The sequence below is a fragment of the Drosophila innubila genome, chromosome X (assembly GCF_004354385.1).
Source record: "Drosophila innubila isolate TH190305 chromosome X, UK_Dinn_1.0, whole genome shotgun sequence".
NCBI classification, from domain to species: Eukaryota; Metazoa; Arthropoda; class Insecta; order Diptera; family Drosophilidae; genus Drosophila; species Drosophila innubila.
Window position 1 is genome coordinate 6,616,370 of NC_047626.1, and position 144,179 is coordinate 6,760,548.

At 34.2% G+C, this 144,179-nt stretch overlaps 6 protein-coding genes and 1 long non-coding RNA gene across 7 annotated transcripts in view; 4 read left to right on the top strand and 3 right to left on the bottom strand.

The window, feature by feature from the left end:
- The window catches only part of LOC117793338, a 3,402-nt gene extending 3,162 nt beyond the window's left edge, over nt 1-240 (bottom strand). The window contains exon 1 of the long non-coding RNA XR_004618249.1: nt 137-240. This is a non-coding gene — a long non-coding RNA (uncharacterized LOC117793338). The remainder of the gene's footprint in view (nt 1-136) is intronic.
- Nucleotides 241-27,016: 26,776 nt separating this feature from the next.
- Nucleotides 27,017-69,183, top strand: LOC117793323. The gene is made up of 11 exons (XM_034633620.1): nt 27,017-27,269; nt 50,697-50,873; nt 55,372-55,584; nt 57,533-58,351; nt 60,126-60,305; nt 60,371-60,775; nt 62,572-63,043; nt 65,151-65,720; nt 66,847-66,948; nt 67,019-67,177; nt 68,090-69,183. Exons 1-11 carry the CDS (start codon nt 27,170-27,172, stop codon nt 68,337-68,339), a joined length of 3,447 nt encoding a protein of 1,148 aa, XP_034489511.1. The 5' UTR covers nt 27,017-27,169; the 3' UTR covers nt 68,340-69,183.
- Nucleotides 69,184-69,797: 614 nt separating this feature from the next.
- Nucleotides 69,798-70,700, top strand: LOC117793335 (probable 60S ribosomal protein L37-A). The gene is made up of 3 exons (XM_034633637.1): nt 69,798-69,897; nt 70,170-70,305; nt 70,374-70,700. Exons 1-3 carry the CDS (start codon nt 69,895-69,897, stop codon nt 70,514-70,516), a joined length of 282 nt encoding a protein of 93 aa, XP_034489528.1. The 5' UTR covers nt 69,798-69,894; the 3' UTR covers nt 70,517-70,700.
- Nucleotides 70,701-75,437: 4,737 nt separating this feature from the next.
- Nucleotides 75,438-89,413, bottom strand: LOC117793324 (nose resistant to fluoxetine protein 6). Its single transcript, XM_034633621.1, has 9 exons — nt 88,531-89,413; nt 82,767-82,913; nt 80,961-81,205; nt 80,041-80,329; nt 79,257-79,602; nt 78,396-78,758; nt 76,838-77,154; nt 76,623-76,771; nt 75,438-76,166 (listed from the first exon to the last, which is right to left on the bottom strand). The coding sequence occupies exons 1-9, from the start codon at nt 89,003-89,005 to the stop codon at nt 75,900-75,902; spliced, it is 2,598 nt and encodes an 865-aa protein (XP_034489512.1). The 5' UTR covers nt 89,006-89,413; the 3' UTR covers nt 75,438-75,899.
- A 17,961-nt stretch (nt 89,414-107,374) lies between these two features.
- On the top strand, nt 107,375-111,013 carry LOC117793328 (probable cytochrome P450 4s3). Its single transcript, XM_034633625.1, has 4 exons — nt 107,375-107,705; nt 107,806-108,259; nt 109,883-110,601; nt 110,673-111,013. Exons 1-4 carry the CDS (start codon nt 107,555-107,557, stop codon nt 110,837-110,839), a joined length of 1,491 nt encoding a protein of 496 aa, XP_034489516.1. The 5' UTR covers nt 107,375-107,554; the 3' UTR covers nt 110,840-111,013.
- Nucleotides 111,014-116,537: 5,524 nt separating this feature from the next.
- On the bottom strand, nt 116,538-142,731 carry LOC117793337 (MAP kinase-activating death domain protein). Its single transcript, XM_034633640.1, has 21 exons — nt 142,609-142,731; nt 140,787-141,199; nt 140,066-140,612; nt 137,965-138,326; nt 137,780-137,906; nt 135,106-135,200; nt 132,918-134,016; nt 132,653-132,856; nt 131,253-131,303; nt 130,418-130,781; nt 129,977-130,362; nt 128,333-128,797; nt 127,765-127,881; nt 127,262-127,519; nt 126,112-126,351; nt 125,760-126,032; nt 125,528-125,695; nt 122,121-122,129; nt 118,611-118,683; nt 118,501-118,547; nt 116,538-116,752 (listed from the first exon to the last, which is right to left on the bottom strand). Exons 1-21 carry the CDS (start codon nt 142,729-142,731, stop codon nt 116,576-116,578), a joined length of 5,598 nt encoding a protein of 1,865 aa, XP_034489531.1. The 3' UTR covers nt 116,538-116,575.
- Nucleotides 137,183-138,571, top strand: LOC117793334. Its single transcript, XM_034633635.1, has one exon. It carries the CDS (start codon nt 137,215-137,217, stop codon nt 137,668-137,670), a length of 456 nt encoding a protein of 151 aa, XP_034489526.1. The 5' UTR covers nt 137,183-137,214; the 3' UTR covers nt 137,671-138,571.
- Nucleotides 142,732-144,179: the final 1,448 nt, after the last annotated feature.

Below are 144,179 nucleotides of genomic sequence, written 5' to 3' on the forward strand. Positions count from 1 at the left end.
AAAAAAAATAAATTAAATTATAATTATTTATTTTAAATTTGTAATTATTTTATTTATAATTTTACGAAGTCGTTTGAGGTATTAAATTGGGTAGTGAGGTGATGTGAGGAGGAAAGGAAAGGGAGTGTTGTCTCACGGCTGATTGGTATCCGTCGGTTAATGTTGTCGTTGCCGCTGTTTCGTCCTTTCGCTCCGAAAACCGCACGCAAACTGCGCAAATATGTTAGCATCCTTTGGCTAAAAAGGACTCTCGTCGCTGTGCCGTTATGTCGGATTTTAGCCATCATTTAACAGCTGACAGCAGCGACGACCGCATACAGCTGCGCATTTGCCATTGGGTTTGTGTCTTGACTATGCTCAGCGCTGCCAGACTGTTGAATTTATTATCTTCTAGCCGCCACTGCCAAAAGTTGGTCAACTTCATTTAATGCTGCAATGTTGTTAAACAATTAATTAATATGTTTTTCATAATTTTGCCAGTGTTTTGTTTACTTTCAAATTGTGCAACTTTCTGGCAGCGCTTTGTCGCCCAACGTGTAGAGTTGTGTTTGTGTTTCCAGTCTACAATTTCGAAGGTTCGTCTACTAAATGTGGAGAGCTGGTGGTGAAAAGCTCACAGAGCAGCTTTAGCAAATATTTTCTATGGTTTGTGTCTGCGCTTTAGCAAAGTCAAGAATTTTTTAAGCTTATTAGTAAATTAATCTGACTTAAGGGTATTCCCGAGCTTTCTTTTTATTATTTGTACTATCTGTACAATGAATAAATACAATGCTTTAAAGCTAATACTATAAGTTCTACCAATACTTATAAATATTAATGAATACTAATAATAATTTGAATTAATTGAATTGCATTTTCTTGATTTTTATACGTTTGTAGCTTTTTGATTATTTTCTTTTGTAACACTATATTAATTTTTTGATAATTTTTTGTCAACTGTTAGCTGTTGTTAAATAAATAATATAAAATTACCAAAAAGTAATTAATTACTTAATAGAAAGCTCTTTGTCTATGGACAGAAGGTACATTGATAAAAAAAAATTTTCTAAAATCAAGATTTTGGTCTCAGAACTAAGATTTTTGGTCTTAAAAATGCGTCGAGAACATAAAATTCTTAAATTAAGAGAGCACATCATGATTTTAAGAACATTTTATATAAGACCAAGTTCTTATTTTAAGAATAAATCTTCTTAAAATTAAAATCAAAAAATAAAATAAATACAAATTATTTTTTATATTTTAATTCTTAGTTTTTCTTTAAATTTTAATTTATTTATATTTTATTCTGTTTTAGTAATTTTGTAAATGTTATTTTAATTTTTAACGAGTGGTATTCGAACCGCCGCCTTCTGTTTCAGAAATGAAGCCGATTCTCTAACCAGAGCGCCACGGGGCAACCATTTGTTTGGCACGAAATAGTACCTATTTATACTTTCCTAACAACTTAAGATTTTTATTCTTATATAAAGATTTTAACATTATTTACATTAATAATCTTAGTTTTAGTAAATTGTTCATAAAATAATCTTATTTTAAGAACAAAATATTTAAGATGAATGTTCTTGATTTTAGAAGTTGTTCTTTTTTTTCAGTGTATACCTCCTCTCCCTTACTCTCTTCTTGACTTTCTAACTCTCTTCTGTTTTATATTCCTCTTTCTCTCTCTTTCTTTCTATACCGTACGCTACACCTACTCACCCTCACTCACTCCTTTAACCTTATTCCTCACTTTAAGTGACACATTCATTTAGCCAATGAAATCCGTCCTAAACTGACATGTTAACAATGTAAGCCATTGTTAGTTCGTTGTCTCTGCCTTCTACCTGTCATAACTCTTGCACTGTTCCCCTCTGTCTCTCTCTCTCTCTCTCTCTCTCTCTCTCTCTCTCTCTCTCTCTCTCTCTCTCTCTCTCTCTCTCTCTCTCTCTCCCTCTCTCTGTAATTCGCTTGATCCATTTGATAATGCAGTGCGCACGATAATTCCCATAAATAATTCGCCAATGATTATGTAAAAGCCTTTTTGGTTAATTTTCTTCATTCCACAAAGTGTTGTTGTTGTTACCAATTCTTGTTGTTGTTATAGCTGTCGTCTACGCTGTGGAATTCAAAGTAGCCGCCTCAGGCGACACTCCCAACACCAACAACACCAAACAAATTCAACAACAACCACCAACAACAACAACTGTCAGTCGCCGGTGGCAACGTCTCCATCTTGAAGGCCTGTCCACCTGAGTTTCTGTCACTCCCCTCGTTCCACTACACTTTCTTCCCCTATATATTCCCTTTTCTCCCGATGCCTGTCACCTGCACTACACTGATAAAAACCACATTATAAGATTCAAGTTTAAAGCTCTTGAAATTAGTTTGTATTTTTTATATCTTTAAGCATGTATTATAAATATTATTGTTAAATTAAGACAAGTAAAATAGCAACAATTCAACATTAAAAAAAAAGTCAAAGAAACCTAACATATTTAATTTTATTTTAAAAAATCTTACAGAACTCCAAGAATTTAAATATATATAAGAAAAAAACGTGTTTGAATCAAGTATTTTTAACTTGGCTTAAGAATACCCGGAATAATCGTACTTCTTACACCGCATTTTTATATTTTTTTATATATATATTTTTATTTTTTTCTGTTTTCCCGGTATTTTTCTCAGTGTAGGGACTCCAAACTGTCAGATAAATCGCGCCCAGCAATTTGGCATATCTTTGTTTGTTGGCAACGCATTTGCACCACCTTCGCAGTATAGTTACACACACATACACACACACACACACACACACTGGCTGCCAGCTTAATTGAGTTTTCGGCTTTTATTATTGAAATGCTTGCCACATTACACAAAATGCCGAATGACCTCAAAGCGTTTCCATTTGATTCATTTCATATCATTTGTTTTTTCTCTCTCATATTTTGTTTTTTTATTAATTTAATTTTTTAAGTATTGTTTTGTTTTTTTCTTTTTTGGCGGAACGCTTTCTTCTGTAGCCGCAGCTACAGTTAAAGAGTCGAGGCCGAAACGCACTTTATGAAGCGTAATGAGCAAATCTTTGAATCTGCCGTTAATAACCGAAGCCAAAGAGTTTCAGTTGTGAATCCCAATCAAAGTTCGAGAAATTAAGACAACGAATGTAGCAAAGTTTAGAAGAGGAAGAGCATGACTGGATCAGGGAAGATTGGAACAGGTGAAGGTACAAAAATAAAAGAGGGATAACGCCTTGGGCTAGAGTATTGAAGATGATTATTAACTGCCCGTATATATTAGATCTTTAAAATATAAATACGGTTTTTCTCTTGCTTGTCACTTTGATAAATAAAAATTCAAAATTAAGTTAGTTTCAAGCTCAGTTTTGTTGTTTCGGTTCCGTCATCAGTCCCGGTACTTACCGGTACAACAAATCAATTTAGAATTATAATAACATGCTAACTAAGGAAAAAAAAATTTGAACGAATTCAATAAAATTTAAATGCAGAATGAATCTAGAGGCCAAACCAAGATAAAAATGACATTCCGCTTGAAAATCGGTTGAGTTTTAATAAAGTTATGACAGATTGAAGTTGGTCAGACTATGGACCTATCAACTTTACAAGTCAAAATTTTTGTCCGATTTGACATGATTTTGTACAGAAAAATGAAATGTCTCAGAATCAAGTTTAAAGTGTTGTTTTATACTAATTACGATATGAGGAGTTGATTATACGTGAAAATTTAAGATTTAAAATTTTCAATTTTCGAAATTGCAAAGGGGGGACCCTTAGCATCAAACCCATGATCTAGAGGAAAATAATTTTTTTTTTTTTAATTAATTAAATTTGAATGCAGAATGAATTAAAAGGCCAAACCAAGATCAAAACGACATTCCGCTTGAAAATCGGTCTAAATTTGACAAAGTTATGAAAGTTTGAAATTGGTCGATCCTTTGACCTAGCCACTTTACAAGTCATAATTTTTGTCCAATTTGACATGATTTTTTACAGAAAAATGAAAGGTCTCAGAATCAGTTTTAAAGTGTTTTTTTATACTAATTACGATATAAGAAGTCGATTAAAAGTAAAAACTTGAGTATTAAAATTTAAAATTTTCAAAATTCCAAAGGGGGGACCCTTAGCATTGAAAATCGAACACATGATCTAGAGGAAAATAATTTTTTTTACAAAATTATTTAATTTTGAATGCAGAATGCTTTTAAAGGCCAAGCCAAGATGAAAATGGCATTCCGCTTGAAAATCGATTGAGTTTTGATAAAGTTATGAAGTTACGGTAACAGTTCAGGTATTATTCTCTGGATTTATGTACTTAATATTATAGCTTAAGAAAACTTAAAGTCATGTTTGTAGCCTGAAAATAAGGTAGAGTCTAACGTGAGGACTTCACCAAAAACGTAGCTAGCGAATAAGCTAAACATTGTGACTTACAGAATTTCCAATCTATTGATATTGCGACTTCCGATGAGGCTGTTGAATGTGGTGTCAATCAGCCTCCAATCGCCACTGATCAGTGAACAGTTAAGGCCGCTGGCCAAACGATCAAATGAACCACCGCGGTGGCTTCAATCAGCGCACAGTGGGTCAAACGGTAAAGGTTATTTTAAATTTAGAAGAAGAGAAATGAGTAGTAATAAAATTATTTGTATTTAAAAAAAAAAAAAAAAATTAATAAAAACAATTTAATATTCAAAATAATTTTATTTAAGAAAAATTATCTTATTGTATTTCCAAAAGAAAAAAAATAAATTAATTAAAAACAATTTAATATTCAAAATAATTTTATTTAAGAAAAATTATCTTATTGTATTTCCAAAAAAAAAAAATAAATAAATAAATAAAAAACAATTTAATATTCAAAATAATTTCAATTAATAAAAATTATCTGACTATTGAAAAAAAAATAATTTACATGCAGAAAATTGTTGAATTCTATAACCAATTTTTTTCTCAGCTAATAGGTAAACATTTTATACGATATTATTTGGTTTTTAATATATAATTAAAATTTATAAAATAAAATAAAATTTATAAATAAAATAAAAGCATAAATTTATATATTATCCTGTGTACATTTAAACAGCATAGAAAAAAAAAATAGTTCTCATCTGAAAAGATATTATATCTAATCTCTGATACTAAATTGTAAAGCTAACTTTAAGCAAATGTATAAATCTAAAATGGCAATAAAGCATTATCAATATTATTATTATAATTATTTAGTTTTTTGTTTGAATAATTTATTTGCTCATTATATGTTATTTTAGTGCTTAAATAAATAAATTATCAACTTGACGAACATTTCTATATTTTAATATAAGTTATAACGTTATAATTTATTTTTTAATTAATACATTATTATCTTGAAAAAAAAGTTATTTTAAATTTTATTTAAGTTATGAATTTTAATACGCTAGTTCAGCCAAATGGCCCACTGTGCAACGGTGACTTCAACTTCGACTTCGACATCGATTTGAGCTTCGATTTGAGCCTCGTCTTTGTAACGGATCATTTTAATTTGAGCTGCTCACTTGACGCACAACTTGGCGAAGCGCCAGCTTCAAGCTAAATTTCCACTGCCCGATTCTCCACTCCCTTCTTGACAATCCGACTGTTCGACTGTCCGACTGTCCGACTGCCCGACTGCCTCCCGAAGGCATCTCCGCTGTTGGCATGCAAAGCCTGATGACGAGTTGACAACTGGCGTCGATTTATGTGCCGAGATTTTCCCAAACAGATTTTCCAAGCAATGCGCGTGCCTCGCATGGCCAAAACGTGTCGAATCAAAGTCGAGTCCGTTTTTGGCCAAATTCTCTTATTCTCCATTCTCCATTCGCCATTTTACCAATTCCCATTTGCCAGTTGCCAATTGCCAATTGCCAATTGAAACCGAAACGGTAAACATGGCCCGCAGTCATTGTCGATCGATAAGAGCAACAGTTAAAGCCAAAGTCGTAGCCAGAGTCGTTGTCAAGGCTCATCCATCAGCATTTGTTTAGGCCATGACATAAAGCCAAGTCTCTCAGTGCGAAACGGTCAAGCGAAGCGTTGCCTGATCCCATGACTTGATGGCCCAAAGCACCACGAATATCCGTTTTCTGGCTTTAACACAGTTGCTCAATCATCCTCTTTGTGCAACTGGGTCAACTGATTCTCCAAATCGATCTTCAAATAAACATGATCGGAAGACGCTTAGAAAGTAACCGAAATAAAGTTAAAATATTGATAAAATTGGGAATAGAATGATAAGTGCTTTATATTAATTCAGATTTAGTATAGACTATAGACGATGGATCGAAACCAAACGAAGATCTCCTAAAAATTCATACATGTTTGGAAATTTGTATAGCTCCTTTTCTATATGCAACTCCCAAAACTTTTCATATTCTATATATATAAAACTTCATAAATGTTTAAGAAATTTTTATAGCTTAAATTTTATATTCAACTCCCAAAACTTTTCATATTCTATATATATAAAATTCTTTGTCCTGACTCACTTTTCACTGACTTACTGATCATTGCACATCCCTAACCATAAGTCCTAGAAGGCTGAAATTTTCACACAACATAGCTGGGACAATAATTTGTAAAATAGAATAAAATAAACTATACTCCTAATATTTGTCTTTTTTCTTTATGAGCTATGGGTGAGCGAATAAATATATATTTACAATATAAAACGTGTAAAATAAATTACTTTGTAAACAAAATAAAAGAAAGAAATTGAGAGTCTGATGAAAAATGTATGTAAAATAATTAATATAACAAAAGAATAACGATAATATATCATTGAAATAAAATAAACTATACTCCTAATACTTGTCTTTTTTCTTTATGAGCTATGAGTGAGCGAATAAATATATATTTACAATATTAAACGTGTAAAATAAATTATTGTATTTCGTTAACAAAATAAAAGAAAGAAATTGAGAGTCAGATGAAAAATGTATGTAAAATAATTTATATTACAAAAGAATAACGATAATATATCATTGAAATAAAATAAACTTTGCTCCTAATACTTGTCTTTTTTCTTTATGAGCTTTGGGTGGGCGAATAAATATAAATTTACAATATTTAACGTGTAAAATAAATTATTGTATTTCGTAAACAAAATAAATGAAAGAAGTTGAGAGTCAGATGAAAAATGTATGTAAAATAATAAATATTACAAAAGAATAACGATAATATATCATTGAAATAAAATAAACTATACTCCTATTACTTGTCTTATTTCTTTATGAGCTATGGGTGGGCTAATAAATATATATGTACAATATTTAACGTGTAAAATAAATTATAGTATTTCGTAAACAAAATAAAAGAAATATGTTGAGAGTCAGATGAAAAATGTATGTAAAATAATTAAAATTACAAAAGAAAAACGATAATTTTTCATTGAAAAATGAGAAAGATGAAGGTAGAATATCTTATGGAAACTTTTAACAATATTATCATCTCAATCTTTCTACTCAATTCTTTCTACTTGTGTTGTGCTCTTTGAGACTCAATTATTTTTAATAACTCTATAATGTTGATAACATATCATATAACCAACAAACTATGACTTTTATTAACTTTGCCACTCTCTCATATAATATCTCTGATATCATCTGATAAGATAACGTATAATTTTAATCATTTTCTCGCTCTCACCCTGCAGCTTATGCAAGAAATTGTGAATCAATAATCGTTAAAGAAAAATTTTCCAAATATTTCAAATCAAAAAAGAAACGTGTGAAAAATGCTTTTTAAAAATGTTTGGGATTTTTTCGAAGCGTTTAGTTATTTTGATTTTTATGGCACCTTTTTTATGGATCGTATGCGATAAATTTATGGCATGTGATAAGAAACTTTCGCGTTGTTCAATAAATGTTTATGACTAAGCTTTGGAGATGCCGATAACCCCAATCTGCAACTGGATGACAGGGCGACTTCCAGATAGACAGATGGTTGTGGTTGTTGTTGTTGTTGTTGTTGTTGCTGTTGTGGGGCGGAAGTGGGCGTGGCAGCTTGAAGCTTGACGCTGAAGCTGATTGAATCATCGCATCGCATCGCATTTCACTTTCGTTTCTTCCTAAACTTGTTGACGCTGTTCAATTTCTTTTCATGGGCAACTTGCCACGCCTCTCGTTTCACTTTCTTTTGACTCATCCTCAATGCCGAAAACAGACAACTTTTTCGTCTTCTTCTTTATGCTCATCTTCTTCTTCTTCTTCTTGTTTCTCGGTTGATTTATGTGGGTGACGATTGCAACATCTTTCAGTTGAAGACAATGCCACAGCTTTGTTGCAAGCTCTTTCGTCATTTCGCCAGCTGTCAGTTCCCTTCTACACTCCCCTCTCCCCTCTCTCTCTCTCTCCCCCTCTATCACCATTTCTCCCCCTTCTCTTGCCTGCACTTTCGACCAGAGCTCATCGCTCATCACAATTAAAGTGCATTATTGTCGCCGTGGCCTAAAAAAAAAAATAAGTTAAAACGAAAACGATCGAAAAAAAGTGTTAAGAAAATAGAGGAAAAAGCTGAAAATATGGAAAAATGTTGCAAGTAAAACGATATATATATATATATGTGTTATTTTTACTGTTTTATTATTTTGTTACAGTAGAAATTGTTGGGCAAATATTTTGCTGGTCGAAAAACCAAAGAAAGAAAAGGAAATTACAGCTGCAACAACAACAACAGCAACAAAAGCAACTGCAACTAAGACGACAAAAAAAAAACCTGTCGTGAAATTGAGAAAAATTTTTGTTGGGCTGCTTTTGGGCTCTCTATGTGTGTGTGTGTGTGTTTGTGTTTGTGTGTTTATATTTGCACAGTTGCTGTTGTTATTCTTGTTGTTGTTGCTGGGCAATGTTGTCGTCGTTTTCGTTTTCATTTTGGTTCGAGCTCGCATTGCCAGCGCATGACTCAAAGGCCAAGTCTAGAAATCAACCAAATAAGCCGAGCATCGCAGCAGCGCGACAACAAAATACCCTGTAAACCAAAAATAATTCCTTAAAAATAACAATAATAATATAATTATAAGTAAAAAATATATATACATAAAGATTACGTAGTAACAAGTCAAAAGTGCGCGACTAACACATACCCTGTATCGAAAAGAAAAATAATTTATTCGAAAAAATTTAATGAAATTAATAATAAACAATAACAAAAACAAAAACAATAAAGCGAATTTAAATTGAGCCTTCAGTGCTCGACTAGCACATACCCTGTAATATATTTTGCAGCTTAATTAATCAAGATTATTGTTGGCATATAACTTTTACTTATTTATTTCATATTTTTTATATCTTTTCAGTTTCTAATACCCTTTCTTTCGGCTTTTAAACTTACAGGGTATGTAACTGAATGAACTTGACTGACATATAACTTTTACTTATTTATTTCATATTTGTTATATCTTTTCAGTATCCAATACCCTTTCTTTCGGCTTTTAAATTTACAGGGTATGTAATTGAATGAGCTTGAATGTAAAATTAGTTTTCAAAAACGACATAAATGTACACAAGTTGTACATACCCCATTAGATTGTGTACTGTGCACAGGGTATGACAACAAAGTTTTTTGGCTGCCTTTTCGGTCGCATTCAATGGATGCGAAAAAAAAAACTTTCTTTCATCCGTGGTCTCAATTCTGGCGACAGTCACGTTCCTTGACTGCCCTGAATTGTTCCGAGTTCATTCGCCGCAGTTTTTGGTGTTGTTGTTGTTGCTGTTGTTGTTGGTGTTGCCATGTCTGGTGTGCAAGTGGTCAAGTGGTCAAGTTAAGGTATTGGGCCGACTTTGGCCTGTGCACAGAAATCATAATTTGCTAATAAATTTTCATTTCCATGTCGCGTCGTTGTTCACATTTTTGTAAAGTGAAAGTTCCCGCGGCGAACAACGTTGCCAAAACGATGTGAACATGGCGCCGAGAGCTTTTCTGGGCCCTGGTCATACGTGTAACGCCCCTACCCCCCTCACCCTCTCTTCACTCATCACTTTCCTTGGGCTTTTTCCACTTGCTTAACGAAAGACTCAGAACACAAACTTGCTACTTAGACTATGCGTTATGCTAATTTCATATATTTTATTTACAAGTTTGTTACAGAGTATGTTTTAGTCTATCATATTCTCGTAATTTAACCTTGCGATTATTAAGCACTTATTTTTCTGTGTATTTCTAAGCTATTTGAACTTTATGATTTTATTATAGAAATCATTTTGATAGAGGATACATTCTAGTTCGTCATTTTCTTGCCTCAGACATTCAAGTTACGATTTTTGTTGTCCAAGCAGCTCTTTTTGTTGTGCAGCTAATTACAGGCTATGTCATAGTATATCAAATTTCTGCCTCAACTTAAGATATTGTTTATTTTGGTATTTCTTAACAATGTAGACTTTTTAACTTTATTATGGGGTATATTGCAGTCGACCAAACTGCCGATCAAATATTTTTTTTAGACATTCTTCAGCAAGAGAAATTTAACTGGCTAAAGACAGGTTAATCTTAATTGTTTTTTATATTCTTAATACTTTACATTAGGCATAAAATATTCTGACAGTTTATGCTCTAATCGATCACTTTCAGCTCTTTAATATATACATTTTGAATTTATATACTCCAATTAAAACTTTTGTTAGTATAATACAAAGATTTCTATGATCTTTATTATATATAACTGGCTTATGGGATATGCTTTAGTCGATCATTGAATTTTAATGACAAAATAAAGCGGACTTAAAAAAGTTTTATTGCTATAACTTTTTTAGTTTTACTATACATTTACTGAAAAAGTTGCTTACAGGGTATGCGCCAGTCGCATGTACCCGTGCTCTTTGACATTTGTTGTAGCTTTAAGTGTAATTACACACATTGCCTGTTGTGGTTGTTGTTTGTTTAGTTTTGTTTAATTAAAGCATAATACTAAATAGACATAATCTGAAATTTCACTCTCGATTTCTGTTTAGAAAACCTCAAAAGCTCTGTATATTAAAAAGAAAGAGACTCAATTTCGGAGGAGAGTTGAAAACTAGTTTCTTATTACTTCTTTTCTTCTTCATCTTCTTCTTCTTCTTCTTAACGACTGTTAGTTTCACTTTTATTAAGTAATTTTGAAGAGACGTCGAAACGGCAACCGCAACTGCCACTTGTCAATTGCAGAGAAATATATTGAGATACGGATGCGGAATGCTGCTGCCAAAGATACAACAACAAATATGATAGCAACAATAACAATAACAGTAACAACAGCAACCACTACATTAACGATCACAACAATTGAGATGATGAGGAAAAAGCATACGGCAATTGGTAATTGGCAAATGGTTAATGGTAAATGGCAAATAAAACAATTAAACGTCGGCCACATTAAACAAAAAAGCAGCTCAAATGCTTCAGCGCACAACAGAGAAGAGTGTGTGTGTGTTTGTGTGTGTGTTTGTGACTACGATGCATGTGTCTTGATAGTCTAAAAGGCAAGAACGTAAATTTCATGACTGCACATTTGGCACACTAAAAAATGCTACAGCAAAAACCAAAGGCACAGGGTAGAAGTAAGGGCAGGGAGTAAGAGAGAGAGAGAGAGAGAGAGAGAGAAAGAGAGTATGAAGAGAGGGGAGGGCAACATTAAATGCGCGTACTTTGAAGATTAAAATCACAGCATAAATTGAGACAATTTCAGGCCACAATAAATTTCTGTTGCTCTCGCTCGCACTCACAAGCTTCCTCTCTCTTACTCTTTTCATCTCTCTCTCTCTCTCTGTCTCTCTCTCTCTCTTTCCGCGTTCTTTTGTCACAGTATTTGTTCGTTGGCGTGACGAGTCTACTCTCGTTTTCCAGCACTTTCTTCATCTTGCACTGCATATCATCTGCGATTCACGATCCACCACCAACAACATCATCATAATTATGTTCATCACCATCATCATCATCATGCAATCTTAACTCTTCGATCTGCATTTTTGTTTGACTTGATTCTAAGCGAAAGTTTACATTAATTTTACTGTGTAATTTATAGAGCATATATAACCAGAAAATCACATTAAGTTCAAATCTTAACTCGACGATCTTGCAAAAGTTTCTTTTAGTTTATTCAACTGAATCTCAACCTTTGTTATACCACTGTTATCTATTGAGGATATTTATTTATAATTATGTAGAGCAGTGTGTAGAAATATTTTCGAAGAACTGTGGAATCTCTATTTTTTAGATTGATTAAGATTTTAATCATATCTTTTCATATATTTGTACATACATACATTTTAAGACTTTCTTAAATTGTAATTTTTAAATAATTAAACTGTTTGTTATTTACTTTATTTTGTTCACTTATGAGTTTTATTTTTAATTCTTGTTGTTTAATATTTAATATTGTTAAATTTTATTTTTTGATTTTTTTTACATTTTGTTATCCTTTATATTTACTAACGAAATTTATTTTAAATTGTTTTTTTCATATATAATTTTGTTTATTAAATGAGGCATTACTCACTAATATAAAACTTTAAGGATTCATGTGAGATCAACAATTTGTAACTTAGGATAAACATTGATAAACATTGATAAAATATTTATTTTTGTATTTTCATTCTTATTTATTTAATTAAAATTTTGTTTTCAAGAATAATAAATAAATAAATACATAAATATGGTTTCATCTTTAAGTCTAAATTGTTCTCGCATTTGTTTGCTCTATCAACACTTTCGCAAAGAAATTGTCGTTGTTGTTGTTGTTGTGTGTTTTTGTTGCTGTTTTTCTCACGCATTTGTCAAGTCGACTTTTCTCCTTTCTGTTTTCAGTTTGCGAGTTTTTGTCTCAGTTTTAATGAGCGGGTCATCAAGGCGACATTTGGTCATATCATAAATTATATTTTCTACATTTCACACACACTCACACACACACACACAGCTCTCTTGGCAATTGTCACTTACACAATGTTTTCATTTTCATTTTTCGCGCTCATTTTCAATTTTTCACATGTGTATTTTGTGGCATTTGTTGGCTTTTGGTTATGCTCATACCCTGCAAATAGGGTCGCTGCATTTTTAGCATAACGAGTGCAAAAGTACAGTACTGTTAGTAGTTAAAGTTGCTTTTGGATTTAAATTAAAAATTGTGCTTAAAAATATATATCAGAATTTGTTGACAAATTTATCTATGTATAAATATATCATAGGATATATATGAATATGTATATTTGACTAGGATTTCATGGGGTATATAGCTTATATAGTTTTAACAAGACTACTCCTTTTTAATTAGCTTATTCGAAGTTTAATTTTTGCTTTTTATATTCAAGAAGTTTTGTAAAATAAAAACTTATTGAGTTTACTTGAGAAAAAAGGTAACAGAAATGCTATGTACAATTTTTTTTAAACTAAATTAAACTACTGGGCTTTAAGATTAATATATAATATATCAAATAAAACTCTTAAATATATAATCGTTTTCTTTTAATGAAACTTTTTTATTCTTTAAAAGCTGCAAGTCGCTTTTGAGTTTAGCCAAAAATAAGTAATAAAAATTATATTTTAAAGTTGTCAGATTGTTGGACTGTTGTTTTAAGAAGTAATTTTTAATTTTTTGACATATTCAAAGCTCACGTTTTGCATTTAGTTTCATAGAGTAACTGCTAGTCGTGCATAATCGTAAAATACACTTGTCTTTGTACCATTTTTTTTATTGATATTGCAGTGATAAGCGTTGTTGCCACTTAGTAGAATTGCTGCGATTGCCGTTGTTGCATTGTTGCTTTGCCTGTTGTTGTTGTTACTTCCCATAGCAAAATTTTGGAGGCACAACGGGGCGTATGCGCAATCAAACCGAGCTGCAGCAATTGCAGATGCCAACGGACTGTGAACTGCAATATGTGTACAGATAGACAATTTGATTGTGAGTGCTACAAATGGGGAAGATGAGGCACGTATTTATTTGGGCTGTGACCTTGCAACCCTGCAACAGCAACAGCGACAGCAACAGCAGCAACAGTTGCAGCTTTCACGCCAGGCGATGCGATGCGGAAATGTGGCAAGTTGTTGTTGCATGTGTTGTTGTTGCTGCTGCTGCTGCTGCAGTTGTTGCAGTTGTTGGCTGCACTTCCAGGCCATTCGTCACACGTCTCGATTCGCTGACAACGCGCAATCCTCACAGCAACAACAACAACAGCAGCAACTGCAACAACAACAACAACAGCTAATCATAATTTCAGCCAATTTAGCGACAAGTGTTGCTGCTGTTCTTGCTGCTGTTGCTGTTGCTGTTGTTGTTGCTGTGCAGTGACTTTCTCCCGACCTCGTTTAGTTCGCAGCGATTCCAATTCCGATTCCTAAAATAAATTATTGACACACAAATTGTTGTCGCTGTTTCTTGTTGTTGTTGCTGTTGCTGTTGTTGTTGCTGTTGTTGTTGCGTCTATTGACCCGCAGCAGCCCCAAAAATCAAAAACAAAACTAAAATCAACAACAACTTTTAGAAACTCTTTTGCTCGTCTGTTGGTTTTATTTAAATTTTTTCTTCATTTTTTTTTTTGGCCAGGCCATAATCGTAAGTTCCAAAACCAAATAGGAAGCAAAGCAGCGAGCGCAACTTTAACAACAATTTATTTGCATATTTTTACGCTCAACGCTTTGTGGTGGCAAGGGGGAATCAAGGTGGTGGAGTGGCAGGGGCAGCGGTATGGTCAGTATGGCCACACGGGTCACTGGGCAATGCGTGGAATGCGTTAATTGCCCTTGCAGCTGAGAGCTTGCTAGAGTAGGGTATGCAGAGCTTGGATACCCTGTAAAGATAACAAAATGAGATGCCAATCAAATATACTTACTATACAATATATATACAGCTACAAACAAATTTTTGCACTCCACACTGCAAAACTAACCCCAAATAACTAAGGTATTTAGCAGGCGATCATAATGAAATTTTCAGAATAGTTAATACAAATATTATTCAACAAACATGCTAAATATTAAAAATATATTTACATAAATTTTACTTTTATAAAGAAAGAAAAATTTGAGTTGTATAAGTCATAAGAAATACTATAAATTAAATTTCCACTGACCATTGGACGAAAAACGACACTAATATTAAAAAAAAGAAAGATATTTTTTAATAATATTTGAATTTTTTGTTTTGTGAAAAATTCGAAAAATTAATTTATTTTCAATTGCCTTGTTTGAGTTGGTCTGTTTTATTAATAAATTAACTAATTTAAATGTTGTTTATTCTGAAAAACCCACTGCTAATATACCCTAGTCAAACATGTCTACAGAGTACCAAAGAAAAAAACAGTTAGGCTCAGGTCTAAGCGCTCATCAGGTGTTGGCAGACCAATAATTTTAGCCTGGGAGGCAAACGCTTAGAAACTTAACGAACCATAAATTCTAACTAGGCACAGCAACAAACACAGCAACAAACACAACAACAATAACAACAACAACATCTTACATTCAATTGGGCATCGAAAGTGCTCACAAAAATTGCCAGTGAACAATTTCTAAATGAAAATATTTTCCAACACATTCAATTATCAAAATGAAAGTTGCAAGCTTAATGGCAGGAGGGGGAAGGGGGGGAAAGGGGAGGGGGCAAGTACAGTGGCTCGTCAGTTCGTTGGTTCGTAGGAGCATCAAGCGGTCAATCGGCACGTAGGCAACATCTATAAAATTGTCAAATTGGCAAAACGAGGCATAGAAGGGTTAAGGCAGTTTTTGGGGCGTGACGCACGTGCTTGGCATCAGCAAGAAATCAAAAGCCAACAATTTGCTGCCTGCTGCCTGCTGCATGCCGCTGGGTGCGGCAAGTGCGACGAAGTCAAATAACCATACCCAGACAAAAGACTCAGGCAACGAACTTGCAAGGCAAAAAAGACTCAGGCAACGAACTTGCATGTCAGCAAAGACTCAGGCAACAAACTTGCTCAATTGTAAGACCAGAATGAAAGACTTAGGCAACAAACTTGCATAAAGAACCTTCTTTTCGTTTGCTTCCTGGAATCGCACCTGAGTCGCAGCCAGAGTTATCGATGATTAGGGCCAAATCCAAAGATAGATGGGGCACTTTTAAAGACCTAACACTAGTGATGTGAATCCAAACTGTAAACAGTGACAGTGATGCAGAATTAAGTTATAGATCAAAAAATTATACAAATTATATTGTTTTTTTCAATTTTGATGCCGAATCAAAATAGAGCTCAAATAATATTAGCATTGACATGCCGCAAAGAAATCCGCTAAGATTTCACAAAGTTATAACCGTTTGAAGTTTATGAAAAAGTGGACTGTGATGGTAAAAAATTCAATTTTGATGCAGAATTAAATTTAACACAGATACTTTGAATTTTTTTGAAAGAGTGTCATCGATTCTATCGATAACTTCATTTCGCTTTTGTTTGCCATTTAAAATTACAAAATGTATAAAAATGAAAATTACAGTTTCCGTGTTGAATGTGCTTGGATATTTGCTAGTCGTGTATGCCCCATCTAGAGTCATTCTCCACTTGCTGCTGTTATCGAGTTCAATATAATATTTCTTTTGCTTGCCACACAAAAACAAAAAAACAAAAGCAAACCAAACGCAATAAAAAATGTCATCTTTCTGTTGGAAATGAGTTGCTGTTACAGTTGCTTGCCCCATTATTAAGTATGACACAACCAGCAACGACAACAAAAACAACAACAACCAGCATAAGCAACAAAAACCATAAGACAACTGCAAAATCGAGTCAATCTGTCAGACTCCAAACGCAACTGAAGCTGAAACGGACCAAGATTTGTCCAGCCGGCCGCTCTGAATGCCTTTGCTTGACAGTTGGTGGTGCTGGTGGTGGTGGTGGTGATGTTGGTGGTGCTGCTGCTTGCGGTGGGTCTAAGGCACCACTTAGCTACCCTGCATTGTTTTTGGACTTTATTTGATTTCATTTTAAGCTTTGTTTTTGCAATGTTTATTGTTGTCGCTGTCACACACTGTTTTATTGTTAGTGGTGGTTGTTGCTGTTGTTGTTGTTGTTAGTGGAGTTTATGTAACAAATGTTGAATTCTTCGCTGGGCAGGCATTTCACTTGGATTGTTGCAGTCATCGTCATTAGTGTCCAAAAAATGAAATGATTGCAAATACTCCTTGTATCAAAGCCAGCTCAAGTGGGTTAGCTGCAGTCAGTTGTTGTAGTTGTTGCTGTTGTTGTTGTTGTTGTTGTTGCTGCTGTTGTTAAGGGCCAACATCACAGCTTCCAAAACAACCAACAATCTTTTTACTTTCGTTTCATGTAAGCGCCGCACATTTCACTTTACATTTTTGCACACTGTCTTTGTGTGTGTTGCAAGGTGGTTGGCGGTGGTGCGGGGTGTTGCACTGCTGCCAGCATAACTGCGCCTGCGCTCAGGGTGGTAATCAGCGGCCCAGTAACAAGTCCAGACTCATACTTGCCTTTATTTTAAGTGCAGTCACCTTTATTTTTTTGCCTACCTTCCATGATTTTATTTTAAATATGTTTGTTAGTTTTTTTTTCTAGGGGGTTTTCAGTTTTTCCGCTTTTTCAGCGTTTTTCATATTGTATAAGTAATAACCACATTGAGTTAGCCCCACTTACAAGTGCCCACCGGGAAGCTGAATTTGAATTTGAATTTGGCAATTCAACCACTATCAGAGTTGGCAGAGTGGAGAGAGAAGTGAGGAATGAGAGGGTGAGGGGAAGAGGGGCAGACCAACGAGCACTCTTGCCACACTTTGTGGGCGCACAGTGGTGCCAAAACAATCACGCACTTGACGTGCTACACATTCATCACATTCACATAAGTGAAGTTTTTTTTGTAGACAGTGCAACATCTTCAGTCTGTTTTGCAACACTGTTTCACTTTCTCGCATTGGTGCAATGACATAATCCTAGTTATAATATCGAATAGATTCCAACACCTGTTTTAGACTCTTCTCAACACTAGAACCTCTTAAAAACGTACTTCAATTTTAATTAATCAGTTGACAGCTGAAAACTTAAACTTTAATCGGAAAGATTCTGAAATCTCAAAGTTTTAGCAACAATTGAATAGCACTATTAGCAAATTATTATGAAACTTTCAGAATACAAAAAAGATTTTTTTATATTATTTTTCTACTTAAAATCACTGTCCATTACTATCCGAAATTTATAAAACTTTTGGGATTATATTTTATAACATTTTAATTAATTGTTAGCAACAATTTAAAAGAATTTTATGAAATTATTATGAAACTTTTAGAATACAAATAAAATTTTCTTATATTATGTTTCTACTAAAAATCACGGTCCATTATTATCCGAAATTCATAAAACTTTTGTGATTAAATTTAATATCATGGTCTCCACTCCACTCTTTAAGAATTTGCTAAATATATGATAGAGACTATATTAGGTTAATTTTATATTTTAAATACATTACAATACTAACTCGCATTGTCTATCTTCCAATCTTTTGGAAACTTGTATAAATTTTGCATATTATTTTTTTATTTAAATATATTTCTCATGATTTTATTTTAACTTCTATGAACTGTTCTTAGTTGACACCAAATATTTAATTAATAAATATAATAAATAAATAATAATAAAATAAGTGTTGTCCATATTATTGCTATGTGTCTGAATTTTCTACAACAACTTCAATATTTAGAATATCTATAATTATTACTGTAATTATTATTATATACTCCCTGATACCTGGAGCTTAAGCATTTCTATAGATACCATGACTTTTTTTAGAATAGTATTTAGTTGTACAATTTTTCTATTAAACTGTTCAGATCTTAACGAAACTATAGATCTAGAAAATATGGTTTTAAAGATCAATATATACCGACTTATTGTCTTAATTTATTAGAGCTATTCAAGTTATTTTTCTAGTATATTCTTTCAAATCTTCGCAGGTTACGCATATATGTAATTATTCGCGCATCTATACATATTATTATGTATACTTCTATAGAAACGCAGTTGCAAAGTTCTTCAGAATCTTTGGAATGAGAACTGCAGAAAAGAACAGAGAGCTGAATAGCATTTGACTTGACTTAGATACGAAGAGTGCTCCTCAATGCTCCCCATTCTGAAGTGGAGCAGACACATTGTAAGCCCATTTTCAGGCCTTGGCTTTAGCTTTGGCTCGTGGCAATTAAGCAGGGGGTAGGGAGGGGCAGGGAGGGGAAGCTGCAGGGCAGCTGCTGAAGGCAATGAGAGAGGCGGGAGTGAGGAGGGGGCAGGGGGAGGGAAGGCAGCGACTCAGAACATTAATCTTGAGACTTTGCTGGAAATGAAAAATAATAAAGCACTAAATGGAAAATGAAGCACGCTGCCATGAGGTGGGAAAAGAAGAAGAGGACGGGGGGGAAATACACTGAGACAAAAAATATTCTTAAAACTCTTGATCTCTTTTGGTCTCAAAACTAAGAATATTGGTCAAAAAAATGTGTTGAGAACTTAAAATTCTTAAATTAAGAGAACACATCTTGATTTTAAGAACATTTCAAATAATACCAAGTCACAAAAAAATAAAAAAATTAAAAGTTTTTAAATTTATAAATTTTCAATGTTGTTTTTTTATTTTTTGAAATAAATACTGAAATGTATACTTTCCAGACAATTTAAGATTTTAATTCTTATATTAAGAACTTGGTTTTTTTAGATTAATATTTATAGTATTAATAATATGGTCTTAAAATGGTCTTATTTTAAGCACAAAATATGAATATGAATGTTCTTGAATGTTCTTCTTAGAAGATGGTCTTTTTTTTTGAGTGTAAATAGAAAGAGAGAGAGAGGAAGAGAGGGAGAGGGAGAGAGGCACGAGGCACACTCTTAATTGAGCATCGTGAACGCAAATGCAGCAATTCGTTGTGCTTCGTCGGCTGCGGCACGTTGCCCAGAAAAGAGGTGGCAAGAGGGGGGAAAGAGGCGAAAAGAGTTTGGCAAGAGGTGGCAAGCGGGGGAAAGAGGGAGAAGTAGGGGGAAGGGGAGCACACATTCTTTGCTGCAGTTGTTGCGTGCGCTGACTGTGGCACTGCCACTTGAATTTCCTTGTTGCTTGCCACACAGTTTTGTGGCAAGCAAGGCGCACGTGGCTATGCATCATCCACATCCAAATCCACATCCACATCCACCAAGCGTAACAATTGGGCGTTGACCACGCCCCCCTTTGACCCACCGCCTTAGCTGCGCTCCATGTCCACTGGGCAGCAGTGGGCGTGCCCACCTTCCCCCCTCCCTGCCCACTGTCCACTGCCCCCTTAGAGCCCTCGGTCCGTGCCAAAAGCCGTTTCCTCATTGTCTAATTAAATGTTTCTGCAGTCATAGGCACAATTTGATTAGTTAACTGTTTACTGTTAGCCATAAGCCACAGCAGTGAACCTAACCTCAATGAACGTAAATGAGCAGCAGGTGGCGCCACTAGCAGCTACTAAAAGTGAGCCAAGTAACAATTGAAATAGAAATTGTCCCTATAAATGGATATTTTTTAATCGCCAAAATGCAAAAACTATACAGAATTATCGATTTATCGATTGTTTATGTCAATTTTTAAATATTAAAAATAGTAAAATGTGTTTCTTAATTTTCCAATTGTTAAAGTGTGCATAGGAACGATTGAAATTGAAATTAACTGCCAAAAAAATAAAACAAATTGATTTTCATTAAATTAAAATTAATTGAATTTAAAATAAATATTTTGTTTTGTAAGGTTAGAAACAATTGGAAATGAAATGCTTGCAAGAAACGAATGTTTAAAGTGAATTTGATCTTTATTTGAAATGCAATTTATTAAAATGAAATTTTAAACTAAGAATGAAATGAGATTATGCTTAAAACTCTGAATTTTTTCAAAGGTAAGCCATAAATCGCACCTTGTGCGACAGGTGGCGCCACCTTTAAATGCGGTTAGGAACGATTGAAATTAAAATGAATTTTTGATAGAGCACAGAAAGCGATTTCTATTGATTTATGTGCCGCAATGAACTTAAACCTAAATAGCAAACCATAGTGATCGGCAGGTGGCGCCACATGCCCGTTTATGGTTAGCAGAAGAAGGTTAGGAATGGTGGAATCAAAGTGGAGCAGTTGTTGATGCTGAGACTGCGCCCAATTCCATTGACAGTTGGGACAACTTGATGAGTCGCTGCTGGCTAACAAAATGTTGCAATCAATGTTGTTGTTGTTGTTGTGGTTGTTGTTGCTCTGACGTTGTCATCACTTGCGGCAATGTTGTCATTGTTTTTGTATTTTTTTCCACTTTTTTTTGTTGCTGCCGCAGCATTTTTAAACTGGGTTAAAAGCACAAACAACACGCAAAAATGTGACGACAATTCGCAAAAGCGATTCCCCCAAGAGAGAACTAAGTAAAGCACATCCAACAACAACAACAACAACAACATCAACAACAACAACAACGAGAGCAGAAAACAACCACAAAAAACGATAGACAACGCTTACCAGACTCATAGAGCTGTAACCAAATGATCATTATAATGATCTTGTTCTTGATCATTGCTGTTGCTAGAACAGTTCCAGCTAAAATAACTCAATCTTAAGTCAGTTGTCAAGTGATGGAGTTGGTAAATTGCATTTCCATCTAATAAAGGGATTCAGAAATCTTTTTATATATTATGTTAATATAAGATCCAAGGAATCAAACCAAAGCAATATTTGTATGCAGAGTTTATAGCCCAAATGGGTTGACTTTTACCACAGTTATGACAGTTTGAAGTTGGTCAACTTTGGATCTAGCCACTTTACAAGTCTAAATTTATGTCCGATTTGACATGATTCTTTACAGAAAAATAAAAGTTCTCAGAATACAATTTAAAGTGTTGCTTAATACTAATTACGATATAAGGAGTCGATTAAAAGTAAAAACTTGAGATTTAAAATTTAAAATTTTCAAAATTCCTAAGGGGGGACCCTTAGCATCGAATCCATGATTTAGGAGAAAACAATTTTTTTTTATAAAATTAATTAAATTTGAATGCAGAATGAATTAAGAGGCCAAACCCAGATCATAACGACATTCCGCTTGAAAATGGATTGACTTTTACCAAAGTTATGACAGTTTAAAGTTGGTCAACTTTGAATCTAGCAACTTTACAAGTCCAAATTTTTGTCCAATTTGACATGATTTTCACAGAAAAATGAAAGGTCTCAGAATCAAATTTAAAGTGTTGTTTCATACTAATTACGATATAAGGAATCGATTAAAAGTGTAAACTTGAGATTTAAAATTTTTAATTTCCAAAATTTCAAAGGGGGGACCCTTAGCATCGAACCCAAGATCCAGAGGAAAATAACTTTTTTTACAAAATTAATTTAATTTAAGTGCAGAATGAATTTTAAAGCCAAACAATGATCAAAATGACATTCCGCTTGAAAATCGGTTGAGATTTGGAAAAGTTATGAAAGTTTAAAGTTAAATTAAACTTCTCAGATTTAAATTTAAGTGTTGTTTTATACTAATTTAGATAATATTAGTTGATTTTAAGCGAGAATGTTGAATTTTAAATTTTTAAATGTCCAAAGAGGTGTTAAAATCGAAACCAAGATCTAGTGGAAAAGAAATTTATATAACGAAATCAATTAAATTTGAATGCAAGCTACGACATTTATTTTGGCATTTTAATAAGTTTAAAAAAATGATTATAATATGATATATTTCTAGTATGAGTATTTCATGCTTAGTCTAAGGAATTTTTATAACGTTTCTGGCCGAAAGTTTTTAAATCATTTGATTAACTCAAAAAACTCATTTTATGATCAATTTGCTTAGAATTCCCAATCGGTTTTTGTGGAGTCCTAAATGGGTTTCCACAGTACTGTGCAGTTTTGTAAATTGTAGCCATAAAAGGATTCACAACAAAAGACGAAAAACATAAAAGAAAGAAGAAGAAGCACGCAAAGACAAAATAAAAAGCTGAAGCTTGCCGTGCAACATTTTAGTTGTTGAACTTGTTTGGACATGTTGCATGGTCCAGTAGGAACTTGAAATCGGAATCACAGATGTCACAAATGTTGTTAGCATATTCTTTTGGTTGCCTTTGCTTTGCATTTTGCATTTGGCCCACATGTGTCACACAAATTGTGCGTTTGGCCAAAAGGCGGGGGGTGATGGTTGGAGGTTGTGGGTTGAGGGGGGTGCTGAGATGGGGCGGAGGTTGCAATGCAAGTTGCAGCGGAATTGTGGCAACTGTGGCATCAACTCGCCGTCTGCTCCAATTTGCTGACCATTTGGCTTACTTTGGTTGCAGTTGTTGCAGTTTCGTTGTGTTGTGGCATGCAAATACCTGTGTGCAACGGTACCCAAACGGTGCAAAGGGGCTTATAAGTTTGTGGCAAAGTATGTAACTGTTAGAAGTAGGCATCTCAGAACATAGAAAGCGTATTTATATGTATAATAGAGTGAATCGATTTGTATGACCAAAAAAAAATTCACAAATTGTACCCCACATTCGTAATCTACGGTCAATTTCAGATCACCCTTTTTACTCACAGTGCACAATGCCAATTTTCGCTTTTTTTTATTAATTTCTATTTTTATTTAAAACTTTTAGAATAAACTGAATTTTGTTCGTCACAAAATTGAATATCAGAAATTTTGGGGCTAGAAATTGCTTTCGTCACTAGACTTTTACCTCGTGTAGAGGTTTTTTTTGTGGGATTCGTAATCTACGGTCAATTCTAAGATGTTTTCATCAAAAAACCATGGTTCTAAAAGCAATTCCTAGTCCCCGCTTTTTGTGTTGAAAAACGTGTTTTATTGATTTTTTTACCATGAATTATTACCACATCTTTAGTATTTTTTGTCCAATCCTGACAAAATCGGTATCAAAACTCGTGTTAGAACCAGGACTTTTAAAATACCAAGACAACTTGTCCTTAAAACTTAATTTTCGTCCTTGCAAGGACTTAAAACGCAAAATTTTTTAACTTAAAAAGCGGGGACTAGAAATTCATTTTAGAACTATAGTTTATTTGTAAAAACATCTTAGAATTGACCGTAGATTACGAATATGGGGTACCCTTTTTTTCGAAAATATATATTTTTTCATTTTTTTTTTTGTGGTTTAAAAACCAAGCTAAAATAAAATTTAATACAGTGATACTTAAAAACAATTATTTAAGATAAAAGGGATCTAAATTGCTTATAAGAATTAAAAAAATATATGAAAACAAGTGCCCAAGTTTTGTCAAAACACAAAAAACATCTCAATACGAGGTAACAGTCTAGTGACGAAAGTCTTTACGTGTCCCAACAATTTCTAATATACAATTTTGTGACAAGGGCTAATGCACCGGGTCTCTGACAGTCGTGCACACTCGCCTGTTGCGTTTCTACTTGTTGTGTTTGTGGCAATGAATGTCCAAAATGGCCAAGAGCGAGCAAAACAGAATTATTTGTGCTACGGCTGCAATTTGGTGCAGTGACTGCAACTGCGACTGCAACTGCAACTGCGACAGCGACTGCGATTGTGGCTGTGTGGCATGCCACAGTTGCATAACCTGTATTAGTTGTTATTACCGTTTGGCAGCATCCACAAAAGCGCAACTTTCTTGCAGCAACAACAACAATTTGCCATTGATCGATAGACGAACGCGACGCATTGAAAGCCCTCTAAGCTCGCACTCGCACTCGCAGCTTAAGCGAAGCTTTAGCTCTGCCACTTGCCAAAAGCGCAGCAAGTGCCAGCAGCGACGCACACTGGGGCAGCAGGCCGAAAAGCGTGGCAAAAATCATTTATTTGATGAAAGCGTTCGTAAAAAGTAATATATGCATCAGAGTTGTTCCTAATTAAAAATATAGGATAAAACTATCGGATAAAAATAACTGATAAAACTATCGGATAAAAATATCGGATGAATATCGGAAAAGCAATTTTCCAAAATTTTCTATTTTTTTTTTTTAATTTTCAAAAAAATTATTTTTAATGCTAATTAAAATAAGTTTTCATTGGCATTATTTAATTCCAACGAAAAGTTTTCAATTTAATGCCAATTAAATATTTTTTCACTAGCACTACTTTTTTCAATGCTAGTGAAATTAAATTTCATTAGCACTACTTTTTTCAATGCTAGTGAAATTAAATTTCATTAGGAGTACTTTTTTTAATGCTAATTAAAAAGTAATGGTAATGCTTATGGACCCAACTCTGATTTGCATTCGATACAGAAATCTTCAAAGATTACGTATCCAAAAGTTTATTGAAATCGGGTAAAAATTGGGGGCGTGACAGCCTCTCACAGCTGACACATTTTTTAGTGCGCTCTCAAATGAGCAAATATTACAAAAACTACAAACTTTTCAGCCGAATTGTAGACAAGTTATGGGAATGATCTTTTTGATTTCGATTTCCTCTGAAAAGTATGTTTATTTTAAATGAAATACTCAAGAAAATGTTGTCTTAAGCTATTTATTTATTTTTCCTGCAATGAATAAAAAAAAACACTAAAATTTGGCTATTTTTTAACTGTGTTGGAGGATAACTAGTTCCCAACTCCGACCGCCACTATCCCACTACTACAGGACGCTTCGGTATTTAATTCTCTAACTAAATTACCCCGGTTTTGCCTGCAACTAGGCGCGCCTAAGCATAGTTATAGTACAAAAACTGATGCAACTTCGCCATAATATGGTGGTAGAAGAGGAAGAGCGCAGTGCAATTACATACGTTTTCAAAAAAAAAATGTAATTAGCGTAAGAAAAACTATTTTTAATATTTAACAATGTTGTTTAAAAGATGAAAAAAGATTAAAATGTATATTTCGGACAAAGAAATGGGTTTATTTTTTTAATTTTTCAACTTTGACGGACAAGCCTGAGTCACCCACTGTGCCATTCACCCTGTGTCGGCTGTCATTTTAAAGCTTGGAAAGAAATGTTTTTTGTAATAAGCGTAAAAAAAACTATTTTAAATATTTAACAATGATGTTTAAAAGATAAAAAAAGGTTAAAAATTTAGATATATTATTATTTTAATTTTACATTCAAAATATGCGCAGAAAATATTTTTCAACTTTGACGGACAAGCCTGAGTCACCCTGTATAGGCTGTCATTTTAAAGCTTGGTAAGTTTTCTATCAAATGCTTTTTAAATTTTGAAAATATCTTAACTGGCTCAAAAAGATATGATTTTTGCCAGGAAAAAAATGAGAAATGGCCCCACTGTGCGCCGCGACGTCACGCATGCAGTCGCTGCCAACGTTTGCGACGTCGCGACGTCGACAGCGAAACAGCTTACAAGACGCACAACGCGACGGCGCAAACTTTCAGTTGCTTTCAAGCTGCACAAGACGACGGTTCGTAACCCAAAAAAAAAAAGAAAAAAAAGAAAAACCAAAACCAAAAACAACAGAGCAAGAACGAGAGCGAGCGAACGTAAGCAAATGAGAGTAAGCGTGCGCTCTCTCTCTCTCTCTCTCGTAGGTGAAAAGTGAAAGAAACGTCTTGAGGTTCGTGAATCGCGCGTGCGTTGCGTTGTCGTCGTGTCGTCGTCGTGTCGTCGTCGTGTCGAGAGAGCGTCGTCGTCGTTTACGTCTTCGCCTTAAGCTCGACTTGAGCAACGAATTCGAAATCAGTTGCCGTGCTGAACGCCAAGCGAACGGAGTTGTGCGCATCGCGGCGCGTTGTTGTTTAACACACACACACACACTCTCACACACTTCTTGACGTTGTTTTCTTTTGAATTTCTAACGGTACGCGCACAGTGCTCGCTTAATTGTGCTAAAGTTTAATACGTTACATTTAATTATATTTTTTTTTAAATAAATTTATTTTTTTTTTTGTTATTTTTGTTGTTGTGATCCTGAACAAACAACTGACACACATTTTTGCTGTGGTTGCTGTTAATATTGTTATTGTTGTTGCTGGCCGCACCTGTTGCCAGCAATCACAAATTCGAAATATTTGTACTGAATTTTTTTCTGTTTTGTTTCACAGTTTTGTGGGCATGTTGAAAACTGGCCACAAACATTTATAACTTTTGCCCACTAAAAAGTCGTGTAAAATACTGACCAAAAAAAACGGATATAACGAAAACAAGTGTGAAAACAAATTGCAAATTCTAAGAAAAAACAAACGAAAAAATTGTTGAAAAACAAAGCTAAAAAAAAGATTCAAATAAAAAAAAAAGGTAGCTGAAAAATCAGCGACAAACTCAAACAGAGGACGCTACAGTGAGCGACAAAATGCAACGCACGCAGTCGCCGCTGTCGACGCTGCTGCTGACGCTGCTGCTGCTGCTGGCGTCAGCGCAAGCGCAAGCACAGGCGCAGGCGCAGAATATAGGTGAGTGTGTCAAGCGAAAGACTAAAACAAAAACAAAAAACAACAAAAACAAAAAGCAAACAAATTTTCTCTCGTTTTTTGCTGCTGCTGTCGCAGTCGCTGTCGCAGTCGCAGTCGCAGTCGCTGTTTACTTTACTTTATTCATCACCCATTTTTTTTTTGTGTACTCTTGTTGTTGTTGTTTTTTTTGGGGCGCACCTTTAAATATTTTGCATACAATTTTTGTCGCTCGTTTTTTTTTTTTTTTTGATTTCCGGTTCTTTTTAAAACAAAAGCAACGCACGATTTATGCGCTTTTTCCCACGTTCATAAAGCCAACAGTAACAACAACAACAGCAAAAAGTCCAGCTTCAAGTCAAGTGCCGGCAACTGGTCAACTTGCTGTTGTTGTTGCTGTTGTTGCTCACTCGTATTTTATATCGGTCAGCTTTTGTGCTCGTTAATTGTTTCGTGGGATACGCGCGACAACTGCACGAAGGAACGAAGAAACGAAGAAACAGGCCACGAAATGACCGAAACACCAATGAGAATTCCCATATGCATATACAGTAGACACTCGCTAGAGTGAACACCCAATATATAGCACAGAGCGCAGTTTTCAAACTTGCCCGATGCAGCTATCTAAAATCTTATTCAATCGTATATTTAATAATTTTCTCTAATAAAAAATGATGTCTATTTTATATTTGTTTCTAAGAAAAATGTTAATACTCCTACGCTCTTCAGCATAATTACTTTGTCATTACATTAATTTTATTGTGATTTTTATCAACAAAAAATTGAAATTTAAAAATGATGTAATATCAGAAAACATTTTAAATTACTGGGAAACCAATAATTCTAAACATTTTACATATGTTTGCTTATTTTAAAAGTAAACTAATAACATAACAGTTAAATATTGTTGATTAAATGTGTACCTATCAGCTTAGACTTTTCACTTTTATAGAGTTTCTGAAATGATTTTTTCTTATTTACAAATTAAACTTCCTTTTATTATTTAATATTTTGAAAATTTGTATTATTCTTTCAATTTTTTTCCAATTCAATTTTGCTTACATTATTTTTATTGCAATTCAATTTTACTTAAATGAATTTAAAGTTTTAAATTCCTTATAAGCGTCTTATGAAGCTTTATAATTCTTTTAGTATTATTGATTTATTCTCAAGAACTCTAACATTTTGTAATTTTTCCAAAACAATTTTTATTTTTTTTATTTTTATAACTTAAAGCCTGAATAAGTTTAATAATATGCATTAGAAAGGCTCTACTGTAGACTTTATAAATGCTAACGCTCAGCTGTTACAGCTTCTAAAAAAAACTCAATGAAAATGAATTTTAGCGTATTTTTCGACATGTTCACTTTAGCGAGTGCTCACTGTAGTAAACGCTGACATATGGGCTGGTCAGCTGGTGTTGACCGCAGGAAACGGATGTTTGTTTGGGTCAGCAAGCAAAACTAGCAACAGCAAAGTAAGCGCCAAATGTGTCACACCCATACAGACAGACAGACAAGACAAAAGACTTGGGCAACAAACTTGCTGCTGCTGCTGCTGCACGTGGCAACGTCACCTGCCAGCGAGCAACCAGAGTAACCAGAGCAACCTGTTGTGCCGTTCTTGTCTCCAATTACCAAACCAAGTTGCTGCCACGTGCAGCAAGATTGGGTTACAGTTACAGCAAAGCAGGTTCAACAAGACAAAGAAGAAGATAAAGATAAAGAAGTAGGGGAAAACAACGCCTTGAACTTGAGAACAAAAGAACAACTGGGGGAGTCGAGTGTTGACTTGTGTTTCGGTCACTTTTACTGTTAGCCGATGAGCTTTGTTGCCGTTTGTTACGACTCAATTCGGAACGTTCAATAACTGTGTTTTGTGGCTGCAACTTGCAGCAATTCTTTAATGCTAAAGTGTCGCCGGCAGTATCTTAAGATGCGTCGCATTATCAGCAAAGAAACCGCTTAAACCGTTAGACGAACGCATTTTGGGCAGGTCTCAAGAAAAGACTGTGAGAATTCCAAAACTGTGTAGAAGAAAAGAAGAAAGATTAATTTAAATTACAAATCAAAAACAAGAAGAGGGAAAAACTAAAAAGCTGAAAGAAATAAAGGGGCGACAACAACAGAAAAATTGTCTAAGAAATTAAAATTAAATTTACGAGCATCTAAAAAACAAAAAAAAAAAAGTAAATAAATAAACAAACAACAAAATTTCACAACGAACAACAAAAAACTTGGTTGAGTTTTTTTGCCTTTCGGACAAATGGGAAAGTTTTTAATATATTTTTTCACAATTGTATTTCATATTGTTGACAATAAGAAAAGTAAAAGTGCAATGCAAACAACAACAACAACAACGACAACACAAACGAAAACAACGCTAAGCAACTGGAGAAATGGTGACAATGCTGGCAAATTGTGGGGCAGCAACACTTCTCTCATAATGAGAAGTGAGCATTACGTACTCGTAGCTCCGGTAATTTGTAGACAACAACTCTTTTAGATGATGAGCAATCATATGTGTAGTATTTTCATTTTAATTACCATTAGCATTATGATTAAACGAACACTTGATGATCATTTTAAACATAATAAAACCTTATCGTGTGACAATTATGATATGTTTTGATCATATAGTTGGATCATTGGTATTTTCATCGTAAATTTCATCAGCATTAGCATCAAGTTTAAAAGTAATTAGAAGCAAACATTGCTGATTAATCAAACAAATAATTCAGCATATATTTTAACACGATCAGAAGCTTTTAGATTAATGCTATTTCGCAAAATCATTAAAATTTTTATCATATTATCATCAGCTTATGTTTGAGGACACGAAATCATATTTCTTAAGGTATCTTTCTTTTATTATTTAACTTTATTTTATTCAATGAAAAGTTGTAGTTTATCATTAGTATTAGTATTATAATATTCAATAGTTTAGCATCAAGCAATAATCTCGGCATATTTTTCTATTCAGTAAAATTTATATAATTATAATAATATAAATTAATTCAAAACTACTATGATTATCCAGATACACAAATTGTCCAGCTTTAATTAAAATTCTGCTATATTATTAAAATTTGCATGATCATATTAATCAGCAATATCATCATCATTTTTAAAATCCAACACTTGCATAATTAAAACCACTTAACTAATGATAATATGCGGCTAGATCATTAGCGATTTCATGTTCATTATCATGAGCATTATCATTACGATATGCATCATAATGTTCATCATCATTCGGCTAATGCACGCTGGCATTGCGGAAGCTAAGCGATTAATTGCAATGCGAAAAATCAAGCATAACTATCCGCAAGATGCTCGTATCTCTGAGATACATAACTTACGAGCTGTATCTTTAGCTTGTTTCAGCTGCTGTTGTTGCTGCTGTTATTATGATGCCCATGTCGTTGCCTTATGCTATTTAGTTTTGTATTATTTTTTTGCATTTTTCCTTGGCTCATTTGCTGCTGCTGCTGCAACCACAGTAAACCACACACAATGCCTGGGAGTCATAACCAGCGATAGTCTCCACACACACAGTCCCCGTCCTTCCCTCCCCTTCTCCCCATAGAGGCGTGGCATACTGTGCGCGCATGCGTGCAAGCATATCTTTTTTTTTTTTTGTATTTTCTCTTGTATTTTATGTTTTATCTGTTTGCGGTTTGCATTGGGCAAATCCCGAAACAAGGCGGTGGCTGCCCTTACATAATGGAAACAAACACTCGGGCCCACAACAACAAGGAAGTCCTCATTGAGGAAGCCACCAACTGTTTTGACTGTGGGCGGCAATCACGCACTTCACTAGACACAACAACAGCGACAATGACAGCAAACACTGCGATAAGAAAAGTTGACTTTACTTGTGACAACATTTAGACAACTAGTAAAAGTGCTCGTCAATATTTGAAAGCAATCATTATGAAATTTACAGAATAGTTAGCTAATAACTTAAATGACAAACCTATCTGAATTCAAGATTTTTACTATAAATTTGTAGAAATTATGTCAAATTTTATAATATCATATTATTATATTTCAATAGAAAACCTAGTTAACTCTTTGCATAACAAATTGCATGAGTCTAGCTCTTAATTTACCTTTATTATTCTTTAAGAAATTTGCAGAATATATCAGTGATAGCTAAAGCTTCAATCAAACCCTATATCAAGATTTTATTACAAATTATACTTAATTCTGCAAAATTTTGTAAAATCATATTATAAAATATCAGCGGGAAAAATAGTTTAGTGTTCGCATACCAAATTTCATAGCTCTAACTTCAATCTTGGCTGAGTTCATTGGGACTATAACGATTCTGTCTTCAAATTTTACATATTTTTTCAACATTTTGTAATATCATATTATATACCAACTGGAAAAATAGTTTATTGCTCACATACCAAATTTCATAGGTCTAACTTTAATCTTGGCTGAATTCATTGGGATTATAACGATTTTCACTTCAAATTTTACATATTTTTAACATTTTGTCAGCTGGAAAAATAGTTTAGTGTTCGCATACCAAATTTCATAGCTCTAACTTCAATCTTGGCTGAGTTCATTGGGATTATAACGATTTTGTCTTCAAATTTTACATATTTTTAACATTTTGTAATATTATATTATATACCGATTGGATAAATAGTTTATTGTTCGCATACCAAATTTCATAGCTCTAACTTTAATCTTGACTGAGTTCATTGGGAACTGAGCTACCTGCTGCTGCTATGGTATTTGATGTTGACTTTTGCATAAGTTTGAAAACAGGCAAACCTCATAACTATTTCAACAGAAACTATCAGTAAAACCCTTAAATGTCAACCAATTATCATAAAATTTTCAGAATACTTAAATCAAACTCGTTGATAAACATAAGCTAAAGTTCAGGTGATTATATGAAAATAAACCACTTGAAAAATTGTGAAGTCGACACTTGGGATTATTGCATCAAACGCAGCATTTAATGAATTTGATTGGTTTGATAATGATCTTTTGGTAAAGAGTGTGAATATTTTTGTTGGGGGAGGGCAAAAGTCACAGTGGCAGTTAAAAGTTATTGCGCAATTGTCACCACTCGAATGCCCCTTCAATATGTTTGGCCTCACAATTTTACGCAATTTCGAGTTTGTTTTTTGTTGATCTTTTTTTTTGTATATTTTTGTTTTCGTTTTTTTTTTTTGTGTTTTGAGGTGCAATCTTCATCAAGTGCGGCCGCCTTGGCACGTAGGAGTTTTAGTGTGGAATATGAGGGAGTGGAGGTGTGTGTGGATTGTGGAATGTTTAGTGTTAAGTGCGGCAAGTGGTGGGGGAGTGTGTGGCATTAAAATGCAAATGAGCCACTGAACAACTTTGCGCAAGATATGTCAAATAACCTTGTCAGTTACTCACAGAAAGTTAACCAAAGTTTTTGAAAAGGGGGGGGAAGCTGTCTTTGATTGATAGAAATTAACTCAAGGAAAGACTAGAAAGACTGAGGAGCTTGGAGTACGCATCTTATATGCATGAGGAGCAGCTTTTGTGGCACATCACAACGGTGCAACACGATAAGAGCACAGTCATAAATTATACATCAACTATAGAGATAGACTTTGACTCTAACTTTGTTTTAGATTCAGTCAGACCGTTAGAGGTAAGAGAATAGTTTCTAAATATAGAGATGAAGCGAGAAATTGGATAGCTGACAAAGAGTAAGCTTAATTAAAATACTAGGAATATGTTTAAGATATATAAACGAAATTTATACCACAAATAAAATAATAAATTAAGTATACGCAAGGTATGAAAGGGACATTTTTTCATTCTCGTGTATTTAATTATTTAAAAGTATTTAGCTGTAAATTTTGAATATTTGTGCGCAAATTAGATTCACTTAAAATAAGTAAAATCATTAGCTTAGCACAATATATTAATAATTACTATCCCAAATTATAAGAAAATGAAAAGAAAAGTTAATTAAATAGTTGATTCAAAGATGATTTCATCTTTGCTGTAAAATTTCATAAGCTGAGTTCATAAGTAAATGTGATTCAATTAAATATATAAGAGATAAAGTTATAGAAAATAATAATGAACTCATATTATTTGAGATTTTATTACAACTAAAGATTCTCAAAGTAAGTTCATATAGAACTGTGATTAATTTGTGTAATGAAATCAGTAGAATGTATAGTAAAGGAAAGTAATTATTTATTTTATCTTATTATATATATAGCAGAAAACAACAAAAATAAACTTATCATATACTAAAAAAAAATACAGAATGTTGTAAAATGTATATCTGTATTTCTTTATATATATATGCCATAATAGAGAGTCATATTTTGCCATATATGTACAATGTATAGTACATAACATACTTTCATTTCAAAAGCTGAAGCAATATTTGATATTATTCTTATTAGTCAGCGCCAAAAAGGGATTATCTTTATGTATTGGCATTGTATTGAGAAAGTTGGCAAATACGCTTAAGTAAACCATCAACAAAATGCAAACAATAGCCAATATGATGCGTATTACTCATTGACAGAGACTACAAATCGATTCACAAATAGAAATCAACAATTTCTATAATTATATTTTGAATTTATTTATCTTTTTTTTCGGGGTGCAGCTCATTTGTATGGGATTCTCATAATTGGTATTGTTAGGCAGCTGCAGTTGGGTATATTGGCAATAAGGGAGAGATATACAGGTGTGCTGGTAACTTTCGCGTTTCGCGTTCGTTGCCTAAGTCATTCGTTTGGCGCTGCCAGTTGTGTGAAATTTGTAATGTGTGTCGCAGTGAAATGCTCGGAAAGTGAAACTAACGTCTAATAAATAAATGAAATTGTTTGCTATTAGTAGCGCATTTAAATGACAACAACAACAACAACAACAACAACATGAAAGCTGAAAGGCAATATAAAAAAAAAGGTGTACGACAGAATTTATGCGCTTTTTAATTTAATTAATTATAATGAATGTGCGACGTGTTGTTCATTTGTTGTTGCCACCTGGTGTTGTTGTTATTGTTGTAATTGTTGTTGCCATTTTGAAATTTGCTGGCAACAATTGGCAGCCACCTGATTCACGACTCGTTTTGCAGCCATCAATGCCACAGAGCAAAACTCCATCGAAATTGTTATAAATAATTGCCTTTGTTAATAACTTTAAATGTTGTGTGTGCGTGCTATTAGTGTATGTATGTGTGTGTGTGTGTGTGTGTGTGTGTGTGTGTGTGTGCGTTTCGTCACTGGCCCACAAAATGCTTTGGCTGTTGCTTTTTCTGTTGCAATTGCCTTAAAAAATTGACTGCCAAATGCGCTGCAAATTGAGTTCCAGCTTAAACGTATAGCTCTATTTGTGGTATTCCCCCTCCCCCCCGCCTTCCACCTTCCAAATGATATATAGTTATTTAAACTCATTAGATGTTTATACGCTATTCTCACGATAACTTAACATTGACATAAATATCAATCTACTTTAAGTTACTGACAACTTGACGATATACTTAGTACTTAAATTTGATGTTATATTTTAGGGCATGACAGTTTTTAACAAAAGAAAATAGTGTTTAATCTATTGTTTTCATTGCTGCTATTAAATAAAGATATATAAACCTATTTTTTATGGTATATTTTAAAATAGTTTCACTCTATTCTTGGATTCATAAATTTTACGGCACAAAATATCAAATAATATTTAATTCAAACAATTAATTTTAAATATATCTCTTAATATATACATACGTGTATGTTTTAATTATATTAAAAACATTTACCTAATATTAAAATAAGATGAGAAATCTAAAAATTATGATTTGAATAGCTAAAATTTAATACTAACAATAAAGACAAAAAATCAATCATAAATCTGTTGTTCTTTCGTTCTAATTAGTACGAAAATTTGAAGGCCAGTCAACAAATTTTTCAAAGTAGCTTGTAGTGAACCAACTTCTGACAATCTTTTGCAACTATTTGAAATCTTAGAACCTCCAACCCTAAGTGTTTATGCAACGTCTTAAAATTAGCACTAAAGATTCAGAAATAAGCACAATGACATCCAAGTTAAGCATGTGCTCCATATTCAGTTGATGTTCCTATTCCTAGCACTCGTTTAAGTTTATAGAGTTACACATAATAGTTGTAACCAATAACCTTGCTGCCATATCATATCATATTACGAGTGCGTTATATAAAACGAGATCTCGATTCAAGTTTGGATCGAAGTTTAGAAGCAACTTTCACGGCGACAGGTAACAAATGAGAGACGAACAAGACTCTGAGATTCCGCCAAGTGTAGAGCCATAGAAGAAACGCTTTTGGCACAGCGCCCACACACACACACACAGAAACACACACACAAACACACTCTTGGTTAGAAGCGCTTGAAGAATGTTGGGGTAACTCAACTGATGTGGGTGAAAGCCAAGCCCATTTGTTGTGCCTACAACAAACACACAAAATATACCAGAAAGAAATTCTATTTGCGGCATGTCGAATAATTGATACCCTTGCAGAGCACACATTTAAATAAATTGTTAATTGAGTAACTTACTCAAAATAAAGGAGACAATTTTTACTTATAGTGTTTTATTAATTATTAGAAAAACACTAAAGAATTGGCTAACGAAAAATTAAATTTTCTGCAAAGTCTAGTCTGACTATTAACTTTATTCTTATACTAAATATAAAGCAATAAAAATTAGTTTTTTTTCCAAATAAAATTATAATAAAATAATGGTTATTTCAAAAAATTTTACTTTTTGTTTATTTTGACAAAATACTAAAATATTTTGTTATTTGACATTTTTTAACTAATTTTACATTAAAATAAAATAAGAAAATATGGTTTAAAATAAATATTTAATATACATTATAAATACAATATAAATACATTAATATTAAAAAAAGTTAAATATTAAAAAAAAATTACATATTTCGGAATACTTAAAGGAAAAATTATTTTTTATTCGAAGTCTAGTCTGACTATTAAATTTTTTTTTTGTATATTAAATGTATAGCAACCAAATAATTTTTTTTAATACAATAATAATAAAATAATTGTTATTTCAAATAATTTTACTTTTTGTTTTATTTTCACAAAAAACTAAAATACTTTGGTATTTTTTAAATATTAAATTTTTGTATATTAAATATATAGCAACAAAAGTAATTTTTTTAATACAATAATAATAAAATTATTGTTATTTCGAAAAATTTTACTTTTTGTTTTATTTTGACAAAATACTAAAATACTTTGGTATTTATCAATTTAAAATTAAAATAAAACTAGAATATTTGATTTAAAATAAATAATTAATAAACATTATAAATACATTAATATTAAAAAAAAAGTTAAATTTTAAAAGAAGTTATATATTCAGAAGTACTTAAGCATTTGTACACGAAATTTTATTAATTTTTTTAAATATTATTTTTCAAAGCTTAAAAAATAAATTTTTAAATATAGTTAGTTAATGCTTAGACCTAGAAAATATGCGACTTTTTAAATAGGTCAAAACATTTACTTGATATACTGTTCATCAAAGTGTCTGCACAACAAGTGATAAACTTAAAATACCCTTTGAAAGAGTATACAATAGACATGTGGCATATGCACGTAATTGTAATGCGCATTTATAGAGTGTTTTTGTACCACTGTGCAGGTTGCTGCCGCATAAAGAACGATTGCAATAACAATAACAATAACAATTGCCATAGATAATGGCGCCTGGTTGCCTAGGAGGTTGCCTTATGCCTTTTTGCCTTTAAGCCTGGCTTTTTATGGCCCAAACCCAAAGTCAAAGCCAAAGCCAAAGCGATAGCATGTGTATGAGTCTTGTCTTTGGGCCTGGCTAATTGCGGACATGGATTTGCACTTGGACTTGTGGACTTGTGGTTGTTGCTGTTGTTGTTCCGCAACGGCGATGGCGCCGTCAACAACATAATGATTATCAACATCATCATCATCATCATCATTATCATTATCATTATCATAATGATGGCTCAAGTTCATTGGCCGTTGGCTGACTTTGCAGCTTATCCCAAACAATCGGAAGTGTTGCTGATGACGCTGCGCTTTCAATCAATAAACGCAGCAGCAACAGCAGCAACACTTGCCACACATGGCCAATTGTTGCTGCCAATGGGGCGCTTATATCTTGCACCGTTGCCACTTGTCCAACAACAACAGCAACAGCAACAACAACAAGCTGTTATATCAACTTGATTTCATAATGTTGCTGTTGTTGCCAGCGGCAACTGTCTAGCGGTAAATATCGAGCAATTGGAATGCCAGCAACAAACAAGGCACAAAACTAAAGCGACAACAGCAACAACAACAACAATAGAAGCAAGAAACATATTTTATAATCAAGGCACGCCAGCAACAACAGCAACAGCAGCACAAGAACAACAGCAACAACAACAACATTTATTATAAAAAACAACCAAAATTTACTTAAGTGAAATTTTCCATAATAAAAGACAAACTGCCCACTGACTGTTAAACTGCTTCTAATTTTTTAGCTCTAACCAATGGTTGTTGCTGTTGTTGTCTGTGCTTTTTGTTGCTGCTGCTTTTGTTGTTGTTGTTGCTGCTATTCATTTGCATAGCGTTGACAACAATTTCATGAACTTTGTCTTGGGAGAAAGGCCAACAGCCACAATAACAGCAGCAACAACCACATTTGAATTATTTGTAAAAGAAAGAAATTTAAAAAGACATTTTCTTGACATTTTTGGACATTTATACACCCGGTATTTAAATAGTTTTATTACCTTGTGGCAACTCCGACCTCTTAAAGTGTATATACACTATGTCATATAATTGTTTTGACTATAAAAAAAATATATATTCACATACCTTTTATTGCGAAAAGAAAATATTGAAATTTTTTGATTGTAAATATTATTAAAAAAAAAAAAATAGAATAGAATTGAAAAAATCCTTATAAAATTCCTGTTTAAAATTTCCAATCTTAACCTGTAATTTTTAATTATGCGTTCAGGATTTTATTGTTAAATTAAGACAATATGCAAAAGAAAAAGAAAAAAGAGGCATCAAATCAACATTACAAAAGTCTTAGATGCCTCAACAATTTTATCAAACTAACAAAAATTCTTAAAAAAAAAACCCTGAATATCAAAATACTGTTGAGCTTAAATACAAATTACTACTATAGAGTAGCGTGTATCAAAATCACGATTTAATTATTTTTAAATTAATTTTTTAATGCATAATTTGATATATTTTTATGTCAATTGTTGGCTCTAAAAATAATTTTGCGCACAGTAAATAATATTATTTGCCTATCCCCCCTAACTTCTTGCTCATTCTAGAAAAAAGACCTTTACAAATATTCAAAAAAAAAATTAGCCGCAACATAAATTTTTTCTCTGTTTTGTCGGCTGCCAAACAAATTTCAGCACAGACCACAAAAATGCCATAAAATAAAAAAACAGGCAGCAGCAACAACAACATACAAAATCAACGCTGTGAGCAACAACAACAACAAATAGCATTGAAAAAAATAAAAATCTAGAAAAATTCTTTGCAGCGTGTGCAACAAATTAGGCACAAACCAAAAATAAATGCAAAAAAAAAAAGTAGAGAAAAAAATTCGCAGCAACAACAAAAGCTTGTAGAAAATTGCAAGGCAGCAGCAGCAACAACAGCAATGGCAACAACAACAAAGCCGCACACACACAAAATTAGCAACTGCAACGAGAATGCTTCTCTTGCTGTGCGCAACAACAACAGCACACACACATACACACACACAGACAGCGCACGAGCCGTGAAGTTGCTGCTGCTGCCACATATATTGCTGTTGCTGCTGCTGCTGCTGTAGTTGCAGGTGTTTCGCAGCTGCTGTTGCTGTTGTTGTAGTTGTTGTTTTCGCACACACACACACACACACACTTATTTGGGCTCGTCTTGACCCAGTTTATGTCTTTGCAGGACCAACGATGGCAGCAACAGTTGCTGCTGCTGCTGGCAACACCTTTCTTTCTACGCTTGCACATTGATTTGTAGTCTTGTCTTGGAATGCGGTCAACTGGCAAACAACAGCAACAACAGCAACGCACAGCGACAGCAGCAGCATCGTCGCTTGGTCAATGTCGTTGCTGTGGTTGTTGCTGCTGCTGTTGCTGTTGTTGTTGCTGGCGTGAGTTGCCGTTGCTTGGCCTTGCTTTGGTTTAGCGGGCATTTCCTTTTGCCGCATAAAACGTACAAGAAGAAAAAGCAGAAGAAGCAGCAGCAAAAAAAAGTGCCGCAAAAATCTTATCGAACCTGTTATATGCCTTCGATTCTCTCGCCAATTCTCGCCGATTCTCCATTGGTTTCTCATTGGCGAGACCTTGTCAGCAGCTTTGAGACGCAATGAGACAGCGAGATTGCGAGACAGGTTGAAAGATGTTGCTGCTGTGTCTATAAGTTATTGCTGTTGTTCTTATTGTTGCCGTCGTTGTTGTTGTTGTTGTTGTTGCTGCTGTGGTTGATTCCATGTCTATGTCATCGTTTTATGTAACTGTTTAAAGCTAGAAAAATTTATTATTGTCTATTGTTGTTGTTGCTGTTGCTGCTGTGCTTACCGTTACATAAAAGCCAAGTCAAAAGACAAGTCAAGACAAGTCCGCGCATGTTGATTTAATACGCTTAACAGCTTTTAGCTGGACATCGACAACTGAACAACTGCACAGGCAACCAGCAACATGTTGCTGATGTCTCAATTCTATAGCAGCAACAACAACAACAACAATGAACTTGAGCGGAAGTACATATCAAAAGACTTAGGCAACGAACTTGCAGCCAACTGCAACAAGGCGCATCTATTGCAAACCACTTGCGAAATCACTTTTAACGAGCTGCCACTAATTTTTGCCCGCCAGCAACAACTGCCAGCAACAGCAACAACAACTGTAAACAACGTGGAAACCGCTAACTAGGTCAGGCAGCGTCTGCCTCAAGAAGCTGCCTCTGCCGCTGCCGCTGCCTCTGTCGCTGCCGCTGCCTCTGTCGCTGCCTCTGTTGTTGCCGCTGCTGCGTTGACTTAAATGAAATTCTCAAAAACCGGCCAAGTGAAGCAACGCGCCAATTTATGTAAATCCAAAACCAATCAGCCTCAAACGGCAACAACAACAACAACAACACTAACATCAGCATCGTCATCATTATGAGCATTATGAGCGCTGATAGGCTAACGGTTTAAACCGTTTCTGATTTGACAAACAGCGGGAGATGCGAAGAGATGTTGCTGAGGGGAGCGAGAACAAAGACAGCGGCAACGGCAACGGCAACTTTAGAAATTGTTTTTCTATACCCTGTAACTGAGTTACGGCAGCAAGAGTGTAGCCTTAAATCTGACACAGAAAATTTGGCATTTTTCACTTCTAGTAGACCGCTGGTCTATCTGTAACTCAGTAAAAAAAGCAGCTAAAGCTATGAAATTTGGTATGCATGTGCCTAAATATCTAAACTCAATATCTTAAACATTTCATCACAATCCCAACAAAAACTAAAAAGTTATATCAGAGTAAACTCAAAAAATTTTAATATAATAATACGTAGAGCTATGAATTTTGATACGTAAAAATCTGTATGTTCAGCTTTTGATAGAAATCCTGAAAAGATATTGCAGAATCTAAGGATAAGAAAAGTTCTAACTGTAACTCTGGAATTATAAGAGCTAGAACTATGAAATTTTAGTATCCCAAATCTTAATGTGTAAACTCTGTATCCGCAACATATGGCAATAATCCCCACATAAACTAAAAAGTTATGGAGAAACTAAAATAAAAATAAATAGAAATACTTAGAGGGAAGAGCTCTAATCTCTTACTCTCAATAAATCACAATCAAACAGAATTAATGCACAAAATTCAAGAATAAAATACGACAAAAGCGTATTTTAAACTACTTACACTGGCTACAGGGTAACTGCAAGTCATGCAAACACATTCACACGGCCTATTTGAAGCATGTAGCGGCTCAGCACGAAACTTAAAAATTAGTTGACCCATGAATCATTGCGGCTTAGACTAGACCAACAAAACCCAACTTCTATTAAGCTCAACTTTTTCCGCCAGCTGAAAAATAAATAAAAAAAAAAATAAAGAGAAGAAAGAAAAGGGAAAACCTTTATTTAATGGGTGCTTCTTTTGGACACGCTGCGCTTTTCACTCGCCTCGAACTATCACAATTGGGTCATCAGGCAATAGCAAAGGCAAAGGCAAAAGGCAAAAGGGAAATGTTTGTTTGGTTTCTTTTGCCGCACTTGCACTTTTCAATTTCGTAATTGAAGACAGCGAGACAAGGGAATGAGAGTGAGAGAGATACAGATCAAAGAGTAGGAAGAGCAAGAATGGCTATAATATAGATCTAAATACCACAGCAGCAACAGCAACAGTTGCCGAAGCGTGGGCGTTGAGCAATCAGCGCATGACGCCAACTCTTGCCACTTGCCTCATGCCACTTGCCTCCTTCCAACAACAACAACAGCAACAAGTGCAGCTAAGTATCATCTGAAATTTCAGTCTTATATCTGCTTCTCAATTTTCTTCTAATTAACTGCAGACAGCGAACAAAAGCGAGTTGACAAATTCACACGAACTTTGAGGGACATTTGGTCAAAACCATTAAAACAAAACTAGTAGGACAGACTACAGTCGAGTGAGCCCGACTGTGAGAGTCCCTGTACATATGCTGTAAGAGCTAGGAATCGTAATGAATACACTGTTTTTAATATAATTTCTGTAAAAAACAAGAAACGTATTGATAATCAAATTTTCTTAAATATATTTTTTTAAATAAAACTTATATGTAAATTTTTTTTATAAAAATTACATGCTACATTTTATATTTTTAAAGAATTGAATTCTAAATTTGTATTTAAAAATCCGTGCATAGCTATTATTTATAAAAATTGAAAACAAATATCAACAAGCAGCTGAAGAAAATCATAAAGCTCAAAATACATTAAAAAAAAATGCCAAAAATTTTAAACATGAGTATAAAAACCAAAGATACCCAAAATATTTATATATATAAATTTTAGCATTTTGGCTCTTTATTTTATGTTTAAAAAAAGTTATATAAAGTCATTTTCTTCAATAAATTTATGTGATTCTATGTTTTTTGTAGTATTCCCCTTCTTCTACCTGTTATGCATATTTTTTTTAGTTTATCAAATTTAATAGACCCTATATGTTTTTGAAGTACAGGGTTTTATTTTATAAATTTATGTGATTCTATTTTTTTTTGTAGTATTCCCCTTCTTCTACCTGTTATACATATTTTTTTAGTTAATCAAATTTAATAGACCCTATATGTTTTTGAAGTACAGGGTTTTATTTTATAAATTTATGTGATTCTATTTTTTTTTGTAGTATTCCCCTTCTTCTACCTGTTATGCATATTTTTTAGTTAATCAAATTTAATAGACCCTACGGTTTTTGAAGTACAGGGCTTAATAAATGGGCCCAAGCCCATTTACAGCTACTGCAAAAGGTTGTCTCTTTCCACTGTCCCTCTCTCAGGCAATTAGAGTGCATTTCTCCTATTGTTGTTGTTGTTGTTGCTGTTGTGCATTTAAAATGAAATTAACCGCCATACGCAAATTGTTGTCGCCGTGGAATGTGAATTGGCCATTTGACTTGACTTGGGTTGGGTTGGGTTTTGGTTGGGTTTTGGCTTCGTGTGTGTTTGGGTTTTTTGGGTTGGGCCTCGTCTGCCATTTGGTTGCAAGTAGAAAGTGCAGTGCAACAGGCAATCAGCTAGTTATGAAGTTGCTAGTTGCAGGTTGCAGGTTGCAGGTTGCAACAACAGCAGCAATGGCTCAAGAGGTTGCTGCTTAAACCAAACACCTGCTTATTAAAGTTTAAGTTAAAGAGGCAGATTACATTTAGTAAGCTAGTTATTAACTGCAATTCCTGTTAAAGCCAAGCTTGAAAGCTCTTTTCTTTTTCTGTGTACTATTTAATTATAAGCTGCTGCTTACAGATGAATTTAGAACAGAAGCATGAGCTTTTGGATTTTGTTTTTAAAGCAAAAGTGAGCTTGCATTTAATTTTCAATTGACTCAATATAAAATGAAACATACACTAATAACTTAAAAATTCTTCATATAATTGATATATCCTTATATTGTGATTGTTTTTGAGTTTTAAAATACACCATTTGTTTCAAATGAAAGTTACTTTTAATTAATTCTTTTGATTTTTATAATACAAATTTATTAACACTTTTTTTAATAAAAATTTAAATTTCATTATTATTTCATACATGTTTTTTTTTTGAAAGAATAATAGGAAGTTAAAACTAATTTGAAGTTAAAAATAGCAGTTCAAATTGAAAACAAAGGCTCATATTATAAATTTTAAATAAAAGTTTTTATTTAATTATTTTTTCATTTATTTTCTTTAATCGAAAAAAAGAAGATGAAATCAATTTAAAAATTAAAAAAGCATTTTTCTGTAATCTCTGTATTTTTTTTAATACAAATTTATAAATAAAGGGTAAGATCATAAGTTTGAAATAAAAATTGAAATTTAATTAATGATTCATATTTATTTTTATAGAAAAATTTTAGTTATGATAAATTTAAAATAAAAATACTTTTAATTTGCTATCCCTGTTTTTTTTAAATTACAAATTGAAAAAAAAGAGTTAGCTCATAACTTTTTAATCAAAATTGAAATTAAATAATTATTTTATATTTATTTTTATAAAAAAATATTAGTAAATTTTTATAAAAAAACTACATTTAATTTGCTTTCCCTGTATTTTTGCCATTGCACCCACTGTACGGTATGTACGTGCAACAATTGCGGCTGTTTAGCGTCTGTCACACAAAGGTGCACAGTTCATTGAACTAGTTCCGAAAGTGAGACACTAATTGAGTGATTTACGCGCTCCATTCAATTCACATGCAATTAACATTTCACCTGCGTTCGCATTTGCCAAATAGAAATAACAACAACAACAGCAGCAGCAGCAACAACAACAACAGCCATTGTCTTGCCTCTCATCTGGCCTCTCTTTCCAACCCTTTTCCCTCGCATTTGTTGTTGTTGGCCCGAAGTCTGAGGCTCACACATTGTGTTTTGGCCTTGTTGACCCGTGTGGACGGCTTAGAAAAGCTTTCGCTTTTTTGTTGCTTTGTTGTTGTTGTTGTTTTTGGTATTTTTTATTTATTCAACTCTCTAGCTATCTCTCTTTTTTTCTCTCACTCTCTCTCTCTCTCTCTCTTCCGCTCTTCATCGCGTTGTTTTTCTTTGTGCAAACAATTCGATATTGTTGGCCAAGGCGTTGATGGGCAATTTGTAACAACAAATAGCAGCAACAATAGCAGCAACAATTGTGCATGTCCAAGCTGAAAATGTACAACTGTTATTATAATAATTTATTATTATTATTATATGATTTTTACCGCACACACACAATGCATATTTTTCAAACTCATAAAGTTGTTCACTTGATTTTTTTTGTTGTTTCCAAGTTGTTTTCTTGCTTGTTCGTACAAATTGCTGTTGTTGTCACTGGCCATATGTGTGTGTGTGTGTGTACCAGTGTGTGTGTGTGTGTGTGTGTGTGTGTGTTTGGGGTATCACTTTCACTAAGTTCGCGCACGTAGAAAGCAAATGAAAGCAAAGCAAACAAAATGTTGCACGCCCCAACCAAGTGGAAGTAACAACAGCAACACACAGCAGCAACAGCAACACACAACAACAACACAGTCACTGAGCTACCTACTACCTTTGCCATATATAACTTTACAGATATATATAAATATATAACAACAACAGCAGCCCGCAGACAATTTCCATGCTTGGTCGCCTTTGGGGGCAACCTTTTTCTTCTATATATATTTATATTTTATTTTCGGTGTTGCTTCGAACTCAGTCAGCTGAATGTTGCAGCTTCTTTTGCAGTCTGCTTTCGGGTTCGTTTCAGCGCACAGCGTGGGAGTTACAAGTCTTGCCCCCTGCCCCCTGCCCCATTTCCCTTGCAACTTTTGAACTGAAATTGAAATTGAAAATTTTACATGAACTTGATTTCTTAATTTTTGTTTGCCCCTTTTTTTTCAACTTACTTGCGCGTTGTTGTTGATGAATTGAAAATTTGAGTGAACTAATTTGATTTGTGGCTGTGGCTGGCAGCATGGGGCATGCAACGTGGGGCACCGTTATGATGAAATTGCAGCCGACATTCGATTGTATAAGCTGCAAAACTTGGACAACAGCAACACGTTAAGCTAAGACAACTCCAACAGCAATTGTTGTTGCTCGTGTTGCAGTTGTTGCTGTTGTTGCAGCTGCTTGGAAAGTTGCACTGGTCAAATGATGCTGCATTTATGGCATGACTGACTTTGCAGCTGACTTTGGCTGCAGTCTATAAAGCAAAGCAAAGCAAAGCGATGCCTAATGATCTGCCAGCCGTGTGCAGCATGAAATGACAGACAACAACAACAGCAACAACAACAACAGCAACTGCCGCAACAACAACTGCCACACTTGAAAAAAGAACCAGAAAGAAAATTTATCTACGCCACACTGAAGTTTTGATACCCTTAAGCAATGTATCACAAATTTAAAACTAGCTTTTTTTATTTTACTATACCAACAATAATTTTATTGTATCTCGTATTCACAAAAAATTACAAACTCCTTAACTTTAATTATAGTCTATAAAAGTTAATTCTCTTTTCAGTTTTAATCATTTACAAACTAAAAAAAATCAACAAAAATAAAAAAACTTGTATTAAATTTGATAATAAATTATTCTTTATTTTAATTATTTTTAGAAAATAGCTTTGCAAATTTGCTTGATTTTTTTACAGTGGCTTTTAGCTTCTGCAATGTTTCTTTTGGTTAATGCAGACATATTACATATACAAAAAATATTATAAAATTATTTAGCTTAAGTTTTAACATTATTAACAAAGCAGTGTTTAAGTTGTATTTATATCTCCTTGCATGTAAAAACCAAATCATTTAACACTTTTAATATGCAAGCGTAGTGGGTCAAATAAGCTGAAAGCCATTTTATAACAAATTTCAAAATAATAACAATTAGAAAATCATTAAGTCTAGCAAAAAAAAAACTTTTAAAATAATCCGCGTTTAAATAATGATTTTATTATTATTATTATTCAACTGTTTTATAGAAACATAAAAAAAAAAACAATTTTCTATATAAAATGGAAGCAATTTTCGAATCAAAGTCTTGATTTGAGGAGTTAAAGTATTGAACCAAACATTTTTAAAACTTAAGATATTTTTTGTCTTGCCTTTAACATAATTTAACACCAAATTACTTGTTAAAAATAAAGTTTTTATTTAATTATTAATTTTATTTAATCTAAACAGTTACTTTTAATTAAAACTAATCCACAAATTTAAACAGAAAAGCTAAAATATAATACAAAAGTAGCTGTTATATTTTTTAATTTACATTAAGCCTTTATATCTATATGGATATATTTTTATGCACTCTTGATAGACTGTAAATAATGAGTTATGCCACGCCTCCTTTGACACAATTTGTATTTAACTATTAATTTTATTTAATCTAAACAGTTGCCTTTAATTAAAATTAAGCCACCAATTTAAACAGAAAAGCTAAAATATAATACAAAAGTAGCAGTTATATTTTTTTTTAATTTAGATTTAGCCTTTATATCTATATGGATATATTTTTATGCACTCTTAATAGACTGTATATAATGGGCTATGCCACGCCTCCTTTGACACAATTCGTGACAAACTTTAAATACCCTGTGCTAGGGTATCTCAAGACATCAGAACTCAAACTGCAATTCAAACTCGCACTTCAACTCTGTGAGAAATGAGAATGTTTAGCTAGGAATTTCGCAGTGAAGGCAGCTTGGCAACAGATTTGGAGCAACAGCAACAGCAACATTGAACATGCAACATGTGGCAGCTGTGGCCAGTTGTTAGATGAGTGTGTAGTGTGTAGTGTCTAGTGCCCAGTGGCCATTGGTCAGTGACTAACTATTCAAATCTCATCATCATTCGATTTGATGCCTCCTCACAGTTGCAGTTCCAATCCCAATCCCAATTCCAATTGCAATCTCGAGTCTCGTCTCATGCAAATGCGCCTGGGAAACTAGCTAAATTGAAAATGTAATCACAGCAGCAACAACAGAAGTAACAACAACAACAACAGCAACAGCAACTGCGGCAGACATTTGATTTTTGCATAGTAGCTCCTGAGTATCTTATAGATGCAAAGATACTCGTATTAAGATACAAACTCACACACACATAAACACATAGACAACATGCCACATGCGTCATTCATCATTCATCACGACACAATGGCAAATAGTAATTGCCACTTTTGAATCTAACGACCTTTGAATGCCCTAATAATAATATCTTTGGGAAATTCTTAAAAAGCATTAACAGATTATGCAATACTTGAAATCTTCAAGAATAAACATGACAGAGATTTCTTGAAAGTATATTGAGAATTAAAATAGCATACATTAAATATGCAGTATATTAATATTTATATTTAATAATATTTATAGTACATATTTATTTTATTTAATACAACAAAAATTATCTGTCAAAATTTCCAAGTAATAGAATAGACTTATATTTTTAATTTCTATTGTAAAAGATAATTTTAACTCTGATTTTTATTTAGTTAAGGAAAATATCCAAAAAAAATAAGGCATAGTTTTTAATTAATTGATAAAAAAATCAATAAATAAGTTTAATTTCACAACTTTTAATTACAAAATTATAATTGAATAATAATCTGTTTTATATTTATTTAATAGGTTAGTTTCAATAAATATTTTTTGTCATTTGTTTTGCAAATTATATTAAGTGAAAGCTGAATAACAATTATTATTAAATGCATTAATTAATTTAGCTATTTTTAGAGTTTATAACTATTCAAAAAAAAAAAAAATAATATCTGACAAATGTTTTAATTTTCATGTAAAGAAGTTATGATATTAAACTGATATTATTGAACAAAATATATTTTATTATGTTTTTGCATATCAAAAATTTGTTTGTGCATATAAATCGCGTACGATCGCATTAAAGAATATAAGTTTTTGATAAACTACATTAAATTGAAAGAAAAAATACTAATTTTTTTCGCAACTGTTTTCTTTTTTAAAGTTCAGTTACAAGTATTATAATAATAATAATAATGTCAAACAATCAACTATTTTTAGAATCATTTCAATGAATTCATTATCATATGAATTTACAATATAATATGCATATAGAATAAATATGGCTACATTTATTTTTTTAACTGCAGACACTAAATATGTTGTTATCAATAAAATTCTTTGGTTTAATTTATGAGCAAGTTTCAGAAATATTTGTTAAAGACTAGCAAAAAATTGTTAAAGAACTTGAACAATTTATGTTTTTGGCGATTGTGCAGCTGCTATTCAAATCATTTAAGAGTCAAAAAAAAAGAAATAATTCTTCTGCTTCAATTTTTATGATTGTAAGCTTGGTAACATTATATATTTAGCTTGCAAATTGCATCATAAATTTGAATGGACTTAACTTGGACAGAGCATGAAAAAATGCCACTTAAATTGATGGTCTTTTTCTTGTTGTTGTTGTTGTTGTTATTGTTGTAGTGCTTGACAGTTGCCGCCGCTGGTGTTGCTGTTGTTGTAGCAATTTTCTCACGCTTTGCATTGACAACAAACGCAACAACAACAACAACGAGAGGAGCAACAACAAGCTGAGAACATTTTGCAATGTTGAATACTTGAATTGTTGGCATTTTTGAGGCGTTTTGTTGACGCCAACAAGTGAGCAACAACAACAACAACAACAACAGCACTAACAACAACAACAAGCAACATAAGTCCAGCTAACGTTGCAAACTGGAACGGAACTTGCTTAATTGCCAGTCCATGGAGTCTCAACTCAAACTCAAACTCAAACTCAACTTAACTTAACTCTCTGCCAAAAGCCATTGGCCAGTTAGCCAGTTAGCCAAGTTGCTCGGCTTGGGAATTTGACAGGTTGCTTTTGGCCGACAAATGTCGACATAGGCGATGCCGTAACCCAGGATCTCTCTCTCTCTCTCTCTCTCTCTCTCTCTCTCTCTCTCTCTCTTTTTTGCAACAATTGCACTTGAAAAATGCAACTTTAGATTTAAATTATGAATTATTTAAGTTTAAAAACTCTCTAAAAGCTCAGCAGCTTAGATCAATAATAGATCAATAATTCCATTTGTATTTCATTATTAAAGCTTTTAATAAACCTAATCTTACTTACCTTAAGTGCTTTCAAGTAGCTTTCAAGTGCTTTCAAAGCTCTTTAAACAACTTTGACAGCAAAAAAAGAATTTATTATTATAAATACAAATTTAAATTGCAGCTTTGGGTTAAATTTTAATTTAAAAAAAAAAATCTCAATAAATTTTCCAAGAATATATAAGCTTTTCTATATGCTCTATTAGTAAATATCAGGGACGGTAAATAATGATAATTTTGTTTTCTGTCATTAAAAAAAATCATTAACTTCTAGTAACTTTAAAAGAGCGTAAAATATATCCAAAAATTAGTTTGAGGTCAATCTATGCAATTTCATGATCTTTAAATTTATTATTTATATTATTTTACTCATAAAATAATAATTTTTTTTAGCAAAAAAAATAAAACTCAAGAAATCATCATTATTTTTGAGCGACAAAAATAAAACTCATAAAATAATGTTTATTTCTTGAAATTTATTCTTTTTTGATAAATTCAAGAGATTTATTTTTTTTTGCTCAAAAATTAAAATAACTAAAGTAGCTTAAAGCTGCTTAAAAAACTTGTCAGGTGTTTGAAAACTAATAAAATCAGTTAAAGTTTTGCTTAAGCTTTGCTAAATATAAGTTCATTAATTACATATAATTTTAATTTAATTTAATTTAATTTAGTTGAATTCCTTTAAAACTTTTATTTATTTATTTATTATTTATTTATTTATTATATATTTATTAATTTATTTATTTATTCATATTTATTTTATTTAGTATGTTTCCTCTCATAACTGAGACTTTGCCAACAAAACAAAAGTTTCATGCAGACATGTTATTATAAATGTTGCAAGCTTGATCTTTAATTTAATTAAGAATGGAATTTTTGGGGGCTTAGGCTACAGCTTAAATATGAATTAAGAAATCAATCAACGAAGCATTTTAATAACTTGGTCAGCGCAAACAACGGCTTTATTAATCAAAAGCTGCCTTCAAGTTAAAGTTGAGAACATTTCTTTTTTCTTGTTCTGTTTTCATTTCGTCTTTTTAATTGATGAATTTTTAATATGCCACAACGAGCTGAGACGCATAAATGAATGTTTAATTTTATGTAATTTCTCCAAAAATATTTTAAAGCTTAGCTAATTTCGTTTTTCTACCTTTCTTTTAGATGGAGCTTGCAGCTTTCCGGGCTCGCCGGCGCACAGCAGCGTCGTCTTCTCGAGCGCAAATCTAACACAGGGCACCGTCGCCTCCTACAGCTGTGAGCGGGGCTTCGAGCTGCTCGGACCGGCCAGACGGGTGTGCGATAAGGGGCAATGGGTGCCAGAGGGCATACCATTCTGTGGTAAGTAAAATGTCAATTGAATACTTGTAGTCGTATTTACCTTACCATCAAGCAACATGGAATGCGGTTAACAAGTCTGTTTAGATTAACAAATATACCGGTAGTCAACTTTTCAATCAATTAACTCTGGTATCTATTAACATATTAAAGTGAAATATTCAGAATATGTGCATAATATGTTCAGATATGATTGTGTCAACTAAGAAGAATATATCTCTTGAGTTGACTTTAATACTTCCATTTTAAAAATTAAGAAAAGTCGAAACAATCTGCAATTTTAAGAGCTAGCTTAAGTATTACACAGAACATTTTTTTCCAATATTTTTAAAACGTTAAAAGTAATCTGAGACAGAATTAAATTTAATAAGAATTATATATTTTTACATTGATCTTTAATTCGTTGATCTTATGTATCAAATATATATATCATATATATATCAAAATATAAAAAAAAAAAAATGGTATAGACTGTTGAATTTCAGTAACTAGTTATTGTTAATTAGAGTACAAAATGGTTTTTTTATGCAGTTTACAGGGTACAAGCGCACTTTAGCTCGCGTAAACAAAAGACTTAAGACACGAACTTGTCGCCCATTCGTTTGGGCCAGTTGAGAGATGTTTGAGCCATCAATTAGCAGCTTTAAGTTGGCAACTTGGCAACTTGGCAGCTTGTTGACTGAAACCGAACGCATGTCTTTCAACTTTCACCAACGTTCTCAATGAAACACGCGCCACACAGAATTCCGAATTCGAATCCGAAAAAAATAAAAAAAATGTATCCCAAATTCACAATTCCAATTTCAATTCCAAATGCAAAGTTGTTGTGTCGTGTCGAGCTACCAAGTGAAACATGATTAACACAACACACAAATTGGGCTAAACGGTGTGTGAGTGTGTGTGTGTCAGGTGTGTGTGTGCTGTCGATGAAAGGCGGAACACACAGCAGACAGACTGACAGACATCGATCGACAACCAAACAAAATGCGAGTCGAGAATTTAACGTAACGAATTGACCCACATTTTTTTTTTTTGAGTGGTTCGCTTCGTGTTTCGCCTCATTCAACATACAAAAACCGAAAAGAAAATAGAAAGAAAGATAGAAAAATATATATTTGTATTTGTATTTGTTGATGTTTATGTTCTAAGTGAGCTTCCATGTGGCGTCGCTGTTGAAGTTGAAGTTGAAATTGAAATTGACTTGACAACAACTTCCGTCGCGTGATGCAAACAAAACATCAAATTGATTGACAGAAACGGTTCACGTTAATTGAATTTTAATTGAATTGAAAAGCAGTTGTTGCAGTGCTGCGACTAAAACTCCGTTTGACGACAGCCTTGACCCAGCAGATGCCACAAAACAGCTGCCACACACAAATGTTGCCTTAACCATAAAAGTTCGTTTGCTTTACGTGCAAGTTTCCTTGGAGAACTGCAGATAATAAATGATTTTCAGCTTGCAATATTTTCATTAATGCATAAATAAATCACATCCCAAATTTAGGCTTTGTAGCTCAAATCTTTCTAGAGTTATGACGTTGATTCGTTATGTAGAATCTCTTAAAATTTTGCTGAATTCGCTTTAGAATGTTAAAGGTAGTTTTCATTTATTTCTTAACACTCTTAAGGTCTTATAACCATTTCAGATGAATCCTGAGAGAACTGCAGATTATAAAAGATTTTAAGCTTGCATTATTTTAATTTATGCATAAATAATTCACATCCCAAATTTAAGCTTTGTAGCTCAAATATTTTCAGAGTTATGACGTCACTCCGCTTTGTAAAATATCTTTTCGTAGATCAGTGTAGGATATTTGGTATTCGACTAGATGGCGTTACGTTCTCCCAATTTAAGCTGTGTTGTAAAACCGTTAGCGTGATTTTTGTGTGTTGGTTTACGGCTGTCACTAATTTCGGCCTGGTAAATTGAAGCCAGCGGCTGCCAGTTGCAAGTTTCGAGTTGCCAGCAGACAAATTGCCACTCCAAACTCAACTTGAATGGAACTGTGTTGAACTAAGTTGAACTGAACTGAACTGAGAGGTAACCCATAGCCAGCGGTACGAATCAGCAATGTTCATTGATTAATTGAACAATTGTATAGGGAGAGAAGAAGAATTGGAAAAAGCGCGTAACGCGAAATTCAATGAATGGTGATGATTTGTGGCTCAAAACGATGACGCAGCAGGCGGTCAAAAACAGCGAAAGACCAACCAAAAAGAAAATAAGTAAAAGAATTAAAGTATTGTAGAATTGAACAAATGAAGAATTGAATTTGAAATGGAAATTGAAATCGAATTAGAGGGCAATTAAAATCATTTGTCACACAGAACGAAAGTGCAGGCAACACTGAATATCTGGCACCTGTCTTATGATACAGCTGTAGAAAGTCAAACGCGATGAAAATCAAGAAGTAGATGGAGAGGCAGAAAAAGTAAAGAAATTAAAGATTTTTACGATGCGATCTGTGAGCTGAGAGCGGAGAGCGTCATGAGTCGCTGCCTGTTGCCTTTTATCCGACAGATGCATCTGATTAATGAATCTCAATTCTGCCACACAAATGCGTAGCAATGTAATTAAGCCCAAGCAACAACAACAACAACAACAACCACAACAGCAACAGCAACAATTGAAACCGAGTTGAAAGAAAAAGTTGAAATCAACGAAAAATATCATACAAATTTCACTTTTGCTTCAACTATTTAGACCCCGTAGTTAAAAAAAGTACAGAGGTCTATTAGGTTTGTTTTAAGGAATATGATATACGAATATATAGCAATGTCCCTCTGTCTGTTTGTCTGTCTGTCTGTCTGTCTGTCTGTCTGTCCGTCCGTCTGTATGAACACCTAGATCTCAAAGACTATAAGAGCTAGAGACACCAAACTTGGTATGTAGATTTCTCTATATTGCAGGCAGATCAAGCTTGTTTTTTTTTCGATCGGACCACTATATCATATAGCGGCCATAGGAATAGTCGGTCGAAGATCAAGTCTTAGTATGAGAAACTTTTTTGTTTAATGAGATATCATAACCAAACTTATAAAATATGCATTTAAGTTAGTCTTATACATCTTTACCGAATTTGGTTCAAATCGGAACACTATATCATAAAGCTGACATAGCACCGATCGGGCGAAAGTCAAGTCTTAGAATGAAAAACTTTTTTGTTTTATAAGATATCATAGCCAAACTGATGCAATATGTATCAAACTTGGTTTTATATATCCTGACCAAAGTTGGTTCAAATCGAACCCCTATATCATATAGTTGTCATGGAAACAAGTAGTCGAAAATGTAATACAGCACTCTGGAACAGCGTCAAGTGAACAGAGTCAAGTTAGCAGTCTTAGCTTCTTCCATAGCAAGTACGGGGTCTCCGACAGTCGAGCATGCTTGACTGTAGCTCCGTCCATCTAGTTTTTTTGGTTATTTTTGCTTTGCCAAACAATTTGTTTAGACCTTGTAATTCATCAGGCAGTCGCTGAATTCTTGTTGGGCTTACAGTTCCTCCCCCACTTCTTTCCCCTTTCCTTAACTCCTTAGTGCCAACAGTCAACAATGGGCCCAAAGACAAGCAATTGGCGAGAGAAGGTCAGTCAGTCCGTCAGTCCGTCATAGTCATTGACTTGACAAATTCTACAGGCAAACAGAACTTTTTGTATACCCTGTTATAAGAAAAGATAGAAATTGGGGTATGCTCGACTCAGTAGGTATGTAACAGTTTACTCTGGACCATCAATCAATAACTAAAAAATATTCTAAGCTAAAAATCACATTCTGAAAGACTTCAGTAGAGCTAAAAGCTTAACTTAATATTCTTAATACCTTAAAAATATTTCTTAATTAATTTGAAAAATCTACTTGCTATTCTTTGTGTTTAAAGAACTTAAAGAATACTTTATTAATCCACATAAGAAAATGAAAAAAATAAATTTTAAAGCTTTCGAAAAAGCTTAAAGCTCAATCATGCGCTGGTTTATTATAGCAATACTTTGAACGTATCAATCTTAAATAAACTTTAATAATAAAATATAGTATATAATCTGATAGCTTTTAATACAGCTTTAAAGATCATTTATGCATCAGCCTTTTATATAATCAAATATTAAATCCATTCACATAAACTCAATTTCATCGCTAAACTACAAAGCACACTCTTAAAACCTTTTGAGGAGCTTAAAGCTCATTTATGCCACAGCTTTATATCCTAAATGATTCATAGATAACTTTATAATAAATTATAGCGCAGGTTTCAGTCGATCATTTGTTTTGTTGTATATGGTGTCTCCAGCGTCAAGAAGCGTGTCAGGGCTGAAGACTAATGTGACCAACAGTTTTAGCCCTGGCCAATTGGCCAGACCTTGTCTTCACGCTGGGAAAATCAACTAACAATACAACAAAAGCCAAAACTTCCATCTTAACTGTGAAGTGAATTCTTTGGTAAATCTTCAGAAATCATTCAGTCTTTTAATCTTGAATCTTTCTCCAATTTTCAATCCGCAGTTCTCAATGTGGCTGCTGGCAAGGCACCTATGCAAATATCCACCGATGGAGCTGGCGCACCACAGAAGGCCATCGATGGCTCCACCTCCGCATTTTTCACGCCGGACACGTGCTCTCTGACGAAACCGGAACGGTCGCCATGGTGGTACGTCAATCTGCTAGAGCCCTACATGGTACAGCTGGTGCGTCTGGACTTTGGTAAATCCTGCTGCGGTAAGTCATGCATTTTTGGGGACTAAATTGACAAAATGACACGAGTTGCAAGCAAAAGCTTTGATTAATCAAACTTGTTGGGGATAAATTAAGTGAAGGTAGAACCTAATGTCAAATTTAAATGTAAATTGAAAATAAATTTGAGCTTTGACCTTGATTTTAACGCACTTGCAGGTCGAATTTTTCAAAACGCCGTATAGTCTCACGATAAATTTGTCCTAGCTGTGTTGTGACAACATTTCAAACTTATACGTCAAGCGGTTTGGTCTCTACAATGCCAAAAATATAAACGCATAAATATATTGTAGTTTATCCAGATATTTTAAAGGATAAAAAAAGGATAGATATATGATTTTCAATTATTCAAATGAACACCTTCATTTATTTTGAAAAGTGTTGAAAGAATTACTAAACTCGCAACGATTAATTACTTAAATAAATGTTAAATTGAAAATTTAGATTAGTCAAAGGTAATTGCCTAAAACTTACGAATGAATTTTTATTTTCCTTGCAATTCAAGCAAAAAAGTCGAAATAAAAATGTTGTGTTTTGAAGCACAAATTGTGGAAGCTCCAAATCAAACAACTTTGCAAGCCAAGTTGCAGTTTATTTGAAAGCCAAGTTGATAGGTTGATAGGGGCAGCTTTGGGGCAAAGTGTTAAGGCAACAGTTGAATGCAACTTGTGGCTGACAATGCCAATTGAAGAGGAGGCCAAATGGCAAATGCTGCACGACGCGACTCGACTCGACGTCAGGTTTAGGCCAAACCCGAGTCGAGTTAAGGTAAACAACTGCCAGAAAAAAGTCAGTGATAGAGGGAAAAGAAAGGGAGAAGAAATACGTTGAGACGAGTTAGTTAGTCAGTGAGTCAATGAGTTTTTTCCAAAAAAAAAAATCGAGAAACACACAAAAAATGCTTTCACTTGGCAGCGAATGTTATGTGATTTTCATGAGGTGGTGCAGCAAACTCAGTAGTGACTCAGTGGCTGAGTCAGTGTCTCAACGCACCACAGGCACTGAGAGAGAGAGGGAGAAAGGGAGAAAGGAAGACAGAAAGGCTGAGTAAATCAACGTACGAACTTAGGAAATTTTTATGTTTACTTTCACTGCAAGCTGAACTTGGGCTATGCCACATGCCACATGCCACGTGCAACATTGCCGAGGTCGCAAATAACACTCAACACACATTTTCAAAGCGGTCTGTTCAACTCAAAAAATAGCTACCATTTTAAACGGTTCGGTTTTTCATTCCATCGAACATTTGTATTATGTGTCATGTGTTTTATGTTGAGCACAACTAAAAGTGTCTGAACAGTAACAACTTCAAATAACACTTTAGTACAATTCTAGAAAAAAATGTACTTGTCAAGAAGAAGGAAGAAAAAAAAATAAATAATACTTGGAATAAAAATGTGTATGTAATTTTTTTTTTTTTTTTGGCTATTTTCAAATAATAATTATTATTATATTAATAATAATAAAATAAAATTTTATATCTGACATGTGTTTTGTGCTGTGCGAAACATGAAAGTGTGTGAGCTGTAACAAATTCAAAAAACACAAACAAAATATATGTAATACAAAAGTGTTTGTAATTTTAACTTTTTTTTAACTTTCAAATAATAAAAATTATTATTATAATAATAATGAAAAGCAATGTTAAACATGGTAACTTTTATATTAAAATTTATAAAACGATCTCTGAAAAAAAAACAATAGAACTGCTTATGGAATAAGCAGATAGGTTAAAAACAGATTAAAATGTGTTTTTGCTTGGGAAAAAATAAAACAAAAGTAAATGTGAAATTTTGATCACTTTACTTGATGTATTGAAAAGTAAGAGTTATTTTTTGGAAAAACCTTAAAGTGAGGATTAAAATGATCATAAATATTTTTGTTATCATTTGAAATTTTACTTAAATTTGTATTTTGTTTTTGATATTTACAGGCAACAAGCCAGCCACAATTGTGGTGCGTGTGGGCAACAATCGTCCGGATTTGGGCACAAATCCGATTTGCAATCGTTTTACGGGTCTGCTCGAGGCCGGACAACCGCTCTTCCTGCCCTGTAATCCACCGATGCCGGGTGCCTTTGTCAGTGTGCATCTGGAGAACAATACACCCAATCCGTTGTCCATTTGCGAGGCATTCGTGTACACGGATCAAGCCTTGCCCATCGAACGTTGTCCCACATTCCGGGATCAGCCTCCCGGTGCCTTGGCCTCCTACAATGGCAAATGTTATATTTTCTATAATCGACAACCTTTGAATTTCCTGGATGCCCTGAGCTTTTGCCGCTCCCGTGGCGGCACCTTGATCAGCGAGAGTAATCCAGCCCTGCAGGGCTTCATCAGCTGGGAACTGTGGCGTCGTCATCGCAGCGATGTCAGCTCACAGTATTGGATGGGTGCGGTACGAGATGGCGCCGATCGCAGCAGCTGGAAGTGGGTCAATGGTGACGAGCTGACCGTCTCCTTCTGGAATCATCCGGGCGGCGATGAGGACTGTGCCCGCTTCGATGGCTCCAAGGGCTGGCTCTGGAGCGACACCAACTGCAACACGCTGCTCAACTTCATCTGCCAGCATCAGCCAAAGACCTGTGGTCGTCCCGAGCAGCCGCCCAACTCGACAATGATTGCCCTCAATGGCTATGAGGTTGGCGCCCAGATCAAATACAGCTGCGATGCAAATCATCTGCTCGTCGGTCCTGCCACACGCACCTGCCTCGAAACGGGATTCTACAACGAGTTTCCACCTGTCTGCAAATGTGAGTACTACAATTTAATAACTACTAAACTGCATAGAAACTAAAAGAGTTAACTTAAAATTTATATATAATATCTAATATAGTATGAGACTCTCATTCATAGGGAGAAGCTATAAAATATATACAAAAAATAGGTTCAGAAAAATAAATTTAAAAAGGATAACAAAGCAATATACGAATTATAAAAAAAAACAGAGTAGATAGAGTAAAAAAATAAAAGTATTAATACAAATAATAAAAATACTTACTTGTATTTAAAAAAAAAAATTTACTACCAAACAGCATAAAAACTAAAATAGTTAACTTAAAATTATATATTATATAATATCTAATATAGTATAAGACTCTCATTCATAGTGAGAAGCTATAAAATATATACAAAAAATAGGCTCAGAAAAATAAATTTAAAAAGGATAACAAAGCAATATACGAATTATAAAAAAAACAAAGTAGATAGAGTAAAAAAATACAATATTTAATACAAATAATAAAAATACTTTTTTGTATTTAAAAAAAAAAAATTCAAATATAAATGCCTATTCTGAGAAAAAAAATTGGAGAAAAGGGGAAAAAATTTAAAATATAAGAAAAATATTAGGCGGAGTTAAAAAAAAAATAAACAAAAACATAAATCTCTAATGAATTAAATTAGCTAAAAATTATACACTCAACTCGAAATTAAAATTGAAATGGAAACAAAAGTAAAAATTAGAAAAATACAATATTTAATACAAATAATAATAATACTTACTTATATTTAAAAAAAAATTTTAAACATAAATACTTATTTTGAAAAAAAAAATAGGAAAAAAAGAGAAAAAAGTTAAAATTTAAGAAAAATATAAGGCGGAGTTAAAAACAAAAACACAAATCTCTAAAACGAAGATTTTAAACAGTTAAAATAATTATGCTTAGCCAAAATTAATTAGATAAGTGGGATGGGAGTAAAATATTTGGTAAAAATAGAGAAAATTAAAAAAGGTAAAAAAAAATAAAGTTAAAAAAATATTAAATATTTTTTCTTATCTCAAAAAAAAAACCAAACAAAATCAGAGAAAATTGAATATTTAAGAGCAAAGTAAAAAAAGATTTAGTGGAATGAATATAAAGAACAAGTTAAATTAAGTAAGAAAAAAAAAAGGTAGAGAGTTAAAAACAGAATAATTTATATGTAGAATAAAATCAAGATTATTCAGTGGTACCACAAAAACCGAAACCAACCGAAAATCTACCAAAAATGTTGGGAGATTTTCGGTTGATTTCGTATTCTGTGGCACCCCTGATTAAAAATAGAAAAGGAAAAAATTCATTAAACTTAAAAAAAAAGAATCATTATTTATCTATGAAAATTAAACGTGAATAAAAAATAAAAGTGAAATAAAATAAAAAAAAGTTAGATGAAATAAAAGTGCAAAAATGTGAGTTTAAAAATTAAATACTTTAATTTATTAGTATTGATATCTTAAAAACAAATAAAATACAGGAAAAATTAAATAAGGAAAACTTATATAAAATATATAAAAAATAAGGAAAAATTTAAAAAAAAAAACTAAAGCTGGAGTTGAAGAGGAGAAAAATAGAAAAATAGAACCGAGAGTGTAATGCAAAATACGAAAAATCCATAATAAATAAAACCACATATGATGAGAAAATATTTAAAATAAAATTAATTGAAAGAATTTTAATGACCATGTAAATTTGAGTAGGAAAGAAACTCAGAATTGGTACAGGAGTGTTAAACATTGATTTGACTTTTGTTCTGTCTTTTTTGTAGATATCGAATGTGGCTTGCCAGCCAGCATCGCCCATGGATCCTATGGCCTCCTCAATGGCACCGTCGGCTACCTGAGCCTGGTGAAATATGCCTGCGACGAGGGATACGAGATGATTGGACGTGCCCTGCTCACCTGTGACTTTGATGAGCGCTGGAATGGACCGCCGCCACGTTGCGAGAGTGAGTATACCCCACGCATACCCTGGAAAATGTCAAGTAACCAGATGACTTTCAATACTCAACAGTTGTCGAGTGCGATACACTGCCGGGCAATTATTACAACACCATCATAAGTGCTCCCAATGGCACCTACTACGGCTCCAAGGCGGAGATCAGCTGTCCGCCCGGTTACCGCATGGAGGGACCTCGTGTGCTCAGCTGCCTGGCCACCGGACAGTGGAGCAGCGCCTTGCCACGTTGCATCAAACTGGAGCCATCCACCCTGGCCACCTCAGCGGCACCACCGCCACCACCGCCACCGCCATCCACAGCAGCTGCACCACGTCCCAAGCTCACACCGAGCACAAGTCGCACGCCCGCTTATCGTCCCTCCAGCAGCAGCAGCACCAGCACCACATCCACATCCAGCACCTCGGTCAGCTATCCACATCCCAGCATCCACACACCCCAAGTGGAGATCAATGGCGAAGGTGAGTCCAAGTTTATTCCTATTATACACCTGCAAACCGAACCCTTGAAACTATTTACTATGTATTCTAATTCTAAAATAAAATGTTTGGTTCGAATATAATTTTATATTATTACATTTTTTTTTGTTTTTCTAATATTACTTAACTACTTTGAGACTTCGCATAAAAATAAGTCATATTTAAATCTTCAAAATTTGAATTTTTTTCAATTAACAATTTAATCCATTTAAAAAGTCACAAAAAGGAAATAAATTAACTGCCACATTTTTTTTTTTTGATTTTTTTTAAATATTACTTAACTATTTTGAGACTTCGTCATAATTAAATCTTCGAATAAATTTAACGTATTATGGAAATTTGATTTTTTTTCAATTAACAATTTAATCCATTTAAAAAGTCACAAAAAGGAAATAAAATAACTGCCACACTTTTTTTTTTTTTTTGTTTTTTTAAATATTACTTAACTATTTTGAGACTTCGCATAAAAATAAGTCATATTTAAATCTTCGAATATATATAGCGTATTATTGAAATTTGATTTTTTTTAATTAACAATTTAATTCATTTAAAAAGTCACAAAAAGGAAATAAAATAACTGCCACATTTTTTTTTTTTAATATTATTTAGCTATATTGAGACTTCACATAAAAATAAGTCATAATTAAATCTTCGAATAAATTTAGCGTATTATCAAAATTTATTTTTTTTTTAATTAACAATTTAATTCATTTAAAAAGTCAAAAAAATAAATAAGAACAATCACAAAAAAAATTTTTTTTTTTTTTAACTCAAAAAAATATTACATACACTCAATGCAACTCTTTTTTTATTTTAATATCCCTGCAAAGTGTCATATAATAAATATAATATAAAACGAAGCCTGACAGACCACATAAAGTATATACTGGGGTGCATCGATTTTTTTCACAAAAAATGATAGCCCAGGTGTGTTCCAGAAATCTATAGAGATTTTAAAGTAAATTTCTTTGAAGAAAACCGTTTGAAATTTTGTTAGAGATTTCATATTTTCAAACATATTGTTTTTGTATTTTTATTCAATTAAAGATATTTTAATTCAATTTAATAAATATTAAATTTTGTTAAATCTCTCACAATTGCTGTAGAAATTTTAAAGCAATGGTTTTTTGTTTTCAGGAACACAAAACAATTGCTTTTGGGTTGCTTTAGCGCTGTAGGAGATTTGTAGAACACACCTGTATGACAACTTCTTTTTTTTTTAAGATATTTGAGATAATTATATTATATTATAAACAAGGCTGCAAACCTCCAAAATTATGTTAAAGGTTCGGTTCGGCTGTTCGAACCACAGAGCGAGACATCGTTTCGGTTCGCGAATTGGTTTATATACCGCCTGAACCCAAGTTTTAGGTTCGAAACTTGGTCCAATTTTTAATTAAATTTAAAAAAAAAATCAAATTTTGATGATTATCTAAATTTTTTTGAACATTTAAACATGACTTATTTTAATCCGAAGTTTCAAATAATTGCGTAATATTAGAAAATCATAAAATTATTGAAATTATTTTTGTTTTTTTCGTACCGAACCTTTTATTTGAGAAAGCTGTTTGGTTAAGGTTCGGGTTCGTGAAGTAAATAATTTCAAGGGCTCAGTTCATGATCTGGTTCAGGCTGCTTAAAAACCCGAACCGAACCGGTTCTACAAGGTTCGGTTCAGAACCGGTTTGCAGCCTTGATTATAAACTATATTTTTTGTTCAGCTTTTTATACTAAATCTTGAGATTTAACTGATTATATTACCTTGTTTCCGCTTGCAGCTGATTCCGAGGAGGAGATCATCAATGTGCCTGTTCCCGGCACTGTGCGCGAGGAGTTCCCACCCCGTCGCACTGTGCGTCCCGTGCTCATCCCCAAGAAGCCGAGCAGCACTCCGGCCACAAGCAGCAGCAGCAGCAGCTCATCCACCAGCACCACACAATATGGGGCGGGTCCAGTATCGACCTATGCACCGATACCAGCGAGAACACGGCCCACATTGGAGACAACGACGAGGAATACACAGCAGATTATACTCAACTCGCATCCGCAGGATAATGAGATCGCGGACAGTGTCAACATTCGACAGAATCAATCGCCCAATGTCAATGTTCCGTTTGCCGTCGATAATCCCGATCGCAAGGAGACCAAGGAGGCCAAACTCAATCTGGGCGCCATTGTGGCTCTGGGTGCTTTTGGTGGCTTCGTTTTCCTTGCCGCCGTCATTACCACCATTGTCATCCTGGTCAGAAGGTGAGTTCATCTACACTATGCCCCTTTAGTCCGCTCTGCTGATTGAGTGACTTTGTTCAATCGTTGAAACTGAAATGCAATAAAACAATTGAAACTGAAATTGATTGAAATGATTCTAAAGTAGAAGTAGAAGCTAAAATTGATTCTGAAGCTAAAATTGAAATGAGATTGAAACTGATATTGGAGTTGAAACTGAAATTGAAATTGAATTGAATCAAAAGTTTATTCTAAAGTTGAATTAGAAGCTAAAATTGATACTGAAGTTAAAATTGAAATGAAATTGAAACTGATATTGAAATTGAAACTGAAGTTGAAATTGTTTAAAAAGTTGAACAAGAAGCTAAATTCAATGCGGTAGTTCAAATTAAAACGATAACAATAGTAGAAAATTTAAACTAAAGTTGAAATTGATAGTAAAGTTTTAATTTTAATGACTTAAGTTAAAATTTAAACCTTAATATTGAAACTAAAATTTAAATGGAAACAAATGTAGAAATTTAAACTACTTAAGTTTGAATTGTAGTTGAAGCCAAATTAAATTCTAAAGATTTAATTATAATTGAAATTGAACTGAGTTGAAATTGAAGCTGAAATTAAACTTAAAATTAATTAAATTAAATAAAAATAATACACTAAACTCAATATTAAAATTTGAATGGAAACTAATGTAGAAAAATTGAAACTACTTTAGTTTAAATTGTAGTTGAAGCCAAATTAAATACTGAAGATTAAGTTGAATTGAAGTTGAAATTGAACTGAGTTGAAATTGAAGCTGAAATTAAAATTTAAACTAAATAAAGAAGATGAAGTGAATTGAAGTTCAAATTGAAGCTGAAATTAAAAAGAATTAATTTAGCTAAAAATTATACACTCAACTCGAAATTAAAATTGAAATGGAAACAAAAGTAGAAATTGAAACAACATAAGTTGTAATTAAAGTTGAAATTGATACTAAATTAGATGCTAAAGCCAAAATTTAAACTAAAATTATAGTTGAAAACCAATTTAAAACTAAAGTCAAAATTGAAGTTAACATAAAAACTGAAATAAAAATTTTAGCTGTAGTGGAAAATGAAACTAAGTGAAAATTTAAGTGAAAACTAAAGCTTAAATTAAAAGTGATAATGAGCTTTAAACTAATGTAGAAAATTGAAGTTAAATTTAATTGAAGGCTCAAACTAAAGATGAAATTTCAATTCAATTGAATTGAAGACAATATTTGAAACTGAATGTTAATTTTGATATTACGTTTCAGTTTCAAGTTGGTTTTCACAGTTAGGACTAACCATTTTTCTAGAATATTAAATTTCAAACATTTTCAAAGTTTAATTTAGAGTTCAATTAAAGGTTCAATTTAGCATTCAATGTGGTTTTCAATTTCATATGAAATAAATGTTGATTCCTTAGACAATTAGAGAATGCAACTGTAAACAAAGAACTCAATTTTTGATTGAAATTGATTGAAACAGTCTTAAAAAAACTTAACTTTATAGTTGATTGAAATTAATTAGATATATGAGCTGCTTATAATTTAAATCCAGTTGAAGCTTGCTCCCTTTTACACACTGTAACTTCTGCTTTGCTCTCGCTCTCTGTATATTCTCTTCCCCCCACCCCCCCTTTCACCGCTCTAACTATAACTGCTTCTTTTTCTAGTGCTGTTTGTTGTTGTTTTTTTCTTATTTTTGGTGCTCTTCTGTGTTGTTTTCTTTTTTATTATATTTATTTTGTTGTTACTCTCACATTTGTACAAGTCTTGACAATTCTTCAAAACTCTTCACTGTTCATACAACTCATAACTGTACATATGCAAAAAGAACAGAGAGAGATAGAGAGAGAGAGAGAGAGAGAGAGAGTCTCTTTACCACAATCACACAAACACACACACTCATACTCATACTCATATTCATAGAAGAAATAAAAATTATTGAAATTTAAAAAAAAAAAAAAAAAAATACTCCGACTCTTCCTCTACACTGAGACATGTTTACATCAAACGCTATCTCTTTCTTGTTGTACATTTCTCTTTTTTCGTTTCTCGTTCTCGTTTTCGTTCTCTTTCTCTCTCTTCGGGGCAACAATCAATCAAACAATCGTGATCAATCAGCACCCCGAACAGCAAACGGCGGCACCTTGCTAAACATTTTACCAATTACCATCAACATCATCATCATCAACAACACCACCAGCAGCAGCAACATCATCAGCAGCAGCAACAGCAACAGCAGCAACAGCAGCAACAACAGCAGCGACAGCGACAACGTCAGGAGAAACGTCAGCGACAACAGCAACACCGTGTTGCACCACCGCCAGTTGCACCACCAAAGGCCCGATTGCCCAGCTATGCCACCGCAACGGCCACAAGTGCCACCAGCTTTGCCTCAACCGCCCAACTGACACGTTGCAGTGGCAAGAACAGCACCAGAGCTGGCGGTGGTGCAGGTGGTGCAAGTGGTGCAGGTGGTGCTATGGCTGGTGCTATGGCTAATTATCATCTGCGACTTTTTGGCGATGGTTATGGCAGCATTGGTTCAAGTACACGCTGTGAGGCAGCACCCTCCTTGTGGTACAGTGTGCTCGCATTGCCGTTTGATGATCAAAAGCTGGCCAGAAGAGAGCTGAGCACCTATGGCAGAGGCTACAGAGCGAGAGCGGGACTCTTCAGCAGCACGCACATGTGAAAATCAAGAGAGAGAAAGCTGAAATACAACAAGAAACAGAGAGAAACCAAAGCAAACTAACTAAGACAACAAAAAAAAAATTTAAAAAAATAAAAAAAAAAATACTATTATATAGTAAACATTTTTTGGAAACTGCAAAAACAACGCAACAGTCAAAGATTGCCCAAAAAAAAAATATATAAGCATATGTCTGAAATTTAAACTACTTTGTTTATTAAATGAAATATGCATACAACAAGCAAGCGAGCTTTAAAAACACGCTCAAGCCAAAGAGTCAACAAAATAAAAAAATAAATAAAAAAAAAGGAACATCTGTAGCTGAAACGAAAGGAATTGAAACGAATGGAACTGAAACGAAACGATTTGAAATGCATTTGAAATGCAAAAAAAATGTAAACCAAAACCGAAAACTACCTGCGAATTAAATTGTCAACGTGTGCCAAAGATGTGCTACAAACAAGCAATCAAACACTCTACTCAATCAATCAATCAATCAAAAAAAAAATAAGAAACTACAACAAACTTTCATCAAGGCCATATACACAAATGTAAGCAGCCAAAAGTACTACCAAAAAAAAAACTATAAAAACCAACAAATACACAACAATACACTCAGCTCAATCAGACTATCAATCAGACAAACAATCGACACAAACAACAAATTTACACACATACATATAGAAATGAAAGAACACACAATAAATGGATGTTTTGGCTGGCATGCTGTGGGCGTCATCAATCAATCAATCAATCAGTCAGTCAGTCAATCAAACAAACAATTAGATCAGTTGTCGGGTTACACGCACACACACACACTTACAGTACAGACACACATTTAATATTGTACATGCTCTGTCCCTTTCTGTTCTATGTCCAAGCGCTGTTTCTGTCTTATCTTTTTCGCTCTCATCTGTATTGTAAATAGTGATTGATGTATGTCTCTAACTGCACTCTCTCTCTCACTCTCTCTCTGTCTGTCTCTCTTTGTTCTTACAAAATAACTAACACAAACAGTTTTGAATAAGAAATAATTTAAATGATAATTTTGAATTTCAACTAATTAAAGCTATCTATTTGTTTCTCTTTCTTTTACGTACGCTTGCTCTCTCTTTCGCTCTGTAGAAACCGCACGACGCAACATTATCGACATCGCGCCTCGCCCGATTGCAACACTGTCGCCAGCTTTGACAGCTCCACTTCCGGTTCGCGCAATGGCCTCAACAGGTTTGTGTCTCGACTAAGCCACTGCCCTTTGCCTTGTGTGTCTGACAAAAAGCTGCTTGCTATTTTACAGATATTATCGCCAGGCTTGGGAGAATCTCCATGAATCTGCCTCAAAGAACAGCTCTCACAACGCCTTGCGTCGCAAGGAGACTCTCGATCCTCCGAGCATGACGCGCTCTCGTGACAATCTCAGAGACAACATGCAACGCTCTCGCGAGAATCTCGACAGGTAAGAGAGACAGGCGAAACAGAGAGCGTAAAATCATAACAATAACGTGCAGCGCAGTGTTCTTATTTTTAATTTAATATATCATATTCTGTTGACTATTTTTAATTGAGCTGAAACCGCAAATAAATTAACAATTAAATTATTTTTATTATAAAAAATTAAATTATTTTTATTATAAAAAATAATTTAAACTTTTATTTTTGAATTTAAAAATGCAATTTTTATATCATTATTATCTAATAATTATTTACTAAAATAATTATTTAGGAATTAAAGAAATAATTTGTTGTTTTGTAATATAAAATCAAATACATTTCTTTTAAATTATAAAATAGCTTTTACAAGAAATTTTTTATTATTATTATTATTTTTTGTATTAAATAACATTGACTTTTATTACAAGAATTAAAAAAAAATGCTTAAAATGTTCCAAATTAAAAAAAACTCATAAATTTATATTTTCCATTACATAATTATTAAATAACTTATTAATATTTATTATAAATATCAAATTAATTTCTTATAAATCATAAAATAGTAATTTTATTATTTTTTTTTTTTTATTTTTGTAACAAATATTAAATAACTAACTTTAATCATAAAAATTTAAAAAGAAATATATTTAAATGTCCCAAAATTAATAATGTTCATTTAATTTAAATTTGCCATTATTTGCATTAATCAACAATTTTCGGAAAACTGTCGCTTACGTTTTTAATATAATTAATACAGAAAACATAATATATTCCGATTTAAATTTTCGCTAGCATATTTTACTAGAACATATTACTAGTTTAAATTTAAAAAAAAATGTTTAAATTTTTAACTAGTGAAAGTGAAAACCGGAATACGTCTATTGATAAATTCAGCTACTAGATAAATTCTAATATTCAATAAAATTGTTAATTACAGATGTGGTCGTGATAATTATGGGATGCGCGACAACTCGGAGATGGTCGTGTCGGATGTCTGTCTGAAGGGGGAGAAGAAGCGTCATCATCATCATCATCACAAGAGCAGCTCACGCAATGGTGATTATCGTGATCGGGATCAATCCGCCGGCAGACGTGATCATCACAGGCACAGTGGTGGCGAAAGAGGAGGAGGTGGTGGTGCTAATGGTGGTGGTGTCGGTGGTATCGGCGGTGGCGGACACTATTGACCAACCATGATCATAACCATTAGTGTGGAGCAATAGCAGCAAATTTAACAGTCGCAGTCGCAGCGCAGCAGCAGCGCAGTCGCAGTCGCAGCCTGGAAAACGCACAACGAAACTCTTTTTTGTTTAAATTTAAGTGTGGTATTTTTTTTTTGTAATAACATTTTTTTTGTATTTGTGGGCAGCGCTTTTAGTTTAGTTAAAAAAAAAAACTTTCTGTTCATAGCGAAAAATGAGAAAAACAAATAGGAGTAGAAAGAGAGGCAAAATGTGAAAAGCTAAGCAATACTTTAAAGTTGAAACATTTGCAAGTCAATAGCAGCGCTACCATAGCTAAGTATATCGTATCGTATATCGTAATCCCATTTCATCTATTCTTGTCTTGTCTATTTATTCTTCAAGATTTTAGTTAAAAAACTCTTTTATGAATTAGTTGTAAAAAGAAAAAAACAAACAAAAAATTTTATGTGTGAAAAAAGGGGCGAAAGCGAGGCGTGGCGGTTTATTGTGTTAGTTATTAGTTGAAATATGCAAGCACAGCCTTCACATAAATAATATAATATCCCACTCCATTAAAAACCTCTCCAATTCCTCCCCCAAAAATCCCTCAGCAAAAATTATGTGCAACTTGGTTTAGCTTGACTTAAGACTTAAGCCAAATCGACTTGTTCATAGTCGCAATTAACTTAGTTATGTAACATTTTATGCAATATTCAAATCCCCCTCCCCCTTTCTTACCAGCAACAATTCATAGATCACAAAAGCAGCAAAAAAAAATTATAAATAATATTGTAGTACGCGTGCCATTAACGGCAACAGTTGCAAAAGAAACAAAAAAAAAAACTATGAAAAAAAACTAGAACAAAATGTTAACATAATAAAAGAAAAGAATTTACATTTTACATATATGTATGTCTTTGCACATAATATAGTAAGTTAAATGAATATATAAAATATTTCATTACTCGCTGCACCATTCATATTTCATATTTCTTTCGCATATAAAATAGTTACTTTTCATATAATTTAGAGTGTTTGTTTTTGAATGTATAAAATTTTATGCAGAAAGCCGCAGAGTATGCAATATTATTTGTATTTCGTGCATTATTTCCAATGTAAATAATAATAATTTATTTCATAAATAAAACAATGATCATTTTAACAAATAAATTTTCAACTTTGTTTCAATTTTATTTAAATACAAATTTACTATTGACCATTGCCGTCAAGAAGTATTACCGCCATCTATTGGCAGCGCTTACACTCAACGTTGCGCACTTTTGCACACACTTAAAGTTGGCTGCGCGCACTCTTTGACTCACGCGAAGCTGGCGGCGCGCACTTTTTGACTCACGTGAAGCTGGCTGTGCGCAAATCTGAAACTCACTTAAAGTTGGCTGCGTGCCGTAACTATCGATATGTATCGTTAACAGCTGATGGCGCTGCTACCACAATACAACCCTGCTAACATGCCGCATTGTGACTGCTGCTGTCAAATTGACGTTTGCTCGCTGCGCCTCTCTTTCGCTCTTTCTTCTTCGAGTGTTCGCCATACAAGATGGTGCGTTCAGAAAATTATCCACGTTCAACTAAAAATAAAATCGCCAATTTCTAATAACATCCGTGAATATTTTTAACTCAAAATATGTAAAACGAATTGTGTGCGTGCGAATAAATGTGAAATTTATGAAATTTTGTGCGACCGGATAGTAATTTATGTTTGCTTGGCGACATAAACAAAATAAACAAATTGGCGATTTTATTTTTTGTTGTTGTGCATTAATTTTTTGTTAAGTGTTATATATTAATGCGTGATTTGTCAACTGTTTACAGACGAAGGGTACCTCGAGCTTTGGTAAACGCCACAATAAGACGCACACTTTGTGCCGTCGCTGTGGACGTTCCTCCTACCACATCCAGAAGTCCACTTGCGCCCAGTGCGGTTATCCCGCCGCCAAGTTGCGTTCGTGTAAGTACAACTGTTATATGCGCACATTTGACAGTGCTATACTAATTGTTATACTTTTATATATATAGACAACTGGTCCGTCAAGGCCAAGAGGAGGAAGACCACTGGCACCGGCCGCATGAGCCACTTGAAGGTGGTGCGCCGTCGTTTCCGCAACGGTTTCCGTGAGGGAACACAGGCCAAACCCAAGAAGGCCCAGACCGGCAAATAAGCCCTGAAATCATTATCATTTATTTTTGGCATCATCAACAACAGCAACAACAACAATTAACATCTCCAGCAGTCGCCGTTGCAGTTACAACAAAATCAAATCAAATGATGTGAAATGAGAAATGAAATATGCTTATGCACTTGTGGCACGAGCTAATAAATTAACTTTTTTTTGATTAAGTGAATGTGCTGTATTTTTTTTAGTTCGGTGGCAACTTTTTTTTATGTGAATTATGTGCAAGGCGCTGCAAAGGCTGTCACAACAACAACATATTGTGAAAACGTTAAACAGCAAAGCTTGAAAGTGTGTGCACACTGGTCAATTGCTTTTATTTATTTCTTTCGTTTTTTTTCTATTTTTTTATTGTGAATTCCATATAACCAAAGTGTGTCAACTGTTCAAGTGAATGGCATTATTCCAGTTGTTGTTATTGCGACACCTTCCTGCGCCTGAGCTACACCATGGTGGAATTATGAAGGTGACATAGGTATAAGCATGGTACCGAAATCTCAATCTCTAAGTTTTTGCTGTGTTAAATAGTACAGTACATGATTATTGTATCATTTGAATGTATTATATATATCATGTGAACAACTTTTAATGTCTAATTTGCTCAATTTAAAGTTAATTGTAAACCATTCTCAAAGAACCAAAAGCCACCTTTATAATTCCACCATGAGCTATGTACATGTTCATACATTAATATATGCAAGCATGCTTTTTTTTTGGCGTGGAGAGAGAAATTCATGGAAGGCCACACAAACAAAAGTCACAGCGAATTGGATAAGGAGCGAATTGTATTGCCTGCTCGCTTGCACTAGTCGGCAGATCTACAAAGATCTAAAGGAATCAAAACCAAAGGAATATAGCTGCCGATTTAGCTATGTAGCAATTACAGCAGAATATTGTACTTACCTCTCATACAATATTCACACAATGTACATATTCTTACATATGCCGAGTATTTCATGATCAAGCAGAATTTAGGTAACGCCATGTGCTCTTTGCTGGTGAATAGGCTCTCCTTTATTTCGATTATATTTACAGTTAGCCCAACATTTTTTCGTAAACTCAGTTTTCAGTCTTCATCGGCTATTGTAGGTCAGGTATTCGTAGTGAAGATACATTTATTTTTACTGATGAGAAAAGCAGTTGTTGTTTTTTATTTTAAAAGATTCAACCGTTTTTTCGCATACACAAGGAATATTAAATAAATTACAAATCTAAGTGTACGATTCAAACATTTTAAATACTCTAATATACATAATATATAATTACAAGCACAGCTTCTTCTAGCTTACTCATTATGAATAGCTAAATGTCTACATGCATCTTATTTTTTATTTGTATACCACTCATTCGTATTCATTTCTTTTTAATTCAAATCAAAAGGATTTCATTTAAAATATATATTTTATATTAACTGTAAAACACATCTCAATCGTATAATAGTCTTAATTTTAGAATTTTCATTTCTTTATTTTTGCTGTTATATATTTATCTGTATTTTTACCTAGTCAAGTGACCCGTTTTCAGCGAAGTCTATCAGCAGCGGCGAATTGGCCAAATTATCCAGTTAGCTTAATGCTTCGGCTGCCGATGAGAGCACAAAACGTATTGCATCGTGAAGCCAACGGAATAAACGAACGAGCTTCGGCTGCCGTCGAGACCACCTATACTTATTTTATCATGCACCGAAATATATAAAAGGGCCGCCAATCACATGCATCTGTCTTTTGGGCTGCGACCACGAGACATGGAAGACAGTCCAAGCTATCCTTGCGGTAGCAGGATATAGTCGTAGTCGTCCTTGCAGTAGCAGGACTCGTCCCAATTATCCTTGCTGTCGCAGGATATAGTCGTAGTCGTCCTTGCAGTAGCAGGATGTTGTCGTAGTGGTCCTTGCAGTAGCAGGACTTGTCCCAATTATCCTTGCTGTCGCAGGATATAGTCGTAGTTGTCCTTGCAGTAGCAGGACTCGTCCCAATTATCCTTGCTGTCGCAGGATATAGTCGTAGTCGTCCTTGCAGTAGCAGGATGTTGTCGTAGTGGTCCTCGCAGTAGCAGGACTTGTCCCACCATCCTTGCTGTCGCAGGATATAGTCGTAGTTGTCCTTGCAGCAGGACTCGTCCCACCATCCTTGCTGTTGCAGGATATAGTCGTAGTCGTCCTTGCAGTAGCAGGACTCGTCCCAATTATCCTTGCTGTTGCAGGATATAGTCGTAGTCGTCCTTGCAGTAGCAGGACTCGTCCCAATTATCCTTGCTGTCGCAGGATATAGTCGTAGTCGTCCTTGCAGTAGCAGGACTCGTCCCACTATCCTTGCTATCGCAGGATATAGTCGTAGTCGTCCTTGCAGTAGCAGGACTCGTCCCACCATCCTTTCTGTCGCAGGATATAGTCGTAGTCGTCCTTGCAGTAGCAGGACTCGTGCCAATTATCCTTGCAGTCGCAGGATATAGTCGTAGTCGTCCTTGCAGTAGCAGGACTCGTCCCTGTTATCCTTGCTGTCGCAGGATATAGTCGTAGTCGTCCTTGCAGTAGCAGGACTCGTCCCAATTACCCTTGCTGTCGCAGGATATAGTCATAGTCGTCCTTGCAGTAGCAGGATGTTGTCGTAGTGGTCCTTGCAGTAGCAGGACTCGTCCCTGTTATCCTTGCTGTCGCAGGATATAGTCGTAGTCGTCCTTGCAGTAGCAGGACTCATCCCACCATCCTGCCGTCGCAGGATATAGTCGTAGTGGTCCTGCAGTAGCAGGACTCGTCCCAATTATCCTTGCTGTAGCAGGATATAGTCGTAGTCGTCCTTGCAGTAGCAGGACTCGTCCCAATTACCCTTGCTGTCGCAGGATATAGTCATAGTCGTTCTTGCAGTAGCAGGATGTTGTCGTAGTGGTCCTTGCAGTAGCAGGACTCGTCCCTGTTATCCTTGCTGTCGCAGGATATAGTCGTAGTCGTCCTTGCAGTAGCAGGACTCATCCCAATTATCCATGCTGTCGCAGGATATAGTCGTAGTGGTCCTTGCAGTAGCAGGACTCGTCCCAATTATCCTTGCTGTCGCAGGATATAGTCGTAGTCGTTCTTGCAGTAGCAGGACTCGTCCCAATTACCCTTGCTATGCAGGATATAGTCGTAGTGGTCCTTGCAGTAGCAGGACTCGTCCCAATTATCCTTGCTGTAGCAGGATATAGTCGTAGTCGTCCTTGCAGTAGCAGGATGTTGTCGTAGTGGTCCTTGCAGTAGCAGGACTCGTCCCAATTATCCTTGCTATGCAGGATATAGTCGTAGTGGTCCTTGCAGTAGCAGGACTCGTCCCAATTATCCTTGCTGTAGCAGGATATAGTCGTAGTCGTCCTTGCAGTAGCAGGACTCGTCCCAATTACCCTTGCTGTCGCAGGATATAGTCATAGTCGTCCTTGCAGTAGCAGGATGTTGTCGTAGTGATCCTTGCAGTAGCAGGACTCGTCCCTGTTATCCTTGCTGTCGCAGGATATAGTCGTAGTCGTCCTTGCAGTAGCAGGACTCATCCCAATTATCCTTGCTGTCGCAGGATATAGTCGTAGTGGTCCTTGCAGTAGCAGGACTCGTCCCAATTATCCTTGCTGTCGCAGGATATAGTCGTAGTCGTCCTTGCAGTAGCAGGACTCGTCCCAATTATCCTTGCAGTCGCAGGATATAGTCTTAGTGGTCCTTGCAGTAGCAGGATGTTGTCGTAGTGGTCCTTGCAGTAGCAGGACTCGTCCCAATTATCCTTGCTGTAGCAGGATATAGTCGTAGTCGGCCTTGCAGTAGCAGGACTCGTCCCTGTTATCCTTGCTGTCGCAGGATATAGTCGTAGTCGTCCTTGCAGTAGCAGGACTCGTCCCAATTATCCTTGCTGTTGCAGGATATAGTCGTAGTCGTCCTTGCAGTAGCAGGACTCGTCCCAATTATCCTTGCTGTCGCAGGATATAGTCGTAGTCGTCCTTGCAGTAGCAGGACTCGTGCCAATTATCCTTGCAGTCGCAGGATATAGTCATAGTCGTCCTTGCAGTAGCAGGATGTTGTCGTAGTGGTCCTTGCAGTAGCAGGACTCGTCCCAATTATCCTTGCTGTAGCAGGATATAGTCGTAGTCGGCCTTGCAGTAGCAGGACTCGTCCCTGTTATCCTTGCTGTAGCAGGATATAGTCGTAGTCGTGCTTGCAGTAGCAGGACTCGTCCCAATTATCCTTGCTGTTGCAGGATATAGTCGTAGTCGTCCTTGCAGTAGCAGGACTCGTCCCAGTATCCTTGCTGTCGCAGGATATAGTCGTAGTCGTCCTTGCAGTAGCAGGACTCGTGCCACTTATCCTTGCAGTCGCAGGATATAGTCATAGTCGTCCTTGCAGTAGCAGGATGTTGTCGTAGTGGTCCTTGCAGTAGCAGGACTCGTCCCAATTATCCTTGCTGTAGCAGGATATAGTCGTAGTCGGCCTTGCAGTAGCAGGACTCGTCCCTGTTATCCTTGCTGTAGCAGGATATAGTCGTAGTCGTGCTTGCAGTAGCAGGACTCGTCCCTGTTATCCTTGCTGTCGCAGGATATAGTCGTAGTCGTCCTTGCAGTAGCAGGATATAGAAATGTGGAGTAGGCCTACTGGGGATACCACAATAAAAAAACGCGCCAGAACTTTACCTCATAAGGTGGTGCGGAAAATTGTTCAATATACTTTTTAAGCATTTACAATTGCATGAATAAAAACAAAAAAACAAACAAAATAAGGCAGAAAAATCAGTTGTATTTTATTTAATGTTTTCCAGAAGAATGTGTCCTTGCTGTAGCAGGACTCGTCCCAGTTATCCTTGCTCTGTACAACTAATTTTTAAATAAAAAATGAACATTATTATTATACATGTGATAATGAAATTTCAATCATTCTACTATCGTTTCAATGTCGACTATATGCTCTGGTACAGCTGTCGGATCTGTTTTGTCTTTATTAAATTAGGAAAAAAAAAAACAATCGACCTCGCTTAAAAATTAAGTTTCATATGTGGTAATATAATATGTATTAAAATAAAACAAGAGCTGGAACAGCTCGTGAGCGTTTTAGCCAAGCAAGATAATATCGTAATATAAACAACAAGCAGTGGTTGGTTATTAATGACTATGAATTGCATTACATTATTGTTAACGCTTCTTCTCTTCATTTTTTTTTTTTTTTTTTAATGTGTTTTGTTTTTTTGCTCGGTTGACTAACAGTACAATTTACAATGTATAAAGCGTTTCTCTATGACTAAGGGCTGAAAATGGGAGGCAATTCAGTTGGAATGGAAGGGGAAAAGGGGGGAAGGCAGGTGAATTAAATACATTGCCACTAAATGCTAAGATACAATTTACAAGATGCAAATACATAAGCTCCAGGCTAATCGGCATGCGGATGCGTTTGCGGATGAGGTTGAGGTTCAGGTTGAGTTTGCGATTGCAATTGCGTTGGAGGATGAGGATGTTGTTCCTCAGGATGCGGGGCAGTGCCATTTGGCATTAAGCTGGATGTCGTTGCAGGCGCTGGAGCTGGAGCTGCTTTTGGCCGCCTAATTAGCAGCTTCTTGAGGTTCTGGAAGGGTGCATCGAAGAGCACCGTCAATGCTACCGATGCCAAAAAGATCGAGATAAATTCGTTGGTATCGAGCTGGAATAAAAAATTTAAATGAAATTAGAAAAATTATGTTGCATTATTTTTCTATTTTTTAACTACCCAGACTTTTTACTTTTAAATTAATATCTTTATTTTTTTTTTTTAACACAACTTAATACTGAAACAGTTTTCTGTCAGTTAAAAATATATTTTATCTATTTTTGTAAATACATTTTTCAAAAGTTTACGTCAAATAAAGAGTTGTTCTTTGTAAATTAATTTCCCAGCTGGGATACCCCTTTTGCAACAACTGTTGCAAAGATTTAAAATGTTCTTTTAGTATTATATTGAATTAGATTAATATATTACATTTTTTTTTTTTTTAATTTTACAAGTCTGTACAATTTTTTGTGTCCACTCAAAATAGTACTTTAATATGTTTTAAAGGTAAATTAATCCCTGCTTTTAATTTTTTAGTTTGTCGTTAAATAAATATAAAGGTAAACTCACAATTACGGATATAAAGTTGTAGTAATGATGAATGTGACGCCTTCGTCCGACATTGTAGAAAAAGACGGGGAACTGCGTCAGATAAATGGCATACGATAGCTTTGTGGACACCTGAAAGCCACGCCAGGCGAACAGTTTCGTCAATTTATCTGTGGATTGAATGAAAAGTAAAGATTAAACAGATAAATCAGGTTATTTATTGATATCAAACTCACTCTTATAGCCATTGTGGGAGACAAAGACGATCCAGGAGAAGAAGAGACACCAGGCAATGGGTGCAAATGCGGCATAGATGGCGGCATGTGTCGAGTTGTACACGTAGTTGATGTCACCCATTGGTGCCGGTCCCAACACGGAGGCAAGCACGCAGGCAGTTGCCACAAGCCAGCCAACACGCAGTTGCAACCGACTCAGCTGTGCACCCTGGAATTTACGCAAGGCATAGCCCAGGAGTATGCCCATTATGTAGACCGTGGAGCGATGGGGCGGGAAGGAGTACATGTAGTCGGCGGTGCGAAACAGACGTTGAATGCTGTCAAGGATAAAAGTGAAAGATTGAGATTACAAGTTTTAAATATTCAAAATTCCATAGGAATAATTTTTTTTACAACGAATGTAATAAATTTAAAATGCAAAATTAATTTAGAGGCCAAACCATGATCAGAATGACATTCCGCTTGAAAATCGGTAGAGTTTTAATAAAGTTATGACAGATTGAAGTAGGTCAGACTTTGAATCTAGCACCTATACAAGTCCAAATTCTTGCCTAATTTGACATGATTTTTTACAGAAAAATAAAATGTCTCAGAATACAATATATAGTGTTGTTTTATACTAATTACGATATAAGGAGTTGATTAAAAGTGAAAACTTGGGATTTAAAATTTTCAAATTTCAAAATTTCAAAGGGGGGACCCTTAGCATCAAACCCATGATCTAGAGGAAAATAATTTTTTTTACAAAATTAATTAAATTTGAATGCCGATTGAATTTAGAGGCCAAACCAAGATCAAAATGACATTCCGCTTGAAAATCGGTCCAGTTTTGACAAAGTTATGAAAGTTCGAAGTTGGGCAAAACATTGACCTAGTGACTTTGCAAGTCAAAACTTTTGTACAAATTGACATGATTTTTTACAAGAAAATGAAAGGTCTCAGAATCAAATTTAAAGTGTTGTTTTATACTAATTACGACATAAGGAGTCGATTAAAAGTGAAAACTTGAGATTTAAAAGTTTCGATTTTCAAAAGTTCAAAGGGGGGACCCTTAGCATCGAAACCATGATCTAGAGGAAAATAATTTTTTTTACAAAATTAATTAAATTTGAATGCAGAATGAATTTTGAGGCCAAACCAAGATCAAAATGACATTCCGCTTGAAAATCGGTCCAGTTTTGACAAAGTTATGAAAGTGCGAAGTTGGTCGAACCTTTGACCTAGCAACTTTACAAGTCCAAATTTTGGTCCCATTTGACATGATTTTTTACAGAAAAATAAAAGGTCTCAGAATACAATTTAAAGTGTTGTTTTATACTAATTACGACATAAGGAGTCGATTAAAAGTGAAAACTTGAGATTTAAAAGTTTCGATTTTCAAAATTCCAAAGGGGGGACCCTTAGCATTAAAATCGAAAGGAAGAGAAAGGAAGGGAAAAGGGAAAATTAAACGGTCAGTTTGGGTAAACCTTTGCGGTACCGGTTCCGGTTTTATTCCCTGATTTTTACATCACTAGTTTGGATAATCATCCCAAAATCTAATTGAATTTCTACTCACTTGGTGCCAAAGTAAATGTAGTTGGACAGTTGATTCACTATCGTCGTATAATATCTCGCTGCGGTGCCCACTGTGCAGAGTAGGAGGAGCGTGAGGAGACCACGTCGCGGCCAACGCCAAAGACCGAGTATAAAAAGCGGAGCAACTGCAAACAATTCGGTATCGATGCCCAGATGATGTGTGTGCGTCAAGCACATTTCGCTGAATCCGAAATAGTTGTGAATGAACAACAGGTTGCGCCACCAGTGCTGCTTACAGATGTCCGCATGGTGACCCACAACGAGGTTCCACTGTGGTCCGGAGCCCCAAAGGGGAAGCACGTACGTACAGAAGAGGATCAGTGCGGCCAGAGGAGGAACAATGCTGTGAGTGAGAAAGGAAATGATGTAAATCAGTTTGTTAATCAATTAAGTAAGAGTAGATGACTTGTTAATACCCTGTAAACATACATATTGGCAGTCACATAATAAATAAATACATTTTTACTAGCTTGTAGTGTCATAAATACAAAATTAGTGGACATATTAAAAAAGCAACAGTAGTCGACTGGTTAATACCCTGTAAAGAACACCTGTTGCCAGTTTCTTAATAAATATTGCAATATATGATCTATTTTCAAAGAGTAGACAATGTGTTATTTGTTTGTAAGCAACTGAATTAAAGTAGTCGTCCAGTAAATAACCTGTACTAACACACGTCGCTAATATCTGATTACCCAATTCATATTTGACAAGCACCTATTTATAATAGCTGGATTCGAAATCTTAATTCAAATTGTTCTATTAGTTTTGATTAAACTTTCTTGCCAAAAAAATTGTTTACAGGGTATGCTTATTAGTAGTATTTGCTCGTAGAGCTTACCGCATTAAACGACTGATGTACTCGTTCTTCAGACGTATGGGCTGATGCTTCATGAGACGGCCGAAGAGGGAGTAGGAAGTCAACATGCCACTGAAAAGCAGGAAAGGATCCGTATAAAGTGACGCAGCACGTCCAATAACCGTCCAGGGTTGACCGAGACTCTCAGACATTGCCGTGCGATTGTTGTACGGATTGAAGAACATGGCCATCGATTTGTGGGAGAATATTAACATCATTGCATTGAGGAATCGAATGCCATGGACTGCCTCAATGTCGCCAGGTGAGCTGCGCGTGCTGAAAAGCCAGCGAAGATTCTTGTCGAGCGAGAAAGCCGTGCACCAGTCATCTAATTGGATTTGAATAGATATATGATAAATTAAGAAGACAATCTATGTTTGACGGTTCGTTCATATGACTAGTTGTGTTCTGTAAAATTGATTGATTAAACTCAAAACAACACTGTTATTCGAATTAAAATTCAATATATAACATATAGTTGTCCGATCTCAGGATGCAAATGAGACCCCCAACTAATTTGTATATCCAAATCCATGAAAAATCGCCCTCTACTTGAATTTTTTTTTTTTTTTTTACTTTTTTATAACTTTTTTTATATGTAAATATATATATATAGTATTATATATGTATAAAACTATTTCAAAATATACTATATTCTCAATACAAAAATCGATAGATTATAAAAAATTGAGGAAAAATCGCTAGATCGATATTTTCATTGATATTTTTGCAGCCCTAAAATAAAGAGTGGAAATAATGCACTTACTCTGCTTCTGCTGCGTCTTCGTGCAACGATCGTAGACGGTGGAGAGCACGGCGACGGAGAGGACGAGCACAAAGAAGCGCACCGCCCACGTGGTGTTTCGGTCCCAGGGCTGCAGATCTCTCACCTGGCACATCTGGCGCTCGACGCGCACATTGAAGGTGATGCCGGTGGAAGTTGTTTGGTTGCGCAGATACTCTGCCACGCTGTACTCCACATCGCGGTGCGTGCAACCCGAAGGCACACAGATGCCCCAATTGATGAGCGAGTAACGCGGCACGCGATGACCCGGCTAAAAGTGAGAGCAGCAAACAAACAAACATATGTACAAATAAATTAATACACAAAAATAAACCTTTGCTCAAAATGCAAGTTTGTTGTCCAAGTCACTTGTAGAAACTTCTCGGCGAAGAGAACCAGCTGTAAATCTTTGCATAAATTAAAATCCAATCCATCTTTGTCCCTTACAATACATTTGGAGTTCAACGAACTTATCTGCTTTTAATTAACATACGTTTATGCCAAATAAATAAAAATTAATTTGAATGTTTCTTTTTTTCTATTTTGTCTATTTTGTTGCTCGCGATTTTCGTCAAGTTCAATGTCGCACGTCTTTATTTCTCTCGTTCTCTCTTCTTACAACTTCCAACTGTAGCAGCAGCTGCTGTTTGTCTCTTTCTCGCTCTCACTTGCTGGCAGTAAATTTGTCTAGCTATGCGGCGAAATGCCGAGAGAGTTTTTGCCGCGCTCACAACTTTCGTGAGAGCTTTCGCCGCAAATACAGCTGTGTGTGTGTGATCTAATTACAAATGTCAGTCACGTGCGGCGAGCGCCATTAAAATTGCATTAAGAGCAGTGACTTGGACAACGAACTTGAAACAGAAACTCTCTCGCTCGCTCGTTCACTCGCTCACTCAACTCACATCATTGAATTCGCTTCTGAAGGGACCGTGAGACTGCAGCAGCTTGAAGAACGCTTGTAAACGTTTCGATTTGTGTGGCAGCACTGGTTGCGCATACGCCAAACAATATTGGCCGCGCAGCATATTATCATCATTTGTGACGTCATCGTTCGCTTGTTGAATGCCCATGCACTGATCAAAGTCGCCCGGCTGATTAATGTTGCCATTCAAAATGCCCGAATTCAATTTGCCGCTTGCATCGTGCACTGCAAATAACAAAACAAAGGGAAACAAAAGGTTGAGCTTGTAAAATGTATAGGGGTATTCCTGAACAAATTATGATTAAATTTAAACAAATTTTAATTAGTTGCGGGAACGACACGTTCAGTGAATTTACAAAAGGGAGCTTTCCTGCTTATCTTTTTTTTTTTTTTTATCTTGTTTCTTTATATTAGTTTTTTCAAATCTGGCTGTTTTTAACGTTCAAAAAATTGGCATCAGTGATCTCCATATTGAAGTGATAGCAGGGTTGCTAACTAATGCCATCGAAGTAAACGGTTACACATACATACATATAATCAAATTAAAATCTAATCGAAATCTGCCTCAGAGCAGACTATTTAAAAACTTTTGGTGTGACCATTATTTCCCTTACTTTTTTAAGCCACACTGCACGTTGCGAAATCAAAATTTAAATAAAATCTAATGTAAGTCTGTTTCAGAAATACCCCTTTATTTTTTATAGATTTGTTTGTTGTGGCATGCCCCCAAGACAACGGCAACGACGACAATGCATGCCAATTGAATGGATGATGATGATGACCTTGACTGTGATTTCAGCGGGCGTCGTCAGCTCCAAGCTCGCAACTCGTTTTGGATTCAGATTCGGATTTGTTCGTTCTGATTCTGAGCTCTCGGCTTCTAGCAGCTGGCCAGCAATTTTGTGCCAAGTTCGCATAGAGATTGCTGTTGTTATTATTATTGCTGTGCCAGCAAATTGCTGCAGTTGGCTAAAAATTCACTTGTTGCGTTTGGCATTGCTGCTGCTGCAAATGTGGGTAAAGTTCGACGCGTGACCTTCACTTTAGCCGCATGCACACATACATACACACATCTGCACATCAGTGTTGTCAGAACAGCTTTTTTCCCGTCAAAAATCAGGCTTCAATAAAATTTCAATTGCGGAAGATTTTTAAAAAACTGCGGGCATCGGAATTTCTAGATTTTTTTAATGTGCTTTGTTTTTCTCTTTCGCTTTTTTGCCATCACAAAAAAATATATGCCTTTAAATTTGCAGAAGTAAACTTAATAAATAAACTTAATCATGGTGAATTGATGATTTATAGACAGCTCTGGAAATTGTATAACCTTCTCTTAGAACGATATGTTCAAACTCTAATGAGCAGCTTAGATATTATTTGAAATTCATAAAAAGTAAAAAAAATAATACCACTAAATTCTTATAATTTTTATATTTTTTGTTTGTATAATGTAGCTTTTTTCTTGTAGAATTTATCCACTTTTATCTTGTCTTGGCTTGTCAGAAGTTGTCAACACTGGTGTTCAGATGTGTGTGTGTGTGATTGCAATTTCAGAACTTGATTATTTGATTCATTTGACTTTGCACTCTTACAATTCATGTCGTCTCGTCTCGTCTCGCGTCTGGCGGTCACAATGCGGCTTCGGCTTCGACTTGCCTCTTGCCCAGTTGGCAATGACTCGAATTTGGAGCCTCGTAAATAGAATCTTTAGAAACTACATACATACATACATACATACATACATACATACATACAATATTACATACATATTTAAACGGATACTTACTTTTCAAGGCCCACAAATCAAAGTTGTTCAATGCACTGAAATAACGTCGCATCTGTGTGCGGCATAATGGTGAGGCATCTGGATTACGTGCAGCATCAAAGGGCTGTGAGATGGCCAAAAATCGTTTGCCAATGTTGTACAACAAGACTGTAAATAGTTAATAAACAAATAAGAAAATTAGCTTTGACATTGCTGCAATTTAGGTGGCGCCAGCTGGCGGCAATTAGCTGCAGTTGCATACATATGTGACAAATTCGGCGTTGCCAACAATTTGTTAGATATTTGATTGGTAATAAACGTCTAACGATTAATGTTCTGTCTTATCGTTTTATGTATAAAAACAGGAAGTCAACCCCAGTTGGCAACCCACAGAGCCAAAAAGAATCGCTGCAAATCTGAAACATCAGCAGATTGCATAGAAATGGTTTTTAATTAGATGCCGCAAGCATAAAACACACACACAAATCCACCAAATTTGTTATCGATCAACCGAAAACATTTATCGATTTGCACGATGTGCGTGCCCAATTCCAATCTGAATCCCTAGGCCAATGTCGAACCAAAGTCTAATTAATACAGTTGGTACTCGTGCCATGATCAACATGCAACACGCAACGTTTGTTCAGTTTTTGTATTATTATTATTTTTTTTTGCTTTGTTCTTATTAACATTATCATTATCATGGTTCGCCTGTCGTCTGTCTTTTGTGTTTTTCTATGCTTAGCAAATCTTTCAACTTGCTATTTCTCTGCTCATTACAAATGCCAAGTGCGTGCTCGACACGACTCTGCGACAGACTGACGAATCTGTCAACTTGTTACGCTTCATTGCCTGCATCCGTCTTCGAGCTGTCGATGCCCAGCATTGTGAGAAGGGGGGCTGTTGGGGGGAGGCGGTAACTGGGCAGTCCCAAAGTGCTAAAATGCGTCAGACAAGCGGCGACATCCGACGACTGCAGAATGTGCTCCCTGTCGTCATATGCTATATACATATTTGTAGAAGCATCAAAAAATATATACGATCTGCCGCCATATGGGAAAATTGCTAATCGTAATCGTAGACAAGGAAGAATTGAAAATTCTATAATCGAAATCGCAAGCTCAGCACATATAAATCTTTAATTATGTGCCTGGCATGGTAAAGGCGTTTCAACGATCGGGAAATAACAAAATAGCTTGAATTTCATTACGAGAATTCAAAGAAGTAATTCAAAAGTGAAGGGAAAGAACATAAAAATAAAAAAAATCGAAGAAAATAAAAAAAAATCGATAAACAGATTAAGTTATGCCTGAAAAGAGCATGCACTCATTTATCGACTGGAAAAACAGGATAGACGGTTGAAAAATTTGGATTTATAATTGAAATAAAAAGGAATTACCCAAAAACAAATTCAAAGCAAAAATCAAGTCTCAATAATAATAATATTAGAGTTTATGAACTCGAACCGTTGAGGTAATCACATAAATATCACAATCATTAAAAAAAAAATCGACTGTGTGAACTTGAACTTTATATTAACAACACTAAATCGTCTAATGAATAAAAAAAGTAATCAGACTCATTAATATAAATTGTTGAAAACCAAAAACGAAGAAATTGCCGAACTTGACTTAATGCAAATTTGTTATGATCAAATATAAAAATCGAAATGCAAAATGGTATTAAAATAAAACCTCGTACAGTTGGAACGCAATAAATATTCACAACCCTAATGTAAATCTGGTTCAGTCGAGTTCTTTTTAAGTACAAAGAACAATTAAATCAATAAAAGACTCGTATTTTAACGGCTTTTGAGTTAATTATTGAATCAATTCCATTTCAATCTTTCTTTTCATTAATCGAACCTTTAGATAGAGAGAAAGAGGGAAAGGAGGAGAGGTGGACCAGTTACAGTTAGGGTCCATTAAATATTCACAAAATACATTAATTAAAGCTGGTTTAGGCGTGTTCTTTTTTTACAAGTACAATAAATCGAGCAATTTATTGCACTTAAAATGTTTTCGAGTTTATTATTCATTTCGATCTTTCTCTTTCACTTATACATATATTTTATTTTATTATTGTTGTTAAATTTATTTTGTTGACAATTAGCATTGAAGCAGACAATATTAAGTATGTATCATATTGTATACATATGGTATTTGCTTGGACGGAAGGTAACGGACAAAATAGAATTTCAATATTTGCCCAATAAATTTACAGTTAGTTGAAGCTGAAGTTGTTTGCAGTTGCTTATTGCTTGTGTATACCCTGTAAAATGCGTATCACAAGGCTTATGCTTATTATATTCAATAATTTCTTCAACTCGTCTAAATTTTGTTACTTAAATTACAGTCACAACTTGAAAGCTGTGCCCTTTATTTGTAGTACTCATATAACTAAATATGTAAATGATATATTCTTAAAATTTCATAATGTTACGTTTTCAAATTCAAAAGTTATTCGAACTTAAAGCATACTACAGGGTAACTGAAAGCCGTGGCTGCATGCATATATTTGTATTCTGGTTAATCTAAATGTTGGGTAATTCTGTCTTTAACTCATTTAATGAATAAGCTCTTATCCGAGAGTGGTCTTTTTGGCAAATCATCATTACCATAATCGTAATCATAATCATTATATTCGTCAGACTCGTCAACAATGATCATGATCATTTATATTTTATGGCATGAAACAAGTTATTTTGTTTGGTTTAAAATGCCTATGTCATGATGGAACTTGCCATGTTCCTCAAGAGTTGAAGCTCTTTCTCTTGTGTTGATTAACGTTACACTGAAGTCAATTAAGTTAGGAAATTTAGCTTGTTAAAGTGCAAAGACTTTCTGTAATACTGTCAACAGTGTTTCCCTTAAAATATTCGCGTGAAAATTCGCAAATTTAATACGTGCGATTTGACACATTGCAATGATTCAACAGGTCCAATATACATACATAGAGTCTAGGCAATACGCCCAATGCGGGAGTATCTTTCCACAATCGTTGTGCAGTACTTAAGCTCGCATTCAATCCGCAAATATTTGACTAAGACTTAACAACAAGGCCGAACCTTTTAGCAAGAATTAGTGGACAACCATTCAAATTGGGTAAAAAAGGTGAGGGGACAAACCCAACTTGGGAAGGGAGGGAGGTAGGTAGACCAGCTAGTTGGACATGTTTATGAACTGCTTTAAACAAGCCGGAAGTGCCCTAAACAATTACATAGTTCGGCCTACGTACAAAGTTTTTACCGAACAACCTACAGTTTCTTTTTTTATTTTTCCCAAAAAAAAGAAGCATAAAACGCCTCTAATAAACGTATGCACTTGTTCAAACGATTGTAACTCAGCAATTCTAATAGCTAGAGCTATGAAATTTAGTATGCGTCTTTTTCCATAAATTATGCATATTTAATAAAGCATGAATTATGTTTATATGCCTACACAAATTTACAAATCTTTCAAAAGAAATACCAAAAATACTCAAGAAATAGAATTTTACATAATTACGTTGAATATTAATGCGTTTAGTATAGTATAGTTACAAGAGCTAAAGCTTTGAAATTTGGTATGTGAACGCCTCTACAAAAAGCTAGAAATCTTAAAAAAAAAAATACGAAAAACTCTCCTTATAGCTGCCATAGAAACAATCCCTTTAAAATTAAGTTTAAGTACGAAAAAGTTTTTTGGTTTTATTGAGCTAACTTAACCAATCTGCCAGAATATGCAAATGAGTTGGTCTTTTACACAAATTGAGTTCAAATCGGTTCACTATATCATATAACTATCATTGGAATTTTTGGTTGATATTTATTAGTTAAAATTAAGAATTAGTCTGAAAATTTTGTAGAAACATAAATTTAATTTTAATTACACGGCTAAAATTCGACACGTCACTTTATATTTTCAGTTACCTAATTATCGCAGCATTACAGAAAATTAAAAAAAAAAATTAACAGAAAAATCACACAGCTTTACCATTTAACAGCACATTGAAAAATATCATTAATATTGAAATTTTTAATTAGAAAACTATTTATATCGTATAAAATGTCAATGCATGCTTTAGACTCTTAATCATCAGCGAGATAATCGTTTATAACGCAAATTGGGGATTTATTCGCCAAAGAAATAGTGTATGAACTCATCAAAAAAGTTAGTTAGAAAGAGCCCTCTAGTCTTACTTTTTTGTAACTCAGGAACTACTTGAGCTAGAGCTATGAAATTTGGTATGTCGATCCAACTAGATGATTTGAACACATCGATATAAAGTCCACTGAGCAAATGTCCAAAAAAAACATCAATTGTTACAATATAAGTAGCAGATTTGTAAATATTAAGTGGTATACAAGAATACCAAAATTTAATGTTATTTTTTGGTCCAAGGGTTTTAAGTTCGGATCACGTTCATGTCCAAACTGGAGGTTTACATTTCGGAGGTCTTTGTGGCCATTAAACTTGATGGCGAACGTGGTGACTCTGGCAACAGAGAGACAATCCAACAAAAAAAAAAAAAAAAAAAAAGCCCAAAGATATATATCATGATATCATGGACAGTCGGACACTACTTATAATCGAGCAATTGATTTTGTTTTTATTTGACGCACGCGCAGCTTATGCAACATTTCGCAGAGTTGTGTAAAAGCAACGGGGGAAGACAGGTGTGTGTGTGTGTGTGTGTGTATAATAACATTAACAGCTATAAATGACAATTGATATTGAAGTGGAAATTGAAATTGAACAACGACAAGTTGCCTGAGGCAACATTTCGTGGGTGGCGTGAGAAAGTCACCGTATCCAAATTTTGTTTCTTTTTTTTTTTAACATGTAATTGAAAATCATGTAAATAGTCAACCATCAAACCTTTTAAATTGCAAAATCTTCGCTTGGAAACCGAACAGAACTCTCTTAAACAAATAGTTCGCTTAAAAAAAAATAACTATAAAAATCACTCGCTAATAAATATTTTTAAATTTTATTAACTTGAATTTTTGTATTTTAGCTGGATTTTTAATCTATTAAAAAAATTATATCAAAAATAATTATCTTTAGTAAGATTGCTTAAAAAAGGAAATTTTCAAATTAAATACATTTAGAGGCTTACAAAGTCCAAAATGAATGAAAATAATTAAGAATAAAAAATTATTCTATAATTTTATTTCAACTTGATATTGTCATTATCTTTATCAAAGTCATTATCTTAAGCAAAATTTTTAAAAAGCAAACAATTTTATATTTTACAGGTTTTTATTTTATTATAATTATTCTATAATTTTATTTCGACTTGATTTTCTCATTATCTTTATCAAAGTCATTATCTAAGATAAAATTTTTAAAAAGCAATCAGTTTTATATTTTATAGGCTTACAAAATCATAAAGAGCTGGAGTTAATTAAGAATATAAAATAATCTATAGTTTTTATTTCAGCTTAAGTCTGAAATCATGAACAAATTATTGTATATCAAAATCATTATCTTAGACATCTTAGACATCTTAGACATTAACAAATCATTGTATATTGAAATCATTACCTTAAGTTCGATTTCTAATAAGAATAAAAGGAAATAGTTGAGAAAAAAAAAAAAAAAATAATAATCCATCATTTTAAAATGTATGCAAAAATAATATTAGATTCATTATCTTCAGCTAGATTTTTTTAAAGTAAGAAATTCCAGGAAATGACACAATTTTATATGCTTAAAACATATGAGAAAATTAAATGATTTTGGGCTGTCAGTGATTTCAAAAAATTCCAAATAGAACCTTCTTTAAAATGTTGTAGACTTACCTCTCTCATCATCCTCGATCTGATCATCAACATCATTGTTTAGCTTTTCGCTCAGTTGACGCAACGTAAAGTTGCTGGTGGTGCTGCTGCTGTGGTGCAATTCACTTAGATTCCCCATCGACAATGCATCGTGCAACACATCCAGCACCGTTGTGGTTGTTGTTGTTGTGGCTGTTGTTGCTCCCGTTGCCACATCGTCGGCAAACAGCTTTAAGCTATAGTTGACCTTATCCTCGAATATGGAGGCAATTTGACTTTCGACCGCATCATTGGCATCCGCAGCTGGCAACGCCAACAAATTGTCACCCAAATTGCAATTGTCCTTCAAACTGCATGTGGGATTCACCACAGCAGCGGCAGCACCGCCAGCAGTGACACCACCACCACCACTAGCAGCAGCACCACCGCCACTAAGTGCGCCCCTGCTGCTGCCAGAGCAGGACAACAGGAGCAGCAGCAACGTCAAGCACAGCATGCCGAGGATGGCTTCAATACAAAATTCTGCTGCAATTTATAGTTGAATTTTTTTTTTTTTTTTTTTGTAATCCAACTTTTTTTTTTTATGGTGCTGCCTTCATCACACGCGCAACTAACACACTGTTTGTGGCGCCACAAGCACGCGACGAATGGCAAAAAAAAAAGTGTAGGAAAAAAAAAAGATCGAGCAAAATTTGTCGCAGATCTAACAAAAAAATTCTTTTTTTTTTTTTTTTTTTTATCTGTTGATTCTTCGGAGTCTTCGCGCACGAGGGGTTGGGGGGAGAAGGTCGAGAGGTAGATGTAGCGGTATTGAGCGACTAATTCAACGACCGCTAAGACGAAACATTCAACGTCAACTGATTGTCCAAGTGCCGCCAATCGTACGAAGACCGCTTAGACGCCGCTTTTCGACGCTTTTCGACGCTTTCGACGGTTTCAACCGTTTCGACGGTTTCGACGGTTCGTCGAGCTTCGCAGTTCGGCTACACACACACACACACACACACACACACACAGTTGACTGTATATACGTGCTGTGTGTCTGTTTGTTTGTCTTTTTAGCCACAATTTGTATTACAAAACCAAATGCAAACCGAATTTTGAGCTGCTGCACATCTCGTCAAGAATTGGCGATTGCATTCGCTTTCGTGTCTCGCATACGGCATTTTTTGATATGCTTCATTCCATTAAATTAAATTAAATCGAATCAAATCAAATCAAACGTATTGACCACCCTCAGTTTGATCAAAAGAAAAGCTTGACAAACTTCACCTAATCAATCAATTTCAATCAATTTGTTTGTCTCACAATTATTCACATAATTCGCCAAACACACCGAGCTATAGAACTATCAATCTTATATAATTATGAGAGTTTTTTGTTTTTTATTATAAATACTTAAGCGATAAGGCTTTAATAAAGCATTCAAATATATTTCACAAGCCACTTTGCTTAATTTCAGTATTTAAAACAATTCAATTAGCCTCTCCCAAAAATATACAACAACATAACGTGTAATCAATTTTTATTTTTTATTTTTTTTTATTGCACAACTAAGACTTAAATACAAGAAAACTAAATTATTATCTTTAAAAAATTGTGCTTTTTTTTTGGTTTAGACTGAAATGTGAATTCTTAATGAATTTAAATACTTTTTCTTTTGAAATATTAAATCAAATACCACTAGTAATTTTGTTTGGAAATCATTTCAATTTTAACTTTTTTAAAAAAAGTTAGAATAAAAGGCAGATTTTAAGAACATATAAGACTAAAAGTTACAAATTATTTGGCCACTTTTCTGTTAATTATTGACAACTTTTTGATTGTTACATTAAACAATTAAAAACTTAATTAAAGAGTTGATGATAAAGAATTTCTAAGCCTTTATATGTAGAAAAAAAACTTGGATATAAAAAAAAACAACATTCTTAAAATTAATTTTGATATATTACGTATAAATTATTTCATTCATTTATAGATCAATTTTATATATAATAAATGTTATAAAATTCCTTTTATAATTAATTGTTAGATGTAAGAGGTAAAATAAGAAAACTTACTTACTAATTTATGAAAACTTTCGTCACGATTTTCGAGAATTTTCGAATGAAATGACTCAAATATCTGTAGTTGAATTTTCTTAATAGATTACTTCAATGACATTTTGAGTTGTATAATAAAAAAAAGTAAAAGAATGAGTTCCAGAAAATTTAAATTTGTATTTAATTATAAAATTGATATATTCAAGAGGTCTGAAGTAAAGTCCGCTCTCAAAAAGACATTTTGCATGAAAATCGATTTAGCATTGACAGAGTTATGAGTAAATTTTACGTGCGATTGGAAAGCACACTCAATGCTATAGAACTTTTAAAAAATTTGCATATTCTATTATTATGAGCAAATGTTGTTTTGATTCTAACGATACGTGTTTAGTCAACGATCAAATGAAAGATCATAATATTATAATAGGCGGTCGCAAAAGTAGGTCGGCGAAAGATATATTTAATAGCTGACGACAGCATGACATATCGAAAAATCATAAAGAGAACTAGGTTACGAATAGTTAATGAAGTCTGACAGACATACATATAAAATAAATATATATAAATAGTTGAGTTCTTTTCTGCAACTGTGAGTTGTGTTCGATTTTGAACTGCAAATGTTGCTGAAGTCTCAATGCCTGATAAGCGATTTTGCAATTGTTCAAAGCGCTGCTCGATCAACTAGCAAAAAGTCTACAAATAATTATAGCCAAGGTATTGGCCAACACAAGACAACAACTAGTTTTGCTGTTGTTGTTGTTGTTGTTTTTTATGCTTTTCTCGCGAGACAAGCGCCTATAAAATAAAAACAACACACACTGAAAAATCTGAGTTTCAAACAGCTGAACAAAAACAACAGCAACAATATAGAACCGATGGTAATAAATTGACATAATCATAGTTAAATTTTTAATACTCTTTAAACATAGATCTGTTGCGGGAACTGTAAGAAAAACCATAATCATCAGAAAGGAAATTGTAGATAAATTGTTTATATTTTCTTTGTTTTTCAAACCCTTGAAATTTCCGACTTCGGAAGTCGGAAGTTTCAATGCTGACGGGAAATATATTAATTTTATTGCGATCGACCTTAAGCCAATGTTAAAGCTTATGAATTATTTAAGTAATTATTTAATTAATTTTAGCAAACTAACTCCCCAGGTGGAAATAGGTGTACGGCGTTTCTTATATTTGCAAATATTCATAAAAAAAACAATTGTTTTTCTTAAATTCGATTACTTCACAAAAAAAAAGCCACACTTCTGGGTGGAAAATAATCATTAAACGCTTTAAGGTTGTCTGTATAAAAGTTTTTAATAAATTTGACCATATATATTTTTATTTTAAAAATCTGTAGATCTTAAAAATCTATAATACATTTTTGTTTATTTCAACTTATTGGCTGAAATTTTTAAAATAAATTTTTGGAATGTGATAAAATAAATGTAGAAGAAAAAATATTCCCACAGGTGGGAAATAAATATTCAAAGTCATTTTTGTAGCTAGTTTTATCATACTCTGCTTTCCGCTACAAGAGACAAAAATTATTTTCCCAACGGATTTTTCTAGACAAAAACTTTTAGCTTTTTAAGAAAAATATTAGTTTTCAGATCATTCGTCTGAATTTAAGATTTGAAAAAAAAAAATACCATGATTGTAAGGTTGTTTTTATTTTAAATTTCTGCTTTTAAATTATTCTTCTTCTTGTTACAATATTACAAAATTTCAAATTAAAATAACCAAAATTTAGTTAAACAATATTATTGATTTTGAAGACCTTTTTTATTATTATTTCCTGGGTTTTTTTCCAATCCCTGCAACATATGTTGGACCAATCGTTTTCTTTTTTATTTTAGATACTCCCAGAATATTTATATTTAAATTTACCTTACACAGTTATATTTTAATTTATTTGTTAATTCAAATGTATAGTTAAGTGTCGGCTGCTTATAGCTTGACAATAAATAAATAAATAAATAAATATTATCTTCTTAATAAAATGTATAAGAGAGCTACATACTTGCTCAAAAATTAAGCAAACCACTTAAATGTGCAGGGTATGTGGAGTTGAAAAAGTTACAAGAATCGTTCATTGAGGACCGCTTTTTGTGGAATGACGCTGCTGATGAGACTGAGACTGAGACTAAGACTGAGACTACGACTAAGAGGATGAGGATTGAACGCACAAATTGGGTTCAGTGGCCGAGTAAATGCTTAAACTGAAGTTTGCTTAATGAAAGAAGCTTTGTGACAAGGTGGCTCGATGGCACAGTGGCAAGTAGGCAAGGGGGCATGTGGCATGTGGCAGCTGTGGCGACTAAGCGGCAGGCTTGTGCAAAAACACTTGAAGCGCAATATGAAAAAAAAAAAGCGAAAACTGACGCAAGTGCATTGAAAGTGAGCCTGGTTGCCAATATCAAATTACTCAAGCGCCTGCCTACAATTTGCAGCTCGCTTGGCCATAAAAACGTGGCCGTAAATGCGGCTCAAAGCAGGCTATCAAGTGAGAGAGAGAGAGAGAGAGAGGTAGAGTGGCTTGCCACTAAAGCCGGCTGTAAGTTGCAAGCTCAATTCTTGCGACAAGTAAATTGCGAACGGAACGGAACGGAACCAACTTGAAAAGATAACATTCTCTTTCTGGCCAGAGCCGCAACTTGGCAACTTGGCTCGAACCACTCGCTGTTTGGTTGCTGGCAGCCAAGAGCGTAGACAAATTACAATTACAAATTAGGGGAAGACACAATATTTATTTTTATTTAAAACATGTGTTTTTTGGTAATAAAAATTCCATTTTGATAATATTAATATTAATTTAATTTTTTAATGCAATGATCTCATAAAACAGTTAACGTAACGTTATAGAAATTTCATACTATGCATTACTTAAATATCTTTTTCAATAATTAAAAAGAATAATTACAAGAATTCTAAAGCCCAAGAAACTGAATTTTTTATTTTTTGTTGCAGTGTACCTACAATTTTGATTGAATAAGACTACTACACTGATTTGTTAATATTATTATTCATTTAATTTTTTAACTCAATGATCTCATAAATAAGTACACCTAAATATTTTTTTCAATAATTAAAAATAAACGCACAAGAATTCTTAAATTCAAGAAACTGAAATTAATTTTTTTTTGTTGCAGTGTACTTACAATTTTTTTTTTTGAATAAGACTACTACACTGATAAAAAAATTGTTCTAAAATCAAGATGTTGGTCTACAAAAGTTACACAATTCTTAAAGTTAGAAAACTCATCTTGGTTTTGAGAACATTTTAAATAAGACCAAGTAACTATTATAAGAATAAATGTTCTAAAAATTTTAATTTTTTAATTTAAAAATAAAAAAAAATAAGAAAACTTTTTAATTGTACCATTTTTTTTTATTTTTAGATATATACATTATATTCTGACTTATCAATTTTATAAATATTTCTTTACTATGTTTTTTCTTAGAAAGAGTATTTTCCTAGTATTAGTATTTTGGTGCTAAAATGCGCTTATTTTAAGAACAAAATATTTAAGATTGTTTTTGATTTTAGAAGTTGGTCTTGTTTTCGGTGTAAATGATGCAATCTTACAATCAGGCTTTTTTTTATTTATTTTAAACACTAGGTTCTCATTGAATTATTTTTTTAAATATTATTTTAAATATATTTTATTGTAACAGGACAACTTAAACAGAAAATTGCAAGTAAATAATCTATAGTTTTTCTCTTATTTAAAGAATCTGTGTTTTCGAAGCATTTATTGGACGATTGGTCTGAAAAATTAATATTTTGCTGACAAAACAAAAAAATACCTGAAATAAACACATAAATAAATTTTAATTATATATAATGAAGAACCTTTTCTATTTTATTTTTTTGATTTATTAAAATAAGGTAGATATATTTTTAAGTTTAAATGTATTATTCTTGAAGAGAATGTTACCCCTTAAAGAAATTACTTAATATTGTTCTAGATAATTTTCTTTATTTAATATGCTGTAGGCGGGGGTGTAGGTGCCACCCCTCTTTTCCTGCTAGCTGACTACGCCCTTGGTGGCAGGCAATTAGGCCGACCGGTGGCCAGCAAAGAATGTGGCAATGTGGAGCTCAGCTTGAGCGGTCTGCTGTGGCAAAAGGCTTGAACGAGTTTTGGTTCCGCGGAACCAGCAGTGTCTCATTAACAGCGTCGTGGTGGTTGCAAAGCGCTCATGTGTGGTGCGTTTGTTTGTTGTTGTTCTTGTTGTTGTTGTTCTCGTTGTTGTTGTTTGCCTGCCAGCCATGTTGCACACACTTTTCAAGTGGCAAGCGGCAAGCAGCAAGCGCAAGCAACTCGTACAGTGAATGCAACATGCGAGCGGCAACTTGATTTAGTTGCCAGTCGTTGTTATTGTTATTGTTCTGTTGTTGTTGCTGTTGCACGCGATGTTGCAAGTGCTGTCGTTGCCAATTGAAATGTTGCTTTCGGTCATTTAAGGCATTTCGTGCGAAATTTTCATTTTCAAGACTGAAATTTAAGTTGGCCAAAAAGTCAGACAAACTCGTATGTACATATTTCTATTTTGTTAGCAAAACGCACCTTCATTGTTGATCATTTCTTGTTTACACAGCAACAGCGAAAACAAATACACACACAAAACACACAACACACAACAATTTGTGGCAGGTCAGGCCACAGCGTGGCCAAAAAGGTTAACAAAAAATAAATAAAAAGGGAAATAAATCTAGTTTATGGGTCAAAAACTCTAATTTGCTTGAACTTTTTTTGAACTTTTATTAATTAATTAATTAATTTTTTTGTAATATTTAATAATATAAAAAAATTCAACTTTTTAAAAAACGTTTTAAAATTATTAAAATATTTTTTTAATTTAATTAAAAATATCAACTTAAGCCCTTTCTTCTGCATACTGAAACAACAAAGTAATCACATTAATTAATGCAATTTAAATTAATATTTTAATATAAAAAAATTTTTTTTCACAAATTATTTAATTAAAAACCATTTTTGTTAAGATTTAAGCATTTATTAAAGAAGCTCATTAATTTCTAATAATATGTGTATTGTTTTAAATATTTTTAAAATGCATAAAATTTTCTGTACATTTTAAAAACAATTTTTGTAATAAATTGAACATTTATTTAATTGATTTTTTAGTTAAATGTTGAGCCAATATTTTTCTAAATTTATCAATCTTGCAAATATCTCTGACTTCCTTTTAAAAATTTTTTTATAGAATTTTATTTACAAGCTCCACTGTGCTGGATTTTGTTGTCAACTTTTTGTTCAAATGACTAAACAAGTTAAATGAAAACTATGCAAATGCAGAGCCCTTTTTTTTGTCAGTCAACAGTCATAACAAATACAAAAGCAGCGATTGCAAATGCAAATGTAAATGCATTCAATGGGCTCAAAAGTGTGAAAGAAGAGTGATAGGAGGATGGGAGGGAAAACAGTGGAGTTCAAATGGTACGAGGCCTAAAACCGACAAACAGATTAACACAATTTGCTATGCTTCATGTACAAAACGAGCCATAAAATCGGTTACTATTACAGAAAATGAAGAGGAAATACTTAAAAAAAATATAAATAAAATAAACAAATGTTAGGAAAAATTTTTGAAGCCATAAAATTCATCCAGTAAAGCACTTAACTCTGAAAAATTTCTCAACGACTTCGACTAGCTTTATCCATGATAGAGATAAGCTTACGAAGAGATTGTATATTATATGCAACGATAAAAAGTGTTTTTTCATATCAGTCGCAGCTGGTCACACTTTTTAAGGTTTAATTGAAAATGCTACATGTTCGTGCGTGCTTAAATTTTGCTGTGAATTTTGTTGTGAAAATTAGACATGCAACAAACTCTAGCAAGCGCAACTTGTTCTTGCCTCTTAGACCCTAAAACATATCAGACTTCTGAACGAAATCTTCCCAAAACATATAATAATATTTTATAATAATAATTATTATGTATCCTTCGAAACCTTCATAATAAAAGTATATATTCGAGAAAAGTAAATTTTTTATATTGTATATTTCAAATTTTCTTAAATTGTTTTAAAATATTATAAATATTATTCTAAGTTTGAAAATGAAACATTATCTTAGAATTACATTTTCCTTATATATATGTTTTGTTTGGTTTTGTCTAAAAAATGGTTCGAATCAGCGAACTGCATCTTTTTCCAAATTTTGGAAATTTACAGCCTTGGCTAAAATCCATTGCAAAAGCAACTAAAGTGCATTCAACTTGCAGGCGACAGATGAACAGAACTTTCGTAACGCCTATACAAAGTGTTCATTAAGTCAAGCCCCAACAAAAAAACAAAAAGAAGACAAACATCGTGAAGTCGTGAGAAACAGCATTTGGAGGAGGGGAGCAGGCAGAGTGGTAAGCAAGGGGAGGTAAGGGGAGTATTGCCCACCCATGTGCTCCATAATGATGGCAATCGAGTTGCTCGCCTAAGTCTTTTGCTACAATCAAGTTGCTCGCTTAAGTCTTTTGTTTTTTTTTGTTTGTTTTTTTTTTTTGGCACGTGAAAACGAAAGTCGCAGCCGTCGATTGATATTGGCAGCCATCTGTTATGGGATATACACCATACTTTTGGGTTTTATACTGCATTTTGGGTCGCTTTCGTTTCGTTTGCAGCGACCTTGGCAATTGTTACCCATATTCGACAATCGCTGCAACGATTCGAATCTGGAATTTTAAATAGTCTTGTATTGTGCTTCATGTTAGCGTCATGTTTTTTTTTTTGGCTCTGACCAAATGATAACACACAACATTGTGGGCGGGGAGTGGGGGTATGAAGGGCAAGTCAAGCAACTTTGACTCGTTGAAGGGCATTAATGTGGACGTTGATTCAATCAACCCTCGAGAGCAAACCAGATCTCCAGACTCCGATTCCGATTTAGTCTCGGTCGAGTCAGATCCAGTTCAGGTTGAGGCATACGTCAAAGTTTAGGCATTGTTTTTAATTGGCTCTTTGTCTAATTAACAACTCAAAACATAATACAAAGTCGCGACTAATGCAACACTTCAAATTTAAATTACGTCTCGCAATTACCCTTTGAAAGCAAAAGCAGACAGAAACAAACAAATTAAATTAAAATATCAGAATTTATATATAAACATTATTATTCATTGAGTCCACTTTTTATTACAATAACTCATTTTCCTTAATGGGCATTTTGATCATTATCAAATCGTTGTATTTTCGTATTATTAATTACAGTCAAGAAAAACCTTAAATAAAACTTAGAAATTCAATTTATCTTCAATATTTATAAAGATTTTATTCTAGGATATAAATTTAAATTCTTTGATTTGCTCAGAAATTTTCATAGGCACAACTTATGGTAATATTATCATTATCTGTACAGGGTATTTTAATTTTGACTAGCTATTTTTTGGGTTTTTCGCTAATTTTATTACGTGAATTTAATGTGCAATTAAACTCAAGAGCGAGTGATTCTAAAAAGGAATATACATATCATTTAAGTTAATTTTTTAAGCGGAACCCATTACTTACAGTCTTTACATATATAAGATTCAGTGCATTAGGTTTATTTTAATATAACGCTCAAATATTAGATCTGTCTTTCAGCTGAAATTCAACTAATTGAATTCTTCATTAAAAAAATGTTTATGTGTATTCTAACAATCTTAAGAATGCTTAAATGAATGGTCAGTCAGTTGAGTTGTTCTTTTATTATTTTAATGCGATAATCGTTCAAGCACTGAGTCATTTTGTCAGTCACTCAATCTAGCAATCTTTAATGTCAATGGCTTGACAGACAACGCCCAGTTTTGTACACACGCCTTTTGGTTTTTAAGTCTTTAAAATTTTTTAATTTCTCAAAGAAGAATCATATGTTAATTCTGCAAAACGTAGCCTTTCTTTTCTTCTATTTTTCTTAAACTTTTTTTATCGTTTATGGAGTGTATATGTCCATTGAAATTAAAGCATTTGCAGTATATACAAATGTTTACAGTGTATTCGAAACTTTAAAGCTTTACCTTTAAATTTACCCAAGCTAGAGTAAAAAATAAAAAGTACTACACAGTTCTCCAAGTATGCCATTATTTTTAATTTTATACCCTATTATTAGGCTGTCATAATTGCAGGGTATAGATTTTATGCCTCCTAAAATTTTATTCGACACTCACTTTACACATTATACTATATAGGTAATTCTAGGGTATGTCGTTGTTGACCTTTTTTTTATTTTTATTTGGGAAGAGTTTTTGTTAGATTTAAAAGAACTGAAACCTGTTCAATTAACAGCAACATTGTCACCTTTTGCTTATGTCAACTGTACACTTAGTATACACAGTTGTTGTTGTTGTGATTATAATTGAAGACAGTTAAAGAACAAGGAAGAGAGCTCTTCTCAACGAGTCAGCAGCCAATTTAACACGACAAAACCTACAGGCGATAAATCTACAATGTTTTTATACGTTTGTTTGTTGAGTCTTCACAACAACAATAAAAACAATAATACTAACAACTGCAAATAACCATAACAACAACAACAATTCGACAACAATTTGAATGCCATAAAAGCGATTTATGTGCGCGTATTTCACGCCTCTCTTACACACACAAACACACACACACACAAGTGTTCATGATATGTGTGTGTGTGTATTTATATTTGCTTAAACACAAGACTTAAGATCGTACTACGCTGTACTAAACATACATTGCCTCCACTTTAAATTCCCCTCTCAAGTTCAAGGCATTGTCATAAAATTAAAACAAAGATTTATGTTTACAACTCGCAGAAGCTAACAAATAAAGAAGAAACTAAAAAGACAATAATATGCAAAAAGTTATCAACAAATTCCAAATATTTTAAGCAGCTTCAGCTACCCTATAAACAGCAAAATTGTAAAAATGGTCTTCCAAACTATCGAAACTCGGCGTCTATAGAAAGTTGAGTTGCCAAATTTGGTATATAGACACCCAAAAGTTTATTATAATTATATTGCTGAAAATTTTTATGAAATTTACATATTTCTTATATAGAACCATAAATCTTTTAACACGAATAACTTGTATAATATTAATGTTATAGCTCTGTTATTTGGCATGTATTCTTAAAAACAAACCTACTTACTATTCTTAAAATTTCATTTGAATCGATACAAATATTTAAATTAAATTTAAGATTTTTATAAATTTTTTTTGTTTCTATTTCTAACTTAATTATATAGCTTTATTATCTGATATGTGTTTGTTTAAGTAACTAAGCTACCCATTCTAAAAATTACATTTTAATTGCTTATGAAATACAGGGTATCTCTTAACCTTCATTAGCACACTTTATTGGCTAATTTTTCTTTTTGCCTACATCAGAGATACTTGTTTTGACATTTTTTAGGACTAGGAACTAACCTTTGAGTCGTCCATTGAGCTTTAAAGAGATTTCTGAAATTTTTAGCTACTTCTGAACCACTTAATTCATCATAATGTTGTTATGGTACTCCTAAATTATTAGCTTTAGGGTTAGCGCATGTTTTAATCGATTGTTATTTTTTTTGTTCAACTGCCAACATCTTTTATGAGCTACAAATTAATTGGAGTTGGCTATAATGTGATCAATTCGCGTGTTTATTTCAATAATTTGCATAAATTTAAAGATCATCAGCCGACTGAACGATGCCAAAATACTCGATTCGAATAGTATTTAAAGGGACTGCGCCCTTTAAGCGTGTGAAATTGATGGACAAAGAAAACGAAAGCTAAACTATCCGATACAACTTCAAAGAGATCGATAACTTGTCATACTATTTGCAAATCTCTTCCGTCCTTCGATTCCCATGAGATCAACGTATGTCAACTCTTCTCTAACTAAATACTATATTTGCCGGAACTGAGCAACTCACTGAGGCGTGTCTAAGTTCCAAAAGTTAAACATGGATTTTGAACTTTACACAGATTTGGTTCGAAATTTTTCCAGACGAAATGCCGTCACTGAGTCATCTTTAAGAGATGCGGATAAAGTAATCGCAATGGAGCTTGACATAAACCCGCCCATCTCACCAAAAAAATTTGCAAAATCATTCAAACTCGACTTTACGATCACTCTATTGACTCAGCTTAACTGATATTTGGTGAAGACTCAACGGAAGTCCATAACGTTGTCCAACAAGCCAGGTCTTTAAATATTTACTCAACTTATTTGAACAGCTTCGAATTGACGCCTAAATAAATTTATATAGACGTTCCCTAACTTTTATAGTCGCTTAAGTCAAGTACGATTGAAATGTTATTGAAAAGAAAAAGCTAAAAAAATGTTTAAGATTACAAAAAAGTTGAGTGTAAATATTCTTTCAAGGTATTAAAAAAAAATTTTATCTTTATATATTTTATCTCAGAGTTTGTGTTTTAATTAATTAAATCCATATTTGAAATTGATTAAGGTCTTAAAAAATGACAAACTTTAAGGATTAATTAGGATCATCATGAAATTATTAATATTATCTGGAAATCATATTATAGACCACATTATTTAACTCCAAGAAGGGAAAGTGAATAAAACTATTTCAAGAATGAGAGAATCTGAAACAAATGTGGAATAATTGTAAGATTTTTTAAGATTTAAGAGCTCAACTGATAAGAAAACATATATGAGAGTAATATACTCTTTTAAGTATTACAATCTCTAAGTAAAAAATTCTATATGAAACACTTAAAAAAAAAAAAAAGCTATTGGGAATATCTGTTTAATCCGAATACTTTCATGTTTGTTGTAGTTTACTTCATTATGTCTTTCCTATTAATGCCAATTAAAATTATATATGCTCTCATCTTTTACATACAATAGACTGACACTATCAGTAGATTAGCTATTATCATGATAATTTGAAGCCCGAATATATTTCCCAGGCTTGCCACACTTTAATACATATATGATAATATCGAGAGGGAAATTCCAACTACTTTTTCAGCCAATTTAAGTGTGTAAGTTCCCATAACTGAATAAACTGACTGAAGTCGATCTGGCAACTGACTGTAAGTATATTCAAGTAGCCAATGGGTCTTCATCTTGACGAGCGTCGACTGATAATAAAGACAATACTCGTTAAATAGATAATCCGTATACGATGCACTCTTAGAAATGCACCATTTGAATTTACATATTCAATTTGTCGAAAAACTGTGAAACTGCTGTGCAAACTGCAAAACTGGTTTCCCCGAAAAGATAACCAGTAGAAAAGGCTACAGCGGAGAGAACTTGACTGTGAAAGACCCTGTACTTTGTACGTAATAAGTAACAGACATATATACGACACATATAAAAAAAAACAAAGAAAAGCAAAGACTCCCCACTTTGGAATTAAATAAAATGAAATTCAAATTTTAAATCTCAAGTTTTCACTTTTAATCGACTCCTTATATCGTAATTAGTATACAAAAAACACTGTAAATTGAATTCTGAGACCTGTCATTTTTCTGTAAAAAATCATATCAAGTTGGACAAGAATTTGGACTTGTAAAGTTGCTAGGTCAAAGGTTTGACCAACTTCAAACTTTCATAACTTTGGCAAAACTGAACCAAATTTCAAGTAGAATGTCATTATGATCTTGGCTTTGACCCTCAATTCATTCTGCATTCAAATTTAATTAATTTTGTAAAAAAAATTATTTGCCTCTTGATCATGGGTGCGATGCTAAGGGTCCCCCCTTTGGAATTTTGGAAATTGAAAATTTGAAATATCAAGTTTTTACATTAAATCGACTCCTTATATCGTAATTAGTATAAAACAACACTTTAAACTTGATTCTGAGACCTTTCATTTTTCTGTAAAAAATCATATCAAATTGGACAAAAATTTTGACTTGTAAAGTTGCTAGGTCAAAGGTTCGACCAACTTCAAACTTTCATAACTTTGGCAAAGCTGAACCAAATTTCAAGTAGAATGTCATTTTGATCTTGGTTTGACCTCAAAATTCATTCTGCATTAAAATTTATTTAATTTTGTAAAAAAAATTATTTTGCTCTAGATCATGGGTTCGATGCTAAGGGTCCCCCCTTTGGAATTTTGAAAATCGAAAGTTTTAAATCTCAAGTTTTCACTTTTAATCGACTCCTTATATCGTAATTAGTATAAAACAACACTTTAAATTTGATTCTTTTACTTTAATTCGACTTCTTATATCATAATTTGGAATTACAGGGTCTAAAAAACTGTCAACCTCATCGCGTTGTAGGCGGTCGTTGATCGCTGGGTCTGGACGGGCTGGGTTAACCTTTTGTGAACGAATTGAAATCACAATCGTCATCATATTGACAGTCAAGAGATACCCCCTCTACAAATGGGAAAGGGGGGGGGGGAAGGGGACACAGCTGCATTTGTGGAGCGTGCGTTGTTCAGCGGTTTTTGGTATGCCAAGGTCAAGATCGGATGCGATGCGATGTGTTGTGATGCATTCACATTGAAATTTCAATTTCTCACTCACACTAAAATGGATTAAGAGGAGTAGAGAGGGGCGGGGGGCGGTCAGCTCGCGGTGTTGCTGTCTCAGCGCTTGATAATACATAAATATTTCCCCGATCTAACCTACTTACAAGTAGCATATGTTTCAGAATTAAATTCAAAATACAACAATAATATTAAAGCTTAGCGCAACCAACTGCTTTACTAAGCAAATTCAAAATTTTGGGTATGGGCTTGGTCTCGTTGGTCTCGGGGGTCTTTCCAGGGGTTTTAGGTCATGTCGCTATGCATTGAACCGTAAACAATATAAATATTACTTGAAAGTGTAGTAATATAAACGAGTGCATAGAAACACAATAAATGTATGTATCTTTTAATATCAATAAAAAAAAAAAAATAGTTGAGTCACGAACTACTATACCTGACTAGCTGTACTGCCCAAGTGAACTCATAGATCTGAGCTCTTACAACAGCTGTCCAAGACTTAAATACAACAAATTTAGTATAGCGACTCAAATATACCATAAGTATACTTTTTTATAGTTTTTTCTCCAAGTACTTACAAATCTATAGAAGCTCATATTTAGCTTAAATTAAAAGATAAAGCCCTAATACCTAGCATGTTTAACTGTTTTAATTTCAACCAACTATTCTGAAAATTTCATAAAAATCGCTTTATAAATACATAAGTTATTAATAGCATTAGTATGGCATTGATTATAATCTTTAAAACAAAATAAAAAATAAAAATAAGCATAAAACAAAATACACTTTCTAGATATTTATATTAATATGTCAACTTACCATTTTAAAAATTACAGAAAAATAGACATTTTATTTATTTATTTTTTTAATTTGATCTTAAAAACTTTAAGAACTCATTCTTAGCTGAAAACATGATACACACTTCTTATATCTGTCAGATTTGTATGTTAATATGTCAACTAACTATTCTAAAAATTGTATTTATTTTAGTATTTATTAATTAAGTTACAGGGTAACTATTGTTCACGTTGATTTGCATAGAGCTCACTCGACCAGTGACCATAAATAAACGCATGTCAACTGCAGAAAACGATACCATTAGTTCCAAAATAAAAACAAACTAAATTGTCGACTCTGAACTGGAAAAGGCGACACGTCCCAGTCAGCGAACACGTTCAAGTGCGTAATGCCCGTCACTTAAGTTAAGACGTTGTCCAATGGACATTGGGCAATCTGCCCAATCAACCATAGACCATCGACGATCGACGATCGACAAGACGCCCAAGCTGGCTGACAGCCCAAAAGACACGTGGAGTGCCAAATGAAGCGCCTCGAATTGTTAAGAAGACCTTGACCCAAACAATGGTTCATATGACAAATGGGGGAATGCCAAAGTTATACCAGTGAATCAATATATTTCTATATTTTAATTCAATTAGTTAGCAAACATAGAGTCTTCTTTATTTAAGAATAATTCTTTTTGCAGTTATTGCTAAGTAACTTAACTTTATTTCACAATAAACTTTTAAAATTTCTTGTTCGTTAAAAGAGATTCACAATATAATTATTTTTAGAGCTGACCTAACTAAGTTAACTCCGCATTTGAACCGGTCCTTAATTTACGCTGTTTTTGCACAGCAAACCTTATCAATGTTTGTAACAAAAGCCTTGTAAATGACCCAAAGTTGACCTTAGACCGGTTTGATGTTGAAAACTATTAAGAACTATATGTCAACTGACCGCATACCAAATTTCAGCTTTATAAGTTGACTTTTCCTAGAGTTACAGCTCTCAACGTTTGTATAATATCTACTGCAGTGTTAATAAAATCCTTTTTCCATCATTTGTCAGGAATTGTATAGTCAACAAATGTACACATTTTAATAATGTAATACAATTTTAAAAAATGCTGACAAAAAACAACTAAAACAGCACTTGCTTTGAATATATAGAAAAGCCTAAAAGTATTCCATGCCCCATGTAAAGTCTAGCCAAACTTTGCTTTAAGTATAGCCTAACCTAGCGAAAATAACTTATGAATGGCACTTATCTCGTAGTTCCAGTTCTATTTTTAGATTAGAGCTCATGACTAGCGTTTTTTATTATCTCGTAGTGTTTGTTTTGATTAATTAATCAGTTTGTGTTTGTTTACTTAAGTTCAGTAATACAAACAATTATGAACAATTATTATTGCAAGCAAATATCAAGCTAATATAGCTTATCAAATTTAATGTAGTGTAAAATGTTAATCTTAATATTGTTTTGTTATTTTTAGTTCTGCCTTGTTTAAAATTTTTACTTGGGCCGGTTTGCAAAAATAGCTATAATTCGACAACTTATTTATAGATTGGCCCGAATGACATTTTGTTTTGATACAAATTTGTTTATTTTGTTGATTTTTTCTCTTCAAGGAGAAAGGGTGTCGGAAATCAGGTTTTGAAATGCAGATGAGCTGTTTTGGAGTTTGGACAATAATATTCAAATATGCTTAGGAGTTATGAACAATTCCTCATCAGTTATTAAATAAAAAATATGTTAAACATAGAGAGCAAAAGAAAATCTTTTTGTAAATATTATAGACAGATTAGAAAACATCTGTTACTGATAGAGAATGCAATTAAGAAAAAAATCTAAAAATAACCTTGAAAATTATTAAAAATAAAAATTATGATTATCAACTGATTGGAATCGAGGTAGAAAAATCTCTTATAGGGTATAGAAGGACACTAATATTGAACAGTTAAGTTCAATTACTGTGCAACTGATCATTTCTTAAACTCAACTGTACCAAGTTGTAATGTTGTTTAGAGAGTAATTCGAATTTGTCTAAATTGTCAGTCAGATAAGCGCGAATTCGAACTTTGGACTGCATTTATAATATCAAAATGAACTGCATTTTGCTAAGAAACCAAATTAGGTTGACATTTGAATAAAAAACAAGCTCATAAACGGTTTGACAGTTCCATAAATGTAGTTGTAGTTTGCATTCTCTTAGATAAGACGATTAGAACTATCCAGTTTAGTATATATGTTTAGTTATATGATCCGATGTGGTGCGGGCCTAAAATTTAATATAACCTCCAATGGTTGATAGTTTGCGATTTATTTTTTTATGTGGGTCAGGTGCGACTTTGCTATAGAACTTGTTTTGTTTTGTTTTTTTTTATTTTATGTAATACGCAATAAGTAATCTCACAGAGAGAGAGAGAGAGAGAGAGAGAGAGAGAGAAGGAGACCAAGAACCACCCGATTGTGGCTGAGATAGTTAAAGTGTAAACGCTCTCGACAGGTTGCTATTGTAGTTAGTGGCATGTACTCTACATTGTGATTGGAGCCTAAGGGAATGATCATGCAACTTACGATCTCTTCTATCTTTTAAGCTTTCAGATCGATCCTTACATAATATATAAAATAGATCTTTAAAGAAGATATATATTATAAACGCTAAAATTTATTCAATATTAAAATATAACCATAAAAAAAAATTCAAGTATTAAATATTTTGAGAACATGTGGGATTTTCAATTAGAATATTGGAAAATTTTTGGTAAATTATAAATTAACTTTTTAGATTGATCCTCACATAATATATAAAATATATCTTTTAAGAAGATATATATTAATATCGTTGAAATTTATTCAGTATATAAAAATAACAATTAAAAAAATTCAAGTCTTAAATATTTTGAGAATTGGTGGGAATTCCGAATAGAATATTTGAAAATTTTTGGTAAATTATAAATTACTTGTTATTATAGACAACACATTTTGCACAATTTAAATTGAAATTTTTCGTAAGCATTAGATTTTTCAAATCGATGGAAACTAAAAAATTCTGGAAATTTAGAGGCATAAACATTTTAAACAGTAATATATAAACTATCCTATATTATGATTTCTTATTCAACTGTATGCAGATAAAAAGCTTACTAAACTATGATTTAAGTCAAGCAACACAATTGCAAGAATTACGTTATTATTTATTTATTTTAATATTTTAAATAATTTGAAATGCATTCGGAAGTGTAATATCATCAAGTTTTTAATGCCAATGCTATAATAATAAATTCCATGAAAATTCAATTTATATGCGAAGGAATTATATTTACGTTATTTTTTTTAATTTATTTTGGGATATTTAAAGTATAAAAATGTTGGATGAACTCGATAGATTTCATTCTCTATATAAAGGGTTCTTTAAAGAATTATAATTTAATGTGAAATCTTTGCCGAAATGTGTTTTGAAATGCCATAACAAAGAAGTAAACTGGTTTTTATGCCATAAAAACCTAATGTGCGTGTTTGTATATTTATAAAAAATTGTTTTCGTAGGGCATTTTTAGTGTCGTCATTGATTGAGCTGGTTAGAAAATTGCTCGATCATCGTTAAGACACAACTATATTTTTGCAATGCTTAGCAATGATTTAGTCGAGCTTCACGACGAGAACTGAACGGTTGATTGACTCGCACTGTGTAATCTACGAGTCATATAATAAAAAATAAACTGAAGAAAGCTACACACAAACACACTAATACTGACATTGATAGTTGCATTTAATTCAAGTTGAACACGATGAATACGTTGGCATTGCTTGCATTTGCCGTGTGTGCAATATTTTTACGCTACTTGCCCCACATTTTGCGGTTCATGCAACTGCAACGTTTTAGCAAAACATTGCCGGGTCCGAGTGTGGGTGAACTGATTGCCAATGTGAAAAAAGGGGGTAAGTGTTGAGCAAATTAAAAAAAAAAAAAAAAAAAAAACGACTTTTGTCAGTCAGTCGAGCTAAAGGTCAAAAATTGAATCGGTTCTTCTCGCCGCAGAAATTCTCAATTGGTTGAAGGAGCTGCGTTTGCGTCATGGTCCTGTTTTTCGCATTTGGTTTGGCAAGGATCTCATGGTGTTCTTCACCAAGCCGGAGGACATTAAGCAGCTGTTGAGCAACAATGCATTGCTCTACAAATCGAGAAACTATGAGCTGGTGGAGCCCTGGCTGGGCAAGGGTCTGCTCACAAATGGCGGCGAGTCCTGGCATCGCAGACGTAAGCTGCTGACACCTGGATTCCATTTTCGCATACTCGGTGAGTTCAAGGAGCCGATGGAGGAGAATTGCCGCATATTGGTCAACCGTTTAAAGGAGCATGCGGATGGCAAACCCTTTGACATATATCCCTATATCACACTCTTTGCCCTGGACGCCATTTGTGAGACGGCGATGGGCATCAAGAAGCACGCTCAAATGCAGAGCGACTCGGAGTATGTGCGGGCCGTGCAGACGTAAGTAGCACCGCTTGAAGCCCTGTTTAGACCCTGTACTTGCAAATTGCAATGCCTACTTCAAGTATGTCAAATTATTCCATTAAGATATATATAGATATATCAATAATAATAACCAGCTCTGTCTGTCTGCACACCTAGTTGTCAAAAACTATGAGAGCTAGAGATTTCACACCCTTCGTTCTGCTTTCGTCACTAGCGCGGACTTCCGTAAGCAGCAATACAAGACTGATACCTCTTATTATTATTATTTTTTTTTTTATCATTGCATAATTTCACATAGCTTAGAAATCATTATAACAAAAAAGATTTTTTTCTACACGAGTTTATTTAAAGAGCTTTTGCTAGTGAAAAAGTTTTTTTTAAATAAAATAGATTAAAAAAAAAAATAAGCAGCTTCAAATTTTGACACGCCCCCTTAAATCGCAGGAAAAAAATTAGAAGAACAAGAGCCAGAGTCTACAGTTTTGGCACACATGTTAAGTGTTTAATTTTATTAAAATCGGATAATGAGCATATAGGTAGTTCAAGCAGAAGAACTTTTAAAAGGTTGCATTGTTTATTTTTTACTTTAAATTTTTCTTTTAATTCATTAAAAAAAAAAAAATTCTTCTTGGCGCATTTTGTGGACGAAAACTCTTATTTTTTTTGAGAAAAATATGAATTTTAATACCAATGGACAAATTTTGAAAACAATTGGATTATAAAATTGATATTTTTGAAATTTATTTTTCTAACTGTCTCATTTATTTTAAGAAAACAAATTAACATACTTGATTTCAGAAACTGGTCTTCTTTACGCACAAATTTGTTAGTTAGTGACGCACATTTAGTTTTGTGATCAGAATAATTTTTAAAAGACCAACAAATGCGTCATTCAAAATGTAAATTTTTAAAGAACTCATTAATATATTTCAAGGCAGCAAACCTTCAAAATTTTGTTAATGCTTCGGTTCGGCGGTTCGAGCCATAGCGCAACCCATCGGTTCGGTTTGCGAATTGTTTTATAAACCCTCTGAACCCAAGGTTTGAGTTCGAGCCTTGGTTAACTTTTATACAAAAAAAAAAATATTTTTATTGTTATACATTTTTCTCTACATTTTGAACTAATTAATTTTTTTTTAAAGAAATCTAATTTTGATGATAAATTTAATTGATTTGAAGATTTAAATAAGACATATTTAAAGCCGAAGTCTCAAATACTTGCGAAATATTAGAAATCCATTAAAATTATGTAATTATATTTTTTTTTTAGAACCTAACCTTTTATTTTAGAAAGCGGTTCGGTTTAGGTTCGGGTTTGCAAAGTTAATAATTTCAGTTCGGTTCATGATCCGGTTGAGGCTGCTTAAAAATCCGAACCGAACCGGTTCTATGAGGTTCGGTTCAGAGCCGGTTTGCAGCCTTGATATATTTTATTTTATGTATAGTATTTACTTCTAAAAGTTTCTTTAATGAAGAAAAATAATGGTTTTTTGATTGCGAATCTTCCACATATTGTAGACCGGTTTTTTTTTTTAAATTTATTAGTGTATGGCTTGCTCGCTTGCTTATGAAAAAGTACAGGGTCTTCTCGATTGTAGAGTTTTTGAAACTGTTGATGATAATTTGTTGATTCCTTAGGATTTGCCGCATTCTGCACAAGCAGAGCTTCTCCTTCTGGCAGCGTTTCAACGTGCTCTTCAATCTCTCCGAGGCGGGTCGTGTTCGCAACGCGGCGTTGCAAGTGTTGCACGAGGAAACCTATCGGGTGATCAACATGCGACGCAAGCAGCTGCAGCAGGCGCAGGCAGAGCAGCTGGCAGAGCAGAAGGATCAGCAGCAGGATAATGATGTCGGTGGCAAGCGTCGTCTGGCCTTTTTGGACATGTTGCTGCTGTCCCAGATGGAGGGTGGCTCCGATTTGAGCGATGTCGATATACGCGAGGAGGTGGACACATTTATGTTCGAGGGTCATGACACAACCAGTTCGGCAATTGCATTTGCCATCAGTTTGCTATCGAAGCATGCCGAGGTGCAGCAGCGTGTCTACGAGGAGGCCATCGAGCTGGAGGGCAGGGAAAAGGAATCGATGCCATATCTGGAGGCAGTGATCAAGGAAACACTGCGTCTCTATCCATCCGTGCCATTCTTCTCACGCAAAGTGGCCGAAGATTTAAATGTGGGCAAACTGACAATACCGAAAGGTGCCGCCGTCAGTTGTCTCATCTATATGCTGCATCGTGATCCCGATAGTTTTCCCGATCCCGAACGCTTTGATCCCGATCGTTTCTATCTCAACGAACAGCAATTGCATCCATTTGCATTTGCCGCTTTCAGTGCCGGACCCAGAAATTGCATTGGTGAGTAACTGTTGAAAAGTGGTAAAAAAATTGAGACTAAGAAATTAATTTCCCTTTTCTTTTTTGTGCAGGTCAAAAGTTTGCCATGTTGGAGCTGAAGAGTTCATTGTCCATGTTGTTGCGCCATTATCAGTTCCTGCCAGTTGCGGGTCATCAGCCCAATCCCCTCGCCGAGCTGGTCATGAAGAGCGGCAATGGCGTTCGAGTCTGCATTAAGCCACGCTCCACAGCCAACTAATCTACCCTCTTCTCCACTCACTCCTCGAATCTTTGGCAGCAGCGGACAAATCATAGATCATTTATCTACCATAACTCATTATAATTATAATATAATTATTTTTTTTTTATAAATAATTTTTGTACGCTAAGTAAGCTAAATAAACCAATTATAAAATCTATTTCGACTACTAAATACCCTATTATATATTCTTCAGTAACTATACACTCTACAAAAATCTGTACGCTTAATTTGTTTTAATTTTTGAGCTCAGTCAAAATATAAACACAAACTATAACAACAATTTCGACTGCCAGACACCCTATAATTTGCTCTTCAGTAACTATAGCATCTGTATGCTTCATATTTCGTAACTCCAACTAATAAAATATTGGAATCCACTAGAAAAATATACAATTTAAAACTATTGCGACTACTAGATACCCTGTACTAAGTTTGTGCTATTTTTTTCTATTTACAATAAGCGAAATGCTTCATTTTTCTTAGTCTTTGCGCTCAGTGGAATAACAAACAAGTTTTTACAAGTTTCTTGACTATAAGATACCCTATAATATGTTCTTCAGTAACTATTCCTTTAAAAAAAAACTGTATGCTTCATATTTCGTAGCTCCAACTCTAACAGTCTTTGAGTTCAATGAAATAGTTGGCCAGACATATCATTAGATATAGGAAATTAGGCATAGGATTGTTTCGAGCATGTTACTTAGGGACATATTTAATCATGAAGAAACCACATACCTAATTTCACGACTCTAGCTCTTACCATGGCTGAGTTCAGTGGGACAGTTGGGTAGGTAAAAATATAGATGTATGCTTCTAAATGACTTGCACACGTTTCTAATGAACTCTGAGCTTCAGGAAATTACATTATAAATGAACACACTAGAATGTAGCATTGTATAGCACACTCATATATGTATGTCTCTAGCTGTACTTTGATCACTGTGCTTCTTCTTCTCACTTAGTAACTAGTTCAATATTGTTCCTGGTTTGTAGACTATCACAATGCAATTCAATGCTAAATATTATATATACGTGCACATTGCACAAATATATTTATTACGAACCTACAATTTATATTGAACGCTATGACTTTTGAGTTCCCGGTGGATTATTGGAATAGACTCACACACATAGATAAGATTGTTCAATAGTTAACATTTTTTTGATCTAAGTTTTGGGCTTTAAAAACCAATTTTGTAGTGTTGTTTTTATATAAACTTATTTCTAAGTCAAAATTTGAATAAAGCTATAAATTCGGGATTTTAAAATTAAAAAAAAAATATAAAAATAATAAATTTTTAAATTTTAATACTTCATTTGAATTTAGAGGCCAATTCAGATGAGTTTTCCTAAATATATATGTGCATGAAGTTTTGAAGTTTTTAAAAAACAAAATAATTAAATAAACATCTGTCTACTAGATTAAAAAGTTAAGTGGTGTTTAAGAAACGTTTTTTTAATTCATTTTTTGAGCAAATTCTTTCGAAATTTTAGTACGATGAGTGAGATAAGGATGTTAAAAAAATTTTTCGGTTTTCCCAAAGTTATGAGTATATGAAATCTCAATGAACCTTTTAAAATGAACTTTAAAAGTTTAAAAAAAATCAAAAGAATATTTCATCACAAATTTTGCAATTTTAGTAGTTAACCTTCGGCATCCCAATGATTGTTTTGCTTTCCTGTTTACGTGTTTATAAACTTTGATTGTTAAATTGAAAATTCTAATCATTATGAGTTCAATTAGAGGGTGTCATAAAAGTCCCCCCCTACGAGTGATTTGCAATGTTTATATTGATAATATTATTATCATTATCAAATGTGACGCAGTTTATTGACAATGGGGAACTTGGACTCGAAAAGTAGAACAAATGCTGAGAATAAAACGGAATCAGAGTATTTAGACCCTTGGCCTTATCAGGCGATTGTGGCAATAAACTGAAAACAGCTGATGAATTCCCAAAATATGAACAAGAATAAAAATAAACAAAGTATGTTGATATTTTTAAGTATATTGTTTATTTCACGCACTTTTGAACTATGGAATATACAATTTATTTGTTATGTATTAGATCATTATCGTGTATGTTTATGTGTGTATAGTATTATATATATATTTAATGTAGATAGCGTCATATTGTTCTCTTGAATTAACATCTAAAGCCAACAACTGTGTTAGGTTTAACAACAAAAATATATAGTAAATATATATTGTATATGATTAGAGTTATGTATGTGATTAGATATACATAGATATAGTACTTAGGCTGATCTCTGTTACATACATACATACATACATACATATTGCTCTCCCAACTATCTCAAACTAGTGGCTGGTTGTTTGTGTTATGTTGTGTTGTGTTCCCTGACAATTCCTTAAGCTAGCCCAACTGTTATATTCATTATTGTTATCATTATGGATCGTGTAAGTATCCACGATCATTAACAACTAGTTAAATTCCTTTACAATAAGTTTTGTTGAATATTTTGTGAATGGATTTCTATTTTTATGTGCTATTATTGGTATGTTACATTTCCCTATCTAGATTGCCTTCAATTTCCTTTAGTTTTTTTTTTTTGTTTTTGTGCCCATTTCGATCGCCTTTATTTGTATATATACGATCTTTCGTACCTCTTCTCCTTTTCCAGCTATAAGCATTTAAGGTTGACTAATGATATGACGCGGCTAAATATCGTGTTCTTTAGCTGGTATATAGTAAGTACATAGGTTTTGGTATTGGTAGCATATGAACAACATAACGAGAGTCGAAAACTAACGTATTTAGAGTCGACTCTCGTATACCCTTGCAGTATAACAATTAAGTGTACTTTTTTTTCAAATAGTCAATAAGTTTCTCAAGCAAACATACATACATATATTTTTGTATTATTCTAGTTATTAATCGTAACTTACAGATTGACAGACTTAATCAGAAACAGCTGTCGTAGGAACAAGCGACTAGGGCTGAAAAGCTTTCTTCAACTTAAACATAAAAATCTGCTTTAGGAACAAGCTTTATTAGGGACTCGACATGTCGAAGGTTAACAATATTAATATTATCGGACAATCTGTAAAACTATAGCTTTATTTGCCAGTTATTCAAAGCTTTTAAGCTTGACGATAGTGCGCATAATAAAGCTCCTTCAACTAAAGATCTTAAGCTGCTCTTCTATTTAAAATTATTGTATCAGAGCATTTTAGTACTCAATATTTATAAATGAAGCTGCATTAGGAACAGTTTAAAATATAAATAGAATAGCGAAGCTTTTTAAAAAAATAGTTTTGGCTCATCGGACGATATTAATTTTAATATTAAAGCTATGGATTGTTACGTTCTCTTAACTTTAATTGGATAGCATGCAAGAATGGCGAAAGCTCCTTAAAAAGCTTCATTAGAAAGAAACGCTAATAAACACTTCACTTGGGTACAAATCTTCTTGTTAAGGAGCTTTTTGTAATAAGCTTTTTGTTAGAGAGCTGGATGTTAAAAGCTCCTTGTTAAAAACAAATTGTGTAAAAAGCTTCTCATTAGAGGTGTTTTTGTAAAAAGCTTCTTGTTGAAGATCTTTTTGTGAAAAGCTCCTTTTTAAAGCGCTTTCTGTTAAACACTTCATTGGAAAGCAACTTAACAGAACACTTAACCTGTCTACAAAGCTCCTTTTTCAAGAGCTTTCTGCAAAAAGCTTCTTGTTAAAAAGCAACTGTAAAAAGCTCCTTGTTGAAGATCTTTTTGTGAAAAGCTTCTTTTTAAAGAGCTTTCTGTTAAACACCATATTGGAAAGCAACTTAACAGAACACTTAGCTTGTCTACAAAGCTCCTTTTTCAAGAGCTTTCTGCAAAAAGCTTCTTGTTAAAAAGCAACTGTAAAAAGCTCCTTGTTGACGATCTTTTTGTGAAAAGCTCCTTTTTAAAGAGCTTTCTGCTAAACACTATATTGGAAAGCAACTTAATAGAACACTTAACTTGTCTACAAAGCTCCTTTTTCAAGAGCTTTCTGCAAAAAGCTTCTGGTTAAAAAGCTTTTTGTAAAATGCAACGCAACAAAATAGCTAGTTGGAGAGCTTTCAGTGAGCTTTTTATAAACTAACTAATCTGCAAGGATATAAAAGCTTCGGTTGAGCCGAAGTCGTGAGCTTTTTTCTTCGAATTAATTAGTTTCTCTGTGCTCAGAGCCAGGGAATGCAAATGGTGCGACACACATCGCGTCGGTGTGGCTGCGGATGCGGCTCCTCGCCAGTGGGACCACCGCCACCGCCACCACCAGCACCAGCAGCAGCAGCTGTAGCAGCATTACCATTACTATTACCACTGCCAGTGAACTTGAAAAAGGAGCTCCTTCGTCAGTGTTTGCGATTTGCCTGAGGCGATGCGCCTGCAACGGAACCAGGGCTGGCAACGGGGCCGACGCTGCCCTCAGGCATCGATTGCAGCGCAGCGGCGACGCTGCCGTAGCTGGCGCGCTGCTGCATATGCAATTGTTGTGATTGTTGTGATTGTTGTGATTGTTGTGCATGTTGTGGATGATGTTGTTGCGCTGCTGTCAATGTGGATGCACGCGCCAAGCGCTTGGGTATTACAAATGGCGGTGGTGCTTGTGGCATGTATTGTGGTGGCGTTGAATTCGCCGACGCTTGACGCACAAACGAACGCGTCGTCGGTGGCAGTTGCACCTGCACGGAACCGCTGCGTGCTATGGCCCCAGTGCGTGGTGGTATCGCCGGCGGTGGACCCGGTGGTGCAGCCACACGTTGCTTGGGCGGCGGTGAACTGATGCTGACCAGACTTTCTGTCGATGGCTGCGAGGGTACACGCGGTGGCAGCTGTGGCAGCTGTACCGGCGTCGGTACGGGTGTGGGTGCTGCAACTGTTGCAGCGGTGTTGGACGGCGGCAACTTGGTCTGCGGCTGCACCGTGGACATGGTAATGGTGGGCTTTTGCATGGGCAACGTGTGGCGTATGGTGATGGTACCAGCAGCAGCAGCAGCCGTACCACCGGCAACACCTGTTGCTGCATGCTTGCCACCGCGTGTGGCAGCTGCTGTAGATTTTGTTGTTGTTGCTGCTGTTGTTGCTGTTGTTGTTGTCGCTGCTGCTGTTGTTGCAGCTCCCTTCTGCTGATGCTTTTGCTTCTGCTGTGCATGTATGTCCTGTATCTGTGGCGTTATCACCACCGGATTCTTCTTCTGATCCTGTCCAGCGGCGACATAGCTGAAGACGCACAGCACCGAGTAACAGATCTGATCCGACTGCACACCAAATTGCAATTTGGTTAGTGTGGCAAATAGATGAACACTGTGACTGTGACTGTGACTGTGACGGTGACGGTGACTGTGACTTGGGTCGAATTGGGTGTGGAATTGGGACTGGGCATAATGTTGTTGCTTGTGTTGGTTTCTTTTGTTTGGTGAATTGTTGGTGTATTGAATATCACAACGAGTAACAAAACTAATGAGCAAACGTACAAACAAACAAAGTAAACAACAAAATGCATGCAGTGGAACAATGGAATGAAACACAAAAATAAATACAACAAATTTAAACATATATATATATGTATTTATGTTTTGTTTTTACAACTTGTTGTTGTTGTGCTTGTTGTTGCTGTGCATGTTGTGCTTGTTCTTCATACACACACACTCTCACTCACACTCACACATACTTGAAAAAAATAAACGAAAACTTTTGTTGTCAATTTTATTTACAGCAAAAATAATTGTAACTTTCTCAAATTTAATTATTGCACATTTGCATTGGAAACAGTGGAAATATTGGCGGCGCCCTGTTCCATTGCCAAATGTTCCATGGCTGTTTCATTGCCAGCGTTCCGCTGCTGCTGCTTGCCGTTCAGATGACAAATGTAGGCAAATTGCACGGACGTCACTCGATGAAAACTCAATACAATTTCAGCGGCCTTGTGTGTTTCAATTTCACGTTTCAATGTTTCACATTCAAGGTGTTTCAATGATCGATCGATTGAGCGATTGATCGATTAATTGATTGATGCAGTGATTGATGTGGTGATTGTGATTTGTGGTTGTTGTTGTTGTTGTTAATGTTGGTGTTAGTTGGTGGTTCATGATGATGGATTGATTGGTTGTTGTTGTTGTTGTTGTTGTGGTGGTTGTTGTGGCAGGCATGTTATTATTGTTGTTAGTTGTTGTTGTAGTAGTAGTTGTTGTTATTGTCGTATACATAGAAAATGTTGACAAGGTAACAAACGAAAGTGGCAGCAAAGAACGAAACGAAACGAATAGAAAAAGGTAAAGCAAATCAAACATATTGATATATGTTTACTATATGTATATATAAATGTATATGTATATATTATTATCATTATGTATATACAGAGTTTTGTGGTGCTAACTTAATACATATGTCCAGCATTATTATATATACAGACATACCAGGGACCGGAAATAACAGTTTTAAAAGTAAAATTAAACTATAATAACTAAAAATAAATTCAATGTAAATGTAATATGCTACAAAAACCATGGACTACATCAAAATTTCCTATTGTCTATGGAAAACCACGTAAAATTATTTGTATAATATAATGCCATTTTAATTTGTATTTAAAAATTACAAAATAATGATTTTTTTCAGGAACCGTAATCATTATAAGTTTTATTTTAAAAATCTCTCTTTAATGATTATATAATGATTTTTACGATTTTCTTCAGCAATAATAATTATTTTTGATCAAAAGAATAAAACACAAAAGTAATGATTATTTTTGATCAAAAAAAATAAAACTCAACAATAATGATTATTTTTTATCAAAAAAATAAAACTAAAAAAAAAATGATTAAAAATGATTTTTATTTTTTTTCGCTCAAAATAAAACTCAACAGTAGTTTATGACTGCTTAAAATTCGTCCTTGAAGGACATGTGATAAAAGGTATTAAGCCATAGATCAAAAATATCTAATCATATCGGTGAAAAGCTTAACACAGAAGTCATCAACTGTTGTTGAGATTAATTTTTTTTGTATCACACATATTTTTTTGAGTTGTATGTTTTTGATCAAAAATAATCATTATTTTTGAGTTTTATTTTTCTAATAAAAAATAATTATTACTGTTGAAGAAAATCGTAAAAATCAGAATTTTAAAGATCTTGCGATAAATGCAGAGATTGTACAAAACTAAAGATTTTGGTGCAATTAGTTTTTTTCTACGTCCATTAGAAGTGAGTGATTTTTTTTTATAAAAAAAAAATAAAATAATCATTATTTACGGTCCCTGATTTTTTTTCAATTCGTATTTAAAAGATACGTCAAATTTAATTTTAAATTCCAAAAAAATCACTTATTCCGTAATTTTTAAATATAAATAACATTTATTCCGTAAACCAAGATTCAAATTAATTATTATTATTTAAGCGCTACAATAAAATTTGAAAAAAAAAATAGTAATGTCGTAATTTTTTATTTTACGGTCCCTGAGACATAAATATAATGTGCACATGTATGAAGTGAATCAGTGCTAAGGATTTAAGATATTTAATCAAACAAGTGTTGATTCCAAATGTGTGAGAAATAATATAGATAGTGCTGTGGTGCAGTGGTGCGAGTTTTGAGACTGAAGAGGGAGTTGTATATGTATGTATGTGGGTGTGTTTGTGTTTGTGTGTGTGTGTGTGTGTGGAAAACTTACCATGCTTGACTGATATTTACGCTGTACCAGATTGCGCGTCTTGGGATCTGTAAAGCAAACAAGTGAGAGAAACGTTTTGGAATTGAAACGCATGTTTGTACTGTACTTACTGTACTCCTCCAATACGAAAATGCCGCCCTTTTGTGTAAAACATTTGCGTATGTGATCCAAACGCACAAAGAACTGAAATTATTTGTATCCAAAAAAAATAATGATATATGTGATTATTAGCTGGGCTGGATTCCAGTTGAATATATCTCTGATTGGGTTTCCGTCACTATCGGTACGGCAAAACGGAACGTAACGTAAATGCAAATGAAAAACGCCAAAGAGATAAAAACAAATTATGAAAACTGTACACAGAAATATTTTGGATAGTACGTAATACGTTAAGATAATACTTAATATGCATATATATATATATATATATTTTATATATATGTATTTACTTATGAATGTGATAAATAATATAAATTGTAATTAATTTTTCATTTTGTTTCATTTCATTTTGTTGAGTGTTTGCGTATCAGTATGCATGTGTGAGACTCTGTGTGTGTGTGTGTTTGTTTGTGTGTGTGTGTGGGGTGGAACTAGCGTCACGAACGAAACAACGAAATTGAAACAGAAAACTCAAATGCAACAAGGCGAACAGAAAGCTAAATGCTACGCAAGCGCAGGCAGGCGAAAGACAGGCAAAAGCAGGCATGCAAGGCAAAAAGGTGATTAGCTCAGCTCAGCTCAGTTCAGCTTTGAGTGCCGTAGCAGCGAGCTAACAACAGTTACAGCAATATATACAAAAAGAGGCATTTAAATCATTAGCAAGTGGTCAGCACTAATAAGAAGATATATTGTCATATAAGGGCAAGAGATAAACAAAAAATAATAGAATGATAATAAAAGAAAAAACTAAATATGAAATGGTAACTCTTATTTTTGAATATACGCAACTAAATGAAATTGAAACAAACAAATGGAAAATGAAACATTTGGAGAATGCAGCTAAATTAAAATCAACTCTTTTTTTTTTTTAATTGGTTTGGTTGACAGTTTTTTTTTTTTTTTTTAAATATATTAAGAAATTTTTCTTTCTTTTTTTTTTTGGGTTAACAATATATATAAATTGCTCAGTTTCTTGTATATATTTTTTTATTTTTTTTAGATTTTTCTAATTAGCACTTGTGAGATGGTCGTTCAATATTTTGCTTGGATTGGATACAAAGAGGCGTTTTTGGTTTTGTTGGGAGGAGAACTATTCAAATTGAAAGAACTCTGAATTCAATTTAGCACTAATACAAAAACAACTATGCATTGTACTCAAAGGCTGTATGTGTGTGTGTGTGTGTCTCTGTTTTTGTGTGTGTGTGTATAGTAAAGAATATATTGGATTTGATAGTAAAAGGTAAGAGAACCCCAAAAGGAGTGTGATTGTGGTTCTTGGTTAAAGGCTTTGGATATAGGATAGCTTAGCGGTTTGGTGGTGCTATATGGCAATAGAGCGAGAGATAGAAGGAGACAGCATGATATGTGACGGGAAATGCGCCAAAGCAGCATTTAACAGCGCTTTATGAAATCGATTTGGATTATTTTTTTTTTTTTTTTTTTTTTTTTGGTGTCTGTGTACGGTGTATTTGTTTCAGGCGGCACACACACGGTGTTGGTAACAGTAACAGCATGCTTTCTCTATCACAGAAGGTTCTATAAATTTTTTTTTTTTTATATTTTTCGATTGGAGCTTGCGGTTCAGAATGAGAGCGAGGGAGAGTTTTAGAATTAGCATCAACACATTTTTTTGTAAAAAATACTACTTTTATGTTCTCCAAAAGATAAAACTAATGTTAAAAGTTCAGATTAGAAACGAAATGGAAATGTCTAACGCAGAATGAGAAAAAGACAGAGACGGAGAGAGAGAGTAAAGAGACAGCAAGAGACAGTCAGAGATAGAAAGATAGAGATAGAGAATAACTAAGCGCTTAAATTTACTTTAATAATTATTTTTGGTTTATTTTTCGTTTATCGAATTTTAAATTTAGAAATTTTTTGCATACTCTCTCAGGAGTTTTTTTATTGAGCTACAACTACAATTTTGCGTTTTTAGAACTTTTGCTATACAAAATTAAATCTACACAAGCAAAAATTATAAATATTATAAAATTTGTGTTAATGATTTTTTGCATTCTCAAGAATTATTATTAATTCTTGATGTATTGTCAAGGGCAAACAATCATTGGATTAATCCGACAAGCCGAATTTCAACTTGTTTTTTTTTTTTGAGAGCTGCTTTTAGCTAATCCTGGTTTATCTAATTTGATCGATGTTCGACCCAACTAATTTGGGCGACAGAACAATGCTTATGCTACGGTCTACAGGCTACAAACTATATATAGTAACTATATGTTTTGTTTTATTTTTTTTGTAATATATATATAAATTGTGAACAGATCTGTATATAGTTTTTGAGGCTGTTTTTAGCTGTGTGTATTTTGTGGGCGTATTTAACATTCAAAGAACTTGCTCTTTAACTTGTGCCAAATCAAAAGCAAAACTTGGAAATTATTTACTATTCGGTGTATGTATGTGTGTGTGTAAGAGAGAGAGAGAGAGAAAGAGAGAGTCAGTGGGAAAGTGTGTGTGGAGGGGGGCAATTGTCAACCAGTTGGAACATGCGACGATATCATCATTCTTCAGACCCTACGTATATCGTGCTGTACAATGTGTGAATCCATTGAAGTAATCGTTATCATTATTATGGCTGTTATCGTTATCGATAAAGTTGCAGTCAAACGAGCCATGCTCGAAAACAAAACCAAAAATACTGGTTTCAAAAGCCCCCAAACTGTGTATTTTTGAGTATTGATTGTCTTCTAGTGTAGAAAGTAGTAGACAGATATATTTATATATATATGTATATATATATATAGAGAGAGAGAGAGAGAGAAACTGTGTGTGTGTTTGTGTGTGTGTGAGGGAGAGAGAGAACTGAAAACTGAACAACACACAAGAGAAGTGGCTTACAAATAAAATAGTTATTATATATCTATATAGTTATGTACTAGTTCCAAAACGTTCCAAACGCCCGCTATGTATATGCAGTATTCGTATTGGAATTGAAACGAAATGAATTCGAATTGATAACTAAGAATCGATAAATGAGAGTGAAAACGATAACGATAACGAAAACGGTAAGGGATAAATGATAATGTAAATGAAACACTGAAATGATAAGCAAGTTTTGTAAGTAACTTTTAAGTAGAAAACGTCAACAAGTTTAACGGCTCTGTTTCAAATGTAACAAACAAACCAACCATCCAACCAACATTTTCAAAAATAATCTCGAAAACGTAAAAGCTTTTAAATAATATACATAATTTGTTGTATATATATTATTTGCTGTTTCAATTGTTCAAATTCAAATATCAACTACTAATTTGGTTTTTGTGGAATGCCTTTTTTTTTTTTTTTTTTTTTTGTATAAAAATTAAGTGTTTGGAAACGTAAAATGTGAAGTAAAATGGTATTTTGGATTAAAGAAACGCAAATGTTGGGGAAAACAGGGCTTAAAGAACAATAGTTGCTTATAAATTTAAGTTCAAATATAACAAGAAATTTGTTCATTTCAATACCTCGAAATCCTTTTATCGTATTTTGTCAGACGACATATATTTTCGGTTTCATTTTATTTGATTTGATTTGGTTTGGTCAGATCATATTTAGAATCAATTCAATTTTTTTTTTTGTAGTTTGACAGAGATTTAGACCAATCATTGGAATTACGTTTTGTTTCGAATTCGTAGGGAACGTGTTTATTTTCGGTATTTTTTTTTTTTTTGATCAGAGTCCACAAATGGGAGAGAGCAACGGTGCAGCGTTCCACGTACGACAAAAACATTAAACAAACAACAAAGAAAATGATAAAAAGAAAGTTGAAAAACGCTTTTTGGTTTATATTTTAATTGGTTTTTTTTTTTTTTTGGTTTTGGTTTTAGTATTTTTAGTAATTTTTATGTGGTTTCTGTATTTTTGTTCAATTGCAAAAATTTTGGTAGAATTTCTAGCGAATTTAGTTTAGAAACGATATGAAATGTGGTTGTTGTTGTTGTGTTAAGAGTCGTATTCTTTTCTTTGTGTTATGGGACATTTTTAGAGGGGGGTTAGATAACGGTAACGGTGGAAACTTTTTCAATGGGTAGGACAGCTAAATCTTAGTTATTTTTTGTTGTTTTTGCTGTTGTTGTTGTGGTTTATTATTAAATACAGAAAAAGTTGAAAACTCATAATGAGATAAAGTTGAAGAATATAAAAATAAAGAAATATTAAATTAAATTCAATTTTTGAGCTGTTAAAAAGCGAACAAACTTTGTAGAAGAAGAGACAAGTGAAAGAAGAGAGCGAGAGAGAGAGAAAAGTAGAGAGAGATAGTAGAATAACAGGAAAAATAGAGAATATATATTTTTGTATATACCGAATAAGTAAGTAAAAATTTAAGAGAAAGTAATAAAAGGAAATGAAAACGAGAACAAGAACAAGAGAGCTAAACGAAATCTGCAAATATACACAAGGACCATCTCAAAAGTTACCAGCTTAGAATTATGCACAAAATTAATTTGCATTTGCATTTGTATTTTATTTTTCTTTCATATCTTTTCTTCTTCTTTTCTCTTTAATCAGTACTTATTCATAATTTCATTTGTGGATTGCCTAGATGAGGTAGACATCGAAGGAATGAAGACATAGAACGTAAACGATATACGATAAACGATAATAGATTAACAATACACGGGCCCTCTCCCGATAACACTAATCGACCCGTAGACCGCTCTCTCGCTCTCTTCTGCAACAGCCTCGACAGCATACGAAAGAGAGCAGGGCGACAGGGCTCTGCAGATCTTTAAAGGTACTCTTAACATGTATATACAGTTTAAAGAAAACTAAAAAGTAGAGAGTAAAGTAAAAAATAATGAAATTTATCGATAACTTAAAATGCAAATGTCATCAATTTAAAATTTTTAGTTGAAAAAGTCGGAAACTATAATTATTGGTTCGTTCTTTATGAATGGGGCTTTTGACTAAGAAAAAGCAATCCTATCTTTTAATTTGTATATTTAAATATTTTTTTTTTTTTGATGAATTGAAAAATTTTACACATTACAAAAATAGCGAAAGAAATTGGAAAAAGAATGACAATGATGAAAATTGTCTTGGGTTATCGATCTAAGGAGATTTGAATAAGAAATCAAACTGATCAAGTCCAAAAAAAAGTAAATTAATGAGGAGATTAAAAGAAAATGCCCATTTAATAATAAAAATGTAATTATAATAATAAGATGATAAGAGAAATGTGTTTTTTATATATTTTTTTTTAGTTGGTTAGTTAAATAAATAAAGTAGAGAGTATAATGAATATAGCATTCAGTACATTCACTAGCACAATATATGGGTATGATATATGGATTTTCATTGTATTATTGTTATTATTTTTCTTATCTATTTTTTATCGATTAAAGATTCGGTTGTTTCGATTGCGCTTTTTATAATCGCACAAGTCTTATGTAAATAATTATATATAGAAAGGCGAGTGGAAATCAAACATAAAACGAAAGCCAGAAAACAACAAAAAAAAAGTGAGAGAATATCGAAATAATAAGTAAATGGAGCAAGTCGGTCACTTTTCCATTAACTTTTTTGAGGTTAAGCTCACTTTGGGTGGGGTTACGTGATTAAAAACAAAAAATTATTGTATATATATGCGGTAGATACGATATTATATATTTAGCCAGTATGTGGGAAGGGGAACGGTTAAGGTCTTTGGAGTATTATTACGCTACAGCTTTTATTCAATATGGCGACCGATGGATTTCATCTACAGGTTCATTTAGAAGCTAACAAATATGCTTTTCTGACTTTCATTGCAGATTTTCCAATTCGAATTGAGACAAGTCAGATGGGAACTGGGTTATATTTATATATCTAGGCGCTTGAGTGGATCATAAGAAATTCTCATGGAACTACACAATATATGGCAGTTTTAAAAAACATTGAAATAATAATCAAAATATTGAGAAGGTCCTTGTATTACGTAAGATATCAGCTAAGAAATCTTTGCATTGCGACAAAAATCGAACGAACCAAGAGAATAAAACGAAATGCAAAAGAAACGTTAGTGAAAAGGAAAAAAGGAAATTAAATAATAACTGAAAACAAAATAGAAATCAATACGGAAACGAAACGAAACACAGGCGTCGTTGAAGGAAAATAAATAAATTAAAATGCGCCCAAAAATGTGAGTACAAGTATTTAGTATGTATATTTCCTTTATATTAAGTTTTTACTGTACTTTTTGTCGTATGTTCTCAAAAACAATAAGACCGAAAGAAAACAAATAAATTAAAGTTGATTTATAGACGCACATTGGAAACAAATTTTTTGTTTAACATTTTCTTTAAGTCTTTTTGGGTTAATTTTTTTATAACAGGACATTTGGGGACTTTTGATCCTGGCTCTGGTGTAGCTCACCAATTTGCCAGGAGCATTACGAACTCTATGTAATTGTCAATACATAGATAGGATACAACAATTGAATGTCTGTAGTTATGTGAGAGATTTCCATGATTTTTAAGCTTTTTTTTCTCATTATCTTGATTAATGTTGGATTTAAGTGTCTTCTTCATCATTTTGATCAAGAGAGAGAAAGAGAGAGAAAGGGAGATCAAGAGAGATACAGTCAGAGAGAGGGGAAGGGGTGTTATTGTGGTTGGGTGGTCAAGGTCAAGGTTTGGACTGAGTTGAGGGCCAGAGTTACATTTGTATATATTTTTTTTTTAAGATTGATGCTTATGTTTATGGCTTTTTATAGATGCAGAGAGTTTTATATTTTATTTTATTTTTTTCACACAAAACGAGTATTTTTAGAGAGCGGCGAGTATGTGTGTGTGTGTGTGTGTGTGTGTGTGTAGATTTGAGTGTGTGTGTATGTATGTATATTGTATTTAGATCTCGATCAAGAGATTGAAAGAGAAAGCACCACACTTACCTTGCTATTGGAGAACAACAAACCGACACCCTCAAGACAGACCTGGAGTAAACCTCCCTCGCCCGTATTCATATCCTGTACGGGAAACTCACCGCCCAATTCGGGTACATTTGTGGGCGTGCCACCACGCTCCATGGCCTCCTTAATACAATTATATAGCTCCTTGCACTGTAAAGGTATATATATTTTTTTTTTTTAATTCCACTTTAAACCAAAATAATTTGAGTCGCACCTTTCTGGTATAGTATTTGTGTAGTTGCGTCTGTCCGCCATTGCGACGCCAGAGACAGAGTAGCTTGGTCTTTGGAGAATACGTCATATTTACCAGGCGCTCGTACCACCAACGCTCCACAATCGTACCATCCACGGAGCGTAGAACCAAACCATCGTCACGCACCTCCATAAAACGCAACGGTCCATTCACATCGATGCCCTGATGTACCGTAAAGCTCTGGCGATGCAACAGACGTGATCCCAGGGGTTTCAGATCGATATCATTGCCATTCTATAAGGTAGAGTGCCACAACATCGAGACAGTTACCATCGAAATTATTTTAACACGCTACCATTTGCATTCCACTCACCAAATTGTTAATCTGATCGACCACATTGTGCACCTCCTGCGAGTAGACAAGTCCTATATGACTTTTTCCGAGCAGACGTCGTATCTTGCGACGAATTTCATCCTTGGTCACATTCAGCATTACCAATATGGCGGTTAGATTATATAGCATTGTACTCAACAGACGATCCTCGTCGTGCTCTAAACGCTTACGCTCCGAATCGCTTAACGATTTGTAGCGCTCCATCATCTCAATGGGACCCTACCAAAAAAAGGATGATGAGTTTCAATAAAATACTCCTAAAACTGCTCGACTTGGAGTTACCCTAATCAAAGGTCTTTTAACTCTAATATGCAAACGTTTAATCTCGATTTTTTCCAATTTAAAAAGAAGCCTTGGTTATCTGATTTACAATCAAGCCTTTTCTTTTCAAAATATACATATGTATATTAGAGTGGGTCAGTTTATTTATCGCGACAAAGCGGTTGTTAAAATTTCAATCTACCATGAATTCTAAGAAGAATTGCCCAAGAAACCAAGGGTCTAAAATCAATATCGAACTTCCATTTTTTACGAAGAAGTTATTTGTGTTTTTTATATGGGTAATTGTGTGTTAGGTAGAACTTACCTCCAAAAAAAAAAAAAAAAATAAATAAAAAAAAATCACCAGATAGAGGCGAACTATGATGAATTCTTAGATAAGAATTAGTTGGCTTTCCTAGCTAGTTTATTTTTAAATTGAATTTGAAAAGTAAGCCTTTTTGTCAAGTTTCTTAGAAGATCCAATAAAAAAGTTCTTTTTGCATTAATTGTAAAATGCAATTGAAAAGAGAACGCTAACTTATTCTTATCTCTAAATTTATCATAAATTGCCCTCTATTTGGGTATTTAATTTTTGTATGTTTTAAAGTTAAGTTCCACCTAACAGACAATTACCAATATAAATTCTCTGTAAAAAATGGAAGCTCAATATTGATTTTAGACTCATGGTTTCTTGGGCAATTCTTTTTAGAATTCATCGTTTTATGCATTTTTCTTACTCCATACAAATTGACCCACTCTAGTGTATGTACTATACATCTCTGATCTTCCATTTCCTAGCTCTTTAATCTCTAATATCAAAAAGAGTCTTCTCCCCTTTTGAACCCATTTTAAAAGTAGATTGGCTCACCTGATCCATGCCGATCATGTCACGCTCCTGGCTGACGGCATCCAGGAAGGCATCCTCCCAAAACTGCATTTGATTCCATAGATTGAGACGATCCTTACCCAGCAATCCCTCAAACAGATACACCCTCGGACTGTCCGGCGATGGGGAAGAAGATGTGTTGATTAAATGTCCGCCCGTATAACGAAAACCGGCGCTGAGCGTTGATTTGCCGGACCAAAGATTTCCGGAGCTCTTTTTCGAATCTTTTGATGTGGTTGTCTGCAAGGAAAGCACAATTAATTGGTTTCCGTCTCGAAAGTTGGGGTCCAGGGCAGTAGGGTGGGGAAAACCTAGAGAAGTGTACCATGATCGGTGTTGATTAGAGAGTTAAACAACAAAACTAAGTTCAAGTTGATCAGGTTTGTATTTGGTTTACTTTTTGCGAGTTACGTTTGAGAGGGGGGTAACGATACGATTAACGATTTCATTGGGGTTATTATCGATCGACATCGATATGTACTTACATTTTCATATTCGGTGTCTGAGACTGTGGAACGGCAGCTGGATGGCATGCGGACGCTAAGACTGCCAGCGGGAAGCAGATCACTGACCACGGAGAGCGCGCCCGTAGAGCCAGCAGCCTACGAATTGAATTACAATACGATATACGATACATATACTCATACATATAGTATATATGATGGCGACACGATTAAGTCGAATATTGAATAATGCGCCCGTTATGCGACTAAGTACATTATAGGTATATATAAAATATGTCTAATAAGCGAATTCTACATATATACGATAGACATATATATAATAATTATTACGATTACGATTACGATTACGATTAGCGATAACGATTAACAATAGCAATGCACGATACTGTTATACGATATTAAGAGAAGCTCTGGGCACGGCATTAACTAACATGGATGATGCTCATGGGTCATGGGACATGGACTGGACATGGACATGGTTTGTGGGCGTGGGCATGGGCGTGGCAGCTATGATTATACACTATGAAATGCGACTACACTATGCTGGACGGGAGGGAAAAGTTTAAGCGAGTACAATGCTCCAACTTACATCTGAATCGAACGAGGTGAGCATATTCTTCAAGGCACTTCTCTTCTGCGACAACATATCCTTGAACATCTCCGTCGTCGACTGTCCATCCTGACTGTCCGCCGATGACAGACGACGCGTCGCTGCCGTCGATGGTGGCAGCGCTGTGTGCGTTGAGCTCTTGCGGGACTCCTGAGGGGATGCCCATTCACTTCCCAGCCCAGAGTGCGAACCATTCGGACTGCTTGGAGAGCGTAAATTCTCACGACTACCCAGCGGAGTGGCCGCATGACTTGACAGCAAACTGGATGAAATGTCGCTACCCTCGTTTATTTCCTTGGTCCAATAGTGCGTGTGAGCCACTTCCATGAGCTGGAACACCGAGGCCATGCCTCCCAGTCCAAAATTACTGAAAGTCACATCCAAACCAGCTGCAATGGCCTGCACACACTTCAGCATACCCTTCCACATAGGCTTGGTCACACACTATATTAAAAAAGAAAGAGATAAAATGAACGAATGAATGAATGAGTCAGTCAGTCAGGACAAAGGTTTTTGTTCGAAAACGCATGTTGGAAGACTTTTCTTTCCCCGAATGGAAGATGATGACGTCGACTACATATGGTTCCAGCAGGACGGCGCTACGTGCCACACAGCCAATGTGACAGTCGAACTTCTGCGTGGTACGTTCAAAAATTAAATAATCAGCCGAAAAGGCGATGCAATTTGCCCCTTTGGACAATTTTTTGTGGAGTGCCGTCAAGGATAAGTGATATGCCAAACATCCAGAGACGATTGACGACCTAAAGCACGAGACTAAAGTCACCATTGAGGCCATTGAGGACCATACTATCGAAAATGTGCTGAAAAATTGGAAATTGGTCGATTGGCCTCCATATAAATGAAGTGGTCTTCCACAAATAAATCGCAATGTTGGGGCTATTAAAAAAAAAAAAACTAGTCGGAAAGGCTATAGTCGAGATCCCGACCATAGGATACCCGTTACTTACTTCAATATATATAAAAGTACTTTAAAGAAAATACTTGTTTTGCTCTGAAAACTTGTATTCGCTATAATGGCCGTTCTACTTGTCCGATCTTAATGCGATTCAGTGGGATAATAGATAATACTAATAGATAACGTTAATTATCACAAAAGACGTATTATCTTAAAAACTGTGGGTGTGGTGGTTTTTCGCGATTTGCGGCGAGGCTTAAATTTGAATTAATTTTGAAACAAACTTGATCTGCGTGGGGTATATAGAAGTCTGTGAGTGAAAGTTTGGTATCTCTATCTCTTATAGTCTCTGAGATTTTTTTGTTTATACGGACGGACGGACGGACGGACGGACGGACAGACGGACAGACACACATGGCTATATCGACTCGGCTATTGATGCTGATTAAAAATATATATACTTTATAGCGTCGGAGATGCCTCCTTCTCCCTGTTACATACATTCCAACGAACACAATATACCCTCTTACTTATTTTTTAAGTAACGGGTATAAAAATATTTGAAGAAAATATACACCCGTTTTTTTTATAGTCCTTTTAAAACGCAACTTTTTCGTGGGCCACCCTGTATATAGACGGACACTGCACGCCTACATAAAAGCATTACACATTACGTCACAAATGTATGAGAAAGAGTTACCACTTACCACATCATCGATATGATCATCGGGTGCTATTTTCTTGTCCAGCGTCTTATTGAGCTTGCTCAGCACCAGAGTGCGATAGGATTCATCCTCCATGAGTTTCTTGAAGCGATTGAGCTTGAGCCAACCGACACCCTCACCAGCGAGAACCTGATTGGTGACATCCTTGAGGAAGGCCTGGTTTTCAGCATTACTATGGGAACGTTCCTGATTCTGTTGACGTGTCAATTCCTCTTGGGTGTTTCGTGGTCCCGAATGCTTGATAAGCGGAGTGCGTTCCACAAGTCCCTTGCGACTGGGGAAAGGATCGAAATTGATGCCAGACTTGTTTTTTCCTGCGCCCATATTGGCGGACTTATGCTGTACCGTCGTCTGCTTTTGTTGGCTCTCTGCAAAAAGTGCAAAGTATTATTTAAACTAATTTTCTTTAGGATCAGCACTTACTCTTGCCACCAAACATGCCCGAGAACATGGTCGTTGTGGATGAAGCCAAGCCATTGAAATCGGTGCCAATAGAGCTAAAGAAATTGTTGCCACCAGCACTTTGTTGCACCTGCTTTTGTGTAGCAACTTGGGAATTGGAAACGGCCGAGGGATTACCCACAGCACCCGGACCATGCTCCTCAATCTTAATGATGCCCTTCTTCGTGGCAGCCTCCTTGGCTGTCTTTGTCAAATCGCCCAGCGTGGATTTACCCACATACGTCAGATCCTCAAAGGTATTCTTACTAACACCAGCCGCCTGCTTGGACACCTCCAACGCTTGCTTGGAGGCCTCACCAGCTGCCTTCTTCGCATGCAGCGTAAACTGTTGAGAAAATTCCCATAGATAAGTCACAATTCTCAATCAATTAACGCAATATTATCATAGCACTACGTCAGACAACAGCGCAGTATGCAGGATGTGCTCAACTAAGGTACTAAACTACTTAAGATTGAATACGATCTTGAAACTACCATGATCTACATGAACACGCCATCTATGGAAGTAATGACTTGATTAAATGCATGGCATTTCCATTTTGGAGCTGTATACAAACTTGACAAAATAATGCAGTTAAAATAAAATTTAAAATCGGTTTTGGAAGTATTCCAGACCTTAAACTCCATTAAGTGTAATGCTTAAAGCGTGGATAAAAATCTCCCAAAATGTTACTAAGTCAATGAAGCTAATGCTCACAAATGTACTCGTCGCATTGTATATTTTATGTGAGTGTTGGAAAAGGTGTTAAGAGTGTCTGTGAATGGTGATAGTGTGAGTGTGTGGCTGAGTACCAACCTTTTCAAAGGTGTGACGCATTTTGTCATCTAGATCTTCGTCCAGTGCATGCTATACTTAGTTATACATACATTGTTTATAAATAATAGACACATAGAACGTGCAGTTTTTAATTCAATGTTATTCGTTACAATTTGGTTCATTTGGTTACCCAAAAAAAAAAAAAAAGAGAACAGTTAATTTCGGATGACCGAAGTTTTTAATAAACTTGCAGATGAAGTCAAGCTAAATCTGTTTAAATAGTATAGTTGACAGAAATTTTGAACTGACATTAGTTTATACTAATGTATTAGAAGCCTACCAATGAGTTTTACTTAAAATATGTTTAGAAGTAAAAAAATATCTTGAATAGATATGGAAAATAGATTAATTTAAATTTGGCGCCCAACGTAGGTCACTAAGAACCTTGTATTTATCAAGTTAGTCTTGAAAAACATCAGTTATTTTAATAATTGCATATAGTATATAGAGAAATATTTAATGAGAGATAATTCTACAAATATTTGAGTAAATTAGAAGCCTAAGTTAGAAGTCTTGAAAAACATCAGTTATTTTTTTAATTGTATATAGTATATAGAGAAATATTTAATGAGAGATAATTCTACAAATATTTGAGTAAATTAGAAGCCTTCCAATGAGTTTTACTTAAAATATGTTTAGAAGTAAAAAAAATATCTTGAATAGATATGGAAAATAGATTAATTCAAATTTGGCGCCCAACGTAGGTCACTAAGAACCTTGTCTTTATCAAGTTAGTCTTGAAAAACATCAGTTATTTTTATAATTGCATATAGTATATAGAGAAATATTTAATGAGAGATAATTCTACAAATATTTGAGTAAATTAGAAACCTACCAATGAGTTTTACTTAAAATATGTTTAGAAGTAAAAAAAATATCTTGAATAGACATGGAAAATAGCTTAATTCAAATTTGGCGCCCAACGTAGGTCACTAAGAACCTTGTCTTTATCAAGTTAGTCTTGAAAAACATCAGTTATTTTTATAATTGTATATAGTATATAGAGAAATATTAAATGAGAGATAATTCTACAAATATTTGAGTAAATTAGAAGCCTACCAATGCGTTTTACTTAAAATATGTTTTGAAGTAAAAAAAAAATATCTTGAATAGATAAGGAAAATAGCTTAATTCAAATTTGGCGCCCAACGTAGGTCACTAAGAACCTTGTCTTTATCAAGTTAGTCTTGAAAAACATCACTTATTTTTATAATTGTATATAGTATATAGAGAAATATTTAATATTTGAGTAAATTCCTCTGCAAGAATATTAGTAAATACGTGTATGCACAACAGAGAGGCACAACAGCACATATACATTGATTCCGACAATGGATGCACTTAGTAATTATATTATTCTAGACAAGATCAGCACTCACCTTGTCCACATGGGCAAGCAGTCCCTCCTGACTGCTCTGTCGCGTCGTTTCACGCACCAGCTCCTTGGCATGCGAGGCAAAGTTCTCGAAAAGTGAACTCTGCGAGCTCTGGCGACCGGGACTGCTCGAGCTGGAGCCGGAGCTGCCGGTGCGGGCCAATATGTTGGTCACACTCGGCTGCTTGACGGGAGGCGTAAGCGGAGGCTACAAAGTCAACATTTTAGCTATATAAACGAGTTAAAGTTTAAGTGGTTGCCAGACTTACCGGTATCTTTTTCTCAGGTCGCTCCAGGTCACTGGTATTACGCTGTAGCTTATTGCTGGCTATGCTCTTTCCAGTGACCGTTGAAGTTGTATCCGACTCCGCCTCCAGACTGACCATTTTTATAGTCGCCTCCAGGCGCATGGCCAAGGGTGTGGCCAACTCAAAGGCCGCCTGTGACGACGGTTGGCCCGACTTGGGCTGGAAATCAAACTCAGAGTCGCGATTAAAACTGGGTGAGCTCAGATCCGAGCGACTAGATGATGAAGAAACCGGTGAATCCGCACGTTCCTCATCCTCTTTGTGGGTCGCCGGACCGGCTATACCCTCGGGATATTGCAGCTTACTGGGTGGATGATAAACCAGCGCTGGATCCAAATTGGAGGACAGTGTCTGTGGTACCACATGTGGTCGATTGTATGAGCCGAAAACATCATGCAAACTGGGCGACAAATCCGACGAAGCCATCTCCGAGACAAAGTCACTGAGGGAACTATACGAAGAGCTACTGCTATCGCCGCCCTCCGAATCCGAGCCACTTTCATCCGTCGGCTGGCACTCGAGCTGTTTGAGGGAACGCAAGGCTCCATTGAGGGAACTACCATCGTCCCACACCGAAAACCGTATGGGAGTGAGGGAGTGGGCAAACCATTTGGGCTTATCGCCCACCTGCATGGGATCCATGACGCCCGTCTGTACGCGCAGAAAGGCAACATTTGTGGGTGTCAGCGACCATTCGGCAAGGAACTCCACCGCTTGCGTTCGTGCAAACTGATTGAGGAAACTGGAGGCACGGGGACGCGATCGCAGGAAACTATTTATTTGAAAGGCGACCACAGGTCGCGGATACAGACGCAATGTCCTCGTGTGCTCCGCAAAATTGGCCAACGTATTCTGTGCATTAAAGAAACGCACCATGGCCACCCGAGTGGCCACATCCACGGAATCAACGTCTGTGCCGTACACAAATGGATTGAGAGCCGGAGAATTCATTGGACTTGGCTGACGAGACATCAATGCTCCCTGCGCGGACACTGAGTTCCTTTGACTTGCCTGCGCTGAGTGCGGAGGCGTTTGCAAGGGCAGACGCACTTGGGACACACTAAAAGCAGGAAAATTCGGGGAAAAAAGAAGGAAAGCCGAAGATTTGATAACTTAACGAAGCACTGAATACAATTTTCTTTTGATTGCACCTATATAATACGGCAGTTTTGAAGTATGTGTTTTTTAAACAGTACACTCAGAAAAATAATCAAGATTTCTCATACTTAAACAGGCGATTTCCAAGTACAAACGATCTCAAAAGCTGTCTAAGCTCGGAGTTTTTAAAATTGAGAACAAAAAACATATTTCAAGTTCGGTTTTCGCAAGTACGCAAATCTTAAAATGTGATTTTTTAAGGTTACATTAAGTACGTTTTGAGTTGAATTCAAATCTGTAAAAATTCAAAACATTCTTATTTCAGCACACAAAATTCTTGAAATAAATCCAAAATGAACTTGTTTCTAGCACAAAACATTGTCATAATTAATTAATTTTAATCTTTAAGCATACACTAATATGTATACTAAAATTAACCAAAATATCAAAATGAAATGCCATTTAATAATTGTATATTTTGTTGGGTAGCGAACTTTTGAAATAGGTGCTGATTTTATCAGCAAGATTATTTGAGTCGCTAGAACCAGTTGAGAATTCTAAGGTACGACAATGAAAAATAAATATGCCAAAATGTTCTTGGTTTTAGTAAGAAACGTGCCCATTTTAAACTTACTTTCAATCTGATAAAAACTGTTTTAGTACAAATAACTCAGTTGTTTCTGGAGGTATCTTAACGAGAGTCACGTAATATATATTTGCCATGGTCTGATATATTCTGACTAGTTTTTGTTGAAATTGGATTACTATTTCGAGCAGCTGCCATAGAAATGGCAAGTCAGAAATCTACATTTAAGATGGATTCATACTTAATTCAAGATTTTAAGTAACCAGCAATAGAAATGGCAAGTAAGAAATCTACATTTAAGATGGATTCACACTTAATTCAAGATTTTTAGTACACAATAATCTCCAAATTTTAAGATCGAAATGGTATAAATTCATGTACGGTCGTACCTAATTGTAGGATGACATTTTTTTTCTGAGTGTACCAAGTTCATAAACTGCAAGTCTGGTTTTGAGAAAGACTTACCCCAATAATGGCGGCTCCTGGAGACTGTCCCGCACCGAGGGTAACAGTTGCTGAGAGGATACGGCCTGATTGGAGGCCGTCATCGAGGTTAATGCCTGTATGTGAGTTAAAAGTTAAAGATTTAATAAGAGGCAGACTGAGGAACACAACTAAGCTGCAACTTCAACATGGCTAACTATGAGATACAGACAGACAGAGAGTAAGAGAGGGAGAGCGAGAGAGAGAGGGGGAGGAAGTAAGAAACAGTGGGGTCGATTGGCTAGTTATAGGGAAGGAAACCTGGGGGAATTTTTTCATAACTCTAAAGTATATATACACACAGGAGATAACACCGACAAGGCATGCAAACGGAAGATTAGTAGACGGATTACTAAAAAGAACACCCGCGAGAGCATAACAAATAACGAGAGAGAGAGAGAGAGAGAGAGAGAGATAGTGAAGCAAAAGCTTGTAACTGCTTAACTTGATAGGTAGAGCTCTTGAAAGAGAATAAGGATAAAGATCTCGAAGATCAATTGGAGAAAGGAGGAAGATAGAGGTAGATCACTTTATAGATATATAAAGATATGTATATCTATAGATAGAGAGAGACAGAAGATTATATGTCAATCAATAGAGAGAGAGAGAGGCACAAAAATCAAGAATATTTAATTTTTGAGACTTTCTCATGTTCAGGACAAGTTTAACAGTAACTTTAACACATATATAAACTGCCTATCGTTTAAATGACTGTCAAAACTTATCGAAAAGTTCAAGTTCAATCGTTCCAATTAGCAATTAGAGGCCAAAGAAGAAGAAATTCAGAAATAGCTAAACTTATTTCGGGTTATATTTGTAGTTAAGAGATTGTGTGTACATATACATGTAGATAAATATATATAGAAGGTATGACTGTATGCATGCGATATTAAGTTATGTTTCGGGTATTATCTGCACTCCACACTAGCATTAGTATTTAGTATTGTAGTTCTAGTATGTACAAAACGTTTCAACTAAAGAACCAAAAAAAAAAAAAAAAAAAACAGGGAAATCTTTGAAAACGATAAACGAAAAATTTGTATTTGAAGATTTATGAACGATATTTACACCAAGTCCAGCTTCATCCATAAGTAGCATAGCCTGCGGTTGTTGTTGTTGTAGTAGAGGATTGTTGTTGTAGTTGTTGTAGTAGTAGTTGTTATTGTTGTTGTGATCGAGTTTAATAAAATCGTTTAAATAGAGATAATGCATGAATGTTAAAAGTAGAGTTGTAGTAAAAGGCAAAGGCAGAGAGATAGATATAGATAGATAAAGATCGATAGAGAGATAGCTCAAGAAAATGGAATGAAAAGAGGCAGAAAAAAAAGAATAAGGTATTGACAAAAATCCAAAACATATATGAATAGTAAAATGATGGGATGCTTTTTTTGGGGACACATGTCTTATACTTAACATTATATATATAGCACAATCACACAAAGTTGTTTAAAGAATTAACAAAAATCATATTTATCAACGGTACAGACCGTTAAATCAACGATATGTGACCTCTTTAATCTATTCTGATAACGATATCAATTGAAAAAGTCACATATCTTGAGATATTTAGACGACCACGACGTTGAGTTGAAAAGCATTAACCATATCAAGATATACACTTATAAATAGTATATATATATGATATGACATATACACATATGATATTATATTAATATATGAATCGAATAGGAATACAATAAATTTGTATATCAAGTTGCTGTATGAAATGAAATCGTTGCAGTTTACATATATATTGATTAGTCTGCAAAATTTTGATATAAAAAACATGCTTATCCATATGATTGGTTAAATAACAAATATTACACGCTATCGAAACTTTTGCACTCTTTGGAATATTTTATATTCCTTATTTTCCGACTCTCCGACTTAAGTGTCGTTTATTTCATTTGTCAGTTTGCATTTTATAATTGTACGCATTGTTATTATGTATTTTAGTTTGGAATTGGTTTGATTTTGATTTTTTATTGGAAAATCGTTTTCCGATTTTTATTTATTTTTATTTTTAACCCAAAGAAACCCACAAAAAAAGATCTAAACACATAAATAAAAAAAAAAAAATATAGTTCAAAAATGTTTATGCCAGAATTGGACAGATCGCTAACAAATTCAGCATGTCCTGCAGGATACAGGAGATGGAAGGAATCTCTGAAGAATACAGAACGTCTGCAGAGAGTGTCCAGCACGATGGATCCACGACTTGATCAACTGGTCGTGTATACCTCCGTAATGGAGCATCTATTGCAACAGAAGCTTCATTATGAGCAGGAACGTGACATGGAACTGATTCGCTTGGAGCGTTTCAAACGCGAAGGCGCCAAGGATTATCGCATTAAGATACAGAAGCGAGTGGTACAAAAAGTACAGGGTATGCTACCCGACATTGTCTTTAAAATGCGTAACGAGTACGACAAGTTTGAGAGATTTTTGCACAGTGAACATTCCATTAAGCAACTTGATGTGGAACTCTACGATAAGGCTTGCAAATTGATATACGCCTGTCGAGAGACGCTCAAACAGACGTTTTAGAAAAAAAGCCCTACAAAACTGCAGGGTATTTGACAACCAGCCATATGGATAAGGTTTTCTTCGAATCAATTCAAAGTGCATGAATTTCCTAAACTGTTGATCGACTTACCTGCTTTAAATGATTCTTCAGTATGGTACCCTCCGGTTCGGGTAATGGAGGGATCTCATCGTAACCACCTGTGGGCGGTGTCAGTTTTGTCGAATCCAAATCCACCACCCAAATGTCATCGGGCAACCTACAGGACAAATGCTTAAAATGGAGAAATGGGGCAAGGGATTTTGGCACTAGCTTACCTAAAGTTCTTTTTGTAGATGAGAAAGGAGGCGGGCACACCGATGACAAAGGGCGTGGGAGCCAACAGTAGCTGCTCAGCACAGCTGAGGCATGTGGGTAACAATGGTATCACTGGGAACATGTACTCCAATGGATAGAGCATTGTGACAAATGCCATTACCGACATGGATAATGCATTATAATCACGCGACTGAAATAGCACCTTATTCTCCAGTATTATCAATGTCCAGACCTTCAGACATGTCTCAACGCCAAGCAGCTCCAACGGCAAATGCAGTGGGAAATCAACCAACGAGAATCTCGTATGATCCGGCAATGCGAATAGCAAAGGTTCATGCACAGTGGGCGACAGCACCTCCACCTGCGGGCAAAAAAAAAATATAATTATTCATAAAGTGCGTGTTGTCTCAACTCTGGAATAAGCTTTAAACTTGAACTGCAAGTGGGAAAATCACTGATTTCTATTTGTCAATCCCTTTTATCTTTCAACTTACTTAAGGTTTTTTCGTTTCCTTATAAAAGCTAAAAGCGATTGACAAATGGAAATTATTGGGAATCGTTTAGTGTGAAACTCGCATTAGAAATTATAGAAAATAAAGATAAGAAGAAAAAACATATAATGGTCCATTTAAAAATTAAAAAAAAAACGGCTTGAAATTTTTCAAAGGTTAAATATTTATTGGTGGTCATTTGACCGAAATTGTTTTTCATAAATAAATGACATGAACCCACCTTTCCAATAATAATATCCTAAAAACAAAATTAAAAAAAAAAAAACACGATGAAATCCAGAATTTTACTTAGAATTTAACTTGAATTTTAGAATGATTTCTTTTTTTGTGTATATATTGCATCGATTTATTCGAAAAAAAAAAAATTGCAACCCTTATTCGTAATTTACGGTCAGTTCTAAGATGTTTTCACCAAGAAACCATAGTTCTAAAATCAATTCCTAGTCCCCTCTTTTTGAGTTGAAAAATTTTATGGTTTTAGTCAAAAATTATGTTTAAGGACAGTAAGTCCTTTTTTCTATAATAATTCTATATAATTTTGACAGTTCTGTTTCTGACAATATTGTTAGGATCAGACTAAAATTTCGAAAAAATACATTTGAAATCCAGAATTTTAAGATTGAATGTTAGAATGAATATTTTTGCTGTTTAATAATTGAATAATAATTTCCATAAAAAATAATAAAAAAAAATTAAAAACCACATGAAACATTTTTTAATATGTGACGATTTGTACGAAAAATCGATAAATCTGCCAATTTGTTCCGATTAACAAACTTAAAAATATATACACGATGAAATCCAGAATTTTTAACTTGAATTTTAGAATGATTCTTTTTGCTGTTTAATAATTAAATAATAATATCCATTAAAAAGAATAAAAAAATTAAAAACCACATAAATCATTTTTGAATATGTGACGATTTGTACGAAAAATCGATAAATCTGCCAATTTGTTCCGATTAACAAACTTAAAAATATATACACGATGAAAACCAGAATTTTGAACTTGAATTTTAGAATAATTCTTTTTGCTGTTTAATAATTGAACAATAATATCCATAAAATATAATAAAATAATTAAAAACCACATAAAACATTTTTGAATATGTGACGATTTGTACGAAAAATCGATAAATCTGCCAATTTGTTCCGATTAACAAACTTAAAAATATATACACGATGAAATCCAGAATTTTTAACTTGAATTTTAGAATAATTCTTTTTGCTGTTTAATAATTGAACAATAATATCCATAAAATATAATAAAAAAATTAAAAACCACATAAAACATTTTTGAATATGTGACGATTTGTACGAAAAATCGATAAATCTGCCAATTTGTTCCGATTAACAAACTTAAAAATATATACACGATGAAATCCAGAATTTTTAACTTGAATTTTAGAATGATTCTTTTTGCTGTTTAATAATTAAATAATAATATCCATTAAAAAGAATAAACAAATTAAAAACCACATAAATCATTTTTGAATATTTGACGATTTGTACGAAAAATCGATAAATCTGTCAAATTTTTGCGACTAATCGTCCTGTTTGGATGTCAATCACAGATCTCCGAACTTACCTCGACACGCGTAGAGCCCGGCACCGGCACCGGCGTTGAGAGCAGCCGTAATATCCACGTCTCGATCTCGCGCACATCGTGCAACACAATGGAGGGTGTCGCCTCACTGGCATGACCCGCCAGCACCGTCCAAACGTTATCCCGATTGATTTTCTGCGATGCTCCGACCCGTTTCGGCGATGACGACTCATTGCAGGCATCGATCAGTTTCTTCAATATGAACAGACACTCCCGGAAGGTGGTAAAGAACGGATGATGCGATATAATGCACAGAGAGGTTAACGATTGATTGCGCAGCTTTGTGCGCTTCCGGGAGGCGCGTGGTGACGGCGAATGACTTCCGCCGGATTCCGAATCAGCCGATGGTGCCATTAAGCCCAATTTGGGCACCGGCTGACCTTGATGCTGACCTTGTTGCTGATGCTGTTGCTGTTGCTGCTGTTGCTGCTGCTGCTGATGATGCGAATGGAGACGCTGTTGATCGGAGTCGCGACGCGATGTCAGTTCACGATCCGAATCGCTGGGCGCGACGTTACTTCTGTAGTCGCTAGAAGTAGTTAAGAGGCCGTAACTATTATGGAAAGGTGGTTATATAAAAGTCCGGTTAGACAAAAAAGCCAAAAGCGATGAGCCCAAAAAAAAACTCAATGTGGTATTGTTGTTCTGCTTGTTGTTGTCATTGTTGTTGTCATTGTTTGCGTTTGCACAAAACAAAACTTGCCTGCTAAATGCCGAATCGGAGCTACGTTCCATGCTCTTGCGCCATGATTCCCGCCGAAATGCCGACGAGCGTCGTCCCCTCGCACCACCGCCGGCACCACCGCCCGCACCATGTCCACCATGCGCACCATTGCCGGCATAACCAGCACGTTCCGTGCCCGCTGCACCGCTGGCCGTCGCCGAACTGGGCCGCTCAATGGGTCTGTAGAAATTCACACAAATGCCGTAGCGTGTCTTCCCGGAATCCTTGTCCGTCAGCGCAAAAACAAAGGACGTCATGTCCCTAATGGCGGAGCCAGTGCGTCGTGGTCCCACGCTGGTGCAACCCTCCGGCTGACAAAAGTATACCATGTCCAGCGGTAGCGGAAAATCCGCATGATCCGATGGTGGATAACGACGCAACAAATCGGGTACCTTTAATCGGTTGGAAAATATTATTCGTAATATAAGAAAACAATCACAGGATCATTGAGTTTTGTGTAATCACTTGTAAATCGTTTGATTTTCATGAAAAACATCGATTTCTTGAAATTATCAGATGTGTTCCACAAAAAAAATATAATTTAAATATCGCAAGGAAATAAACAAATAAATTTAATATTTCATATTTCAAAAATGTATTATACAACTTTTTTATAAAAATTAAGAATAAGAGTTATTCAACAATTTAAAAATGTAAATTTAACTATTTTCATTATTTTTCTACTCGGCTCCACAAATAAGTAATATTTATTTATTTTTTAATAGAAAAAAAATTAGTATCTTAAAATTCGTATAGCAATTTGTTTTCTTTTTGAATACTTTAATAAATAATATAAATTTAACTATTTTCTTTTTTCTATTCGGTTTAAGAAATATTCAGGTGTGTTCCACAAATCTCTAGAGTTTTTGAAGAAAATTGCTTTTGAAAACACCCATTCGAAATGTCGGTGTTCCTTAAATGTCATTAAGCACTAAATAATAAAATAAAATTTTTTAAATAAATTATTTTCAATATATCTTGATTTTTCAAACCTCAAAAATTGCTACTTTCTGAAAGGCTCTAACTGAAAATTAAAATTTTTTTACTACGTATTATTTTGTGTTTTTTTTAAATTAAAGTCTCAAAAGATGCTCAATATTAAAAGTAATCTACCTAATTTTAGAAAATTTTTCAGTATTTAAAGCCAACATAAGTCTCCACATTAATGTCAGCCTTGTATTTCACTAACAACCTGGATATAGTAAACATTTCTTGCAAAAATAAGTTCATTATATTGTGATTCAACTGTAAATAATTTACCCAATATGATTTATGCGTTTAATATTTGATTAAAAAACGTTTTACGGAGTTTATCAGAAATTTAAAACCTTCAGTGACTTTTTAAAATATATAATTCTAATTTCTATTTATTTATATTATTATTATTTATTATTATTATTATTAATTTTTTTCCTCTTAACATTTATTTAATAATTTTAAACTGTTTTCTCAATAATTGCGTTCAATTTTAATTCCAAATCAAGATATTCTTACAAATACATAATTTCAGCAAAACATGTCTCTTTATTATCAATAAATTATAGAATTTTGCTTTGCAGATTTCTTACTTATTTGTATGAAAATAGTTATCAGACGAATAAATAAATGAAAATAGAATGTTAGCTGTTTCTTATGAATTGACAACTGATGAGTTTCTATAATAAATTTTCAATGAGACATTTTCATCTAGTACAATCACAAGATTTTAGGCAGACATAACAATCGTTCATTGTGATATTGTTGCAACTTCATCATCATCATCAGCAGGCTCATTATTATCGTATTCAATTGCAAAACTCACCTGCACTGGAGGAGCCTTGTTGCCCTGCATTCCCTTGGGCATCGGCGGGGTCGTATGTGCCCCCACAATGGCCATGTAGTCCACCAGACGAGGGCATAGCGAGGCACGTTGTTGGTCCGACATCTCTCCAACTCTCTCTGCTCTCTCCCACTATCCTTGAACAGGACCTTGCTGTAAGCACACAAAAACAATGATAGATGAAGTACGAGTCTGACTATGAGCAAGAGAGTAAGGGAGACAGACAGGGGGCAGATAAGAGCGTGGTGCCATTAGTCTTGCCTGATAATCGAGTTATGCTTTAAACACACACACTGACACACACACACACACAAAGCTGCTTTACACCAGGCTCTAAATTCAATTTCAGCCCCAACAGGCTTCTCCCATTTGGGCCAATTGCATCCTTTCTCTCCCTTGTTTTGCTATTTGCACTCCTTGTCGAATTCTATTCCAATCTACCTGACACAAAGCAGGCCACAACACACACAAATATGCACAAAGTGCCGTAAGCAAATTTCCCACAAACAATTTCTCTATTTATTTCTCTCTGTATTTAAAACTAAGTGCACTACTCTACATTGGTATTTAAAACCCAAGGCTTTCTCTTGAACCTGCTCCAATGGCAAAATTCTTAAGATATTTTCTCGGAAATTCCGAGTAATCGCAAATTCCGGAAACCATTCATTCTATGTAGTTAAACCTTTAGTAATCGATATGTTGAATAAATTCTTTCTCAGAAATCTTTCATTCACTTTGCCATATTTACTTCTACTTTAGTAACTTTAACTAGGAAACACAGAAAGTTTTTTTAAAGATTGCATCCTATTATGAGTTCTGTTCTTCCTAACTGAACAGATTTTCTTATAGATAGAGTTGAAACTCATTTTCTGTAGAATGTATTTTAGAGCATAGAACCATAGTTATTTAAAAACTTTAGTAAAAATTAATAAAATAGAATTTTATAGATGTTTTTTATAAATTAAATCTCTTCGCCTCTAAATTGACATAGTCTATTGAAAATTGCATTAAGCAGCTAATAAATTTGCTTTCATGGACGATTTTAATTTAATGGAAAGGTCATCGCTGCTTTTGCCCCCATCGGTCTCTTTAAAAATCCGCAAGGTCATAAAAAATGCAATGAATTTGCTTTTCAGATTTAAAAAGCAAGTCAAGCGAGTCGAATCGAGTAAAAGGCAATAAATCAACGACCTGCAAAGCCAATCAGTCTCTTAGGACCAGTAAAATCAAGTCAGTGGCCTGCTAATGACCTTGCCCAGCACAGGACTGGACAGGACTGGACAGGACACCGCATGACATGACAAGGACTGGGACTGGGATTGGTACTGCTCTTAGCTGGATGCTCGTGACAATGTGTAAAGCAAATGGAAGGACGAGGTAAAATAAAAAGGAAAAGCACAAATTGTCGATGGTAAAACTCTTTAAAAAGCGCAAATTGCAAATTGCCAATCGCATTGACGTCACTCGCGCGAGTCTCGTGGTAACTGGAAAAATCAAAAATAAACTGCAAATGCAAAAAAAGAAAAACGCTACAATGCAAGTGCTCGACTTTT

Coding starts and splice junctions, on each gene's coding strand:
- LOC117793323 (XM_034633620.1), top strand. CDS start 27,170: ATGCAACGCACGCAGTCGCCGCTGTCGACGCTGCTGCTGACGCTGCTG. Junction 60,306..60,370: donor ACCGCCGCCACGTTGCGAGA/GTGAGTATACCC, acceptor AATACTCAACAG/TTGTCGAGTGCGATACACTG. Junction 66,949..67,018: donor TCGCGCAATGGCCTCAACAG/GTTTGTGTCTCG, acceptor GCTATTTTACAG/ATATTATCGCCAGGCTTGGG.
- LOC117793335 (XM_034633637.1), top strand. Junction 70,306..70,373: donor CGCCGCCAAGTTGCGTTCGT/GTAAGTACAACT, acceptor TTATATATATAG/ACAACTGGTCCGTCAAGGCC.
- LOC117793324 (XM_034633621.1), bottom strand. CDS start 89,005: ATGCTGTGCTTGACGTTGCTGCTGCTCCTGTTGTCCTGCTCTGGCAGC. Junction 78,759..79,256: donor TACATCAGTCGTTTAATGCG/GTAAGCTCTACG, acceptor TCTCACTCACAG/CATTGTTCCTCCTCTGGCCG. Junction 76,772..76,837: donor CTCCCACAATGGCTATAAGA/GTGAGTTTGATA, acceptor TTCAATCCACAG/ATAAATTGACGAAACTGTTC.
- LOC117793328 (XM_034633625.1), top strand. CDS start 107,555: ATGAATACGTTGGCATTGCTTGCATTTGCCGTGTGTGCAATATTTTTA. Junction 108,260..109,882: donor TATGTGCGGGCCGTGCAGAC/GTAAGTAGCACC, acceptor TTGATTCCTTAG/GATTTGCCGCATTCTGCACA. Junction 110,602..110,672: donor CGGACCCAGAAATTGCATTG/GTGAGTAACTGT, acceptor TTTTTTGTGCAG/GTCAAAAGTTTGCCATGTTG.
- LOC117793334 (XM_034633635.1), top strand. CDS start 137,215: ATGTTTATGCCAGAATTGGACAGATCGCTAACAAATTCAGCATGTCCT.
- LOC117793337 (XM_034633640.1), bottom strand. CDS start 142,731: ATGTCGGACCAACAACGTGCCTCGCTATGCCCTCGTCTGGTGGACTAC. Junction 140,613..140,786: donor TCCGATTCGGCATTTAGCAG/GCAAGTTTTGTT, acceptor AACTACTTCTAG/CGACTACAGAAGTAACGTCG. Junction 118,548..118,610: donor TTTCGTATTGGAGGAGTACA/GTAAGTACAGTA, acceptor TTTGCTTTACAG/ATCCCAAGACGCGCAATCTG.